Source organism: Equus przewalskii, chromosome 17 (genome assembly GCF_037783145.1).
Source record: "Equus przewalskii isolate Varuska chromosome 17, EquPr2, whole genome shotgun sequence".
NCBI classification, from domain to species: domain Eukaryota; kingdom Metazoa; phylum Chordata; class Mammalia; order Perissodactyla; family Equidae; genus Equus; species Equus przewalskii.
Window position 1 is genome coordinate 37,923,705 of NC_091847.1, and position 115,307 is coordinate 38,039,011.

Genomic DNA, 115,307 nt, shown 5'->3' on the forward strand with positions numbered 1-115,307 from the left:
AATAGGATCTAATTTACATTTCTAAGAGCTTCCTCTGGTTATTTGGTGGATAGGAATGGAAGGAGGGAAATCACTTAGACTTTGAAACATTCAGTGATACAGACATAAAAGGCTGATGGCTTGGACTCTTGCTGTAGGTAGGTGGGGAGAAGACACGGTGACTCTGAGAGGTGGTCAAATTCCAGATATATTTTGGAGGTAAAGCCAATGGGTTTTTTTGATTAGTGTGACGTGAAATAAAAAAGAGAAATCAAGGTAATAATTATGTATTTTATTCCTCAGTCCATTTTATACTGGTTTCTGCATTGCATGGTAGGAGTTCAAAGTTGGTATTAAACATAAAATGTATCCACATAACAGAAAGTTGGAGAATAAGGAAGGGTCTACCAGCTGCTGGAGAATTACAGAGCAGCGCACTGAGACCCCCGGAGAAACAAACGTAAATGCTGTCTCTAGTTCTGTGATCACTGTGGGAAGACCAGAGATTCTGCATTTGTGGAAGTTTCCATCTCCTTACTCTATGATAACAGGTTATTCTACTTCTATTTTTACATTTTATGGAAGAATATAAATTTTGCACAATGTTTCACTAAGCACCGCAATCCCATTACCTAATTTCGATAAAATTTGTCCAGCATAGATGTGGACAATGCAAAGAGAAAGCAAAATAAAAGTGAAAAAAAAAATGGAAAGGCCAACAGGATGGAAGAAATACAAGGGAAAAGCCTGAAACATGACTGAAAAATACAAAGAAAGTTCATTTCTAATCATCAGCTCCTGTGAACTTTTGAACTGAGGAAGTTTTGAACTGGGTGAGTTCAAAAGGTGGTTGAGACTGATAAAGCATCTTTGTTCACAGAAAAATTTAAACTGAGTCTACTCGACAGAGGCATATTTAGAAGTCCTCTAATGAGCTTCTCAGTGGAAAAAAATCTGAACGCAATCTTTTGGTTCAATAAGTTAGTTCTCTTAGTGAATGAGGAGTCTGGTGAACCAACTTTTATGAAACATTGAAAGAAAAACTCTGCAGAGAATTGGAGCTCCAAACCATTGAATACCAGGCCTTTTCCCTCTATTTTTTTCATCCTCTTTGTTGGCTTATCTAGGAACCATTCGTCAGGCTGCCAGGCAATGCAAAGGTCTGAATTCTTTGTGATGGGAATTTGAAATAATCACATTACATCTGTCAAAGCTTTGTATTTGTGGATGTGAACAGTACAATCAAGAGAAAATGTCTACAATCTGTATTTGTGTCCCAGAGATAATGCCCAAGACCCTTTGTACTTAGTGGAAGAATAGCATGGGATCTCAGGCTAAGTCCTTGAAGTACAAATATGACTGTACAAGGCTTCCCATGGAGATCTGCCTTGAACTTCATGGCCCTTGGTATTTGGTAAACCTCGTTTCATAACCTTGTAAATGATACAAGGGAATTTCAATAAGCACATCATAAAAGTAGACTTAGGTTGTAGAAAATTTTATAAAGCTTTACTTCTGTAAGTCTCAAGGTAATTGTAAGCATCCAATTTTACCAGCTCATTCCATCTGAGAAATAGTCAGTTCCTTTTAGCCGTGGAATAAAGAGCAGAAGAAATTTAAAGGTTCTAAACTCTTCTAACTTGATTTTTTAACAGTTACAGAAGATATTTTGTCAACATGAATAAATAAAACAAAGTGGTACTTAAGTTAAAATTGGAAGTATTGCTTTACTAAATAAGTGTTTGTATAAAACTTTCCATGGTAAAATGGCCAAGGCAAATTAGATAATGGGACAGGGGGTAAGGAAACCTTATTTTCTGTGATATAAAAGTAGAGAATAATTCTTTTCTTATTGGGAATCAGCAAGTACCAGTGTGCCACTCTGGAAACAACATTTTCCATCAGTGGAGGAAAAAGGACTGATACAAATGGGTGGTTAAGGGAAATCTGGAAAAAAAATAACATCAAAAGCAAGATCATGCATTGTAGCTTAACTCATGTATTTAGGCTACTTTATTGGAAAGCCATATGCTATTGCAAAAAAAGCAGAGTATCTTAGTAAAAAAGACATATTTGCATCCATACTCCATTACTTACTGATTCTCAATGTTCTTAACTGTAAAATTTAGATTCAAAATTTAATCTCATGGAGCTGTTGGAAGACATAAATGAGACATCATCTCAGAAGCATATGATCCATGGTAGATATCTAGAACACCTGCATACCTTATTCACAATGTCTTCATTAGTATAGGTAGCAAAACTTTATTGATTTGTATTTAAAGGAAATCAGCATCTATTCAAGAAGTAAGAAAACTGAAATAATTCTATGTTTTTATTTTCTTTAAAATATTGCATTCTTCTCTGTAATTATACTGAAGCATTTTATTAGTGGCAATGAGTTAATCATCTCTTTACACAAGTACACTTCTTCTTGTTACCTTAGAAGCTCAGGACAAAGGATAATGGCAAACTTGTCTTTTTCACAGGCTTAGAGACAAAGGGAATAAGTTAAGGTAAGAGGCTAACAAGACAGGCAATTTCTTCTCTCTCAAAGGCATTTTTAGAGAAGAGATCAGAGTTTCTAGAGAAGCCACCAAATGTGGATTTATTTAAAGAGAATTTTGTTAGTTGGAAAGTAATGATCTGAGTTATAGAAACTCAAGTAGGATTAGCTATTAATAAAGAAAAATTCTAGAACCAATGAAAGAATTTCTCAACTTTCACCCTCTTAAAAGAGTTATGGAGATAGATGTCAAAGTGTGGCAATTTTTAAACATAATTAGCATTTACTGAATCTTTGTTATGGACAGGCACTGTACTGAGAGCTTACATGAACGATCTCATTTAATCACCCAACAACTTTGTGAGGTACATAACATTTTGATCTCCATTTTATGTATAAGAAGATAAGCCAGGATCCTACGATTATTAGACAAAGGACACCGGCATCTGATTACAAAGTCCAAGCTCTCAAATACTTCGCTTCACTCTTTGACAACACCAGTAAATCTCATAAGCTTGTGCTCAAACATTCCACTAACCAATCACAGCCTCCGACTGTTTAGTCATACGTTATGGGATTGAATTCTTCAAAAGGACCAGTATAATACGAGATGCAGTCTGACAATTTGTTATTGTCATTTTCTTAAGGAGACTGTGAAAGTCACCATATTGGGCTTCCTATTTTTTTTTTCAAGAAAATTTATAAACAAAACTATTCCAGTTTCTTTTCCTCTAGTAAGTATCACTAGGTCCCGACTTTGGTAAACCAATTGTCAGACTGCTTTGCAGGAATTCCCTCCTCTGATATAACTCCTGCTTTCAACAGAGATATGAATTATTTATTGTTTTTATAGCTAGCATTTATTGAATGCTTCCTATGTGCCAGGCATTGTGCTAAGCTCTATACATACCTTATCTCACTTAATCCTCACTTATTTAATCTTTCCTCATTTACTCTCTAGAGATAGATGCTACTAGTATCTCCATGTTATGGTTGAGGAAACTGAGGCTCAGAGAAGCTAAGTGTCTTGCCCAACATCACAAAACCAGCAAAGGGTAGGGACGGGATTTGATTCCAGAGCTTTGTGACTACAGACCCAAACTCTTAATCATTGTAAAATCAGATTGATGTCACATTTTACCAGCTATATGTACGTTGGGCAAGACATACAACTTCAATGAGCCACAATCTCCTCATATGAAAAATGGGAATAATAATATAACTAACTCTCAAAGTAAGATGAGCAGATATTAGATAACATATGTGTAAGAGTTTAAGTGCTAGAGCATCCAGAGTAATCATTAGGTAACTGCTAACCAGAATTTTAGTTCTACTTAACAATGGTCTTTGAATAGAAATGATAAACTCTATACAAATAGTTTAGGTGTATCTTGGGTCCCCTGAGGCATCAAGTTGCAATAACGACAGGGCAGACAAGCTTCCTGAAACAACCTGAACATGATCACATACTGTTAGAATGCTACAGCTGGTGGTGGTTAGTCTTACTTGGACTTGTCCTTTGGCTCAGACCCCACTCCATGTGAGCTAGTGGCCAAGTTCTATGGAGATGAGGCTAAGCGAAAGCTTATGTAATGCTTTGTGACCCAAAATATAAGACCCTGGTGGATAGAATTGGGAATGCAAGGTGCCACTTTTTTATGATCAAAGTACCATGAGGGAAAGGCATTCTCCTCAAAATGTTTTTCTGGGAAGAAGTTAATACTGTATGCACTCTTTATCCTGCCTTGCTGCTCCCATTGGCCACCTTGCAGCAGGCATCTCATATGGCATGACATCAAGGACTATCCCGCAGGCTTACACTGAAAAAGGGACAGGCCTTGCATTAAGCTCTATCCTTCTAAATTGCTTGGTTTGGAATTTCAGGAAAATATGCTAGAGTAAAGCCATGTTTATTCTATACTTTTCCTTGGAATCTACCAAAAGTACAAAAAATTTTAAAATGGGGAGGAACATTGCATGTACAAGTTCAGAAAAGAGCGACAAAACAAATAAACAAACATACAAACAAAAATCATGAGACACACTCACGTAAAATCTACCGATTTCAGGAAAATGAGAGCCAAAATGAGGGAGAAAGCTATAAACTTACGCATCTTAAAGTAAGTCAGAGGATGGCTAAAGATTCTTCCAATGACATTTTATATAAAATAAGGAGGAATAAGGGCATGATAGTCCACAAGAGACTTGGGGTAAAGCCCTAAGAAAGTTGAAGTCAACATTATGAGAATAGCATCGGAGATGCTTCCACTAGGCTGGGATATTTGACCTCAAAAAACCACCTGGAGGTAACATGAGGAGGAGGAGATGAAAAGGAGAACAAAGACCAGATTTGCTGTTAAAGACAAATGCAACTGAGCAGAAATAAGTCCAGAATGATCACTTTTAAAATCACAGTAAGCCAAGAAGCTCTATTGAAACCCAAGATGACCTCTGACTAGTTCACCTGCTCACCTTGTAAGAAAACATGCTGTGAGGTCAGAAAACAATGTTGAGTTGATGACTTGTGAGGCAACATTCCTGATCTGAAGCTGTCCGTGGCCCCGACTCAGGCCAGTGGTGCTTGTCCCCACTGCTCTCAATTGAAGTGCAGGTGCACGTGAATTTCCTCATTCAAGAAAAATTAATAAACATAAAAACTCCAACATGACACCCTCAACTAGAAGCTACAAAATTTTAAAAAATGTATAAGAGGACAAGAACAAGCAAAAAATCAAATAAAATAGTACACTAAAAAAATAGAAGATAATTAAGCTATACTATTCTATGCTCTTAGGAAATTAAAGGGATTATGAACTCTGAAAAGGGATTCAATGAAGAGCTACAAGAGACCAAGAAGACACCACGGAAACAAGCCACCCTGGGTAAGAGTCACCAGAAACTACAGATTGTATCACTGAGGTCTTCAAATATTGGAACTATCAGATACAGAATAGAAAATTGCTATGTACAAGGTATTTTTAACAAGATGAATTTTTTAAATGAGCAAGGAGCAAAAGAGTACTAAATAATGATAAAAATTTGAAAAAAGAGCCAAGTAGAGCATTTAGAGAATATAAGCATTGAAATTAAACATTCAGTGGCTAGATTAAATGGGAGATTAGATACAGCTGAAAGAACAATCTGAAGAAATTATCAAGAATATTTAAACGTGAAGAAATCAAGATGGAAACACAGTGAAACTAGGAGATAGAAAATGCAAAAGAGAGGTTAAAACACAAAAGCAAAGAATGAGATTATCTAACATACCTGTAATTAAATATTCAGAAGCAGAAAATAGAGAGAATAAAGGAGAGGTGATATTCAAGAGATATCACTGAAAAATTCCCAGAACTGATAAAAGATAAGAAGCTTTAGATAAAGAAAGCAAAATATATGCCAATCAGGATAAGCAGAAGAGATCAACACCTAGACATACTACAATGAAAAGGTAGATTATCAAAGATAAGAAGAAGATATTAAGGGGCTGGCCCCGTGGCCGAGTGGTTAAGTCCGTGCGCTCCGCTGCAGGCGGCCCAGTGTTTCGTTGGTTCGAATCCTGGGCGCGGACATGACACTGCTCATCAGACCACGCTGAGGCAGCATCCCACATGCCACAACTAGAAGAACCCACAACGAAGAATACACAACTATGTACCGGGGGGATTTGGGGAGAAAAAGGAAAAAATAAAATCTTTAAAAAAAAAAAAAAAAGAAGAAGATATTAAAATTATTCACCTAGAAAAAAAAAGTACCTGAAAAGGATAACAAACCAGTAGCAGACTTCTCAAGAGCAAAAGTTGGATAAAGAAATTTGTGAAATAAAATCTTTAATGTGTTGAGAGAAAATGCTGTATGCCTATAATTATGAACCCAGAAAAATCTTTATTTAAAAAAATGTGAAATAAAGAGTTCTTTGTGTTAAAAAAAAAAAGAGAGAGAGAGGGTTCACCACTAGACTTTCACCAAAGGGTCTCCCAAAGGATGATATTAGGAAGAAAGTGACCTCAGATAGACGGTCTGAGATGCAAGAAGAAATAACAAGAAATTAATAAGGGTGAGGGCAATAAATATTATCTTTACAAAATAGTAATTGTTATTATATTTAAATTATCTAGTTAGACGACAGAACTGAAACATTGGAAACCAACAGCATACAAGTTATAAAAAGGGTGACCAGCATTAATGGATGATACTCTTGCTTCCTTCAAAAAGGGAAGTTAACTGCTTTTATTAAGTTCAGATCTTGCTAGTTTATTAAGCGCACAGGGAACAAGTTCAAGGGTGTCCATTAAAAGAAAAGAAATAGAGTGTATACCCGCAAACCCAACCCAATAGAGTGAAAAACAAAACCAAAAATCTGTTAATATAAAAAGGAGGATTTTAGAAAGCATAGACAAAGTAAATCAATAGCACAATATAAGATAGTAAGACACATGGTAACAAATGAATAATCAAAGTAAATAAAACTATAACATTCCAAATACAAAATAGACTTTTTAAGGATGGACTTTTTAAAATCCAGCAATATTCTATTTACAAGAGATATATCTAAAAAATAAAGATCCAAAAACGTTGAATGCATAGAAAATGATATGCTAAGCAAATAACTACAACACAAAAACCCTGTAATACCTGTATTAATAATATAAATATAGATTTTAATCCAAAAAGTATTCTAGAGACAAAGATGTGAAGTTTCCAGTCATCAGAAAGACATAATAATTCTAAACATTTTTACATCTAATAAAATAACTCCAGAATATATAAAGCAACATTTTATTTAAACATGAGAAATCGACAAATCTAACCCAAAGTAAAAGACTCCTAAACACGTGTCTCAATTTAATGGCAGAGCATAAAAAATTGAATTATATATAATTATGAATCTGGAAATTACAGAATACACATCTGCTCAAATGCGCGTGGAGCAAAAACAAAAAGTTGACCATGTAACAAGCTAAAAGCAAATCTCAGCTAATTACGAACAATAAGTAACATGCAAACCACATTATATGCAATGTAGTTAATTAAGGGATTAAATAACAAAAATGTTGAAGTATCCCATACATTTAGAAATATAAAACACGATTCTATATAGCTCATTTGTAAAATAAGTAATCATAATGAAAATGTACAATATTTAGAACCAAACAATAATAAAAATAATACATATCAAATATTTGCCAAAACCCACAGGAAACTCCAAACTAGTAAGTAGAAAGAAATCTATGGCCTTAAATGATTACTTTAGAAAATATGAATTCATCATAAGAAATTAGAAATATAAAAGTAGACTAAATATGAAGAAAGTAGTAGGATGGAGAAAATTTTAAAAGAGCAGAAATTAGTAAAATAAAAGACAAAATTCAATAAGTTCAACAAAGATAAAATTTATTCTTTAAAGATTACTAAAATAGACAAGCCTCTTCCAGGACTGAAGGGGGAAAGTGAGAAGAGACAAATAAACAGATATTAGGATTTTTAAAGGTAACATAACTAAATATTTAGCAGAGATTAAAAAGAAAATAAAATGATACTATGAAGAATGTATCACTTTTTTTGCTAAAGAATTTTTATGCTAAAAGCTTTGAAAACTTACAAAAGGGGAACAGAGTTTAGAAATATATAAATTATTAAAAATGTCTTAAAGAGAAACCGAATTCTTGAATAATTCTACAATTAGCAGAGAAAATCAAACCAACATTTAAGTCTTTCTGAAGAGTAAAGACTCCAGATGACTTTACACGTGAGTTCCACCAAGCCTTCCAGGAAGAGATCATGCCAACCTTTCAAACACTCTCTGGGAGAACAGAAGAAGAGTGAACACACCTTAGTTCAATCCGTAAGCCTAGTATTACCTCGACAGTCCGCAAGGCTACAAGGAGGAAAATGAGGATGATTCAGACAAGAGTAAGGACCATGACCAGTACTGGAAAGCTTGGGATAATCTTAAACTCAAACGGAATAGAGAGGATGGGGGGTGGGGAGAGCGATTAGATATCTACAACTAACAGAGGCAAGGAATAAGAAAATCGAAATCATTGGCACAAGCGAAGGTGAGCACACTGAACAGGGGCCTCATTAAGGTAGTGAGTACACCAATTAGAAGAGAATTTTTTAAAATATAATAAATAATTTCAAGGTGATAGGATTCAATTTTAAAAGGTTTTAGACATTAAGAACTTGATTCTGTTTTACAAAACTAAGCGGATGTCCTGAAAAGAACACCCTCATAAATAAAGCAAATATGAAGAAAAAAGAAAAAAATCAGGAGAAAAAAGACTTGGAGAACAGAACACTCAGATTTTTAAACTATAAAAAGTGAGAATTCAAAAGAAAGAGAAAAAAGAGATGGAACAGAAGAATAATTGCAGGAAAAAAATAGAAGTAAACCACCATTGAGATGAAAAAGAAGATGAATTTTTCAGATCAAAAGATCAATCTAAACAAGTTTAATAAAAACACCACTCACACTCCTTAGGCTGACTTATAGGCAAAATTTATTAAATGTTTGGGTTTTTTAGATATTAAAAGTATTATAAACATTTTTAAAGTACATTTTAATATATAAATGCCCAAAGGCCTGTAAGAAAACACACTAAAGTATTAACAACAGTACCTCTGAGGAAGTGAGTAGGAGTTAACTGGGAACATTTTTAATTTTATTTAATAAAAACATAAAAATTGTTTTGTCACTGCTAGGCAACTATGCTCATGAACATTCTGATTTGAGGAACTCGGTAATCCACGTTTGACTCCTTTTAAACGTGTCCCGTGTTCTGGCGCTGTACAAGGGGATTTTGCTATTATAAACTTGACATTTTCAAATTCTTTTTTGTTTCTAAAATAAGCCCAAAGGGCACACAAATTTCTATTGCTTTCAAAAATGACTGTCATATTTTTGTCCAGTCCATGCTTAGGGATACATATACATTTTTAATTTTTTTTGTTTTTAAGGCAAAAATGTCAATAAATATCTTTTGGTCCATTTTGACTCTGAAATTCTTCCCCCAAAAATAACAACAATTAAAATCTCCAGTTACACAGAGGTAAAGCACATGGATGTTTTTTATAATCCCTTGATTGTAAAATCAATTTAGATACTACAAACGTGATAACACATTAAAATATAAAGATTTTGCTAAAAGCAATGAACACTGACCAAGCATCGGCCTGGCAATATACCATTTCTAATCTCAGTGTATCTTTTTACCAAGGGCTGGTTGATGGGCCGTCTCCAATGACAGAGAGGAGAAACTCATTTATCATAACTGGTCTGCAAATTCTGAGGCAGATTCTAAATCTCTTGAGTAGTTAAATACAATCCTTCAAAATCCTTTTCTTGCCAACAGGTTTGAGCCCCCACTGGAGGCCCAGATGAGCCAGCCAGTCAACATTATTTGATCCCAAGTGAAATGAGAGAGAAGAGTTTGGGGGCAAAAGAAATCAAGCATATAGAGAAGCCTAAAGACCAAGGATGGGTAAACGATTCAGAGCTCACATCAAGCTGGGGAAATCAAGGGGAAAATTGTGGGTGTGAGTATGGGTGTGTATGCACGTGTATGTTTGCACACGTGTGGGGTGATAGGGAAGGTGACATTTGAGCCAATTTATAAATAATGGATTGAGTTCCAGAAAATTTAAAATGAAAAGAAGGGGACCTACAGACTGAGGGAACAACATAAACAAAACTGTGATGTCAAGAACTCTTGGGAGTGGAATGAGGGTGCACAATACCAAATGCAAGCTAAGATCGTTTTGACACATAGTTGGTCAGTCTACAAAGTCTGTTGAAGCGGGTAATCCAAAACGGTATATACATGAAGACATTTTAACCTGAAATATACAGATGTAGATTCGTTCACCAACATTTTGACCTAAGGCCAAGTACTCTTCTTTGAGTTCACAACTGGAACTGCAGCGTCATGATTTTGTACAAAGCGTTATCCAGAATATCTAGTCCCAGTTTCTTTAAAGAGAAAGGAGAATGAAAAGACCCTGTACGACAACCCACGCTGAATTTTGGATTTTTACTATTTTCTTCCAGTCTTTCATATTGTCCTGCCCAATTTCAGCAACAACTTTTTGAATAGCAGATACAATTGGGAACAAAACCAACCAAACCTTGAATAGCATACACCTCAACTACAGGGAGCTGAAGTGCATGAGCACACCAGATGTGAATGACTCTGGGAATGGAGAGCTCCAGTGGGCCTGGTGAGGCAGTTAAGCAGAGGTCTGTCAAGAAAGCTTCTACCGTGGGGCTGGCCCAGTGGTGTAGTGGTTAAGTTCTCACACTCCACTTTGGCGGCTGGTGGTTCACAGGATCAGATCCCAGGCTCGGACCTATTATCATTCATCAAGCCATGCTGTGGCAGCATCCCACACAAAATAGAGGAAGATTGGCACAGATGTTAGCTCAGGGCTAGTCTTCCTCACACACAAAAAAGAAAAGAAAACTAAAGAAAACTTCTACTGCAGTCCAGAGGCAAGAGACACATGTAGGGAAGCAGAGAAAAGTAATACTGGAGAGGAAAATTAGGACTACGTTGAGGAGAGCATTTAGAGCTCTGCTAAGGTTTTGTGCTTAATTTGTTCAACAATGGAGTATTTCACTTGGGAAATGACACAATCTGCAGTTTACTTCAGCCTTAGAAAGATTAATCTAGCAATTGCATAGGACAAGTGGGAGTAGGCAGTTCTCTGGGAGTAAGCAGTACTCACAGCCTCTAACGCTGGAGTAAGTATAGATTGCACAGGGAGTTTCTTCCTCATAATCTAGGTTTAGATCAAAAGTTGCAAACTGGTTGTCATTAGGCTATATGACTGGCAGGGATATTTTCTTCAGCTTGCACTGTGTTTTCTAAAATTTAAAATTCAGTTACCAATGTTTAGAAACAAGGAGGCCATGTAAAACTGAATCTAAAAGAAAAAAATAGAAAACCTGGACGAGAGTTCACTGGAACTGTGTAGCCGCTGGCCTTCTGGCCATAAGCTCTGCAGTTTATCACAGTCCCCACTTCTCCCTGTGGTCCTGACACTGAGGCTGAGTGTCTATTACAAAATGGTTTGTCTTTACCTGGCCACTCCACTCATTGGTGTGTTCTCCCCAATCTTTGTAATCATAGAGACAGAAAAGTTTGTTCGATGCAATTAAAATACAGAATATGTAGGAGAGACGGGGAGCAACTGGGTCAGAGAGTAAGATTAGGAGCAAGGAATTCTAGGCTGGGAAAATGGCTGAGGTATACAAAGTGGTATTTTAAGTTGTGATAGAAGATGAGAACCCCCCCCCCCCCAAAAAAAGGAGAGGGAAAAGTGGAGAGCAAAGAATAGAACTTAAGGAATGACTCCCTTTAGGTGGCTGAAACAGGAATTTGAAAAGGAGTAATCAAGAAGGCAAGGAGCATGGGCCAGCCCTGGTGGCCTAGTGGTTAAGTTTGGTGTGCTCTTCTTTGGTGGCCCAGGTTTGGCTCCGGGGCATGGACCTACACCACTTGTCAGTGGCTATGCTGTGGCAGTGGCCCATATATAAAATAGAGGAAGACTGGCAACAGATGTTAGCTCAGGACAAATATTCCTCAAGCAAAAAGAGGAAGATTGGGGACCAGCCCGATGGCATGGTGGTTAAGTTCACATGCTCCACTTTGGCGCCCCGGGGTTTGCAGGTTTGGATCCCGGGCATGGACCTACACACTGCTTATCAAACCATGCTGAGACAGCGTCCCACATACAAAACAGGAAGACTGGCACAGATGTGAGCTCAGGGACTGTCTTCCACAAGCAAAAAGAGGAGGATTGGCAATGGATGTTAGCTTAGGGCCAATCTTCCTCACCAAAAAAAAAAAAAAAAAGAAAAGAAAAGAAAAGAAAGGCAGCAGCAGAGTATTTCATAAAGGAAAGAGTCTGATCACAGTTCTTCAGAAGGTTGATAACAATAAGAATGTTTTATGTTTGAGCAATGGGGCAGAATGAACCATTGAGTAATTGGGTTAGAAGAAAGTGGAGATGATAAATGGGTAGAGCACTTTTTTGAGAAGATTCGTTGTTAAGAGAAGGAAAAGATACAGTAACTGATTCAAGTGGAAATTGGTCAAGAGAAGATTCATATACACAGATGAATACATATACATAGATTTATGTGTGTATATATCTACATATCTTTAGATATACACACACATGTTTAAGGCATATAAAATTATGACAAATTTCTCTAAGTCTAGAAGTGAAGACAGCAAGTTATCCAGGAGTATAATTTTGTTATTAAGGGAAGAATCACTAGAGTGGCTCTTCAATTAGCTAAATGTGACGCAAGTGGTGACTGACTGTTGTAGGTATAAAGACAGAATGAGATCTTTCATCAGCTGACATAGGCTACCCCTGGTATGCAAATTTGGACACCCTTGGAGGAGAGTCAAGAGACTAGGAAAGAAACACTAATCCCTCTGTTTAAACTCTAAAATTAACTATTTAAAACCTCTGATGAATTGAGATTGTCCTGAATGTGGTTCACTAACTGGAAAAGTTCATAAAGGAGATTTCAACATGAGGGAAAGAGTCGTCTCAACTGGTTGTCTTTGCTCAATACCAAAACCTTGCTAGCCGTGCAAAGCCGGGTTGCCCCAGTGTGAAAATTAGACCACACCTCCTTTCAATTCAGGCATCCCGTCACAAAAGGGGTCTTGAAGACAAAGGACTGACCATGTGAATGAAAAGTGAAAGAACTGCCGTCTTGGAAGTTCACGTTCTCTTGGCTGAACCAAATACCACATGACCTAGCCTGGCTGCTTTCCAAGAAATACCGGGATTTTGAAGGCTCTGGACCAGGAACAGGGTCAGTGCCTTGAACTCTGCAGGGTAGGATTTCAGTAACGATGTTTGTGACAGCAACAGAAGTAAGAGCAACTAGGCCCACTAGCAGCTTTTCAAATTCTCCATTTCTCTTTTCAGGAAGTTTGGAAGCACAGCCAAGTAAGGGCCCAAGGTGCTCAGGGAATTTAGGAAAGAAGATGGAACAGGATCCATGAATGATAGTCTCCTCGTAAGCTGAGCAAATCAGGGTTCACAAAATTTAATATTGAAGAGAGATGATCTTTTTACTCTACGTTGATAAAGCAAGTCTAACTGGTTAAATTTTAGAATAAGGAAAAATGGAAAACATTTATAGGCCTGATGGAAGAAATCTGTGGGTAAGTAAACAAGACGTGCAAGGCAGGAAAAATGTGGATTTATTTCAGAGAGTACTGTTTCTCAAAAACAGGGACAAACGGAAAGAAAGAGAGAAATCACTAGAGGTAAGAGAACCGAGGAAACTCTTTTCAGATGGCATCCACCGCAATGGAGTCGGAGTGGGGTCCCTTGCTGAAAATAAAGGAGTAATTGAGATTGGGAAGAGTAAAGAATTCACAGCCATGATGGGAAAGCTAACAGGAAATTTCTAGGAGGTAGCTTTCTTCTAAAGACACTTTTAATATTTTTGACATTGTTCATCATTTTTCTTACACGTCTTTCTTTATCACTCAGAGTCCAACCTGTTACCAGTACCAGTCCTGGCAGAGAAACAGTAAGCTTCTAGAGCAGTGTTTTTCAAAGCATGGTTCCCTGGCTATCCCGTGGTATCCCTGGTGAGAATCTCTTAGGGAGCTTGTTTAAAATGCAGATTCCTGGACCCTGCCCAGACCTATTCGACAGACTCTCTGGCATCCGGTGACTGGGAATCTGCATTTTAATAAGTTCACCAGGTGCTTCTTATGAAGCAAGCCAGCGCTTGTCTGAAGACTGTTGTTTTAGAACCGCTATCTTAGCTCATGTCTAGTCCAGCCAATTTATGCATGACTATTCACCACATCCTGTTTTTAATCCTTGGCTCTGCGCATAGTTTTAAAACTAAAATAGAAGTGTAACACACTGTGGTGAGGAAATGACAAATTGTTCTTCCCAAACTGCTAGTTAGGATCAAACCCATACCCATTTTGATCTTCCATGTTTTACTGACTCTTTAAAATTCGCTTATACATCATTTATTGATGATCAAGAATGATAGAGTTGCTATAAGTAAGCAATTTTATAATAATAAACTGCATTGTCTAACCAATTAGCTTCTTTCTCATTTTCTCCACTATCTAGCTGACGTAGTGCTGAGATTTGAAGATATACTGACCTATTAAGTTAATTCTATGGATTTGAAGATAAGGAGATTACAGAATTTCACCCTCCAAACAGTGCAAATACTGTTCCTCTTCTCATTTCCTCTCTGGCATCACTGGTTCATTAGTGTTTGGAGATTTGGGTAGAAAACAAATGAGGCAAGAATGAAGACACTCTCTTCAAACATCCATTGGGAAGGAAAAAGGGGACCATCTGATCTTCTCTGTACATCTTTCTGAGCACAGACATTTCATCAGTAATGAATTTGTAATCTGAGCAGAATGCTCTCAGGTTATAATCACCAAATTGACACTGTTGTAAAGAAAAGGAAAGCTTATTTCAAACCCAAGTAATTTACTTAGATTAATAATTTTGTAATTTCCCTCACCATATGTCTGATTTAATGTCATAAGTTGAGTTCTTTGACTCCTCCCCTGAAAGGTTTATGTACAACAATGATCAGATTTCTAACTCCAGTCTGAGCTGGGTGGCCCTTGTATAGGCTATTAAAATATATTGCATATCTCCACCTTATAGCATATTGTAATATAAATATCTTTCTTCTAACACAACTCTCAGTATTGAGATGAGGAAGTTGTATTTGTTTTGAGTTTCTAACACAGTTCCCACTAGTTAGAATTGGCTCAAAAATTGTTCATTGACTTGTTGGACGATTGAAGAAACAAATGAAAATTGAACAGATATACTCCTTTACTGGTCAAAAGTTTTGTCCCTTTAGTAAATATTTTCTTTGTCTAGTAACTGCAGAAATACAGGGAAGAAGGAAAATTTTACATGCCACCAATGGTGAGTACAGTTATGTACCCACAAAAGGCTAGTAGATGATCTCACAAAAGATATTATAAAAAGATATATATAAAACGGCATTCTTTTGTTATTGTTGTGAGTGGTGTCAAGTCGATTCAGACTCCTAGAGCCTCTGTGTACAGCAGGGTCATTTTCCACCACTGTATCAAGTGCTTGCTGCTATTCATGGCCAATATTTTCAGAAGCGAGTGAACAGGTCTTTCTTCCTAGTCCGTAAGCTCCACTGAAACCTGTCCACTATGGCTGACCCTGCAGGTATTTGAAATACCAGGTGGTATAGCTTTCAATATCGCAGCAACAGGAAGCCAGCCAACAGATGGGTGGTGTGGTTCCCTGACTCGGAAACGAACCCAGGCTGCAGCAAGCGAAAGCACCAAATCTTAACCACTCGGCCACCAGGGCTGGCAGCATTCTTTCCAAGAGGAATTTAGTAGCAGTTGGTCTCCTCTTCACTGCTGCAATGCGTAGAAACTTGACTGTCAACATCATTATTGTTACTTGCAATCTGTCTTTTCTCTTTGGTTACTTTTAAGATTTTCTCACTGACTTAAGTGTTCCATGGTTCCACTATAATGTGTGAAGGTGGGTTTTATTTGCCCTGCTCAAGATGTAGCCTTTCTGACTCTAATAATTCACGAGCTTTTATCAATTCTGCTAAATTCTAAACCATCAGCTCTCCAAATATTATCCTCCTCTCATTTTCTCTATTTCATCCTTCCAGAATGTCCATTAGATGTATACTGGACATTTTCATTCTCCCCTTCCTGTCTTTAACGAGTTCTTAATACTTTTACTCTCTCTCTCTCTACATAAGGTAATTTCCTCCATCTTTCAGTTCATAAATTCTCTGTGTATCTATGTCTGCTATGCTGTTCCACACAACATGAGGATTTAATTTCAATGACAATGTTTTTAGAATACAAATGTGTTTACATTTATTTAAATCTTCCCAATTAATGTTACTATTTTTATTCCACTGTGGTTTTATTCCTTCTTCTTATTCTCTTTAATAAACTTCGATGTGCTTATTTTTGATAAATTTTATTTTTTAAAATAGTTTAAGATTTACAGAAAAATTGTGAAGATTATACAGAGAGTTCCAATATACCCTGCACCCAGGGTCCCCTATTTTTGATGTCTTACTTTATCATAGTACATTTGTTACAATTAAAATGAATGTTGATACATTATTATTAACTGAAGCCCATACTTTATTCAGAATTTCTTTTTACTTAATGTCTTTTTCTGTTCCAGGATGATATCCAGGATACCACATTACATTTAGTCCTCCTGTCTACCTTGGCTTCTCCTGACTCTGACAATTTCTCAGTCTTTACTTGTTTTTGATGACCTTGAAATTTTGAGAAGAATTGGTTGGTATTTTGTAGAATGTCTCCTAACTGGGATTTGTCCGATGTTTTTCTCATTAGTACACTCAGGTTATGGGTTTTGGGAGAAAGACCACAGAGATAAAGTGCCGTTCTCACTATGTCATATCAAGCATATGTGTTATCAACATGACCTGTCACTGTTGATGTTAATCTTGATCACCTAACGGAAGTAGTGTTTGTCGGGTATCTCTACTATAGAGTTACTTTTTTTTCTCCCCTTTCTATACTGTACACCTTGGAGGAAAGTGATCATGCTTAAGGAATGGGATGTTACGCTCCACATTCTTGAAGGTAGAGTGTCCACATAAATTACTTGGAATTCTTCTCCACAGATGTGTCTCTTCACCCCATTTGTTATTTATTCAGTCCTCTATTTATATCAGTATGGACCCATCCATGAATATTTATTTTACCTTTTGAATTACAATCTAATACTCTTTTACTTATTTTCTTGCTCAAACTGTTCCAAATTTGGCCATTGGGAGTTCATTTACTTGGCTTGTCTCTCTTTGATATAACCCCAGCATTGTGAGGTTTTGTGATGTATTTTAAATACTTTCTTGCATTCTGGCACCACAAAATACTCTAGGCTCTTCTTGTACATTTCCTACACCAGTCCTAGAATCAGTCATTTCTCCAAGGAACCCTGGTTTCTTTTATTGGAGAATGATATTAAAAACAAATACCTTGGTGCTAGGAGTTTTCATTGCTACTAGGGTATCATTGCTTCTGGGCCTTCTTAGCTGATGGAAAAAGTTGATCTATGAGTGTATATTAACCTGTGTATATAAGATATCTATAAATATTTATCTGTGTAATCAACTATAACTAACTTAAGCTAGTTTTGAATGTATACTGATGTCTCCAACTCTAATCCATTTCTATATGGATCATTCTAGCTTCTTCCCTTATTCATCTGTAAATTCCCATTTCAACAGTGAAAAACCTGGCTCCCATATCAGCCATTCATCTATGAATAGTTCACTTCCAATATACGTGTACAGCAGTAACAGAATGGTTAACCATTACCTCCATGGAAAACAACTTTTTCCACTAGAGTACAATGTTTATGTATAGTTTCTTTTGCCTTGAAGTTTACAGACTTCAATCATTTCCAGAGTTACTTAGGTCAGCTCCTTTCCTTTCTACTTTCTTGAGTAGGTTGTTTCACACATTAATTATACAGTTAGATTGTCTTGTCACATTCTGCATTCGATCCTGGGATCCCCCAACCTCCTAAGTGGGTTTTTGTTAATTTGCATACATTGAGTCATTCTTCGTGCTATAAAATTCTATGGGTTTTAACAATGCATAATGTCATATATCCACAAATACAATATCATACAGAATAGTTTTACCATTCTTGTCTTAATCTGCTAGACTGCCGTAACAAAATCCCACAGGCTGGATGGCTTAAACGTCAGAAATTTATTTTCTTACAGTTCTGGATACTAGTTCCAGTTCTAGTCCAGGATCAAGTTTTCGGCAGGGTCCAGTTTTTTATTAAGAGCTCTCTTCCAGGCTTGCAGGTGGCTGCTTTGCCCTCATATAGCACCCCCAAGGCTCTGCTCAGCAGTCAGCCTCCAGAACTGTGAGAAAGTAAACTTTTGATGTATAAGCCACGGAGTCTGCGGTATTTTTTTTTTCAGTAGCTCAAGTAGACTAAGAAAACTCTGTAAAACTCACCAGTGCTACATCTATTCAACATTCGCCACACACACATACCACCTACCCCACCCTGAAACCCTAGGAAACCACTGATTCTCTTTACTATTGCTATGGTATTGTCTCTTCCAGAATGTCATATAAATGGAACCATACAGTATGTAGCCCTTTCAGACCAGATTCTTTCACTTAGCAACATGCATTTAAGATTCATCATGCCTTTTACTGGCTTGACACTTCATTTTTTCTATAGCTGAATAATATTCCATTGTATGGATACACCATAGTTTGTTTATCCATTAATCTATTAAGGGTCATTTTAGTTGCTTCCAGTTTTTGGTGTTTATGAGTAAAGTTGCTACAAATATTTGTCTGTGGGTTTTTGTGCGGACATAAATTTTCCCATCAGCTGGGTAAATACCTAAGGTGTGGTTGCTGGATTTTATGATAAGACTATGTTTAGCTTTGTAAAATAACTGCTAAACTGTCTCCCAAAGTGGCTGTACCATTTTGCATTCCCATCAGCATTGAAAGATCATTCCTGTCACTCCACATCCTTGCCAACAATTGGTATTGTCAGTTTTTTGGATCTTAATGACCCTAATAGCCATGTAATAGTATCCCATTATTTTAATTTGCAAATCCCAAATGGTAAAAGATATTGAGCCATTTTAATGTACTTATTTGCCATCTATATATCATCCTTAGAGACATGTTTGTTCTTATCTTTTGAACACGTTTTAATTGGGTTGGTTATTATTTTGAGTTTTAAATGTTCTTTTTATATTTTAAATACAAGTCCTTTTTCAAATATGTGTTTTACAAATATTTTCTCCCAATCTATGACTTCTCTTTTGATTCCCTTAACAATATCCTTCCTGAAGCAGTTTTCAATTTTAATAAAGTCCAATGTATCAACTTCTTCTTTCGTGAATCATCCTTTTGATGTATCTAAAAACTTATCATCAAACTCAAGGACATCTAGACTTCTCCTGTGTTATCCTATAGAAGTTTTATGTTTTACATTTAGGTCTATGATCCATTTTGAGTTAATTTTGTGAAATGTGTAAAGTCTTTCACAGGACTGTGCAGTTGTTCCAGAACTTTCACAAAGGAGCAAAGGCAGTTAAATGGAGTCACAGGACTGTGCAATTGTTCCAGAACCATTTGTTGAAAACACTGTTCTTTCTCCATTTAACTGCCTTTGCTCCTTTGTGAAAGATAAGCGGCTCTATCTGTCTGGGTCTATTTCTGGACACTCTGTTCTGTTTCATTGACCTATATATCTATTCTTTTGCTAATGCTGTGCTGTCTTCATTACTGTAGATTTATAAAAAGTCTAGAATAGAGTATTACTCCAGCTTTCTTTGCCTCCTCCACCCCTTCCTCCTCCTCTTTCTTCTTCTTCTTCAGTAGTACATTGACTGTTTGAGGGCTTTTGCTTTTCCATAAAAGCTTTAGAATCAGTTTGCCAATGTCTACAAAATACCTTGCTAAAATTTTGATTTGGGGATTTCACTAAATTTGTAGATTAAATGAGGAAGAACTGACATCTCAACACTATTGAATCTTCCAATCCGTGAACACACAATCTCTCTCTATTTATTTAGATTCTCTTGGATTTCTTTCATCAGAGTTTTCCACATATAGATCTTGTTCATAATTTATCAAGTTTGCACCTAAGTATTTCTTTTTTTGGTACTATTGTAAATGGCATTGTTTGTCTAATTTCAAATCCCAGTTGTTTATTGCTGATATATAGGAAATAAATTGACTTTGTATAGTAATTTGTATCCTGTGATCTTGCTGTACTCAGTTATTAGTTTCAGGATTTTTGTTATTGCTGTTGATTCTTTGGGATTTTCCACACAGAAAGTCACGCCATCTGCAAACAAAAGCAGTTTCATTTCTTCCTTCCCTATTTGTGTACATTTATTTTCTTTTCTTGTCTTAGTGCACTAGCTAGGACTTTCAGTATAATGGTGAATAGAAGTCATGACAGGACATTCTTGGTTTGTACCTGGTCTTAGGGGCAAAGCATCCAGTTTTTCACCATAATGACATTAGCTATAGGTTTTTGTAGATGTTCTTTAATCAGGTTGAGGGACTTATCCTCTATTCCTAAGATTCACATGTTTTAAATTCTTTCAAACTGATTTATTTTCTCAAGTTCTGATAATTCTGCTGTTTGTGCTATCTCCTGACTTTTCCTCCTGGTTGATCTCTTCCTTTTGTGCTTTGTAGTTTTGATTATGAGAGTTTTGTATTGTTTCTCTGTGGAATTCCTGCCTTTTGCTCATAAAGATGTACTCACATGGAAGTGATAAAGTCCAGCACGCCAATCACTGAATTAACTTTAATACACTACGATTCCCTGAGCAAAATTTGAAAGCAAGTAACTAGTTCACTCCTTAATATTCTTTTAAAATCGCCCATCATCGCATGCGCCTCATGGACAAAATTGGGAGGTGAATCATAGAACTGGATTCGGCTTCCTACTCAGCTTTTTGGCTAGTCATACGTTATTGACCAGGTTCTTTAATTTCAAAGATCTTTAATCTTACTATTTCTCTATATAAAAATTAAAAATGATAACACTTGCCATTTATTTTTACTCAAAGGAGTTTAGAGCCGACTCAATATCTTTCTATTATCAAATTTGTGAACTCCTTGAATAGGGTTGTAAACAGACTCTGAGGCAGCCCACTGATCCCACCTCCTGATGTTCATGCCTTTGTGTAATCCCCACTTCTTGAGTATGGGTGGGTCCTGTGACTTCCACCTAACAGAACAGGGCACGGTTGATGGGATGTCACTCCCGTGATTATGTTCTGCTATATGGCAAAGGTGATGGGACGCCACTCCTGTGGTTACATTGCAGTACTTACTACTCTGTCTTGTTTGCAGTGCCTTCTCTTTCTTTCCATTGCTGGCTTTTAATAAGCAAGCTGCCATGAATCCTATGGTGACAAGGAAATGATTCTGACAACAACCTGAGAGAGCTTAGTCGTAAATCCTTCCCCAGTCAAGCCTCCAGTTTAAAACTCAATCCTGGGTGACATCTTGAGTGCAGCCTTGTGAGACCCTTAGCAGACCCAGCTGAGCTTTGCCCATACTCCTGACCCATGAAAACTTTGAGATAATAAATATGTTTTAAGCCTCCAAGTTTTCAGTAATTTTGTAAGCAACAACAGAAAGCTAATACAAGTGCAAAGCCTCAATTAAGTAGGTAATGCCTTTTAAGAACCTCAAAGAGTTAGGTGTCAAGCAGTCACCCCAGATTTTAACAAATCTTCTTTTAAAATAACTGTTGCATTTAAGGTAGGTAGGTAAAGAGAGATAAAGAGAAAGAGAGAAGGGAGAAAGTTCTGACACTGAAGAATAGCATTCATTATTTCATAAAAGTATCAAATTTGTGTTTTATTGTCCATAGTTCTGCAAGGAAATGGATATAGAGTACCAATAATTTTGTGATCTGAAGGGCTCAATATACTTGTTATGTATTATTTACTGTGCTTAGATTGTATATATCCATAAATAGTTATACTTTATGATCAGGACACACAAACTGTGTCCAAGTTTTATTTCTTCAGTTCAAACTAAGATTTTAAATACTCTCGTGTCATGCAACTAAGATATGTAAGTATTGCAAAGTACAAAGTGACGAATAAAAGTTTATTTCAAATTTGGTTTATCAAAGCCACACTAGATTCAAGTTTGGCTTTCAATGCCATAGTAGAAAAATGAACTTTAAAAACAAATTGTCAATTAATGTAATTCACCAATATCACATATTTGACAACGTTAGGGAAAAAAAGAAACCTCATTTTTCTTTTCTCAGTAAATTACATCAAAGTGAGTCATTATGCATGAGAAGTTTAGAGAAATAAAATCTTCTAAAGCCCCACTGAGGTCAAGTTTGAAAAGCTATGCTGTGAGAAATTTACCCACATTTCCACAAACAGCAGCTGGTTTTCTTACAACTTGTGAACACACAAAACATGACATACCCTTGCTTCCTGTACTTTGGTTAAAAAGTGCTTTTCTTTTTTTCCAGAACATATCTAACCCTTGACTCTAATTCTTATCACAGTCTACAGTGAAACTTGCTCTGTCCCTTCCCTGTGCCTTTTTGGGTTTGACGTTTATTCTAAGAAAGAGTATTACATCATATTTAACACATAAAGCCACCGGAAAAGCAAATGACCAGTGATGGAGATGACGTGTGGTAATAATCCAAACCTTGTTCACATTGTAGAATAGTTTAAAGTCATCTTTCCTCAAACAAATGTGGTATTTATTTCCCCTGGACTTGGCAAAATAGGATTAACAGGAAATGCTGCATTCAAGTAAGCAGATCTTTAACATCATGATTCTAGTCTGTGATGAGAAATAAGCAATATCAGTTGAATCACAACTGGTTTGCAAGCTCTTGTTGGAAATCAATGTATTGCTAACCATGCAGTTATCAATATGCCTATATCTGAAAACTTGCTTGTGGAGACCAGGAGAAAAATTCACCCTAAATGTGTTTGTTTTCCTATTTACCAAAGACAATATCCTTATCCATGCAATATCTACAACCGGCTTCCAATTTCAGCCCTGCCACTGACCATGGGAGTTTCTCCAAATTCTTGCTTCCTTGTCTGTATGCCTAACACCTGTCTACAGGGTTATTTCAGAGATCACATGAAAAGCATCTTTAACCTACTAGGCGTCTAGTAAATGGTACACAGGATTGTTATTGTTCATGTGAAGCACACCGTACATTGCTTTTCATAGGGATGATGCTCAAGCAGAGCCCACAGGATGCTTCTGAGTTCAAAGAATTAATAGAAAGTAGGTGCCATTAGAAATCTTTTATATTTTATTTTATTTATTTCTTACCCCACAAGCTTTCCTACCTTCCCCTCTTTTGTTACTCAAAATAACTGGTTCTTTACTCAGTTTATGTAAGTGTAGCAGTTCCATTCACAGGCAACTATCAAATGTCTCTATTTCTCTCAAACATACACACATACACAACTTAAAATCAGTAAGGACTATTTATTACATTGTCTGGATCATCTGCTCTAGAATATAGGCAAAGAGCAGCCGTATCACCAGAACAGAGAAATCATGAACTTTAATGGGTATCGAATAAAAATGTGATTGAAAGGTTAGAAGTAATGTGATATTGACAAAACTAATAGGCAAAAGAGTGCTGAGGCAGTAATTATTTGGAACATACAATATAAAGTGAGGATTAATGTGAGAAAAACTACAGGAGGAAAATCTTTTTCCTGAATCTAATTTTTCAACTTTCAGACATTTGTTCAAAAAATATCACAAAGCTGTAGGATCTTGAGAGTTCTAGACTTGTCATCATGGTTCAGCAGAACAAAAGTTGAATCAGGTGAGAATGACATTCCAAACCTTTTTGATTAGGCTGCCTATAAAAAAGACCTTATTATAATCTTCCTCAGCACCCATCTCAGACAACGTTTTTCCATGGATCTTGTGAAGCTTAAATCCTCATATTAACTCTTATACTTCCTGCTTTATCGTCACTGTGGATGCAAAAAATGGCTGGCGATCATCTTTGTTTATAATCCTTCATAGATTTGAACAGAAACATTCAAAATTGCCTACTCTTAAGCCTTCTCAGAGGCTACTGAGCTTAAGCAAACATAGAGTTTTGTAACCTACCTATTAACTTACAAAAGGTATTCCAAAGTGATTAGATTCTGTTATTCTCTTATTCACATGACTCCAAAAGTTCTGGTTTTTCACGTGGATAATCTAGAAAATAAATATTACTCTTGCATTCACTGGAAGCATTAGAATGAGCAGGCACTTGCGTTAATTTGTAATATCTAACTTATTACTTACTTTCCCTTTCTACTATCTATTTCTAATTTGAGCTGTTCTGTTTGAAAAATGATTTAAGAAGCAAAAATAATGATACGAAAATTTAAATAAAGGTCACTACTGCCAAGAAATGGCACGTCAGTTCTGCAATCCATCTGCACTTTCCCACCAAGCTGGGTGGAGTTGATCTAATCAAGTCTAGAGATATTTACAAAATAAGCTAATACGTAAGGGTGCCACAACCCATCAAAAGCGACTCTCTTCCTCTTCCACAGCACGGTGAAGGCCAGGGATGAATTTCAAGAGTTGTTTCCGGACACTTCCCCTTCTGCTTTTCCTGGGCAGGGTCCCAAACATGCTTGAGAAATTGCCCTCCCACAACGGAGACATGGATCCACTGCTGGCAGTACTAATGCTGCGGTTCCTCCTCGAAGAAGACCTCTTCAGAAAATCATCCCCATCCTTGGGGACAAAGCACTCATCATCTGTGCTTGTCTGCCGGCTGAAGGCTTCCCTGCTCGAGTCCTCAGAGATACATGTCTGGTACCCATCCTCGCTGTCCAAGGTCATGGAGCTCAGCCAGCTCTTACAGCTGCTCTCACTGGATAATCGATTCCGGTCCAGGAGGGCTGGGCCCAGCCCTGGCAGGCTTCCAAACAAAGTTGATTCATCTATGTCCATGTTTTCCAAACTTGGGCAGTTAGTGGCATCACCTAGAATGCAGAAAACAAAGTCTACTGTGGAAAAGATCTGAACGTCACCCTCTGCAAGTAAATACACCAAAATTTCTTTTCAAAAGGCACAAGAAAGAGTAATGGTGGATAATATTTTTCACTAAGCTTTGATTTGCGTGAACTAGTGACTGTTGTATGAGGCTATTTGAGAAATCTTACAGTAGTGTTTCCCAAACTATTGTTTGTGGACTAGCTTCCATGTAAAAGGATTCCACGGTCAGGAAATGGTAATCCTGGATTAAATAAATCTAAACAAGATCTTTCATATGAGAATAGTTCAACTCATCTAACAGTACACCAGTGTGACTTGTGAATCTCCAAAAGGATCACTTCTTAAACTGAAGTGACCCTGCAAACTTTTATTAAAATTCTCACAGAAATGGGGTTCTAAAGAATATACTTGGGGAAATGTTGTGTTATGAATTTTCTCCATTTAGTTCTTCTCATTTTTAGTTAATGTCTTTTTTTAATAATTGTAAAATTATTATAACTTCATTTGAAGTGTATGGGAAATACAGTTTTAAAACCTGCACCTGCAGGCTGATTATAGAGAATTCGAAGGTGTTTAAAACAGAAAGGGTATCTTCCAGCCTCGAGACTCCAAGTTTCTTCTTAGAATACTTTCATACTTAAAAGCTCTAGAATGGTACTATATCCAGAAAACATCCCTGTCCTCAAATAAGTAATAATTCATTTGAAGAAGCTGAACTTTATCTGCTTAGCTGAATTTTTTCATCAACCTTTTATAACCTACATCTGGGCTCTCCAAACTCAAATTTTAATCACACATCAACATCCTGTCCGTACCCCACTTGCTTCTGCACTATCTGAGTTGGTTGTTAGGCTGCTGAAAGAAAGGAGATTATTTGTAATACCAGACTGAGAACGATATAATTAGAAGGTGACTCTGCTTCAGGAAAAGTACTAGAACATTGCACACTCAGAAGTGGTTTTATTTTGTGCTGATTATCTCTACTGCTGCTCTTTTTCGTCCTTGGTGGGCAATACAAGAAGAGACTGTTTATTTTTCCACTTGATGTGCAAGGTTGAATATGGCCAGCCCTGCAGTGACAAGTCATAATGCTTTCCTTTTTGCTAATGCAGCCTCCTATTTCATCTTGCAATGAGTTGATGAATTTCTTTTGATTGGAGAGAAATTGCTTTGTCGAGTCTCATGCCCTAGATATTTATTCTAGGTCTAGAGAAAGTAAACTAAAGAAGAATTCCTTCAATCTCTCAAAGAATGTGTACAACAATGACCTTATGAGGCGTCAATCTTCTCGATCCTGAACTAAGCAAGGCCATTGCCATCGAACACCAGGACTGCCTACACTTCGCAAGTCAAACCCCATTTCCAGTCCAGGATGCTCCAGAAGTGGAGGCAAAGGTTTCCCAAACATCCTCAAGTCTATGGAAATCCAGGCAGTGGTTGGATTTTGTACCTCTGTCTTGCTAGCAAACTTCAGACCCCCAAAAAATCTATTATGAATTTTGTTAAAATGTTAACATAAAAAAGAGAAGTAATTCATATGTTTCATTTTTTAAAGACACATACCTTCAACACAAATCTCTAAGCCATAAATTAGTGCCTAATTAAGAATTAAACGTACCTTTTTTTTTTAAACAGATTATCACTTTTAACAGATGTTCTAGTTATAAATAGAGACTTTAGCTCAGTATTATCTGAAGGAGATATAACTTATATTTCAAACCCACATGGCCAGTGGTTTCAGTGAACTATTTGTACATACCAGTTCATTCTGCAGATTATACCAGTCACATAGCACATATCAAATCAACAAATTTTAAACCCAAACCTCCCCTTCAGAAAGCACACAGTGGCAAGAGCCATGCATTTACCATTAACGATGATCGTTCACATTTCTGCCTTGGGTTTAGAGGCCTTGAAGAAGGATTTCTCTGCATCAATGCAAGTTACACAATTTGAACAAATGACAGGAGCTCTACCCAAGAAGCGTGCTACCCTTCCAGTCTCAATAGTTTCTGACAACTATGAAGCCTCTAAGCCATGAACATTCTCAGGAATTTAATTCATCTGCTGCAGTGGTAGGAAAATTAGGCAATCATTCCTCCTGTTCTTTTAAAATCACCAGGTGCCTCTTGCAAGTGTGTGCATGCATGTGCATGTTTGCATGTGCATACGTGTTACGTGTATGGAGGAGGGGGAGTGACTTAACTTACCCCTCCTCCAAATACACAGGTCACTCCAAAGCTCACGCCAAAGAAACACATACTAGTATTCTTGATCCATGCTAAACAATTTTTTCTTGTAATGATAATAATCTTAAAACAACTTAGAGGCAGAAATACTGTAAGGATGAAATGTTAGGTGGTTTCTCAACAGGAAATCGCATTTACCATGAAGCAGGCGGTGTTCCTGTAACTGCAGAGATCTGAACTCCACCCATTTCTTCTTCAAAGTTTGCTGTGAGAAAGAAGGAAAAAAAATACTCATTATAGGAAACCCCAGTGAAGACAGCAATTGACTTCTAGGTGTTGAGAGTTGTCATTAAAATTTTTTCTTTTCTTTCTAGCACTAGCAACCCTTCTGTTCATTTGAAAGATCATTTTCTTCATTAAAGAGGGATATTGGGAATACTACTTTCTCAAGAAAAAAATCTAGTAGCACCAACAAGTTGAAACCATGACATTGTTTCAACAGAAACAATAGACAATAGAAACAATGACGTTTATATATCTTCATTTTTAAAAATATTATAGAACCAGATTGCTTAGGTTTGCGTCATTTACTATTGTTTAGGCAAAGATTTACACTCTAGGTTTCACCCATCTGCAAGAGGACAACCATAAGAGAACCTAAACCCTGGGACTGACATGAAGATTAAATGAGTTAGTAGAAGTAAAATGTTTAGAAGAGTGACCAGAATTTAAGAAATATTCAATAAATACCATCATCAGCCTATAAGGCTGAGGCGCTAAAACAGTCTGTTTTGCTGGACATTGATTTATCTTCCACACCAAAAAAGGGAAGCTGACCTGTTCTGAAAGACTTCCCTGAAGGACTAAACTTAGAACACTGCTAAGCACCCTAACTTCTTTTGTTTGAGGAAGATTAGCCCTGAGCTAACTACTGCCAATCCTCCTCTTTTTGCTGAGGAAGCCTGGCCCTGAGCTAACATCCATGCCCATCTTCCTCTACTTTATATGTGGGATGCCTACCACAGCATGGTGTTCCAAGCGGTGCCATGTCCGCACCCAGGATCCGAACCGGGGAACCCCGGGCCGCTGACAAGTGGAATGTGAGAACTTAACCGCTGCGCCACTGGGCCAGCGCCACACCGTAGCTTCTTAACTGCTTCCTTCCTTGGCTGCCTGGCACACAAGAGCGGAGGCCCGGGGTGGGAACGAAGTGGCTGCTTTAAAGGTCAAGACTACACGTGAGGCCTGGCCTAGCCCACAGACGAGGCTGAGGATGGGAATCGAAAACAAACCAGGTAGAAGGCACCTGACGAGGCACAGTCAAAGGTTCCTTCCCCCTCCCGCTCAGTCCTCTGCTCCACCCCTTCCTTTGCCATTTCAGTCCCCACAGCAAGCCCAGCAGGCAGGCACAGCTCAGATTAGCCTGTGGACGCTTATCCCAAAGGAAAGGCAGCCTCGTTGGAAACAAGTGGTCCTTTGTACAAAGTAATCTGGAAGGGGCAGATGAAGACTAAAAAGGAAAAGAAAAAAAACGTGTATTTGGGAGGGGAAGCCCAAAGAAAAGAAAATGATAACATTACACATACGTTATTAAATGTGTAAGGGAAAATTGCTGGTTCCTCAGTTCAGGGACTGAGCAATCTCTGGGCAGAATTTCCAAGTCTAAACAATAGTAACATTTAGCAGCAATCCTTGTGGTTGTTAAAATAATATGCAAGGAATAAATCAAAGCTATAAAATGCCTGGCTCAGTTAAGTTCTCGTTTTTTCTGTGCTATAATATAGTCTATCTGGCTATGAGACTGCTGGGCTGCCTGGATCGCAGCTCTTGTTATCTGTGTAAACCAGTGGTCACGTGAAGGTTAGAATCAGGGACCCAGGGAGTGGAAAACTAGCAAGGATCTGGCATATATACCAAGCCCATTCTTCTTTCTCAAAGAAATTTATCTCCTGCAAGAGAACAGAGTCCAGGAAGGGAGCATAAGGACAGGTTTACCGTCAAAACTAAATAGAGAGAGAAGAGGTAGTTGTATTTCTGTACTTACTATCCAGAAATACAAAGTCAGGGCTTACCAAATAGGTGATTTTTCTGAAAATAAGGGTTTTAAAATATCTAATCTGTTGATTTCGCCCAGTCATCTAAGTATGTCATCACTTAAACCAAGAAAATACCAATGTAAAGATCAGATGTGTCAAAGTGACTCAGAGTTTTGAGTCTATATCTAAGCTTCCCTATTTTCCTCAGAGTCTGTTGCTGCCTGTTATTAACATCACAGTTGCATATTTGCACAATTCTAACCTCTCACCATTAAAAGAAAACTAAAGCACTTGGGAGATCTAAGCAACCTGAGCCACAGCACCTCATGGAGCCTTGCTCAGTGCCTGGTACACAGCAGCTGCTCAGTAAGCATTGGTTGAATGAATATATAAAAGAACGACTTCCTGAAACAACACTCAATTATCACACATTAGATATTTTGGATTGGATATATTTCCAATGTTTCAACCTACGTTAGACATATAGCTAAACATTTCCATGGTGGTTTACTATTTTCCTAGTGCTTTCACGAATAATATACTGTTTAATCTTCCTGACTGTCCTAAAAAGTTCGAGATTAGAAAATAAAAATTCAATGTAGCAAAATATTTCCCAAGGGCTATAAACTCATTAAATAGCAGAACTAGATTAAAAAATAGCTCCCCCAACACATTGGATGTGCTGTTTTCATGTTGAACATTTGAATCATAGGTCATGAGAAAGGGAATCCCTGAAAACATGGCTCAGAAGGGACTATCACTTCTAAAGAAGAGCTCCTGGCCTCACAAAGAGTCTTGGAAGGGCAGAATACACATTTACGTAGAACGCACAAACTAAATGTCATTGTGTGAAGGGGAAGCCAGCCTCACCTTGGTTATAGGTCAGACCCAGGCATTTCTGGCTCCAGGGATGAACTGGAAATCTTGTAATTTCAAGATTAGAAAAGAAACAGAAATGCAAGAAGGTAAGCAGGAATGAACCCAAAGGTCTGCTGGACCTGGAAAAGCAGAAAGAGGCATCTAGCGATTTGAATCCTACAGTGATATATAGTTTAAATGCACTTATCTGAGGCGGAGAACAGAGATAAGTTTCCTGCTAGAGAAAAGAACCTTGGCTAAAGCTCCATCATCGTGAAAAGGAGGCTGAGAAAAACTGCTGATGGTTCATGTAGAGCTTGTACCTAGAGAGGCAGGAGTACATAAATGCACCCTCATGACCTGGGCCAGGCAGCACAGTGACCCTCCAGAGGAGACATCCATGCCACCAGACCTGGCTCTGGGTTGGAAGTCTTGAAGCGCAGAACAGAGGCAACTGCCTAACTATCACACTGAGCAGAAGGAAGAGGCCACCGTGCAAGGGAAGTGGGCAAGCTAAACTCTAAAACACCCTCAGAAATCTAGTGACAAGAGAGACAACTAAACTGATCGTCAGTACATGGATTCTCTCCAAATACAATGAAAATAGAAAAGTGTTCAATGAAGACTTTAAAACAAGAATATTTATAATCCTCTGAGAGAGAAATGAGATCAATGTTCATAAGAACAAGAAACTTGAAACAAATAAATAAAACATGGACAGATAGACATGAAAAATAACTATTTGAAAATTTAAAAAAATCAATTTTTAAAACTCAATAGAAAGGGGCCGTTCCCATGGCCAAGTGGTTAAGTTCACGCGCTCCACTTTGGCGGCCCAGGGTTTCACCGGTTCAGATCCTGGGTGCGGACATGGCACCACTCATCAGGCCATGCTGAGGTGGCATCCCACATAGCACAACCAGAGGCACTCACAACTAGAATATACAACTATGTACTGGGGGGCTTTGGGGAGAAGAAGAAAGGAGAAAAAAAAAAGAAGATTGGCAACAGTTGTTAGTTCAGGTGCCAATCTTTAAAAAAAACTCAATAGAAAGAACACATTCTATACAGAACACAACATTATTGAAGATAATACTAACGAATTTTTTAAAAAATCACAAAAAAGATAAAGTGATATAAAATATGAAAGAGTGGTTTGGAAGCATGGAAGATAAATCAAGAAACTAAAATATGTTTAACAGAAATACCAGAAGATAATTCAAGGAATGGTGAAGAAGGTATATTTAAAGAGATGGAGCTGATAGCTTTCCAAAAATGAAGAAAGTCACAAGTCTTTAGATTGAAAGGGCACTGCAAATTCTAAGCAGTATAAATGGAGAAATGAGTCCAGACCTTATCAAACTGTGGTGAAACTGTAGATCAATAAAGACAAAAGAACATCTTAAAAGCAACCAGAAAAAGATGAACCAGTGCCACAAATTGAAATACCAGTTTTTGAAAAGACTCAAAAATAGAAAATACTCTAGAGAGAATTACAAAGAATAAAAAGAAGAGAAGGCATAAAAAGTAGTACAAATAAAAATGGAACATAATCACAGTTGTGATAGAAAAGAGAAAGATGAGAAGAGAATGTTTATTATCAACTTCATGCCAGAAATTCGAAAATTTAAAAACTTTATTAACAAAAACATAATTCAATAAATAGGCCCAAAAACCAAAACCAGAAAGCCTAGGCAGTCTTATAACTAATAATGAAACTGAAACAGAGTTTAGAAGTCTTTCCACCAAAAATGAGGCTCAAGCACAGCTAATTCAGATAGCGTTACAAGAACTCTACCAAAGGGGAAAAAAGGGGAAGATAGTCCCCAGATCATGCTAAAAGTCCAGTAAACTGGAGACTAAAACTAAAGGAAGATAGACTGAGAAAAGAAAATTACAGGCCATTCTACCTGTAAAATGAAGCTGCCCTCAACAGTTCTAAAGAAAATGTCAGCAAATCAAATCTGCAAGTATATAAAAGATGATTATAAGTTACAGGTTGAGTTTATTCTAGAAATGCAAGAGTGGCTTTATATTAGAAAATCTTTACATGTCACTCATTGTATTGATAGATTTTTAAAAATAAACGAGAGGGTCATCTTAACACATGCAGAGAAAAGTTTTTGATAAAATTTAATACACAAGCTCTATAAAAACTATCAGCAAACTTGGTATAGAAGGGAGCCTCCTTAACCCGAAAAGTATATTCATAAAAAGAACTCATTCCTAATAGAAAAGAGTCAAAAGAATTCCCCTTAAAGTCAAGAACAAAACAGGAATGCCTACTATCATAGTTCCTATTTATAATTGTATTGTAGGCCTCAGCCAGTGTAGTAAAGTAAGAAAAAGAACCCAATGTCATTCTTACTATATAGTTATTATGTTCATAGGAAACCCAAAATAATCTATAGATAATTTACTAGAAATTATATAGTTTAGCAAGGTGTTTGATTATAATTACAGCATAGAAAAATTTATTTTACATATCCATTACATTAATCTCAATTAAAAGATCAAATTTTTATAAAGAAACTATAATACGAACAAAAAATCATAAGTTACAAAGGAATAAACTTAACAAAAGATATATAGGATCTATTTGCATAAAATTATAAGACTTTATTGAAAAACATAAAGAAAACAAAAATGGTGAGATCATCCATCAGTGAGAAAATGCACACCATAAGGATATCATCTCCTAAAATTTATCTATCTATATAAAATGTGATACCAACCAAGATTCTAACGCTTATTTATGGGAACTTGACAATCTGATTCTAAAATTTATATAGAAGATCAAAAAACCAAGAATAACCTGGAAAGCTTGCCCAGTGAAATATCAAGATTTATTACCAGGTATACTAACTGAGTTTTATATAAACAAATCAACCAGTGGATCAGAATTGGGAGCCTGTAAGAAAATCCGTGCATATATGCAACTGGCTTAAAAATAGAGGTTTCGCTGCCGGTCAGTTGAGGGAAATGGAGTTCCATAAAATAATGGTGTGGGAGAACTGAGTGTTCATGTGGAAAAAAATAAAATTGGAATCCTATCTCCAGCTCTATACAATAATTAATTCTGGGTGAATTAAGGACTTAAACGTAAAAAGGAAAAACTTTAAAACTTGTAGAAGAAAATATAGATAATGCAGATTAATTATGAATGATAAACAATTAGGAGCTCGCTCATGAACAAAAATATCAAAGAAGGAATACATCCAAAGTGCTAAGGGAACGAAATATCAATTTAGAATAATACAGTTACCCAGTAAAACTCTCCTTCGACAGTAGTGGTGAAATAAAGATATCTTTTTGACAAAGAAAGACCTGCTTGCCCTCCCCAGAGGAAGTACGACAGCAAGAAGGAGAGCAAGCCCAGAGGTAGGGAACAGAACATAAAAAAACGACAGCAAGCACATCAATTCAACAGGTTAGTATATTTGTATACCAGTTATTTAGAACAAAAACCTATATTTTTTCATTTCAAAAATTGACAAAATTTTCCATAAAGTAAGCAATAATAAAGAAGATGAGGTCTGACATGGACATTTAAAGCATGTTAAGGTCCTCGTGATGTTCTGGGAGAGGATGGAGATACTGAAAAATTCATACATTGTTAGAAAAAATAATAGTTACGTATATATATTAAAACTTCAAGAGAAAACGTTCAAAGAGCAGAAATTGCATAGAAGCATGAAATATGTGTTGTGCAAGACACTATTTTATTCCATGAAATATAAAACTATTTTTTACTTATGTTTTAGATAACATCACCAGTTTATTTTGTACATTTCTTTCCTTTTTCTACAAAAGGTTGAAAGAAACCTGTTTTACTTTTTTTTAAAAAAAGATGTTCACTATCTCCATTTTGAAAAAAACAAATTAACTTTTGACAGTTTTAAAAACCTACATACAATGAAGCACTGTTTCCTCCTTACAAAAATGTATAATAAAATGTTAGAGGCATTCCCTTTAAAGTCAAGAATAAGACTATCACTATTTAAAAAATACTGAAGGTCCTAACCAATGTTATAAGAGAAGAAAATAAACTAGTTGAATGATTGGGGGTAAAGGGGCAAAACTTTCATTATCCACAGATGATATGATATCTATATAGAAAATCTAAGGGAATCTACAAACATATTAGAATAAAGGCAGCTCACCAAGACTACTGGATTTAAAAATTTACACAAAAATCAACAGCAATAAGCAGCTGAAAAATTAAAAGATCATATTTACTATAGCAATAAAAATTAGAAGTACATAAGAATAAATATAATAAAAGATGTAAAAATGTGTGAAGGAATTACAAAATGTCTTTGAAGTACATAAAAGACTTGAATGAAAAGATTGAGATCCTGTGTTTGAAGTGAAAACAGTAAAGGTATCAATTGATCTCACTTATTCTATGAATGCAATGCAATTGCTGCCAAAATCTGAACTGAGGATTTTTTTCAAGGAAATTTACAAATTGAGTCAAAAAAATCACAGCGATAAGTAAAATAAGAGGAACATAAAACCAATGTTGACAAAGAAGAAAACAGGGCTGGTTGATGAATTAGACGTGAAGGAAGAGAGGAATACAAAAGACAAAATAGAAATAGAAATATAGGAACTCTACCTCCAGTAACTAAGGGCTCAATAATTGTGAAGGGGATACTTCATGAAGAAAACTAGTAAATGGCAGCTATTGCTAAACAAAGTCCACATGAGCACCCTGCCTGTGCAGTCTGCGCAGACAGACGCCTCCCTGCCATGCAGCGGGGAGCACTGGATAAAGAGGTCAGTTGGGGTTGGGGCAGGGGTCTGAAGGCTACAACTCAGATGCTCATGAGTGAGGGTCTGGACTTCAAGGCCTGGCAGAACCACATCAGTATAGCAAACTAAGATTTTTAAGACCCGCAAAGAGCCATTCTGGGAATTTCCACTGAAAACCCTGCATTGTCCACTAACTCCTGGAAACTTTAATTTTTCCTCTTCGAAGTTGACAGTGTGTTTGCCAATAAAAATAAATTCAAGGACAGTCACAGAAGTAGAAGGAGGTGATTTTTGTAGTAAGAATGAGGCAGAACGGAAGGACACAGAGGAGGACGGGGGAAAAGCAAAAATTCCAGCCTTCCTGCACACACATGCAGCACTTGGGAAAATGAGAAGACCAGCTCCTCCTTCTTTGTTTTTTCCAAACAAAATGTAAATCAAGAGAGATCACAGGTGCATTAATGAAAAGTTCTTCAAGTCACGTGCCTTCCTGTTGCCTTTCTGAGCCTCACAGACACACAGAGGAAGGAAGGAAGCGATTTGCACTGGTTTGTGGAATTTAATATTCCTGCGAAGGTAATTGTGTGGCTCTTGATAATTCAGCTTAGACTCATCACGACATTTCATCTTCAAGGGCTATCTCAACTCCTCAAATAGATCTTTATTCTACCGATCACACAGTCAAAGATGAAAAATGTGCCTCACTGTATTAAATTAAATTACCTTTAAAACTTGCAGCTTTGCTTCAAGCTCTGTTCTTTTGAGAATCATTGTTCCATTAAGAGTCTCTATCCTGTTTTAAGAAAAAAGAGGTGGGGGGGGGGAGTAGCATGAATGATTCTTTTGAACAAGTACCATCCTTATGGAGTACTACACTTTGAGCACTAGCTATTTTTAAAAAGCAACATAAATGTTACGATTCTTGCAGCACTTAAAGTATCTGGACGTAGGCCAAATCTTCTGACAACATTCAGAGAAAGAAAACGGAAAAAAACAAAAAACACCTCCCCTTGAGAATGTGGCTGAAAGTAAAGAGTCTGGTTAAGGTGTAAACTGCAGCCCATTTTAGTGAAGCCACTGTATGACAATGATGGTGTTCTCCGCTAGAATCTATTCTTGTGGGGTTTGGTTGAATCACCTCTTTCATTTAGTGAATGTTTATTGATCATCTACTGTGTTCCAGACTCTAGACCCCGTGCTGAGCATGACGGTACAGCAATGCAAACAACAGGCACTAGGGACTTTCAAATAGTGAAATCAACATGCTGTTTCTTGACACAGGAAAAATTCCTTTCCTCTCTCTGATTCCAGAAGCCTTTACCTCTGTAAATTGTCTTAATTTGGAACTAGGACAAATTGAACCAGAACTACTATAAGATAATAACCTTCATATGACTCTTTCATCTCTAAATCTTTTAAGTTTATGAACTTTAATCCTAGAATTATCAATTCAGTGATGTTCTTTTCTCCCTATCTATACCAAATGTCTTTCTAAAAATAGATAGACTTGTTCTATCCTGAGTGATTTGATTTGTTTTGTGAGCTCAAGTTAGAGGCCTTTATTTTGACTACCAAGCCATCAATCTGAATAAGATAATAAATTTTATGTTTGAGTCACACACCTAAGCATTTTTAAAGTGTTGGTTCAAATTCCTTCCAATACATAAGCTGTAACTCTATTTATAAAGATGCAAGAAATTTTTCAAGGCATGGTAAAATAATAGCATTAAATGTGGAGACCAATTTTCCCTTATTTCTAATAGCATCACACCCAAAAGAATGAGACGATAGCAAGCCAAGTTGCTGTCTGCTTTTTCATGAGGGCGGTCTTGATTCTGGGAAATAGTGAGGATCCCTATAAATCTGTTTCACTGGGACTCAGCGTCAGTCTGACCCACCCAAGCAATAGATGTCTATGGGCAAAATCATAGGCAAAGACTAGTTGCTCTCTTCAGCAGTATTTGTACAGACTATCTCTCATTTTCCTGATCTCTGGATTTCTAATTGTCTTTTCCCATCACTCCTTAATTATCCACCTTAAGTCTGCCTACTGCACCCATTGGAATATAGGTTTCTGATTCTAACCACCAGCATGTTTTCTTGGACTCTAAGTGGTTCTTATGTTCTAGATTCAGGGTTCTCTGAAGCAAGAGTGCCCTCATCCTTAACCCTGAACTCACAGGATCCATAGAACTGGACTCAGTCCTCTACCACCACCAGTCATCTTTCAAAACTACTTCTACATATGCTCAAAATATCCTTTGAAGTTTTAGACTAGAATCACTGAAGAGCATCTAGTGGATTTTCTACTGGCAGCTTGCAATGAGCAGCTGTGGTGTAACCGAAGAGAATAGATCCTGGCATCCAGAGCAGGTGGTCAAATCCCAGCCCTGTCACTTACTAGATGGTTGACCTTAACACAGCCTTCATTTAAGGTCAGTCACTTCATCTGTAAATAGGAATACAACTAACCTCATAAGGTGGCTGTGAAGAATGAATGAGATTATATAGGACCCATCTTAATCAGAATAAAACCTAAACAACTTAGCCTGACTGATGAGACCCATGCTCTGCCCCACGACCAAGTCATTTCTTACTATTCTCTCCCTAATCCACCATCCACCAATCACATTGGCTTTCTCTCTGTACCTTGAAGGTGCCAAGCCCCTTTTGAGAATTCAGAGATCTCTCCCTTTACCTGAAATACTCTCACCAGGAGTTCCTATAACTTTCCCTTCTCTTCATTTAGGTCTCAGCTCAAATTTCCCCTCCTCAGAGAGGGCCACATTAAACATCTAAGCTGAAATAGCAGCCCTCTTACTTAATATCCTATCCCATTCCTTATTTTACTTTCTTCAGACTAGTCATCAATAATTGAAATAACAGAATTGCTCATTTTTGTAGGCTTTTCTTACCCATCTCCTTCCACAACTAATAAAGCACTAGAAGAGTCTTTGTCTTTGTCTTCCCCGAGCCTATCACAGAGCTGGAAACATAGTATTTGCCCAATAAATGTCATTTTAACAAATGAGTGAATTTCATCTTTTAACAAATTGCTAGGATCTTATTAGGGTCTAAGGATTGGATGGTGGAAAAGTCAGTCAAATTTCTCACTGGGGAGACCAGTGCTCCATTAATAAGTTTGGAATATTAGCAGGTGTGACTGTCTGTGTTACAGGGAAGGGAGGGTTGAGTAAACTTAGTTCTTCCTTCCAAATGGAACACTAGAGGAGAAATAACAATTGGCCTGAGGTATAAGAGGGAAAAACTCAGCCCTGCTGACCGTTTATTTGTTCTAAGTACAAGATTATATCAACCATGGAAATTGGACCAGTTCCTCTCCATTCAAAGAGAATGTGTGCCAGTCTAATTGAAATTTGACATAAAAAATAAAAATTTTAAATGCTATCCCTCCCACACAGACGTTTAGACTATTGATGTCCTCTGACTTCAGATGTTGACAGTATGTTCAAGTTGGAGGAAACCTTGAGAAACAAAAGGAACTGATAAAAACGTCTGTACCCAATCCCAAAGCTATGGTGCACTGCCTCCCTTCTTGTGATACTGAACAAAAAGCCTATTCATTCACTCAACAGGCATTATGAGAGACCTTAACATTTTTGAAGCCCTACAGGAAGCAGACAGATAGTTACGTTAGCAGGTTTCCTGACGATCTGATCAGGTCAACAACTTGTTTGTGGGTAAAGCCTTCTGTGCTCACACCATTGATATTTGCAAGGACATCACCTGGGAGATACCAAGAAAAATGAGCGTTAAAGCAGTTGGTTAAATAGTATCTCCTGACATGCAAATGAAACAAAACAAGCCAGCCCCAAACCTCAGCAACACAAAGGAGCTAAGAAAATCCGAAGCAACAATCACATCCTGACCTTCACTAACAAAAAGATTTCTTGGCATTTAAATAATTCCTAACATGAGCAAAAAGTCATAAATTACCAGCTTGCAGGCCAGCGCAGTGTGCTGGGCTGTCCTCCTGGATTTTGCAGATTAGTGTGCACATCTCTGAGGGGTAGGTGTTGTGGTTCTGGAGCCTGTAAGTCTGTAAAAATTAAAGTGATACATAATTACTATTCAAAAAACTCAGAATCTATTTATCCAAAAATAGAATGGTGTCAATTACCTTAAGTGGTATAATAGGTAAGTGCAAAGAACAATTTGGAAAGGCTTTCCTGAATATCAACTGAATCAAAGGCTCCGATCTTGCAATTCGACCACACAATCTGTAGCCAACCCCATTCATAAAAAACCATCTCGTTCAAGAAAGAAAGTGAGATACGACTGGCTCAAGATTTTATATCTTCAAGCCCAAGAGACCCCTGTTGCTATCATAATTGCATATTTATTAAGAAAAACTAAGTTTCTCATTTCCCGACGAGATGAAACAATAGTGGACAAGAGCAAAGAAAAATCTCTATGTGGTTCTCCCAAGTTAAAGCACTCATTACAGGAGCGTATGAAACAGTACACATCCAGCAAGGGAGAAATGCCAACAATAATTATTTCAAATCAGAGTTCTGCAAATAATGACAATCTGCCCTGCATTAATTCAAAAGTACTATAATTGACTCAATTACCTTCATTTCTGAGCGCTGTCTGGTACGCCTGCCCTGAATACTCACCGGTTCATTAGTCACCCAAGTAAATTAGAAAAAATCACGCGTTGTCTCTTGCCTTGGTTTAGCAAAAGCAGCTTGGTTTTTGGTTTTTGTTTTTTGAGTTTTTTTCAAATTGTACCAAGAACGCTGCATAAATATTTTGTTAGATACAGTGGCCCAATGAGCTATAACAAACCTATTTTTCTTTTCACACATTTAAGTTATGAGGTCTAGTTCCATTTAGAATCAAAATCAGCATTTTGAGTTGAGCAAGTCTTTCAAACATCTGATTCCTAAAATTAAACCACATTATAGCACTGCTGTCTTATGGAGAAATTGTCTGATGTTCAATCCTTCTTGCTTTACAGACATACAGGCTCCAGAACTAAAAGTCAATGTAGAAGTGCAAGCAACTTCTAGAAACTTGCTTTTATTAACCTGTGAGGGATTTCTATCCACTCTATAAGGCATTTAGAATCCCCGTTTCTTAAAGACAGAAGAGACATTTAAAGATCATGTAATATATTTCCCATCTATGTCAGAGACCCCTTTAACATTTCCACCAGGAAGTCTTCTTGGCATGGCCCGGATCCTTCCAGAGATGCAAAGGTAGTCTTGTTCATGTGGCACAGCTATAACATGCACTCCTTTGGGAAACCGCAGTTATAACGATTCTCATTAGCAGTGAGTATCTGCCGTCCATGTCCTGTGATCAGAGCGAGTACAGTAAAGGGGAAAACATGTTGACTGACACAGCTGGCGCCTATATATATGTTTGCAAGAAGTGTAAAATTTGTGGGTTAGAGGTAGAGACGAGAAGGCAGAGTCCCCAAAGTTTTGGAAAGAAATAATTATTTGGATATTGCTCTCTCTCTCTCTCTCTTACCCAGTCTTCCAGCTGCCATTTTTAGGGGCCAATGACAGAATGATCACCCGCACTTCTTAGAGACATAAAAGTCACATCACCCCTTCTCATGCCCAGTGATCTTCATTCTAATGCCTGTCGTGTGCTGATCTTTCACTGGGGTACCAGGCACATTATTAAGTATTTTATATGTGTTATTTCATTTGAAACTCCTAAGAATCTCATAAGGTAGCATTGAGAGAATGTCAGCTGAGGTGTGCATGAATCTAAAGCCTGTGTTCCTGTCATGCTGCATAACTCTCATTAGCAGCATAAACATAGCACCCACAGGAAACCAGAGAGGAGGTGAACTTGTTTTCTTCCAACATGGCCTTCACCTGATGGACCAAGACTCAACTATGTATTAACAATGGGTGCACAATATGGGTACATTAGACTCTCTCTGGTCTTCACAAAGTTGCCAGAACATCTCTTCTATTTGATGACTTCTCCAAATCTTATGACTGGAGCTTGTCATGGAAAGCATACACCAAACAGAATTTGCAGAGGAGTGGATTCCTGCATAGTGAGGTAACACCCACGCTCCAGCGCAGAGGTGAAGCCATCAGCTCATGTTGATCTACAAACGTTCACAGTGCTGCAGCCTGTTGCTTACTAATGATAGTTTTGATTCTTGCTCCATGTAGAGTAAGTGTTTATGGCGTGGGGGAGAAACATGGGGAAGCAGTGATATATACCACAGAAGAGTAAGAAAAAAAAATCTTCATTTGTCACGTTCAGCAGGGTGAGTAGTCATTGATCCTGTTTTCAGAAGCAATTGCTGTACATCCTTGAGGATAATTCTCACTTAAAAAGAAGCAGTCACAAAAAGCACAGTGTCTCTAAGACAGAAAAGAGCATGTTTCATGTGAATGGGAAAAAAGAGACAGTACTATGGAAGAATTACAGAATTCACCAAATTTAAAAGTAGAAGAGTTCAGAAAGTAGATGGCATCTTCTTTTCTCCTATAGCCTTCTCCCTGTTCATTTCAGCAGATTCCATTTGGCTTCTTTATTCATAAGCATGTTTTACGTAGCAGCTTCCTGTTCCTAATCTTAAAGTATACACTGACTTTCCAATTGTGGGGCTGATATTCAGTCACCAAAGTTTTCTGAAAGCAGCACCAAAGCTAAGATCTAAAAAGCTGGTCTAAAAGCTGAGGTACAGTATAAAAATATGATTGTGCAAAACACATCTAAAAGAAATGCAAAAGTGTTATGGAAAAAAAACAGTAATACTTAAGCTACTACTGTCACACTTAATTGGTCTAGCCTTTATTTGACCTAACTCACCATCTTTACAAATATGGCCACGAGAAAGCAGACAGCAAATAAGAAATAAAATTCTTAGGCAATTACAGAGAAACCTAAGAAGAGTGTTAAAAATTTCCTAGAGCATGAGTAGAGCCAAATGTTCCTAAGTGCTTCAAATAATAATTATAAAGTGTGGTCATTAAGAAGAATAAAGCACAAATTTCTCATTATATACAATATGAAACCTTTAGTCTTTTTGAAATGCAACAGGAGCTGTACATGAATACATGGTCTATATACACAAATACATATGCTTTCAAGTATTTCTTGAATTCCAAAGTATAAATTTAAAATCTGATATACACCATAAAAAACGATAATGCAAAACATAAAGAAATGCAGATATATATATAATGCACATCTATAAAGAGTACAAGCATTTCTGGTCAGTCTCAGACATAAGGGAATACTGCCGCAACTAAGAACAAGGAGGTGAGCATGTCTCAGGGGTTTTTTTTATTTGCGTCAATGCTTTCTTTCATTGATAGTACCCAACACACTGAAAAACTACCAAAAACAGCCAAATCATTCTCTAATCTTGACTTCATTCTTTCTTTGTAAATATCATGACACTACCAATGCCACTTTCTTCATTAAAAGTCTGGAAAACTTGAAAGCTGCCCACCTGAATTTCAAATCCAAATGTTCCATTATCCTGCTTTTCCACAGTCACAAGCTTTCTGTAATAAAAAATTAAAAACATAACTATGCATGAAGATCAAAGTATCACATTTGGCACATACTTATTAAAAATAACTGTCAATTAAAAATAGCTGACATTTATGTAAATTGTAGTATGTATGACTCTGTGTGTGTGTATGTGTGTGTGTGTGTGTGTGTGTGTGTGTGTGTATGCCTTATCAACAGCCTGGAGAGCTGTGTTCCTAAATATCTTGGTGAGAGACCAAAAAATAAAAGAATCTCTTTACCTTTGAGACCAGGAAAATTCACCTAAAGAACTTGATCTCGTCAAAGCAAGCTGAAAAATACAAGCGCACAGTTATTGAAAGGTCCTTAAGACACATCTGTAACATGTTCTAAATCACAAAGGACTTTGTTCTTTATCACCTTCTTTGGCCCAGCTCCTGGGAAATTGTTACGTAAAAGCAGTAATTTCCATTCTCTGGTGATAGCAAAGGATTGCTGGGAAAGGGAACATTCAGGCATTCTGTTTAAAAGATTAAAAGAGGCTCTGATAATAATACACTGTGGCAAGGGAGTTAATGTGGCAAAACTCCAAAGCTTCCAGAAAGAACTTCATATCTAATCTGTATTTAAAATAGCCTCTGAAAGATTAACCACAGTAATTTATAATCACACTGAAATCCGAAGAAAAATAACACCCATAGACTGGCATATAAAACCCAAATACTTGATAGTTTTTGGAGATGCTGATGAAATGACTGTGTTTACTGTAATAGTTCAATATGTTACTGTTTTTAGTGGGATAAAATAATCTCTAAACAACCAACTCATATACAGAAACACAAATCAAGTGAAACCTGGGACACAAAACTTCAATTCTGTTTGTAACTTATTTTTGAATTGTTTTGGAAGAGGGCGGTGAGATTTCCAGCCAAGACAGGAAAGGAATGTCAGAATGGGATAAATAATAACACCTTCATTCCTCTGCATCTTTTGGAAAAAGATTATATAAACATAAGCTTCCAGGATCCATTCTATCATTGTAAACAGAGGAAAAGTTAACAAAAGGTGGCATCTTGTTTTTTAGGTGACTGCAGAGAGTTTTTGTGTGTTTTTTGTTTCGTCTGTTTGTTTAGGAATCAACAAACGTTAATTAGCCCTTTCTCAAGTGTTAGTCCAAGGGCCCAAAACAAGCTCATGCTACTACTAGCTCACACATGGTGTTTATCTGTTAACCTGATATAGTTGTCATACATCAATGAATACATAAGATGTCAGGAGATCAATGCATAGTCCAAACAAATAAAAATAAAATGAGCAGAGGGTGAAAATCAAAAGGTAAAAGTACATAGAAGAAATTAATGCACAAATGAAATGCTCATCAGGACATTTGTTAGGAGAGAAGCCTACATCACTGTAAGGAATTCAAATTATCAGGTACCAAATGTCAACATTCTCACAAATTTTCTGGAATGGCTCAGTGTTCAGAATTAAGCCATTGGTCAGTAAAGTTAACGTAATGGAGGGCTGATCTCTTCCCACCAATTTGAGTGGTCCAGAATTCCAATTCTGGACCACAAATCACTTAAATCAACCTGAAGACTGCAATAGGAAGGCTCAGACCCCAAAAGATTCTCTAGATTTGCTAAAAAGTATCTGTTTTCAACTTATAAGGACTAACTGTGGAATGCCTACAACAATTTGTATGGTTTGTTTCAGTCTGAATTTGTTCTGATGTGTACCATTAACAACTGTGTAGTAGGCTGCCTTCTTGTGGAAGAGAGCAATAAAGTTGACATTCCCAAACCTTCTCAATCTCTCCCTTATATTGTACTCACATTTTCTTAATCTTATTTTCATTCTTTGCATCTGCTTGGCTTTTATCCTTATTTCAGATTGTAAGGCACTTAGGTAGGTCATATCTAATTATGTTATCTGTATCTTGGGTTTATATTTTAAAATATTACTCTCGTATCAATATTCATCAGATTATTCACATACGGAGGTATATATGTATATTTATATGAAGGGCATACTGAATCAAATACCTCTCTTCTATACATAATTATCCGTATGCTTTGGGCCTCTTGAGGAATGTATTTGTTTTACTTTCTACCTCAATGCCTAGCACAGGGCCTGGAATAGAGTGAAAACTTAAAATCAGCTAAATAGACAAACAGAAGTAAACTACCAGACACCAATACAAGCGAGTAAGTGCTGGTGGGAATCCCAAGTAAAATACTCATGTTCAGGAGGAATGTGTTACGATCTTCAGCTTTGCCCTTCATTATATTAAATATTCATAGGAAAAACTCAAGGGTAATCATCAAAAAATATAAAATAAAATTTAAAACTCCAAAATATGTAGCAAAATTAAAAATGAAAGGAAAGAAACAAGATTAAAAAAAACACCTCAATCCAAAAACAGCAAGAACGATAGAAAAAGGACTAGTAGAAAAGAAAGTAAATTAGTGTGTTGCTAAATGAATGAATGTTGGCAAGAATTAATGAATTATTAAAATTTTGAGCCTTTCCTCGGCAATTTTAAATGTCCTTTTGTTAGGCAAATAATCATAGCATTAATGGGAACCTCAAGATTTCATCTGGTCAACCCTCTACCTGCCTTCTGAATCAAAAATCATTCTAGATAGATTCAAATCTAAAATCTTTTATGGCTACGAAACAAATCCATGACCTCTACAGAGGAAGACACTTCCCCACCCCACCTCATGCTAACCTTTCTATCTAGCTAATATTTGTCTTATACAGTGTGAGATGCAGAGCAGATACTCAGTTCCTGCGGACTGACTGATTTGGGTTATCAGTGACACACACAAAAAATCACACTAAGTCAAATTATAAATTAGTTTCCACTCTGGATCAGCAATGAGCCTGTCTCAGGCACCTAACATTTAAATAAAAAACCATTTAAATAAATTAGGCACCATCAAATTCTCTGACACGTGCCACATCTTGACACAAAGGCTCCTTGTTTTTGATCCGGGCTGTCAGACTCAGGCATGTGGAAAGGAATGTTCTCAGGGTTCAACCTCGCTTGCACACTAAACTATCTGCCGGTGTGAAATGAAATATGTCTAATGTCTTATCAAGGTCTTCCACTTTGAAAGACGTTTTCCCTGCAGCCCTTTCCCTCGAGTGAGCAGCCCTATTCTAGGATCTAACCAGGGAAGTCCCTGCTCCCCAGACTTCTGTCCCAGCCAGAGCCTTTCCTCAGGGTTGTAGCTATGATACCAAAACTCATGAATGAGGAACTGATGTGGAGTGAACAGCATATGCTGGCAACAGCTGTCTTTTATTACACATTATCTAATATGAGAAATCTAGGTTTAGCGATTTGGCACGCCTGCAAACTACACATTTAATTAAGACTGCAGAGTAGACAAAGCTCCTTAACCCCTTGCTGGCCACTAATATAAAGCTACCTGGGGTTTGGCTTAGGATCCCTCTTCTTTTGTTGTTAGTCAGATGACACAAAAGATCAGGCATTAATATTCAAAACGTAATATTTGCTGCTATGCAATGATTCACAACGTCCCTCTTTAGTGGAAAACCAAGACCAAATACTTCAGCTGTCAGTCTGCTAAAGATAGGATAATCTGCAGCTCAGCCAGATAGCCAGCCCGCCTCAGAGGAGGTCAAAGTTCAATCCTGTAGCCACTTCTGTGGCTAAGTAACAGACAGTTACTTCCTGGTCCCCAGGCTGTGCTCTCATTTCCTGAAAGTGTTGAGGGGTGGGGAGGGAAGGGTGCTTATGCACAGAGGAGGTGTTTTGTTTTTGTTGTTTGCTTCAAAAGTCCCCAAATTTTGTGCTCTCCTCCTCTTCCAGTCCCCTACTTCACTCTCTGCGGTTCCTCCCTGAACACCACTGTTTTCTTTTCTCTTTTAAGTCAGGAACCTTAGGACACAGGGCTCCACAGACTATTCTAAGATCCAGCAAAATAATGGATCTGAACTCAATTTCCTAACTTGTAAGTACCCTGAAGGAACCCAAAGAGAATGTTGCAGCTCCCCAGGAAAGGCTCACTGTGAGCTCAACCTCTTTTTCAAGAAAAAATGTTGAATATTGACTCTAAGCATGCAGCAATAGGATTAGAGAATACTTTTCAAATTCTTTTCTAGTGAAATTAACACAGTTTTCTACCAAAAACTATTCATTAAATGATCAGAATACCTTGTTGCGGTTAGGAACACCTGGGAGTTTCGGTAAGAGATACTGTGCAGCCAGAAATAATGGAAAGGTTCATGAAGGGCAGAATCCATCTGAGAAGTGCATGCATCACAGAGTTTAGCACAATGTTCCATACCTGAACTTTGATGTGAGATCACCCTTCCAGAACTTGCCTATTTAGTAATAATTTGATAACCAAAAGAAAATCAGGCAAAGAAAGTCAGTTTGTGGTACCACTAATGCACATTTAATCTTCTTGTCTGTCAGGTGCCTGGTTCTCCCTACAGCATTTAGTGAAAATTATTTCCCAAAAGCCACCTACTACCCTTGGTAGAGTGGACAGTAAGGTACAATCACCACTCCTTTGACATTACAACATTTATAAAGACTATCCTTATTTCCTGCTGTCTCCTTCCTACAGTGTTTTCCCTTCTAGGGAGTTTTTCTCTAGAACTATGTTCAGAAGTAGGAGCCGTACTGGGGTGTCTGTCACCTCGTACAAATATAGGTATTAAGATAACATGCACACACAGAAATCTATTTTTAAACAATTCTGAGTGTAAACACTCAAATGATTCTGAAGATTAATCTGAAACTACAGGCTACCCAGATACAGCTTTGCAGAAACCAAAGCCAACAATAACAAGAAGTTTCAACTGTTGACGTCAGCCCCGAAAGGTTGAAAATAACAGTGGGCAGAGAAACACCTGCTCGCATGACTGCCTCACAGGGATCTCGTTGCCTGCAATTCAGTCAGTGCCAAATGAGTGATTATTCTCTAAAAACCGGTTAAAGGAAATGAACACTCATTTGGAAAATTCTGAAATGTTTGGATAAACTTGCATCAGGTCTCATTGATGATAACCGTACAGAATCAAATGTCTCGTGTACAAGAGGCTTTGTTTTGCTGGGGGTTTTTCCTTAAAGTAATTCTCACAACAGTAAGAAACAGTTTGAAAAGGAGTCTACCATGGGAAAGAATATTAAAAAAGGGAGAAGTTAAGACCTAGAAAAGATGAGAACATGCAAATAAATTAATTGGTGTGGGACTGTGTATGTGTATATGTGTATGTATATATATTATCTGCATACACATACATACTCGTGCATTTCATACGCCAATATCCCTCTCATTATCTTCCTCCAGTAACCTTCTACTGATTGCATTTTTCAGTTCACGCTGTCTTCACTCAGGCTTAAAACCTGACGTGGACTCCTCCATCTTTCTTGCCTTTCAGATTCAAGTCTTTGGGTCTCCTCTCCATTCTCTTCTTTCCTCTTTCTCCAACTACTGCAAAAGTTGCTCCCCCATCACTAGTCTCTGCTGACTTACCGACAGCATGTTTCTAGAGTGAGGTTCCTGAAACCCACTACTGCTCAAACACGCTCAGTGGTTCCCTGTGTTGGTCAGATTACAGCTCTCTCAGGGGAAGTGTCCAAGTGTTTTGTAAAGCAGCCCAGCCCTGAGGTCTCCCCTCACCCCCCACACAGACACTTACAAGTCCTCCTGACATGATAATGTGCTGTTACCTAAACATGTCCTAAAGGCCCCAAGATCTGTGCCGCAGCATTAATTATTCCCCTATCTGGGAATACCCTTCAATATCTGCAATATCTATCTGCCAAGGTTGTATTCAAAGGCATGTACTTGAATTAGAGTATTTATGTTGTTTTACATTGTATAACACCTATTCGTTCTGCCTCCTTAATTGTAAACCCTATAAGGGCAAGAAACAGGTTCATCTGATCTTCTCCTCCTACACTGCTCTATGTCTGAAAACTGAATAAAGACTTTGGTACTTCTCAGAGTTGCTTTATTTTCAGATAGGGAGTAACTTGACAGAAATGTTCATCATTATATTATACTTAATGTCACAATAGCACTTTTGGATCGAAAAAGAACAATAATCCAAACCATGGCAAATTATGCCCTTATCTTCATTGTGAAAAATACCAAGGAATCGGCTATGTACATCACAGAAAAAAGATCATGACTCTCCCGCTATGCTATCGCTCTCTAATCCTGAAATTATTAGGCTTAAGAGGAGCATGTGATGTACACGCAAGGTTTAAAGGCAAAAATTCATGCTTTAAAACAATTCCAAGTATTTTCTGTAAAGTATTATATCTAAATTCAGATATGTACTTGGGGCATTATAGCGAGTTATAACCAAAATCTGAAGAAGTGTAATGATTTAATTTTTTTAAAAAAATTAAAGAATGAAAAAATTCACAATAAATTCAGTTGTATATGGATTTTTCCAAATGGGTTTTCCTCTCTAGGGAAATACTTTACAGTAAAAATAAAAAAGTAATAGCATAAGTGTTGAGCACATACTACACGTCAATGTCTGCAGGAAGCATTGCACATTTCCTCACTTAAGCAACAAAAGAGCCCCACAGAGTGGTTCTATTATTATCTTCATTTTAGAACACTGAAAACTGAATCTCAGAGAGGCAAGTGACTTGCTCAAGATCTCACAGCTATTAAGTGGCCAAGCAGCTGTTCAATCTGGCACTCACTCATCTAACAAAAGTCTTGATTCCAATAGCATAAGGTGTGTGCCCATGCCCCAAAGCTGAAGAAATGACTATCAAGGACAGGGAGTGAGGCTGGGAGGGAAAGAATCAATGCGAGACATACAGGGAAAAAGATCAACAATTCTCAAACTAGTCATGTCTATATACACTATCTTCAAGTATGATGCGTTTGATGGTTGTCATTTTACCTGAACACCTCTTTAAATGAGAAAAACAATCTTTTAAATTTTGTCTTAAAAAAAGAAAGTTTTATTTGGGTCTTCAATCTTTGGACTGGTCCAACAGCTTCTCTGGGCTCCTTGCCTCCTTCCTCACCAATACACTTAGTCACTAATTCCAAAGCCTCTCAAATAACACTATTAGTATGAAGTCACACAAACGTATCACTCTGCTGCAAGAGAACATGAATACTCTAAAAGGTACAAAATAGTAATCATACCTGCTTTCTTCCCCGGGGCAAAGTAGCCACAGTGTCTGCCAGCATTTGAATTCTTCTATTATCATCCATCTGGAGGCGGCCTGTGAGTGTGGGGTAAGAGCTATACGCTGGACCAGCACAGTAGTCCACCAAGTTGCCATTGCTGCTGTGTTGTATGAGTCTTTGTAAAGACATTGTGAATAAAGATTACTGCAGCTGGCACATGGTTGAGTGGCTTTGCAGGATGGGGGAAACTAAAAGTATAACCATCTGACAAGTAATCAAAAGTAGCAAAGCAGAAAGAGCCCATGTGACTTCTGTGGTTTGAAGTCCTTGTTACACAAACGCTATCTTGCAGTTCACTCCCATTTCCCAATGCTTTTTTCTTTAAACCCCTTGGGAGAACCTAAAGCTAGTTTTTACCATTAAAAGTAATCAACTTTTTTTTTTTCTCTCTCCTTCAAACAGCCAGAACTCGTATGCTTTCATGTTCTGTGGCAAATTGTGTTCAAAACACCATCTGCCTTTTTTTTTTTAAGGGAGGAAAAAAGCTTCCCCAACTTCTGCCATTTGTTTCCCATCCACTCCCCTACTTAATGTGGGCAGTGCTATGTAAAAGTCAAGATGTGCGAACACTCAGTTCTTGTGAATATAAGCAAGAATTACAGGGTCCAGTCATAACATTCTCTCACGAAGTCCTTGTAATGTACTTTCCCCCAAGTACACCCTAGCTCATTAATGTTCATCAAAAAGACATTATACCTGCTACTTGGGCTGTAACCATTCAGCATTTTCTGGTTGCCCTTCTACTACTTTGTCTTGACTGAAATTATCCATCATCTTTAAAGAAACAAGGGGAGGGGCAGACCAGCACAATTCGAGCACAAAGTTGGCCATATCTTAGACTGGACTTTGCTGCAGCATCAGCAAGTGGTCCTGGGGGAGGATTAGAGAGGGCAGGAAGGTAAAAGCAAAGCAAGGTGTCACGAGAATGTTACCAATTGGTCCCAGCATGCACATATGGGCAAAGGGAGACAGCATGAGTACCCAAGATGACAGATGCTTTTTTGACGGGGGTTGGGGACATGTAGAGTTGAGAGAATGGGTTTCAGAGGAGGAGCAGGGGACACAAGTAGAAGAAACAATCAAAACAAAAATCAAAACGAGAAGTTTTACATATGATAAAAAGGCAACTGTGATTTTCAAAATCAGTTTGGTCAATAGTAGAATTTAAAAGAGTTAGAAAGACTTTGAACTAAGATGGAAGTCAAGGTGAATTCAGCTCAAGCAGAGCCTACCAAATTTAAATCGCAAAATCTTCTGAGTTAACAGTGCTTCAAGAGATAAAGCCAACTCAGAAATTTTTAAAACCCTAGCACAGCATGACTCATTATTAATGGAATTGGATTATGACACGAACAAAACCATGTCTCCAAAAACATATAAAGATCTCAACTGGGATTACAAATACATATGCCTTCAGGGGCCAGATGGGTAAAATAATATAATATAAATGGGTAAATCAAAAGAAATCGATAGAGACTTTGTCAACTAAAGAATATGTCAATTATAAAGACATTTATGTAATACGTGTGTGTGTGTGTGTGTGTACAGAGAGAGAGTGTGATTTTAAAAACAGCTGCAGGCTATGAGGTGCATGACTTAGACCAACACAATTAACTGAGAACAGCAGTCCACCTGTCCTCCAGGAATTTTATAAAGTTAGATAAATATTTTAGTATTTCAAAAAACCTAATGGAAATTATATATTTGCTTGATATAAGGCCACACAGGCCAACTAACAAGCAAGTTTTGTAGATGGATGCTAAAATTGTATCAATTTAGTGTGTTATACTGATCTTAAGCTGACATAAATTATAGGTCTATTATTAAATTGGAAAATAAATTATTTTCTACTTAACTTATGAAATGTGTTTAACAAGTAGAATCTTGCAAATCATGAGATCCAAGTCTGTAAAATCAGAATCAAAGGGAGATCTGACATTCAGCCAGTACATACCAGTAGGGTCACACTTGTTAATTACATATTTATGACTTGGTCTATTTTGATTGGTCAGTTCCCTGGTCTGATTGTCAGGACCTGTGTCATATCACTTATTAAATATTTTGAATAGCATCCGTGATCAACAGTATGCTTTGTGATAAAATGTTGGGAAACACTAACGTTTTCATATAAATGTGACCTCAAGCCCCAAACCCTTGACTCACAAAGGTGTTCTCCTGTTTACAACTTTTCTTTTCTATAGAATTTTCCTTAAGACAATAATAGTAGCCTGAACTCTCTTTCCCTTTATCCTCCCCTTTATTTTAAAAAGGTGATTCTGAAAATGAATCAAATCAAGCTATCTACCTGCTCACAAGATTTCAGGAGTGCCTCATCATCAATAAAATAAAATTAAAGTACAACAAAATAAAAAGAATTCTATCTCCTTTAATAAAAAGAGTTCATATATAACTTGATTTTCTGAAATTTCATTAAAAATTTCATTTCTTCTGATCTTTCTTTTGCGACTTGACACAGTATACTTAGACTACAGCTAATTGTACACAAGTCTGTTTTCACACTGTCTAATTTCCTCTAATTACCTTGAGTGCAAGAGTGATCTCTTATTTTTAAATTTCCTCTCATATCCCATGTATAGAAAGTGTTCAGTAAATGTTTGTTTGTAAAAAGAAAATGATAGAGCAGTAGATATTGAAGAAAAAGAATTAATATTGTTGTAAAGCATCAAAGAACAAAACCTAAACTGGCAGAAAATTTTTGTAGTACTAAAATCTTCTGTAAGGAGTGATCTGATGGACATGGACAGAATCTCTTTAAAAATATGCCTGCCATGTATTTCAAAAGCTAATATGCAGTTATTGGGGGTGGTGGACATTCTTCTTATTTGGGGAATTTTGTTTATAAATATGCAAATCTCTTGGAATGCATTAATCTTTAATATAAATTAGATGAACCCTAGACGAGTTGGAACATGGGGAAGATTTGATGGAAGCAGGTGAGAGGGGTATGCCTAGCATATGGAACATAGAAAGAAAGGTGGGAGGACCTAGAAGACAAACTTGGCCAACTTTATAATCATCCATGAGACTCTCAGACACCTGTGAGACAGTTGACAATGGGGGTTTGAACTTGGATTCAAATCCTGGCTCTGCTGCTTCAACAGCCTTGTGACCTTGTGAAAGTCATTTAACTTCTCTGCTATGAACTGAATTGTGTCCCTCAAAACTCCTAGGTTGAAGCCTTAAACCCCCCAATGCGACTATATTGGAGATAGGGCCTATAAGAAGGTAAGTAAGGTTAAATAAAGCTGTAAGGATGGGGTCATGATCCAATAGGATTAATGTCCATGTAAGATGAGACCCCAGAGAGCTAGTGCGCTCTCTCTCTCTCTCCCTCTCTTTCTCTGCCATGTGAGGACACAGCAAGAAAGGTGGCAGTCTGCAAGCCAGGAAGAGAGTTCTCATCAGGAACCAAATTGGCTAGCAGCACCTTGATCTTGGGCTTCCCAACCTTCGCAACTACAAGAAAATAAATTTCTACTGTTTAAGCCACTCATTCTGTGTTATTTGTTATTATAGTTTATGGTACTAGTCCAAGATGACTGGTACACTCTCTAAACCTCAGGTTTCGCAGATATAAAATAATAATTTGTAGGGAGGAATAGATAAAATAGTCCGTGCATAGCACTTGGTACAAAGTAAACTATTACTATTGAGTTTTATTTTAAGTAATAAAAATTCAAAAGGATAAATTTCAAAGGAAATGACCTTAATTCCGTATGAACTGCCCTATCCATTACCAAACGCTCACACATGCAGAAAGGATGCCCTTATACACCCTTGAGTAGACTAAAGGCTGGGATAGATGTGAAAATCCCTCCTGCTGTGCCCCAAGGTATGCTTGCAGAGTCTTCTTGGAGCCAATGCCTGAAATTTCTGGATTACCATTAGCCCAACTCATCTGTTCGTTGGGGTAGACGTGGGAGGAGGGTAGGTGGTTGCTCAAAAAATAAGAATTCCTCTGTGTTCTTCTGATTTTAAGATAGTTGGTAAGTTTTTTTGTTTGTTTTATTCTGGCTGTTTGCCTTTATTTGTACAAGAAACCTTTCTTTGGCTTCCTGGAATATCATAGGGTTTTGTTTTTTTTGGTTTGCTTATTTGTTTTATTTTGGCTTTTTGCCTTTATTTACACAGGAAGACTTTATTTGGCAACTGGACTAGCGGAGGAAATGGATTAAAGTCACATAGACAATATTGGAATATTTTGAATTTATATGAGATAAATTTAATTTTACTTTCATATACGAGAGCCTACTAAATGTGACAACTGTTTTGTCTTATTTCTTACCTTCTTTGAGTGATTGGGTTGGCTAGATGGGTGTCTCCATTTTTCCCAAACACTCTGTGGGGCAGTGGGTTTCTAAGAGCGTTCCCCACAGAAGAGTAGCCTGCTTCAGAAAAGCATAAACTAAAACTCTACAATCAGGACTGGCTCTTAAAAATCCCCAGCTCAGGAAAGGGAAATAACAGAAACAGAGGTCATGAAGCCCATATAATAGAAATCCTATTGTGGAAACAAACTAAATATTAGCTTAGAGTTGTGACATACGTATTTAAAGCAGCACACACACACACACAAAACTTTAAACCTAATATGAATAATAGTTAACAATAGATCATATCCATTGTGTTCTTCTTCTTCTTGTTTTTTTCATGAGGAAGATTTGCCCTGAGCTAAGATCTGTGCCAATTTTCTTCTACTCTGTATATGGGATGCCTCCACAGCATGGCTGATGAGTAGAGTAGGTCCACACTGGGGATGCAAACCCGTGAACCCTGGGCCACACAGGCAGAGCACTCAGAACTTTAACCACTCAATCACTGGGCAGCCCCCACATGTGTTTTTAATACAAGTACAAGAAAACAATTTTCTGATCTATTAAAGTTTAATCCAATCAAATCATGAAGCTATGGGTAGAATATAGTGTTATCCAAGAGATTAAGCCACTAAGATTACCTGGGGTCTTAAATAGATTATCTAGATCAGTTTTTCATGAATCCACCCAGTAAGATCATTTCAAGCTACCTTTTTTGTTTTCTTGATTAGCACCTGAGCTAACAACTGTTGCCAATCTTTTTCTTTCTTTCTTTCTTTCTGTTTTTTCTCTCCAAAGACCCCCGGTACATAGCTGTATATTTTTAGTTGTGGGTCCTTCTAGTTGTGGCATGTGGGGCACCGCCTCAGCATGGTTTGATGAGTGGTGCCATGTCCGTACCCAGGATCCGAACCAGTGAAACCCTGGGCCGCCGCAGCTGAGCACGGAAACTTAACTACTTCGCCACGGGGCGGCCCCCTCAAGCCTTCTTTTAAATGTGAAATGTACGTGGGCCACTTGGAGATGATCAGTAGGTGTACAGGTTTTTAAAAGGACCTTTGTCAGTGTATCTATTCAAAATAGTCTGTAAGTGCGGAGGAGTTGATTGAGTCTTTAGGAGATAGTCTCTACAATAATTTTAAAACTGTCCTCCTCAGAATGTAAGGAGATCCTTTGAGTTATCTGGGGAAGAAGGGAAGAGGAGGAGAAAGAAGAAGGCATGAGAGGTTCTGAGATTTCCAGCCCCGACTTCAATCACAGTAGTTCTGCTTTTTGATTGATTTATACTGTGTTCCTCCTCATACCACGTGGTTTCCCTGGTTTAAAAAACAAAAGCTGAATGAAAATAACAGGCTTATAGAAGAGAGAAAAGAATCAACACATGCTATGCAAAGACAATAGCCTGTTAAGTCCCTCTATAAGAAAATGTCGGCCTGCTAATAAGTTCCCCAATCTCCATGGACATGGTTCCCTTTGAGGAGATAAAACCCTAATAGTATGAACTCTCTTCAATCACAAACACAAAGTAGCCAGTGTAATCAGTAGTCAAAGGATCCCTAACTCTGGATTTGTTGAAAACTCTTCTAAAACAATTTTTCTTCATTAATCTATTAAGACAAAGGTGAAGAGGGTTGAACTGAACTGAAGTCGATTTACATCCTAAGACAAGTAGCCTACTATATGGAGATAACTTTCTGAGAAAGATTAAGTCTCTAAGAGAAATATGATTGGTCCTTTATTACCAGAGTATTTTCTCTATTTGAACACTATTACCTTATCAAAAAAAGTAGCTATTTTTCTTTTAAATTCACTTAATTAATAAAGTATTTTGGAATATGTCCAACCAAGTATAAACATACGGATCTATCTATATATATATAATCTTATATATTTTATATATATATGTAGTATTTTACTGCCTTAACAACCATGAAATAAATGAATAATATCAGCCACACCTAATAAAAATAACTTCAGTAAAGTGGGCTGCTTTCATTCGAATATAAGGGTAACTTAATGGAATGGGTTCATTCAAATCCATTTGAGTCAAGAGCACGTCCTTAAACATTTGGGGGGAAAATAAACCATTTATAAATAGGTAATATATGTGTATGTATGTGTTTGTGTGTGAGAGAGATGAAATTGAAATCATGAACAGGCCAAAAATTATAGAAGAAATTGAGAAAGTAGTCAAAGGCCTATCTTTTAAAACATCATGATATTCAAGTGATTTTACCAGTGCTATATCAAATTTTCAATAGAGATAAGCCATATTAATTGTCCCAGAGCATAAAAGATGATGTATTCTATAAAACTAATCTGATCCTAACTAGATGTAGAGGTGAAAAGAAAGGAAGGAAGGAAGGGAGGGAGGGAGAAAAGGGGAGGGAAAGGGGGAGGGAGGAAATTAAGCCAATCTCAATTATTAATTCTGACACAAATGTCCTAATTAAAATATCAAATTGAGTCCACTAGTGTATTAAAAATAATGCCTCTCAGCCAAGTTAGATGTATTCCAGTAATACAAGGATAGTTCAACATTAGGATATAAAATATTAACAGAAATTACTAAATTTCTGGATTAAAGAAGAAATTCAATGCTATTATAGATGCCGTAGCTATCCAAATTCATCTTTGCTTTGAAGAGTCCCAAATAGGCTGGGGATAGAAGGAAAACTTTCTTAATGGGGTAAAGGGTATCTGCCAGAAACACCCACCAAATATCATCCTTAATGTTGAAATGTGTTTCCATTACAGAGAGAAGGAAGGCAGTGATGACAATACCCTCCCCACTCTTTACTGTTGTATTCTGTGTCACAGATAGGAGGTATAGAATTTGTAAAGAAAGAGACAAAACTGCAAGGTTTGTTGGTGATGTGGTTGTATAACTAGAATATCCAAGACAATTCACTAAGAATAGACTTAGTAAAACAGTTTTCCTAAGTGTAGAATTCAAAGGACAAGATAGAAATAATGGCTCATATAGCCACAATGAATGATAAGGACTTGTAATAATGGGGGAAAGAAACACTATCAAAACAGCCGAAAAGTCATAAAACAGGAATGAACCTAGCAAGCATTTTTAAGATTTATGAAGAACATTATAAAGTCCAGACTAAGGCAAAGAAATACCATGTTCCCATATAAGAAGAGTCCTTCTTGTAAAAATGTCTATTATCCCCAAATTTTCTAAAATATTCACTGTACTGCAAATCAAAATTCTCACAGGTTTTGTCTGTTTGCTTGCTTGTTTATAAAATTTACCTACATTCTTACACTCTCATCTGAAAGAGAAAAATGCCCAAGATTAACCAAGAAGAATTTGAAAATAATAGTAGTTGTGGATGGAGGTGAGGAGGGGCATTGAGAAAATTACCCCACTTAGGTATCAAAAATCTTATGAGTTAGAACTACATTGTCGAATAGCATAGGTCAATAAAAAGAATATTGACAAACAGAATATTGTCAAATGAATAGAGTCCCAAAACATACCCATACATATTTAGAAATTTATTATATCAAGCCATTGTAATTCATCTGGAAAAGAATAAATCCTTCAAGAAATGGGGTTGGCGTCCATTAAGAAAAAATTAAGTCATAGTCTTTTATTACAATATAATAATAAATTCCAGATGGCCTAAGGAATTAAATGCAAAAATAATTTTAAATATATAAAACGACAGCAAAAAATATAGAATATTTTAGTAAGACTAGGTTGGGAATGGTTTTCCTAATGATATATAAAAGTCCAGAGAGCATTAGCAACATGAAGATTAAAAATGTCTGTTCAATGAAAGCTATAATGTACATAGCTAAATGACAGATAGCAAAAAATTATTTCTGAGACAAAAATTGATTAAAGGCCATAATAAACAAACACCGCTTAAAATTACACTTTGCAGAAAAGTATTTTTAAAGCAGCAAAGGCTGTGAACAGATAATTTACAGAAGAAACGCAGCTCATCAATGCACTTATTACAGGCTGCTCGAACTTCTCAGGAATCAGGAAAGCAAAAGGTAGAAACTATTTTTTGCCCACAAGATGAACAAAAAATAAAAATTGGTGATATCTAGTATTAGTGAAGTTAACAAGTAAATGGGCCCTTAGCAATTTTGTGGGAATATAAACCAATAAATCTTTATTAGTAGGGTAATTTGACAGTACTAAAATTTAAAACATGCATATCAGGAATTCTACTTTTAAGAATTTACCCTATAGAAGTATTCTTTCGTGTTCAGAAAACAGTACAAGAATGTTTCTCGGTGGTGGTGTTTATAATTGTGAAAAATTGGACTTTTAAATGTGCATCAACTGAGAAGTGGCTAAATTTGTTATGATAATTTAATTCAATGGAATACTCTGCATCCATTAGAAAGTATAAAATAAACATTTATATGCATAAAGATCTTTAAAGGAAATAAAGTAGGAGAAAAGACAGAAGAACAATGTGCATAATATGATTCCACTTACACTTTTTTCTTAAAGAAAGGTCACATAAATATGTACACTGAAGTACATAGATAAAAAAGACTACACAGATATATACCACTCTATCAACAGTGGTTACCTCTGGAGAAGGAGCTATGGGAGAAAGTGGGGAGGGGTGTGAAGGAAGACTTTCAAAATTTATTGTGTATATGGTTTTATATCAACATGCATTCATGTAGTAGTTGGTCAAGTTTAAAAATAGCAATAATTCACAGAAAATTTTAAAAAGCCAATCACACTTACTTGATAATAATATCTTACGATTTTCTAAGTTGTCGTACTTCTGTTTATGCTTACTGATGAGAATTACTGGTCTTTCCACTGGATGTTTGGTGTTTGCTTATAGGCTAAGATCTTATTTTGCTTAATGGGATTTTTTTCCCATCATTTTAGGTAATTCTTTAATATTTCTTTACCATTTTCTTCTAACCAAGTAAAACTCGTCCTCAAAAAGGACTGCTGAAGTCTCCACAAAATAATACAGTAAAGGAGAGTAACTCAATCACAGGCCACTAATTTTCATGGAGGTGAAGGGCATTGGTTTGTCCCATTGAAATCCGCTGTTTCTCAGGTGGCAGTGCTCAACTGCCCGATCCAGTTCTCATTAGTCATTTATTATCCCGCCCCTCCCCCACCACTCACAGAGTCCCATTTCAAAATCCAAATCTTTTATCAAAACTAAGGGTAAACAAGTGACAATGTTCCTTCCTCTTCCCTTAGCTAACACCCTGCGTCACCCTCAGTGCTCAGCTTTTACTTAACTTGCCCAAGGGGCGTGGGCAGTGCCACCGCAGAGAATGCGGAAGGGCTTCAGGGCTTTAGAAAGTAACTTCTTAGAAGGTAAGAAACCTGTTTGGGACTGGAATTTTGTGTAACGCTTGGTACAACAAAACACCAACATAAGATCTAGATAATTTCCCCCTGGCCTTTGAATAAAATCCAAACTCCTTAGCCTGTCTCTCGAGGTCGTGTATGTTCTAGTAGACTCTGTGACCTCATATCATAACACATCCTGGTCACACTGGCCTTCCTTCTCACCCTTTAGCAGAAAGGAGTTCCTCCTCAGGGCTTTCGCAGTCCTCTGCCTGAAACATTGCTCCCCGCCCCCTGCCAATCTTCACTGGTCTTGTTCTCTCTCTCTCCAAACGTCAGCTCTAATATTACCTACTAGAGAGGCCCCCAACTATTCCCAAGTGAATGGACATAGGTGTTAAACAAGCCACATCCAAATGCAACAGCTCTGGGGAGAGCTTTCACCTTAGAGTTCCCTAAGTAGACATCCTTTCAATCTGTTCACCACCCAGAGCTCCCTGGATTGGCCCTGCCACCTGTGGGGGACTTGCCTTGGACAACAGTAAGAGAATCAGCAGAGCAGGGCCAGCAGGAAGCAACTTAATGGAATGTTCCTTGCTTTCTCCATCTTTCTTTTCAGAATCTAGAAAGGTAGGGGTCTATGTGTGTATGTGTGTGTGTGTGCATGTGCACACGTGTGTGCGTGCGTGCACGCAACAGAAGGAACTACAGAAGAATAAGGCAACGTCTTCGAATATCAGAATTTTCTAATTTACTTCTGTCCCTATCTACTTAGAATTTTTGAAAAAGACATGAGATCTCAATTCTACAAGCATTTACTGAATATATATATTCATAGTAACAGCTAAATAATGTGCTAAAGTGTTTAATCTCATCGAACCATGAGAATAGTATTATATTTATTATTCTTTCCCAGATGAGGATACTGAGGCTAACATACTTGCCTAACATTACCCAGCTAATATCTAGGACATCCAGGATCAGAATCCACATCATTCATTTCCAAGGAGGACAAGGTTAACCACCATGCAGTACTGCCTCCCCCAGATCGTGCTATCACTCTGGGGTTATAAAGATGAGCCAGATATGACCCCTGTCCTCATGGAGATAAGAGTCCAGTAGGAAAGATAGAGAGAGAAAAAAATGTCTCATATGATAGCAATCAAAAAAATGACTCTAACAAATACTACGGATTTACCAAAGGGGGGCAAAGCATTTCCTGAAACTATGTCAATGCCATGTTGACGACAGACACACAAGAAGAATACAATGTGACGACAGAGGCAGATTGGGGATTGTAAGCTTTGCAGATGCAAGCCAAGGAACACCAAGAATCAATGGTCACCGCCAGAAGCTAGGAAGATGCAAGGAAGGATTCCACCCAGAGTCTCAGAGGGAGCATGGCCCTGATGACACCTTGGTTCATACTTCTAGCCTCTAGAACTGTAAGAGAAAAATACTCTGGTTTTGGGGCCAACCCCAGGCCCCAGTGGAAAATTCTGTGCGTTCTGCTTCAGCAGCCGGGGTTCATGGGTTTGGATCTTGGGGGCAGACCTACTCCACTCATCAGCCATGCTGTGGAGGCATCCGACATACAAAGTGGAGGAAGATTGGCAGGGGTGTCAGCTCAGGGCAAATCTTCCTCACACACACACAAAAAAATTCTCCTGTTTTAAGCCGCTAAGTTTGTGGTAATTTTTCACAGCAGCCCTAGGAAACTCATACACTATCCATTCCTCATTACACTTAGAGATATTATGACAATATTAAAAGTGGAATGTGCTATCAATCTCAAGAACAGGTGATTATTCAACACCTCCTTGGTCTGGATATTGATTCAGAACACAGTGTCTTTGAGATAACAAGTATTGAAATTTTATATACAAATACATGGCAAAGAATGGTGCTGAATTCAAAAACAGTGACACTTTCTCTTGAGCCAAGCCCTGAGAAGATTCTATCTTACTAATGAGCTGAGGGGTTGGGGGGGAAGGTTGTGAAATGAATGATTTAACCTAAGATAGTTGGACAGCTGGCCCAGTTCCCAAAACAGAAGCCTGGGGAAATTGCCTTGAAGTCCAGACAGTTTCCAGAGGCAGCCAGCTAAGACTGCTCTCTCGTCAGCAATGGAAAAGTACAGAAGCTACCGCCTCCCTGGGCAAGCACCTGACCACGTGGTTCTGTCAGTGTCAGCTGGGAAGTGAGCCATTTCTCTTGTCTGTCAAGGATACTATCTTCTTTTCAGGAGTAGTGATTTCCAGTGTTGAGCAAACCCATCAATTACTATATGTAGGCCCATTTACACCTCTGATTATAAAGAGGGGATTTTTGAGATAAAACCAGTGAAAGGAAGAGAGGACTGAGTAAAAGACAGTAGCAATGATCTAGGGTCCAGTAGATCTTGTTTCTCTCCCTAGCTCTACCACCTACCAACCCTTAGGGCTCTGGAAAACTCAGTGCCAGTTTGGGATACGTTTCTCCATATACTCAACGCAGGGAGAAATGCCACATCATTAAAAGGATCAAAATAAATGACATAGGAAATGGAAAAGGCCTTTGAGAATGTAAAGTCTTATAAAAATTTAAGGGTTTTAAAAGTTCCCTGATGGATGACAGAATTTGACACAGAACCTACATTCCTCTAGTACCATATTTCTAAAGACCATTATGGTCCAATTCCATTATACACACCATAACAGTGGTGACATAGTGATCCAAATTCAGAGAACACCATCACATCAGCTCCTTCACATAGTCTGTAGCACCTTCCTGACCTGTGTGCAGCATCCTTTCACAGCTGTATATCCCTGTGTGTGCACCCTTACGTCAATACTGCTTATGAAAGGAGTAAGACCAACTGGGTCTGCTTGAGCTCTTGGGCCCCTGGGTGAGTTAGTTAACTAATCTGTGCTTCATTGTCCTCAGCTACAAAATGGGACTAATTATACTACATATCACCAAGTAAAACATAACAGTACCCAGCACATAGTAATTGCTCAATAAATGTTTCCTGCACTCCTTATTGTTATTACTCACAGTTTGCTCTCCAGCTACCTTAGACTGCTGTGTTCCCTGAATACACATGGTTCTTTCCAACTGCTCACCTTTGTTCACAACACATTGTTCCCCTGGATTTACCTACTCCACCTCTACCTCTAGAAATCCTACCCATTTTCCCAGGCCCAACTTAAATGCCACATCCTTCAGGAAGCCTTGCCTGTTATCCCCAAGCAGATACGAGCATCTCCTTCTCAGAGCATCCAAAGCATGGCTCGGGGAGGGTCTCTTATGAATCACATTTTGCCTGGTTAAAATGACTTGTACTTGTTTTTTCGTCCTTAAAAAGTTGTGAGTTCACCTCCCCCATCCCCCAACCCCACCCCGAGACAGAGTTCTTTTCTCATTCATCTTTGTGTCCCTCTAGCACTTAAAAGAGTGGTTTTCTCAAAAGACTGCTCAGTAAGCATTTGATGAATACATTCATAATCTACCCATTGCTCTGCCAGTTGATTTATTCTCCCAGGGATTCTTTACTTTGGCCAACGTAGGTATTTGATGAATAATATTTACTGTGTTTTTAATATTTAAATGTAGCTTATGTTTACCGGATTGCTTGGCTTAACTATAATGAGTATGAAACAATTGAATAGTTTGAAAGGAAAACCCGATAGAGTAACTATACACATTTTATGCTTTATTTCTATGATGATAAGGTGCCATCAGTTGCAATATTCAGCCCTGATTTACTAACTACTTTTCAAGGAAAACTTGCATGTTAAATCTACCCATAGATGGCAAGAAGAATCCTAATTTCAGAAGTGTGAAGTGTGAAGAAGATGTGCATCAGAATTGAAGAAGTGCTGTTGGGATTCTTTTCTCCCAACCTAGCCCGCTCTGTGCCCCAACATGTACACGCACTAAACTGGACTTACCCAACCAGTCCCATAGGCAGAACGCAGCCTCCCATCTCATTTATCTCAGGCTTCTCTTTTTCATTTGACTGGACCTCACGTTTTGTCATTTCTGTCCCTAGAATGTCTGACATCTGTCTTCTCCTTTCCCTGACCACCTGCATCCTCCAAACTCAGCCCTCAGTTTCAATCCTCAACACAACACAATAGCGGGCAACTGGTCTCCCTGTATACAGCTCCCCAACCTAACCATTCCAATTCTGTTCGACCCATGCCGACTGAATTAAGTTTACACTTCTTAGCCTTGTGTTAAAAATCACCCACAATCTAATTCTTACCTAATTTTCCAGTCTTAAGTTTTAATCTAAATAAATTGATTTAGAGGCTCCAAGTTGTAACAGCCTTCCTCCTGAGAACATACCTAGCACTATCATACCCCTGCCTCTTTGTTTAAACTGTTCTCTCCTCCTAAAACCCCCTCCCCATTTCGATTCATTGAAATTCCCTCCACTTTCAAGAGCTGAGCTCAAATGTCACCTCTTCCGTGAAGCATTCCCTGATGACAGCAGCCAGAATGTCTTATTACCAATATGGAGCTCCTCTGAAATTTACTATCTGCCCCACTCACAGCCCTTGACATGGAATCCTGTTTTGTATATATTTGTGACCCAAGTAGACTTAAACAAGATCTTGGTTTAGTAAAAAGTGGATGAATATATGTCGAATGAATAAATAAGATTGCTGAAAAAGATAATCTGGTTGATTAGATGTCACATGGAGGTTTATGAGGTGACATGGAGGGAGTCAGAGCAGATTAAAAAGACTGAAATTAAGAATTTTATTTTAAGCTATTTCACATGCTCATTTGGTGGGACACAGAAGCGTCATAGAGGAACATGGGCATGTTTAGGGATGCACTAGAAGGTGGAATAGCCATTGTTCCTGACCAATTTGTATTGTTTAGAGCAAGCAGAACAAGTGAAAAGTGGAAATGATAAGATGTTAAATAATCTTGGGGTTGGGGAGGGGGACACTAGAGTGTATGTAATCACCAAAAGACCTGCGTTTAGGTTACACTGTCAGAAAAAGATGCCACCATCATTTTACAGGAAAGAAGGAAGGAAGGAAAAATACGCCATTTTACAGAAAGAGAAAAGGAAGCATTTTCTGTCTTTCCTGCTGGTGATATAACTTCAGCCGACAAGCTCTGCAACATGGAGAATTTCAGCACCACCCTTCTTCATAACACGGGAGAAGAATAAAAATGAAGTCTGTATAAGAGATGCATCTGGAGAAAGGCAGTAATTATGGCCAGGACTGATTAAAATTCTCACTAGGACCTCAAAGAAGCACACTGATCATGGCTAAGCAGTGAAAGGAAAGCATAACAACTGCTTCCCAGAGCATGTGTGGAGGGAGGAACAAATACAGGAAAATACATCACCGGCTTCCAGCCACAAGCTAAGAAACTGAATGAAGGAAAAGCCAGATTGTATCGATCACTTGCTTCTATTTATCATATGATGTTCAACTCCATAATCAGAGTGTAGGATGACACTTTACTCCTGGTAAGCAGATTGTTCATATTCCCCAGTCCTTCTCATGCTGCTGTATCTCATCTCCCTAAATAATAGCCATTATAAGGGCAAAGTGTGTTTGTATCACGTATTTTGTCTCACTCACACACCTGGCAAAAATTTCTGTACGTATTACACACCAATACGCAACCAGATAGGCAATGCTTCCTTCTCTCTTCACTCCAGAAAAACAGATCCAAGCTTTTATTCCAAGAACCAGGGGTTGCAAGGTGCTTTTTACCAGACTAGACTCCCACCTCTGGCTTTGAGAGTCAATTTACTAGCTGGCTTTTAGAGTAGATTATTAAAAACAGACGCTTCTGAAATTTTCTTTCTAAAATGCAGGGATAACATGAGCAATGGTGTTCACTACAATTAACTTTGATCTGTTTGTCAATTCCAGCTAACTGATGTCTTTATCACACCCATGCCTCTGAATTTTTCAAAGGGTAAAAATTCCCTTAATTAGTAAATCGTTCACAAGTGCATACCATTATAGATTTGTCACTCTGCACTGGATTGTTTGCTTGCTGTTTGCCATCCTTTGCTTAATGGTTTAGCTTTTGGAACATGGTTCACTTTCCCAAGGAAATGGAAAACCAAAACCACCTAAATGAGTGAACTCCCCAGGAAAGACAATGTACTCGTACAGAATGCTAGGAGTGTTGCGAGATACACTAGGTGGTAAAAATAGCTTTGTCATTTTCAAGTGAACTCGAACAGTGTAAACTTCTCTTTTCCCCTACTTTTGTGTGTGTGTGTGTGTGTGTGTGTGTGTGTGTGTATGTGTGTGTGTGAGAGGAAGATTGGCCCTGAGGTAACATCTGTTGCTAATCGTCCTCTTTTTGCTTGAGGAAGATTGTCCCTGAGTTAACATCCATGCCAATCTTCCTCTATTTTGTATATGGGATGCTGCCACAGCATGATTTGATGAGCCGTGAGTAGGCCCGCACCTGGGATCCAAACCCGCGAACCCCAGGCACTGAAGCCGAGTGCATGAACTTAACCACTATGCCACTGGCCTGGCCCCTCTTTTTTCTCCACTTTTAAAATGTGACTTTGCTGATTTTCCCAAGGGCAAGAATGGTGTATGGAACCTTTGGACCACATGGAGATCACTGAAGATCGTCCAGTCCTCTCTCAACAAACCCTGAGGCCCTCTTGGTCATCCTCCAAGCAAGCAGTAGCAAATTATTTATTTGATTCCATGGGTTCCTGAAGGATTTAGGTGCAGAGAGGAATGCAATTTCATTTTGCATTGCTTTTAAGTACTGGTAGTCTGTTAGTTTTATTCAGTTCTGTAATTGTCTTTCTTTTCTTTTCCCTTTTTTCCACTTTTTTGCCAAAACTCTAAAGAAATTTGCAAAGAAACACACAAAATTGGCATGCAAACCAGGTTTTGAAGAAAAGTAGGGCAGGCTCAGAGGAAACCAGTAGACTCCCCAGAAGAAATTGTACTTGGCATTAATTTTTCTATTTACATTCTTTTTTTTCTTTTTTCCAGCTGGTATTTGAACACTGCTAAGAATAAGCAAGACACAATGGGCTTTACAAAGGGAAGGAAAAGAAGATAAGCATTGAACCCAAATGCCAACATCATAAATTGAAGAAAATTTCCCCAAATTCTATGAATGCTTCATCCCTAGCTTTAAAAATGCTGTATTTTTCTTCTTACCAAGGCCAACTCTGTACCCTCTGCACATTTCTTCTCCTTCTATATCCCTGGTAGATGAGAAGCCATTATGAAGTTTGAACTGAGATGACCTTAAAAATCATTTTACTGATATGGACAATTTGACACAAAGAGGTGAAGCGACTTGCCTAGAGCCTCGTGGATCATTGGGAGTAGCTGTAGAGTAGGTCCAGGCCTTCTACTTCCCAGACCAATATTCTTCCCGCCAAATCACACTACCTTTTACTGGAAGCTCATCATTAGAACCCACTTTGCCTTTTTTTAATCCTTCCTCATAAACACAGCCTTCTAAATTATCAATCATTTTTATGGTCTTTCAACTAATCTCTAAGATTTTGACATGGCATAAGATATCAGGTAACTTTTCAACAGAATATAAGATCATCAGTTCATTTTTTCATCATGGTATCAAAAGTTCCGGCTTCCTAACCTTACTAATTTTCTATTCTTCCTAGTAAAAATAATCCTTTGCTGCTATTTTCTGACTTAAGACCAAATTCTCATACATATTTCTGTTTTTGCTCTTTTCCTACTCCTTTGCATGTGCTACAGATCAGATTGCTAAGATTTCTGGAGCTTGACATAAGAATCGTTCAGTACTCAATCCTGCTGCCTACTGCCTGTCATCCATCCATCAATTCAAAAATGAATATGTAGGAATGTATTTCACAGTCTTGGCAGGACAAATTTTTTAAAGACTCTGACTGATTTACAACACTTTACTAAATTGCTAGAAATATACTCTGACAAAAAATAACCCTCTATATTAAAACATAATTACAGGAAAGCAAAAAAAAAAAAAAAAGATTTCATTCTTTAGGCACCTGGAAAAAGTCCCAGATAAAACAACACTAAATGAAACACTGATTTTCTTTTTGCCTGTTCTTGTGAAATGAATAAATCTAAGACACTTTTTAGTGCTTGATTATTTGAGGTAGGGTAGGAAAGGAATAAAATACAGACTCAGTCAAGGTAACTGGAATTTCATTGAAAAATAAAGTAATACGTTAAAGTAATAAAAATTCATTGCACTAAATGTGCACACTGAATTAGCATGCCCTTTTTTCTTGAGAAGGACAAATGATGTGGATACAGAAGGGATCTCACATCAATATTCTCATTCCTGAGCTGCTGCTGTCTCAGGTGGAAAACTAGGGAAATGCAAAGTTAATTTAATATACAAACAGTAAAGTTTAAAAAACACACATAGACATCGCCACAGTCTTTTTGTTCAATATCAGTCTACATAGGAATGGGAATTTGGGGTAGTCATTACAGAAATGTTCTAAGTGTGCTGCCTAGGAAAATTATGCCTTCTTTTCTCTGGAAGAATAAAATGGAAAGAAAGAAGAAGAAAGAGCAGCATAAGGGGAAAGAGGTGAAAAATAAAGGAAAAAAGGAGAAGAAGAAGGAAAAGCAGCCGGAAGAGAAGAAGGTTGAAGACTCTTCCTAAGTTACATGAAGACTTTCTAAGAGGGAGAAAGATGATCCAATTTGACTACCAAATTCTTTGTGTGTGTGTGTGAAGAGGATTGGCCCTGAGCTAACATCTGTTGCCAATCTTCCTCTTTTTGCTTGAGGAAGATTGTCCCTGAGTTAACATTTGTGCCAATCTTCCTTTTATTTCATATGTATGATGCCACCACAGCATGGCTTGATGAGCAATGTGTAGGTCTGCACCTGGGATCCAAACCCGTGAATCCCAGGCTGCCAAAGTGGAGTGGATGAACTTAACCACTACACCAGGAGGCCAGCCCCCTAGATTCTTTTGAACTTTATAATTTATGTCTTTCTGTCCAACTGTCCCTTCAAATCACCTTTCTATTCACACTGAAGTTCATCTAGAATCACAAAATCAAAAAATATTAGAATAAAAAACATCCTTGGGACAAATCGCTTCCTTTGCTTCATTTTACAGACAAGAAACTTAGGTAGAAACAGGCTAGCTGATTTGCCCAAGAATAAATAGAAAATTATTCTAAATAAATTAAAAGAAATGAAATGATTCCAAAACAAAATTACTCTAGGAATGGTGTGTGTGTGTGTGGGGTGGGGGGGGGGGGGGAGGTCCTTTATATCAGTTTACCAGTAATTTATAACTGAACATTTAGAAAAGATATATTGTCTGTCCTTGAGTATTCAATCCCATGGGTATGAAAACACTCAAGTTGAAGGACTAAGAATGTCCTTTTATTAAAAGTTGTCACAGGAGTATCTCTTCCTGGTCCTTGAGTTTCTTAATAGAAGAGCTGGAGCTGAACTGGTGGGTGAAAAGCAAACTTCCCCACACTGAGTTTATTTCATGTAGAAGAAACTTAAATACAGAAAATAACTTTAAAGTAAAGAAAGCCCAAATTTTAGCCTTTCCTAGGTTGTGGATATCGGAAGAAGATTCAGAGAGAAATCAGGAAGAAGTGAAGACTTGAATGACAGGTTTGGAAGAAAGCACGAAAACTGCCCTGATACTCATCTTTTGGTTATCTAAAAGAGGACATGACTGACGTCCTCAGACATCCAGAAAAGAACAAGATGGTTATCACTCTTCAAGTGAGTACTGAGGTGACACTTTCCAAAGGGAAGACCTCTCAACGTTAGCATACATTCTCAAGGGAATTTGTGAAGTGTCTTTTTCTGAAGGTTTACAAAGCTGGGTGAGACATCTGGGGAAGGGGGATGGATGAAATCCAGTGACTACAGATAAGAACTGAGCATATAAGAAGTGAGTTTCTCCAGGCACTCATCTGGCCCTAACAAGTCAAGCAAAGGATCGAGAATGTAGAAAAAAAATACATATCCTATTATCTTAAAAAAAAGGACATCGCCTTAGTCTTCTCCTAGCTTTTGCAAAAGAGAACACACTGTTTGCATCTACAAGGACTGGAAGATACTATCGAGAATTATCGGTTTGTAGGGTCATAGTTCCTGCCAGAGTAACCTAATTGTCTTTGACTCACTTTTAATCTGGGTGGATGTGGTGAGAATGGCTGATGTTGCTTAACAGCATTTAGGGTTCATGTTAAATATAGAAAATTCACAAAAAGATTCTTATCTACAGAGGAGTGGAAAAGATTGTTACACATGATGAAAGAGTGAGAGAGAGAGAGGAAGGTGGGAAACGTCCCTCTTCCTGCCACTTATTTCATCTGTGAACAAAGCTCCCACTGGCCTCAAAGAAAGGTCTGCGCCCAAGAGAAAGAGTTGAATGTGTGGTGAGGACTGAAAATCAGGGCCATTATGAATAACATTACCAAAAAAGTATATATTACCTGAAGGTAGCGATGGAAAAATGACGCACTATTCAAAACTGAAAACAGGATAACTAAATAGTGTTACAAGGTGCAGAGAGAATTAATTCTGAACACTATAATCTTTCATACAAGAGAAGAAAGATTTGGAAAAACAAATCACAAGAAAGAGTTTTCTTTAACAATAGCAGTCTTATGACTTTAATACACAATTCTCTGCGACCTTAATTCTCAGACTAGCTTACACATCAGTTGGATCTTGTTAGGATAGCTGAAGATGGAAAGACACATTGGTGGTCTCACTTCTCATAAACATACCACACGACGGAGCTCACCTCTAAAAAGGGATGAGGAAAATATATATACAAAAATATTTAAAGACTTCTCATGTCAGCATATTTAGTAAACGACCATTGGCGTTACTCTATATTTGGAGTTTGTGTCTACAAGAGCTGTTAGTTAGAACTGACAAGCTCTAACGCATAAGAGCAATCGTACACTCAATTTGTGATAAAACAGTGCCATTGTCCTTTGACAATTATATCTCTTAAACATCCTTTATTAAATCACATTTAAAATTTTTGACTTAGAAAATTTAATGAGAGTAATTAGACACCAAACCAAATATACATTTTCAACACACTTGCTTTGCAACTTTATATACAGAAAACTTGAGTTGATGGTCTAGATTAAATTTAACTTTCTCCCAGAGAAAATCTGTGAAAATTCAATTCAAAACAACAATTTTTAGCAAAGGCCTACTATATATCCAGCTCTAAACTAACGGAAAGCAATGCTGAAGTTATTAAAACCTCATCTCTGCCCTGCATGAGCCTACAGTTTAGTAAGAGATCAAGATGTCCACTTCCATAGAGGACAAGACAGAAAATGGTACAAAGCGCTTCAAGACAGAACCAAGAGATTAACTTCTTCTTGGAATGGGGGCAGGAGTTGCCTTTGAAAGAGAAAACAAGTTTAAAGGATGAGTATAATTTCAACAGTTAGATATGGTGGTCAAGGAAGAATTAACATTTCACACGAGAATAAGAGTATAAGGAAGGTCATAAAGAGGAGAAAACACAGAGGGAAAATCGATCAGAGATTGGGTATGAGGCCAGTGTTTCAGGAGTGTGGGCTGCTTAGCAAGAGACAACTACCAAGGACCCTATTGGGGCTGGATGGGTGAGGGCCCTTTTCTACCATGCTAAATAATTTGGACTTGACTCAACAATCAAACAGAAACACTAATTTTTGAGCAGAGGCACAGGGTAACTAAATGGGAATTTTAAGAAAATTGACTTGGCAGTGGATTATAAGATAATTGGAGGGGAGAGAGCTAAAGACCAGTTCGACTAATGCCATCATCTTAGAAATAGGCAATAAAGGTTTAAATTATAGCATTGTCAGTGGAGGAAAGGGGAAAGAAGCCAGAAGCACTGGTGAGGGATAAGCGATAGGACTTTGTGATTCTTAGGTGTAAGGAGCAATTGGAGAGGGAGTTGATGACTCTGAACTCTCCTGGGGAACAGGAAGGATGATGCAATCATGACCAGGAATGGCAAGGAGCCTAATGATTTTGCTCCATTGTCTGACCCTACTTTCATTGTCCTTACTGCAGTTAAGCTCCAGCAAACAGTGCTCAACCTCTGAGGTCCAAAAATTAAATCACATTGGGAAAGCTAATTCTCTCTTTATCCCACACTACAGGAGCCATTTGCAATGGCAGGTCAACAAGTCTCAAGATTCTGTAGCTTTCCAAAAATGATAATTCTGAGAGCCACACTAAACATGCACTTTGAACTCTACTAGATAATTGACTGTCTGGCTATCTCTTCAGATCAATGTCCAATCAGAGAATCTGATCTGGGCATCAAAAGGCTGCCCTGAAATTCATGTTTCAGTTGCTTCCTCTCCCTATATCAAGCAACCTCAATAGTTATCATGAAGTCATACTCCACTAGTGAATCTTATCAGTAGAGGAACAATATGAACGGTGATGGACAGGCAGCTGGAGGTTGGCCTTTAATGACCTATTCAAAAGTAATGGTTAAAGCAGTTTAAATGTTAAAAATAATGATAAAACATGAGCCACCACCTCCCCACCCTTGTCAACATTAAATTAAAGGGAAAATGGAGTCAAGCAATACTATGGATACCCACTTGGGTGGAGAAGTCAGTGTAGGCAACATGACAGAAAGTTTGTACAGATATCCAGAAATATTTAGCCAAAGATGTTGACCTTGTCTCTCTGATAGAAGTTTGCTAAATAGACTTAAATATGAGCACAACAAGCTCTTTTTAAATTGTCTCTCTCATTCTAAGCCCTCCTAAACACATCATCACTGGACTTTAATAATTGTTTGCTCTATTGAGGCCACACTGAGAAGAACAGCAGAGCCCTTGGCACTGGAATGCCCTAGTTAAGACCCCTAGGAGGGAAGACCACAAATATGTGCACTGCAGATGTACATGTGAATGTGGTGGTGGTAGTTGTACGTGTGTGGAGGTTTATTCCCAGGGGTCAAGTTGGTCTGATTTAGGGTTATCAGTTCAAACGATGTGATGCCAAGAGAGAACAAACATGTCAATGTCCAGTGAGGAGAGGAGATCAAGAGCTGACTGAAGAAACCAAGTGTGAGAACATGAAGGACAGTGTAGAGGAGAAGATAGAGATACAAAAAAGATATAACAAGAATGGGTTCTGAAACAAATTCTGTGATTAGGACCTACCATCCTATCTCCACATGTCTATTACGCATAACTTACTTTGCTTGGCTTGATCAGGAGAAGTGTTCTTCAGTACCAAACCTCAGCTGGTGTTACAGACCTAGCCTCGATACCAGAGGGCCAACGTAGATACTCTCAGTTGTTCAGGCTCTGATAGGCACCTATAACATTTATTCTCGTAAGACCCAAGAGCAAACAAGACACAGCCTTCATACTCGGCCCTCATCTTTGGTACCCAGAGTTTCACTTCATACTAATTTAACCACTGCCAAACATGCAAGGCTTTTGAGCAATTCAGGTGAGCTTCACTAGAAAGGGGAGGGCTTTACACACTGACTGTGATTCCTAGAGGATGCACAGTTTCATTGCACCTGCTCACATGAAACTCAGCATAGCACTAGCTCATTTCCTTTTCGCAATCAAAATGGCACTTCTCAGAAACCTCCTGGACAAAGAAGACAGCTCAAAGGCATCTGCTAGTTACCCCAAGGGAGTCATTTTATAAGTACCTTTTCTAGCAACTCCTAGCAATTGTCCCTGGTGAGATTTTATACCCTGGGTCCCACTTTTGAGATAATGGGTAGCATCTTCACAAGCATGGGCTACCAGCTCCCCTCTCTTGTTAGCCCAGCTCAGCACCAACAGCTGCCTCCTCCCAACTCTGATTCAACAATTCAATTTCCTGGACACTAGTTGAGTATCTACTGTATACAAAGCTAAGTGATAAAGGTCTGGACAGTAGAAGGATAAGCCTAAGATGAAAACGTACTTGTGGCAAAATGTATTTTCCAAAGATGGCCTCATTGATATAGCGCATACCACACACTCTCCTTACAATATGATTTTTGAGAGGCAAGATGTACATTCTCTCCCCTTGAGTCTGAGTAAGCCTGTGGCTACTACAGAAATAATTCTATGTAACATGAAAGGGTAAGTTATAAAAGCAAGTACAGCTTCTTCCCAGTTCTCTTGGGATGCTTGGAATCCATCCACCATGCTCTGAAGAAGCCAAGCAACTACATGGAAGGACCATGTGTAGGTGTTCCAGCCACCATCTCGCCCAAGGTCCCAGCTGAGAGCCAGCATCAAACACCACACATGAGAATGATTGAGGCTTTAGATGATTCCAGACCCCAGCCTCTGAATCCAGCTGATGCGGAGTGGAACAAAAATGAATGTTCCTGTTGGGCCCTATCCAAATTGCAGATCTGTGAGCAAAATAAATGTTGTCATTAGTTTCAGCCACTGAGTCTTGGATCATTTGTTACTTAACAATAGATAACCAGAACAGCATACATAGCATGACCTCAGAGAGCTTACAATCAATTTAGAAAATTAAGCATGCTCACAAGTGACTGTGATATGTCGAGGTATAACACAAGCACCTTAAGAGACCCACAAACTAAAACGAGTATGTACGCGTGTGAGTGTCTAACCTGGTGTACGCATAGACAATTTCTAAATACATTAAAAAATTAATAATAGTTACCTCTGTGGAGTAGTCCTTGGACTACTTTTTGGACTTTTGTTTGCTATCTCTTTGTGTTTTAATCCTTACCTTAAACATGTACTTACTTCTGTAACTTCAAAAGCAGTTTAAATTTCTAAAATAATGAGAAAACAAATTGAGAGAAAGAGCTAAACAAGGGCAGGAGGTACCCCATGAGGACAGTCTGCAACCAAGCTACTGGGAATAGCTGCATTTTCTCTCTGTGCCTCAGTTTTCACATCTATATAAAAATAGTACTTGGGGTTGGCCCGGTGGCTGGGTGGTTAAGTTCGCACGCTCCGCTTCAGTGGCCCCCGTTTCGCCAGTTTGGATCCTGGGCGTGAACATGGGACCACTCATCAGGCCATGCTGAGGCGGCGTCCCACATAGCACAACCAGAGGCATTCACAACTAGAATCTACAACTATGTGCTGGGGAGCTTTGGGGAGAATAATAATAATAATAATAAAAGATTGGCAGCAGTTGTTAGCTCAGGTGCCAATCTTTAAAAAAATAAAAAAAATAGTACCAACCTCGTAGGGTTTTTGCGAAGATTAAAGTGCTGTAGAAGTACCTGACACAATGCTAAGTGCTCAATAAATATTAATAAAAATACGTAAGAAATCCTGAGCTATTGATCACTGGCATGACGTGGACACAGGGTCCCAAGTGGCAGAATCAGACTGCTGCTTTAGGAAGAAAGACATTCTCTCTCCTCCTTAAGGAATAAAAAGGAACTAGAATTCTTTGGTGCAATCACAAGTGAGGGTATATGACTACTTGAATAACAGTGTGAGAACTTCTGTAAATGCCACGTTGACTTACATTTTCCAAACTGTTAAAAGACCACTAAATTAAAATCTTCCATCCCACTTCCCCATTCTGCTTCCCCTTCATGGCAGTTTTCATTGGGTGTGACAAGTTGTCTGCGTCTTGCAGATGACTGCCATCCATAGCAGGACAAGGAGATTAGTGATGACAATACTTTCACATCTAACGTGTAGCTTCTTCCTGTATTTTGAGAAAGTGGGCATTGTCTCAGTTATGTCAAAGTAACATCGATCTATCCAAGTGTTCTCATAGTTTCCCATTCAAGTAATACAGGATGGGATAAGCCATCCAAAAGATGGAGTGGGGCAAGTTATCTTCCTCCCCAAAGTGTCCTATGTTCTAAAAAGTTTGTGAAAACAAAATCTAGTTCTAGAGGTATGGAAGGTTGGAATGGTCTAAAGGAAATGGAGAAGGTGAAGTTGCCCAGGAGATTACATGATGCGAAAGTATAACCATAGTATTTTCATAATTGACAAGTTATCTTAAGTTTTGTAGATTTCAGAGTAACGGCATCATCATTCTGCTTGCAAAGTCAAATGAGTAACGAGCAGTTCCTCTCTGACTCAGGAACTTCTGTTGTTTCCTGTTTTGTTTAACTTACCCAAGTATCTTAGAAACAGATGAAATATTATTTCAGCTCCTTAAAGGTGATTGGACTTGATGTTTTTCGTATGAACAGGTTTTTCACCTTATCCAAATTTCTGGCATTTGAGGAAAAATTTCATATCTCTGTTTTACTTTCTTTAATTTAGAGATGAGGACCAGCCTTTTAGCTGCAAGAGAACTCTAGATACCCTCAATGAATTAAACAAGAAAAACGTAAAAACTTTCCAAAGAAAAGAGAAATCATGCTAAATATGATCAAAAGCCAACTTTTTGAATTTTACTAAAATTTAGCCACTTTAAATCCCTTTTGGTCTGAACAGGGATGAGATCAAATAAACTAAGAGATTGACTGAATAAAACAAAATCTCACTGATTTCATCACTGTCTAGCGAATATGAACAAATGCATATGTGAATTGCAATGAATATGGAGACTGGAATGTACAAATTGCGTACTTGAAATCCCCACTGATACACTGGGTAGAAGTGTATAGGATCATGAGGCATCCCTAATTAGCTCTATAGGAAGTTCTTGAAGGGGAAAAAGTTACCTACGAAGATTTTGTGACAATACTCAGCTGGGACTTCTGAAAACAGGTTCAAGCCACCAGCAAAAAACATTGTACACAGGACTTGTGGGAGGGCCGCCATAAGCCCAGCCCTGTTCCTGATCCCTTCCCCTCCTTTTCATCATCTCTGCCTATGGCAACATTCTGGAAAAGGACATGGAAGGCCATGTTAGACAACAATGAGCCGGTGATTCTCTTTGATATCTTCTAAGAACCCTTTTATCACAAGCCTTTAGCACAAAGGCTGCGTCAATAAAAAGGCTACTCAGTATTAGATGAATAAGGTCTGAGGATCAAATGAATAACATGTGACTATAGTTGATAGCACTGTATTGTATAATTGAAATCTGCCAGGAGAGTAGAATTTAAACATTCTCTCTCTCTCTCACACACACACACACACACACACAAAAGGTAACTATGTAGGGTGACAGATGTGTTAACTAACTCAATGGAGGGAATCTTTTCACAATGTATACAGAAATCATCAGGTTGTACACTTTAAATATCTTACAATTTTGTTTGTCAATTATACCTCAATAAAGTTGGAGGGGAAAAAAAGAAGACTACTGAGGTTGACAGTACTTCAAAATAAGAAATAGAGCCCCGCTAAGCCACGGCCTGTAGCTAAACACAACTTCTAATCTTAGCCTCCCAGGCCGTACTTCCTTCTCTACCACTGAGAGTGCCTCTTCAATGATCTAATCAGAACCAATTTGACACCTCCTCTAAGTTCATCCCCTCTAGGCAAGGAATTTCTACACTTTTATCCATCTACCAAAGTGCATACACATACAGAGCCCCTTACCCAGCTAGCGTAAAGAGTAAACTTAAATTTGTTTCTAATCTGTTTTATTTTATGTATTCTTTTAATAAGTAAAAATTTTTTTCATAAAAAAGATTGTTTTATAATAAAATTTTTAGAGCATGCCAGAGCATCACCATATTTGCAGAGTTACATGGGAATTGCTGATGTTAATAACATTGATGTGGTAATCCAAGCACCTTTCTTCCTGTCCCCAAGAGGGGTAATTTCAACTACAGTGCTTCAGGTCACTTTTTGGCCAAAAATTAACAGCGCTAAGCCCATAACTACCAAACCTCAGCAGGTGATACAACAAAAACTAAACAAAATAAAACAGAAAACTAATGCCTAGTGACACTCTGCCTCAGAATGAAGTATTCAGGCCTCCTCACTGATCGCTGACTCTCGAGTCTGACAGACTGTGTTTCTCCTCCAATGGAGCCTGCTTGCCCTCAAGAAGACCCTTTGCTTGCCTTGTGTTAGGGACTGCATGTTTTTGTCCCCCCAGAATTCATATATTGAAACCCTAATACCCAATGTGATGGTATTTGGAGATGAGTAAACTAATTAGGTCATAAGGATGGAGCCCTAATGATGGGATTAGTCCCCTTATAAGCAAAGACAAGACTGAGGGGTGGCCCCATGGCCGAGTGGTTAAGTTCGTGCGCTCTGCTTCGGCAGCCCAGGGTTTCACTGGTTCGGATCCTGGGCGCGGACATGGCACCGTTCATCAGGCCATGCTGAGGCAGTGCCCCACATAGCACAACCAGAGGCACTCACAACTAGAATATACAACTGTGGACTAAGGGGCTTTGGGGAGAAGAAGAAGGAAAAAAAAAAAAAAAGATTGTCAGCTCAGGTGCCAATCTTTTAAAAAAAAAGAAAAGACAAGAGGCTGCCTGTCTCTCTCCTCTCTCCACCATGTGAGGGCACAGCAAGTAGGAAGCAGAACCTGACCATGCTTGCACCATGATCTTGGACTTCCCAGTCTCTAGAACTGTGAGAATTAAATGTTTGTTGTTTGAGCCACCCAGTTTATGGTGTTTTTTATGGCAGCCTGACACTAATACACCTTCAAACTTGCAATAAATTTCAAAACCACCAGGCTGTTCCAGTCACATTGCTGCCAGTGTGTCCCACACCAGGAAGCATGGCGGGGACACACGGCCTTCTCAATCAAGAGACCTGCAAACAGAGCTCAACAGTAATTTGATGTTAAATATTGTATATTAATGTTTTAATGTGTTTCATAGCTGAAAATAATATTCAATGAACCAAAGTTTCACAAACTCTCTGAGCCTCAGTAACCTCACCTGAAAAATGAAGATAATATATTTGTTTTTGCGGGGTTGTTCTGAAGATATGAAAAAATGCCTACGACAGGACCTAGAATACAGTCACACACACACAAAGAAAGCCTTAGCAGTAATGGTAAGAGGACGAAGAGGAAGAGTAGAAGTGGTGGTAGTAGAAGTAGGGGGAGGAGGAGCTGTAATAATCACAGAAGTAGTAGTAGTAGAACAAATAGTAGTAGTAGAAGAAGCAGTGGTAGTCATAAGGGAAGTAGTAGGAGAAGTCGTAAAAATCATAGAAGTAATAATAGAAGAAGTAGTAGTCATAGTAGTAGAAGAAGCAGTAATAGAAATAGTGATAGTAGTAGTCATAGTAGAAGTAGTAGTAGTAATAGAAGCAGTGGTAATAGTAGCAGGAGGAGTAGAAGAAGGAGGGGGAGGAGTAGAGGTAATACCATTAATGAAGATATTTGGAATGCTATTAGAAGAACGACAAGAAGGGAGAAGTAAAAGTTGGGACCCAGGACATTACAGGCTGCCGTGTTAAAGAACTGTCGTGGCGAGCATTAGGATACTAAGGGTTAAGAAATTTGAGTTAGTGAAGTCTGCTTCTGAGCAGAACAAAGAAGAATCGACAGTCGGCATCCTGGAGAAATGGCAGCATCACTTCAGCCTCGTCCACGCAGATGATGTCTAATGAGGCCATTCACAAGGGGGGTCCATTCTAAGAGGTCACTCTGTAGGCCTCCGATCAACCTCCAGGAGAGTCAGACTGCAGTCAGACACCAGAAGAACGTCTGGATCCAGCAAAGCACATTCAGGATTTTTGTTCACGAAAAGAAATCATTGTTTATATATTTTTCTTTTTCACACGTATTAAGTAATACTGAAAAAGCGCCCCAAAATTTTAACAAACCAAACCAAACAGAGAGTAATGATTTTCATTTCCCCATTGCTTGCCAGAGCCTGGTCAAACTTGGTTTGGATGATTTACCGCTCTGTCATCCTGGTGCTTCTAGAATCCCAGAGTGTGCTCGTGTTGCATTCGTCACGCAGTCCCTCCCACGGAGGTGGGACACATCAGACCCACACAGCTTTAAGCCTCTCTCTTTCAGGTTCTAGATTGCTCCTCCAGAAAACTGTCCCTGATCGCCCTTTCCAAAGGCCAGTCTGAGTGTCGCTTTTGTGTACTATGTTCTACCCCAGCGTGGGGGATTTTTCTTACCACACCATATTGGAATTGGTTCTCTCTTTTCCGTATTTTCTAAGAGACTGTAAACTCCCTCTGGGCAGGGTCTCTTTCCTCTTTTTCTCTTGTAAACCTAGCACCTAGCAGAGTGCCTGGCAATGGTTAGTGCTCTCTCTCTATTTGCTAAATGAGTGATTGAAGGCGAGAGGTAGAAGCAATGGTGACAGGGTTTACATCAGAGGCTAATAGCAACAAGGATTCCAAGAGGCAACAGAGTGGCTTATGTGACATAGAATAAAATCCCAGGCTGTTAGAGCTCCACGCTTCTCAAGAGATTTAGTGCCTCCACAGGCATTTGAGCCTACCGATAGACATTTCAATTTTAAATTAGCATTTTACAATTCTGGTTGTGACTTTTTTATTTACAAAATAGCAGACAAAATCATAGCTGTACTACCAGTAGGTATGTACCCACTGAAGGATGAACTGGCCAAGTGATGAGATGTTCCTGTAAATAGGCACAACACCATTTGCATTTGAAAATGTAGCACTTGGGGTGCAGTATATGTGGCAGCCAAAACCGCCTTCCGAGAGAAAAATGGAGATGGGAGCTGAAAGATGGTGAGAGTGGAGGAGTGTGAATTCATATGCATCATCTCCTTGGCTCAGCAGAGCAAAGCAGCAGAACAATACGTATGCCACAATGATTAATGCCCTGGGACTCGGTGACATCACACTTTGGAGATCCAGTGACCGCAGTCTCATATCCTGGGCTGATGGAGAACCCCCACGGAATTTCACCGAGACTGAGGGGAAGGAAAATGCTCCTCTCTATATCAAACCATTCAATGACGACTCGATGGAAAATACAGCTTTAACTACACTTCATTTCTGTTCAAGTTTATTAGACAAAAGTAATTATCTTCATGTTTTAACCCAAAATACAGCGATACCTCCTAAAAATGAATGAAAGAAAACAAGATTCTTTTCTCCCGTGCTTACCTAAGTGGTGGCTCACTGTTGGAATATGGGACTATGTGGCGGTAGGCAGGCTACTGCATGGGAGGACAGGAAGAGGTCCCAGAGGAATCTGAGGACCAGAAACTGAAAGTATAAACTTGAGTGTGTGGACCAGGGATCAGTTGGCTGAGAACGATAATTTAAGAGCCCAACTCTGGAAAAGTTTGGTTAAAACCAAGAGATCCAAGTGAGAACTGGAAATAAATTCTCCTGACCATGGAGCAGAGCCTAAAGGCAAGAGATAAATAAATCCAAGTCCCCACAGGAGAAAAGTGTTTGAAGAAAATAATTAGACCTTCAAACTCCTCTGAGACATTTGCAAAAATCCAACTGAAATGAGGGTAGCAAAGGTTGGAAACCTCTGTATATTTAGGTTATAGAAAAATAAAAGCAACAAATAAGAGAGAAATTTTATCTACGTTTGTTGCTGTTTCTCCCATTCCACAAAATTTATAATATAGCATGAATTGGAAAGTTCGTGAACTTAAAAAGAAAATGCTAGAGACTAAATTCTAAGACACATTCTTTGAAAACATCTTAACCAGACATTTTAGAGGTAACATTGAAAATCTCCATGACATCTGTAAAAATGTGAGTTTGGGCAGAGAACTAGTTTGTTTTACAAAAACACTGGCTTTTATCAATGTATCCCAAGGGATGGGTTGGTTGCTCTTCCCAATGGTAGAGAGTGAAGCACAGGGCTGTTTCTGCAATTGTTCTGTTGATTCCAATGCTTTGACGAAGCTAGACAAGAGTATTAATTGTTTCAATATTCTAAGCTTCATCCCAGCTCTGCCATCATCTCAGATTTGAAACCACATCCACATGCCTGTCACCGTTTTCCATGATCTGTCCTTTTTTCTGTCTCTTTATTGCTGCCTGTATTTCTTTCTTTTTTCTTATTTAAAATGGTTTTCTCCATGATCATCTCCGTTTATTTAGGCAGTTTCTAAAATATAGAAATCCCCTCCACCACCAATAACTATCATGAACATTGGTCATGACCCTCTTAGTACTTTTTTATTATTAATTTTAGCTAGATGAGACAATTAAGGATAAATAACAATGTATCCTCTCTTGTCACACTTAAAGCACTACCTAATAACCATGTTCTTTCCCCGCTAAGAACTACTCACAGCATATAGCTGTACCATATTTGCTAGTTATTACCAACTAATCCAATTTTATTAAATATTAAGTTGCTCATAATATTTCACTATTAGAAATAATGATGTGATGGAAATTTGAACATAAATCTTTGTCTTATTAGGATAAGTCTTATATGATAAAATATGGGTTTGAAAACTATGGCTGTTTTTAAGGTTCTTGATGGATACTGCTAAACTACTAGAAGAAATGTTGCCCATGAAATCCTCCATCCACCCTGCAGAACTTTTGACGACCTTGATTATCACCAGTTTAAAATATTTGCTAGGATGTGCTCTGTGAAAACTGCTACCTAATTTTGATTTTAACTTGAATTTTTGAAAATTTGCCTTTCTTGCATTACAAGAAAGAGAGTATTTTTCATATTTTGTTAACCATTTCTGTTTCCTCTTTTGTGATTTTCTTACAGGTATGTATGATAAAAATCCCAGTTTCTTAAACGAGTTGGTTGTTGTTTATCTTTTCATTTTGTTTATGCACACAGAAAATTTTTATTTTATCCATCGGTCTTTTCCTCTGTAATTTCCTTAACTGCTTTTAAGACCAGGAAATCCTTTCCACTCAGAGATCAGATAAATATTCATCTATATTTCTTCCAAGTTATTTTGGTTTAACTGTTTATATTTAATCTATTTGGAATAAAGTGGGTAGTTATTTTTATGGGGAGGGTGGTGCTAAACTGAATTTTAAAAAATCTAAATAAACAATTTTCCCAAATAGCAATATAAAATTACCCATCCCTTGTCTTACTGATTTATGGTGCTTCATTTATCCTATTAAGCTTTTCCTTATTCCATTTCCATCTTATTTATTTTTATTACATTAATAGCTCTGATCTTTAGCTAGTGCTATGTTGCTCTTACTACTGTGCTTTTTGTAGCCCAGTAAAGTCATCAAGAATCCTACTCTTGGGGTTGGCCCCGTGGCCGAGTGGTTAAGTTCGTGCGCTCCACTTCAGCGGCCCAGGGTTTTGCTGGTTTGGATCCTGAGTGCAGACATGGCGCCGCTCATCAGGCCATGCTGAGGCAGAGTCCCACAAAGCACAACCAGAAGGACTTACAACTAGAATATACAACTATATACTGGGGGTCTCTGGGGAGAAGAAGAAGAAGAAGAAAAAGAAGAAGATTGGCAACAGATGTTCTCAGATTTCAACTCTACCCTTTACTAGTTATCTAATGATGGACTACCTGTGACTTCTCTGTGACTTAGTTTCCTTATCCATAAAACGGGCATACCAATATTACTTCTCTCATGAGGTTGTTATGAAGATTAAATTAGTCTGTAAAATAAAGAGCTTAGAACAGTGCTTGGCATATAAAGAGTGCCACAGAACTGTTGGCTCTTACTGTTGTCATTATTCTATGTTTGTAGGACAAGTTCTTCTTGTAACCCTATCTTTCAACATTTTCAGGGCTACTTTTATCTGTTTTTCTTTCAGGTAAACTCAAATTTTCAAATAAAAAAAGATTATTTTTATGATAAAAAAGTGCATGTCCATTATAAGAAAATAAGTCAGAAAATATATAAATATAATTTAAAATCACTTATAACCTCACCACCTGGAAATACATGCTCTTAACACCTAGCCAGGAAATTTCCAAATATTAACTCTTCATTCCTTGTGCAAAACCTCTTATTTTGATAGAAGGTAGTCTGAGAGACCAAGGCACAGAATGGGTGTCTTCAGCTAAATGTGAAAGAATTAACATAATAGGCAAATGTCAGTTTTGCCCATATGGCTAAATTTCTCAGAGCTATACCATATCTAATTTGCCATCTTCAATTTTGTCTCTCTCTGCTTCTTATACCTGGTTTAAAGACCAGCTAAAGTTGTAACACAGAAAAGCATGTTCTAAGAAAACAGAATCCCAGCTTTTGGGGACTGCCGTTTTTCTGGGTAATAATGAGTCACTGTAGAGTTACATCATGCAGTAACTGGAGCGGGGTTCTCTGTAGCCTTGAGGTAGCTGGACTATCAAGGAGAAGGCTTCCAGGAAGAGGTGTCTGCACTCACCCACCTGGGCTGCTGCCTAGTCATCTCAGGATCAGTGTCGACGAGCATACAATACAGAGAGGAGGGAGAAGACTGAACCGTGTCTATCATCTGCCAGACATTCTCCATCCAAGAGATGGAGTCTTATAAGAAAATACTACTTGATCTCGTACAAAAGTGAAGAAGAAATCGGTTGTCCATTTAGAAAACAGACTTCTCACTTTGGCTACCTATGACTCTTTATAATAATATATTTAATATAAATTAATTTTTAAGTGACTTTACTTTTTAGAGCAGTTTTAGGTTCACAGCAAAATGGAACAGAAAGTACACTTCTCACATACCCCATGTTCCACACATGCACAGCCTCCCCCACCATCAACATCCCACACCAGGGAATTTGGTACATTTGATGAAGCTACAATGACACATCATTATCACTCAAAGTTCATAGTTTACATTAGGGTTCATTCCTGGTATTGTCCATTCCATGGGTTTGGACAAATGTATAATGACGTGTATCCACCATTGTAATATCATACAGGTTGGTTTCACTGCCCTAAAAGTCCTCTGTGCTCTGTCTATTCATTCATTGCTCCCCCTCACCCCTGGTAACCCCTGATCTTTTTACCGTCCTCATAGTTTTACTTTTTCCAGAATGTCATACAGTTGGAATCATACAATATGTAGCTTTTCCAGATTGGCTTCTTTCACTTAGTAATAAGCATTTAAGCTTCTTCCATGTCTTTTAATGGCTTGACAGCTCATTTATTTATAGTACTGAATAATATTCCCTCGTCTGAACATATCACAGTTTATTCACCTGATGAAGGACTTCTTGGTTGCATCCAAGCCTTGGCAATTATGAACAAAGTTGCTATAAACATTCATGTGCAGATTTTTATATGGACATAAGTTTTTTACTCATTTGCGTAAATATCAAGGAGTGCTATGGTTATATTGTATGGGAAAAGTATTTTTAGTTTTGTAAGAAACCGCCAAACTGTCTTCTAGGATGCCTTCACTATTTTGCATTCCCACCAGCAATGAATGAGAGTGCCTGTTGCTCCACATCCCGGCTAGCATTTGGTGTTGTCAGTGTTTTGGATTTTCACCATTCTAATAGGTGTGTAGTGGTATCTCACTGTTGTTTTAATTTGTAATTCCCTAATATCATATAATACTGGGCATCATACAAATGCTTATTTGCCATCTGTATATCTTCTTTGATGAGGTGTCTGTTCAGATCGTTTGCACATTTATTAATTAGGTTGTTTGCTTTCTTTTTGTTGAGTTTTAAGTGTTCTATATATAGTTTGGATAACAATCTTTTATCAGATGTGTCTTTTCCAAGTATTTTCTCTCAGTCTGTGGCTTGCCTTTACATTCTCTTGACAGTGTCTTTCACAGGTAAGAAATTTTTAATTTTATATCAATTAATTTTTGCCACCAAAAATGCACAAATGTAACAGGCTATTAAGTGCAATTTTCCTGCTACCCCAGAATTGGCCATTAGGGCCCCAATATAGGCTAAAGAAGCTGGAGCCACCATCTCCTTCAGGGCTTACTAAGGGAAAGGAAAAAGACTTTGCTGCTCTCAACTGTCACCCCAAACTGTGCCCTCTCCCTCTCTAGTTGAGTCTAACAGGAAGATTGGAGTGGGAGAAGAGAAGCGGAAAACCATCTAAGCTGTGAGGCGGCTAAGGTAAGGGTGGAGGGAAGTGATGTTACAAGTTTTTCCTCTGTTCCCCAAGGGCATGCCTCTCACCACGGAGCCAAGTCCAGGGCCTGCCAAGAGAGCCATTCTTAAAGCCGGGAGAGGCACCTGTAGACAGGGAAAGCCGGCATTTCATTTCTAGCTTTGACCCCTGCATATGCAGCGGCCTCGCCAGCTCACTCTCTGTCCCTATTTGAACTGAGGGAAAAAAGAGACATGGAGAAGAGAGAAGGCACAGCCCAGGTGTAGCTCACAAGCTTGTGTCTGTGGGCCCAGTGAACTTGGGGGAAGTAGCCAGGTTTGTGTTAACTTGTTATATTCCACGCAGGAGGGCTGGCTGCTGAACGAGCAGACCCCAGCAGCAGGAGGCTGGGGGGTTACATCCATAAGATCTTACTGGAGCTATAGATCTCCCTGTCCATGACCATGCAGTGAGTCGGCCACCCAAGGACCCTCTGAAAACTCTCATGTGGATGTCTACCACACAGAGGGCCTCAGACTGTCAGCCCACATTACCCGAGAAAGAGTCCAAATCCTACACGGAGGAAACACTGAAACTGCACCATTAAATGGGAGAAACGTGTCCTTTTCTTCTCGTTCTTCCCTGTCCCACATCTCCCAAAACTGGAGTAGCATAGAAGAGAAACAGGGAGATGGCATCCCAGAGATATACTACGCCCCATCCCTCTAACCTATGATGTCAAAGGGGATAGTTTGAAATTTGATTGAGAGTTTTTATAACACAGAATTAGTTGTGTTTTGCTTTGTTTTATATAGAAAAAAACTGATCAAAAGATGATGGTATCTTTCCAAGGAAAAGGAAAATTTGACAAAGCTTAAATATTAGGGGAAGAAAAAATTGCTACTTTGATGTATATGCCCAGGCAAGTTTAGACTAGTCAGTAATCTCGTTACTCAAAGTAAACATAATAACATGATATTGCCGTTAGGAAACAGTGCTCCACTCAAGAGGTCACAAGTGAAAAGTGAGATGGGAGGACACTGAATACACACTTTGCATTGTATTTTGAAGAATAATTAAGAGACCCTGAATCAAAGAGCAAATTATGCAGGCTTACTATGAATGGCATTCGGTATAGCAGATTTATGGTACATTAAAGGAGTAGAAACATGGGTTTTAGAATTAGAAAAACCTGGATTCAAATCCTGACTCTGCTATTGGCTACCTCAGTGACCTCTCAGAATCCTTGTGGAAAATGGCCACAATAATGCCTTCTAATAGGGTTAATGGAAGGATTAAAGATGAAATGTGACAAGTGTAATACCTAGCAGATGATAGGTGCTCAAAAAAATGGTGGCTTCTGTTAGAATGTTTTTCTTTATCATTTATTTATCATTATCATCTTATTATCATGAGTGTTTACTGAGAAGACATCAGCAACTTCCAGAGAAGTAACAGCACTGGTAAAAATATATTTAAGTTGAAATTTTGGTTTATGGGAAAAATACACTGAAAAATTCATAGTTTGAGATAAACAGAATTTCTCAAAATAGCTAGCATTTGGCAATAATTTAGGTACCCTAGTTTAGGGACTGCTTTCCAGGTGAGAAAAATACAAAAGTATCAGGATTTGGCCCACCGTCTATGCCATATCACAGTGTATCAGGTCTAGAAGGGCACTTAGAGAGGAAAGTAAGCTACGAGATTTGCCTGGGGACAGTCTGGTCACACCTCAACCCCACGTGTCCTTCATGTCACCTATCTATTAACTTGTTGCCTATTGCAGTCACAGCAGTCATTTAAGTGCCGCTAAATTTTCTCTTTGTCTTTTAAGAAAGGCATCTAAGTAACGTATCGGTTCCTTTTCCTCTACTCTTTGTGCTTCATCTTGGGAGATTACCAGGCAACAGCCACATGTGAGCCAGCCAGCTGGTTCAGTACGACCTGACATCGCACTGACTTAACAGAAAAGGATTTCATTTAATCATAGTGTTTTTGATATGTGGTCCCTGTTCCCTTCCTCCCTTTGACCATTTTTCTCTTCATTCATTACTCCTTCCATGTGGGGTGGGTGTCAGATATGAACAAATCCCTGAATTTGATGCATTTCATTTTGTTCCACTTTAGAAGTTCGCATAATGGTTTTCCTGAGGAAAATCAATTAAATCGTTAACTTGAACACTATTTGGGGATCAATTATAGTTCTAATTAACTGTGCCATCTGGGTTGCTCACTACCACTCTTGGGAAACATTTGTAATGGTGAGAAAATGTACCTCCCATCCTTGGGTTTATTCATCTTCTGGTCTAGGATCTATCCTCAGACACTGCCCCTGGACCTCCAAGATCCAAGAACTAGCCTCTTGGTTGGTCATGCCTTGGTTCTGTCTGTCACATGTCATTTTCCTCGCCACAGAGGGCTTATCACTGACACTTCCCTTATCTCCCCACCGCAAGAGGCAACATTTACTAATTGCTTTTCTATATGCCGGTCATTCTGCTAAGTGCTTGAGAGCATTATTTCTTTAAATCCCATGAGGTAGAAAATACAGTTCTCTTCTTGTAAAAAAGAGGAACCTGAATCTCAGAGACAAAAAGCACTTTGCGCAAAGCCACAGGGGATTCAAACCCAGGGCACTGCCTCTCCATCTAAGCTGCCTGCCCAAGTCTCTCTCAGAGCCAGGCTCCTGCTGGGTTCTGCACCAAAAGGCCTCTGATGAGATAAACAAGCTAGAGAAAGCCCACACATTTTTCTCTAAAGTGAGGTCCTCCAACACCTGCACCTTTTACAAAACAAAGATTCCCAGGATGTCCCGCCTCCCAGCTTCCTGAATCAGAATCACTAGAGGTGAGACCCAGGAACCAGGATGTGAACACCTTCCATACTTAAAAGTTTGAGATGCACTACCCTGTGTCTTTGACACTGAAAGCGTCCTTTTATAAAGCTTTTCTGGAGACAACGCCCTGACCCCTGGTGGTCTAACCCAAAAGTGTGCCTGCCGTGATGGAATAATTTGTGATATGCTCACAGCTCACCTTTTGGCTGCAACTTATTTGGTCATGTTTCAGCTGCCTTTGTCTAAGCTTGATTACTTTATTCAAGCCTATCTCACTGAAAGCACATAAAAGCAACAACTGGTTTACTGACCTTTTTTTGTAGCAGCTACAAAAATAAATACTACCTTTTTTGATCAATAAGTGTTTATCAACTGTCTATTTGCAGATGATACAGAGCTAAGGACAGGGTTCCTGTCCTTAGAAGGGTTGATGTGGATATAGATAAGAAAATAATCAGTTCTCTCTCTCTTTTACACACACACACAGTAAATTTCCATGAGCTGCCTTACCCTGTCTTCATCATTAGAACATCATGTTTGAGCTCTACTGCCTAGCTATTTAAATTTGGCTTCTTACCAGCTCCCTCTTTTCTTTTCTCTTAATAAGAACCTTCAACATTCTAGACCAGTCTCTTCTCTCTCCTTTCTCCTTGCAATGTCACTCCTGTACTTATTGGACATTTCTGGCTAGTACCGAAAATCATCTGGACGTCACAAACTCAACATTTGCCTTGATATAAGACATCCCCCCATCAAATTCACTGACCATATGATGTAAGAAAAAGTAGAAGAGACCTAGCAACAAGAGTAGCAACAACAAAAAAAGAGAGACTTAATAACAAATAGAAGTCCAAAATATTTAGGGAAGAAATCCAAAAGAACCAACCAACTTACTCATTAAACACTGGAATAAAGAATTCCCAGCAATAATTCCCTCAATGTTTTGTTTTTCTTAATACGTAACACTTCACTAAAACTTGTTCACTTCTTCCCTTCCCCGCATCAAAGAAAATAACACGTAGTGAGAATCAACTGTACATTTCAAACTCAGACTCACCATAGAACTTGAGTTGGCAAATCTCAATCAGTGACCCCTCCTGTTCTCCACGCCAGAGCACATGAGGCTTCGTCTAGTCAGCTCTAAATGAATTTACAGCCCCTGCAATGCAACAGGACACTAACATTCTGAAAAGGAAACTGGATCTCACCGGAATTCATGCCTCCCTCCTTGTCATTCCTGAAGGGGGCTCCCATCTATTTATTTTAGGACGTGGACAAACTGTCTAGTATCAAATCCCTCACAAATAGAGAAAAATCACAAAAATTCAGTAAGACCTATGTGATTCTCAAGCCCTGTACAAATAGAAAATCAGAGCTCTTCACTCTATAATGAATCAAGGGGAGAATGAAACCATTTCTTATCTGGAGCCCCTCCCAAATAAATGTTTCACATGTAGCTTGTAGAGGGATGCTAAGCTGTCAGTTTCAAATGCTACTTACTATAATCTAACTACAAGTTTTACTCCCTTGGCCTTTGACTTCAGATTAATGATGAGAGCAATTTAATTGGAAGGAAATTTCCTTCCACAATTTTTTAAATAAAACACAAGACTTGATTAACTTCGTGCTGTTCACTAAAGCCAGTCTTACCTGAGTTTTTCCTTTGCAGCAAAACAGACATTATGTGGTCTATCATTTTAACAGAAAACCATGTTAGTTTTTGTCTATGTAGCATTCATTTCCAGTCCCTGGAAACAATTTACAGAGAGAACAAATTTGCCACATGTACAGCCACTTGTGTTATGGAAAATTTTCCACACGCAGAGAAAACATCATGATTTGGTTTAGAAAACAAGTCACTTCAGAGTTGTGGAAAATAGGACCTGTCCCTGCCTTTAAGGCGAGATCTGCCACTGATAGTCATTCTGGTTATTCTGCACATGTAACCGGCTCTCCCTGAGTTACTTTGAGATATTTATCATGTGTGATCAGTTGAAAGTTAATATATTATAAACTCAAAAGGAAAAAAACTCTTTTGCTTGGATTTGTTCATAAAGGACAGCCATTATTAATAGAAAACAGCTTCTGTTCCCCAAATCACATTTGAACTATTTAATTACTAAGTTCCTAAAAGTTAAGGCAATTTTTATAGTAACAAATACATTGGAAAACATTGCAGCTTATGAATATGATTATCTATTGTGAGATAAAAACTCTTTGTCATCATCAAATATAAAAAAATTATGGGGAAAGTAATCATAATAGTTGAAATTTTTACCCCTATAAAAGAAATCTGGTTTGTGTTATGAGTTCCTTCTGACAAAACTATAGCATTTTCTGCCAGTTACTAGTTAAGGGTTTGTATTATGTGTACAAAACCATACATACTTTAGAAACCAGCTGCTTTGGCACTTAGGTGCCGTAAAATCGTCTCCATGACACCCTCTATCCTTCCTTCAGAGTCTAGTTTGATGTGTCCTCACCGATCAGCCTGTCTGGCCTATAGCTTCTCCCCTGGCTGGCCAAAACCCTACATCCCTCTAGACACCAATCACCCAAAGAGTTATTGGGATCCACCCAATTCCATTTCCCCAGTGCCTCTTGAGAGGCCATAAAGAAACCGTTCCGGCATTTGCTCTGTCCCTACCTCTCCGGTCAGGCTGGAGGTGGCTGGAGGAAGACAGAGAGAGCAGTGCAGCTGCCCTGTGGGAGATCCTGGCCCAGCACGGAGCTGGGGGAGGGCACAACACGGGCAGCTGGAGGAAGAGAAGGAGGAGTAATCGTGTGCCACTGCAAACATGATACGGTGCCAACAAAAACACCATTCTTTTTCCCAAGAAGTTCAAAGCCATTTGCAAATACTAACTCATGAGCCCAAGTAGTCATGGAGAGATTATTACTTTATTATGCCTTTAAGATAACCACTGCAAGTAAGTCAAGAGGGAAGGGAGTCCATTCATTGTTTCCTCAGACATCCACTGAGCACCTACTATGTGCTGGCAATGGAGGGAGAGGAGCAAGCAAGACAGACAAGGTCCGTGCTCCTCCAGGCTCCCACGCTAGTCCCTGCCCTCCTGGTTTCCCCGTCGGGGCACTAAGCACCTGGTTACACTATTTATTATGCTTATTTACACTTTACTTTTGTCCAGATTGCTTAATGGAATGCACTCCATTCTTCAGAGTGTCATAATGTACTAAGTGCTGAGCAAACACACAAAAGAAAAAATTTTTGTTACCTGTAAATCTCATTTACAATGACAGAAATTAGAGGATATCAATGCAAAGCGCTTTCTTTTAAGATGCCATAAACAAAGCTTATCGTGAGCAATCTTGTCTCTCTCAATGTTTGTGCAACTACTATAGGCGGACAAGGAGAGTTAAGACTGGTAACATCATGCCAAGCAGTTTATATAAATAATCTGAATTTTTAAAAAGGATTAATCAGATGAGCAAGCAAGTTTGGTGAAGCAGAGAGCTTCTATCGATGGATCTTTTTCTGATCTCCTTTTTATTTCATGGCAGGTTGGCTAGAGAAAGTGACTTATGCCATTTCTAAATCCTTCTGCTTAGACAATGGACTCTAGATATTTTAGAGAATGTGTTTCTCTAAGAGTAACTGGACAAAAGAGGCTGGTGGCTGCTTTTAAAAAATGCATGACTTTTCGATGAATCAAAAGGGATTTAAGCTGTTGTGTTGAAAGATGCAAGGTAAGGATTCTCATCTCTTCTGGGAGTCACTTACCTGACCCAGTTGGGACAGAACAGAGAGGCTGCTGCAGCCCTCAGTCAGCAACTTACACATTTTAAAAGTGGTAGGGAACTATAACACCCCTTAAACACAACTTCCCTCTCTAATAAACACTTCCCTGACGAAACAAAAGCTAACAGAGGTATACTATTGATCCGCCACTCGAGACTATTGGTTAGCACATATACCCAATGAAATTCAAGCTCCACATCTTAGCAGTTAAATAGTGCCTTCATTTGGCCCCAAACTACCTTGCCAACCTCAGCCTCAGTCTCCCTATTACTGTACCCATGGCACAGATTTTCACAATACTGTATCAGACTTCCCTGGTACCCTTTGCCCTGAAAGTTGCTCTCCCACCACTCCAACACACATGCAAACAAACACATGGACACAGACAGTTTGCCCACTTGGAAAATTGTTCATTTTTCAGGATCAAATGACTTCTTCTGGTTATTTCTTCCTCAATTCACACATCACTAGCTTATCACATATTTAGTTATGTAGGTATCTAACTAAAATCTGAATATCTCATGTATAGAGACCATAACTTATTCCTTTGTATCTTCAGCAACTAGTATTAAATCTTTGTTGAACTTGAATTTTCTACAAAACATCAATATGACACTTATTGAGGCTGGCAAGGTGATCAATTACAGTTGGATTTACTCTTCAGCTGAAAGCACAAATTGGATGCTTAAAACCCTTTATTAAACAGAGCTGGTAATGAAGAGAATAAAATCAATTAAATGAATTATTAAGTTAAAAACATCTATTATTTTTTATGAAAGAGCTACTGCATTAATATCAACACCATTGTCATTCAGCTTTTCACCCTTTAGGTGGCTAGTGACTTAAGAACTGGGACCATATTCTGCTCCAATTATAATGATAGAACTGAAGAGAAAAGGGTGGACTTACAGAATTGCTGTAGGGGACAAGAAACAGCTAACCATTGACAGCAATGACAATGCTAGCTGAAACTACTTATTTCTAGCTTCAAATCAAACAGGAGGAGAACAGAAGAGAAGGATAGGGAAGGACCCAGAACAAAAGAGAAATGGAGGAAAGGGCGGGATTGGATTGCTGCAAAAGATTATCTTTAGAATCCGTTTTTGCCATTTTTCTCTTTAGAAAAGTGAGAAATATAGATGTTCTTATAGATTGTACAGAACATAATGATAGGCAGTCGAAGATAAGTACTACTGTAATTAGTAAAAAAGTTGTTCTGCCTCCAGAGCCTCTTACAAAAATTATTTTAGGGGCATCCTTCCTGCTTCTTTCAATATGTTTAGGAAGGTTCCCTTCATTATCTAGATTTGAAATACTGATATCTATGTTTTAGTTTTACCAACATAAATTTCAGGAAGTCAATAATTGAACAATGTTTCTCTGTACTTTAGTGTGAACCTCTTGTGTGTACGTGTATGTGTGTGTGAACTGTGCATAGCAAACATGTTTAAAACCTCATGCTTTTAGTGGACACAGTGAAGCACCCTCACATACATTATTAGCTCATTCGATCCTCACAGCAACTTTCTAAAGTGGCCATGGCACCTTACAGATGAAGACATTGAGTGTCAGAGAGATTCACTATCTTGCAGAATTAATAGATAAACCCAAGCAGTCTGATGGTATTCCTGAGGTTCTTTCTATCACGTAATACTATGTGAATGCTTTAAAAATTATTAGAGATGTAGCTTTGATTCTTTACATTTCTTTAAAGATGCCAGCACTGTATATTTTGCACCCTTGTTTATTGAGCAAGAAGTATACATATGACACATAACAATTTTTATTTCCCTGAATACATGGAAATCCCCTAAGAATCCAGATGTCGTTTAAGGGATTCATTCCCTGATCAATACGCAAGCAAATATTTGTTTTCAGATAAAACCAAAAGCTTTCAACCTTAATTAATTCCACAGCAGACAATGCAAATTCATTCTTCCTGCCAAAGCCAGCAGAGGGCAGGATGCTCCCACCAACAGCCAGCTCGCTGGAGCCGCCAGCCAGACCAGTGCAACTGCTTAGCGAAGGGCGTTGAAGCGTTAGAGCAACCATCATTTTCTCACCTGGATCTGAAAAAAGAGTGTAGGCTTGAGCTGAGAATAGGGGCTGTGGGATGTGGCCTGGGAAATGTCAGGAAAAGTTTTGCTTTGCAGGCTGCCCACATTTTCTTTGGGATTTGATGCTTAAGATGCCTGGAAATGAGCCAGTTCCAATTATCTTCCTGGACCATTTTGCTGGGGAGGCTACACTGGGGAATTAATTTAAGATACAGCATGATAACTTCTGTTTCTGGTTTTAGGCTGACTCAGGTCACAGCTGGGCTATTACGTTCACATGCTCTGTCTTGGGCCCCCCACCTCTGCCCATCCTGAACCTGCTATCTCTTTCTCTCCTTCAGAACTCCTAATGGCTCCCCACTTCACGGCCTCCTCAGACTGTCATCACTGCACAGCCCCACTGATAAGGGATAACCAACTCCTGCCCACTAATTCAAATCCTCTCTCTCTCCCCAGGCCCGACTCAGGGGGCGCCTTCCCCAGGAAGTTTCTGGAGATCCTGGCCCCAGTGAGCATCATCAAGAAACTTTGAACAAGTGAACCACTAGGTGGAGGTTTTGTAGCAGGTCTTGGGTCTAAAAAGATATGGCCCATTCCCTGTAGCCCAGGTAGTAGCATGGTAAAGGCAAAATGGGAGGGAGACAGGATGAATGCCACACTTCCCTGGAGAGACTGACCATTGCTGAAGAAGGTGGCAGAAAAATCTTCTAGAGTTTTCAAACTAAGGACTAGAAGTTTGCCATCAGTACCTCAGAGGCTTCTAGGTTGGGTGCTGGCTGAGGGTGGGATGGTTATTGGTCAGGCTCCGCATCCCTGCCCAAGACACTCCCCTCCTCTCACTTCCCCCAGCCAGATGAGAGCAACTCCATTTTTACCTGTATTATTTATGTACACCTCTGGGTACTATACACAGATTTCCTTTAAAGAAAAAGATCCTGCAAAAATAAGCAAACAAGCAATCTACTCATCAAGGATCACAACAACAAAAACAATTTTAAAAACAGTTTGAAAATCATTGCTCAAAACTCTAAATTTTCTTTACTGTTGAAATAACCAAGCCTGGAAGCCCAGAGAGGAGGAAAGACCTGCGGTAAGTTGCAGGATGAAGGGCAAAAATCCTTATATCCGGTATCTAAAGCCCAAGATGCTTTCTGCTAAAAGACGGGGCTTGCATTGAGCCTGAAAGAGGAGGAAGCGTTAAATGAAGGGATGGAGGCCTCAGTCTCCTGTGGACAGAGCATCCCAAACAGTGGAACTCTCTGGAGCAAAGATGAGAGACAAAATATGCTTGCATGGGCTTGACCAGCAAAATAAATTTAATATTACGTTTTTTAGCACATTTATTGAATGCTATGTGTAAGGCAATGTGTTGAGCACTGGGACAGAGCGGTGAGTGAGATAGATGTGGCCCCTATCTGTGTTCTTGGAGCTTACATTCTAGTAGGGGACACAGGCATATGACTGTAATTTGATAAATGCTACACTGGAGAAGTATAAGGAGTACAAGAGCATTCTTTTGTTTGTTTGTTTGTTTTTTTTTGAGGAAGATTAGCCCTGAGCTAACTACTGCCAATCCTCCTCTTTTTGCTGAAGAAGACTGGCCCTGAGCTAACATCCATGCCCATCTTTCTCTACTTTATACATGGGACACCTACCACAGCATGGCTTTTTGGCCAAGCGGTGCCATGTCCGCACCTGCAATCTGAACCGGCGAACCCCGGGCCACGGAGAAGTGGAACGCACGAACTTAACTGCTGTGACACCGGGCCAGCCCCTGGAGAAGTATAGAAGTAAGAGCTCTCTTAAACTCGATGACTTACACCACCTCCTGGATTATTTGGCCCCACCTCTTTAATTACTCAAGCCATCACCTATTCTAATGGCATAAAGTCCTGCCTGGCTCTCCAAAGAGCTTCCACCAACCCCCAAAAAGGACCTAATCCAGGATCCCACATTGCATTGAGTCCTCCTGTCTCCTCAGTCTCCTCCAATCTTGAGCTGTTCCTCAGTCTGACTTTTTCTTTGTCTTTCGTGACCTCGACACTTGTGAAGAGCACCAGTCAGTTGTCTTGTAGAATGTTCTTCAGTTTGGGTTTGTCTGATGTTTCCTCATGACTAAATGCAAGTTAGGTATTTTTGATAAGAATACCACAGAAATGATGTCATGCCCTTCTCAGTGCATCCTATCAGGAAGTCCATGACATCAATGTGTCGCATTATTGGTGATGTTAACTTTGATCACGTGGTCAACTTACTGTCTGCCGAGTTTCTCCACTGTAAAGATAACTACTTTCTCTTTGTAATTAGTATCTTGTGGTGAAATATTATGAGATTATGCAAATATCTTGTTTCTAATTATATTTTTGCCCACTAATCTTAGCATCTATCGAGTCTTCTCTAAAACAATCATTCCTATGTCATCTGCCAAATGGTGATTTTATATTCCCAACATTCCTTCTACATTTACTCATTGGAATTCTGCTGTAAGGAAGAGCAGTCCTTTCTCCTGGATTTGTTTATTTATTCAATTATCTGTTTTTATCAGTACAGACTCACAGATAGTTATTTTATTCTATGGGCTATCATCCAATATTATCATTATTTATTTTGTTGCCCAAATAGTCCTAGTTTTGGCGATTGGGACCTACTTCAGGTTGGTGTCTAATCTTTTCAATATGCTCCCATCATTTATTGAACACTTACTTTGTGGCACCACAAGATGATCCAGGCTTATCTTATACTTTCTGCACCCAGCCCTGGATTCAGCCATTTTGTTCATAAATGGTACTTAGAAACCAAGTCCTGTCCTGGGTATTAGGTATACTCATTGCTGCTGGGGTGTCATTGCTTCTAGGTTTTCTACTAAACAGATCAAGAAATGTATACATGTATACTACCCAAATACATATACATCTGTATCTATTTCTAAATCTACCTCTCTCTATACATACACACACACACACATACACACACATATATATGTATAACCAGTAGTTGAAATCAATACCTATGATTCTAATCCATAGGGTTCATTCTAGCCTTCCTTCTTTCTTCATTTGTAATTCCTTTCTCTGATAGTGATAAATTGGCTCGCATTATCCACGACATATTTACTTATTTACTCAGTTTTAGAATACACATAAAGTAGTTTCAGAATTACTAATGCATACCTCTATGAAAAACAAATTTACTAAAAAGGGTGCAATATTTGTGGGCATCCCTTTGGTCTTTCGCCTTGGAGGATATATTCAAAGTACTGTGTTCCAATATTACTTGGGCTTATTATCTTCTTTTTTATCCCATTTGTTACGGTTGTAGTATTCATTTCTAGCACAGTCAGATTCATTGGCTACCATTTGTATTCCATTTGGGTTCTCCACGCATCCTGGTTAATATTACTATCTATTTTCTTTAAAATGTGAAACACTACTTGATTCTAAAAGTCAGACTATACAAGAAGGTGTGCTTAGAGAAGTGTCCCCACTCATCCCTTCTAGCCATTCCCACTCCTTCATTCTTTCCACTCCATTCTCACCCACCTCTGTGGATAACCAATCACATTAGTTTCTAATTTATTCTTGCCATATTCCTCTTTGCACAAATGAGCAAGTATATGTATATTTTCTTATCTCTTCTTTATTTTACTTGAAGGGTACCATACTATAGATATATTTCAGCATTTTATTTTTTTTCACATAAAAGTATATTCTAGAAACATTATGTGTTGATTTGGAAAGGTCTTCTTCATTCTTTTTTACAGTTTCATAATACTTTCTACTATGTGGAGGTACCATAGTTCATTCAACCACTCTCCTATGTATGGGCATTTAGATGGTTTTCTATATTTTGCATTTACTAACAGCACTCCAATAAATAACATTGTGTATATGTTACTTGTATTTCTGAAAGTGTGTCTTCAGAATAACTTCCTAGAAACAGAGTTACTGGTTAAAAAGGTAATATATATATAGCTTTGTTAGATATTGATAAATTTTCCTGGGGATCTTTTAATACCTATAAATGTCCAAGCCATACCCTCAGAGGTTCTGATATGATTGGCTGAAGAGTAGGGCCAAGCATTGGTATCATTTTTTATGCTTTCTATCATTTTACTGAGGTATAATTTACACCATAAACTCTAAGTGTACAATTCAATAATTCTTGTTTGGTTGGTTTTCTTTTCTTTTCTTTTTTTGGTGAGGAAGATTGGCCCTAAGCTAACATCTGTGCTAATCTTCCTCTATTTTATATGTGGGATACCACCACAGCGTGGCTCGAGGAGCGGTGTGTGGGTCTACACCTGGGATTGGAACCCAGGAACCCTGGGCTGCCAAAGCGGAGCGTGCAAACTTCACCACTATGCCATTGGGTGGTCCCACAATTCAATAATTTTTAAAGTAAGTTTACAGAGTTGTGCAAACATCACCAGTATCGGTATCTTTTCTAAGCTTCTTAAGTGATTCTAATGACAATCAAGAGTTTAAAACCACTAAACTGATCAACTATTCATGCTTTTTGCTACCACATGGTGTCACTATTAAAGTCCTATCTGCTACTTGGAGACACTGGCCTTTTCCCACTTCTCAGCACCCATGCTGGTTTAGATTCAGTAGAACCTGTTTCCATTGAACAAAAGCAGGCAACTCAAAATCAGTCCTCATTCTTCAAAGTGGAATCAGAATCACTGGGGTATAAAGGTTGCACCAAAGGGAGCTTCCAGCGAAAGTTACATACTTGTCCAAACCAGTTCTTCTCCACTAGACTCTTGTGCTGAAACCATGTCATTAAAACAGACCTCATTTTTTACTTCTTTAAGGGTATTCTCTTACTCATGTCAATTGGCCCCTTCTATCCTAGCAACCAGCTGAGCATAACCCTAGACAAAGGAGGAGGCAACACAAATCTTAAATATCTCCCATATGAGATAGTCCTTTGAATGTCTCCCTTAAGAAGCACTTGTAATGTTCCATAATAAAGGGTCTAGCTAGCATAGGCTCAGTTTGGGAAATGTTGGGAATGGTTTGCTTCAGCAGGTGGTATTTGAACTGAGCTTTGACTGATGACCACCATTGACCTGATGAGACACAGGGAGGTAAAGGAGGGCACGTTCCAGGCAAAGCAGGCAACATATGCAAAGACCCTGAAGGAGGATAGAATAGGAAGGCTAGTGCGACTGGTGCACAGAGAGATGACAGGGGAATATATTGCTAGATAAGTTTAGACAAGCACACCTGAGGCCATATCATCCAGGTCCCTTTAGACCTGAAGAATTTTGTTCCTAATCTTGAAAGCAGTGGAGACTCACTGAAAGGTTCTATCTAAGTGATAGATTCGAGGAGGATAAGGCGGTTGAATGGTATGATTATATTTATTGAGAAAAATTCACTGCAGCAAAGAAAACAGACTGGTAAAGTAGATACTGGAAGGCCAATTAATACTTTGAATATGAATACTTTGAAACATGGGGAAATGATTTTTAAAAATCCAGTTGGTGGGGGGCAGCCCAGTGGTGTAGTGTTTAAGTTCACACACTCTGCTTTGGCGGCCCAGAGTTCGCAGGTTAGGATCCTGGGTGCGGGCCTACACACCACTCATCAAGCCTTGCTGTAGCAGCATCCTACATACAAAATAGAAGATGATTGGCAACAAATTTTAGCTCAGGGTAATCTTCCTCACCAAAGGAAAAAAAAATCCAGTTGGTGACTGGATTCTTATTAATATCGAGAAAAGAAATAGAATGACAGGTCTTAGTGATTGGTTGACTCTAGGGGCTGAGAAAGGTATCTAGAATGACTCAAGTTAACAGACTATACTACCCACTTCCCCTCTTTATTACATTCATCTATGGCCCACCCTTCATTATTCCTTATCATTCTTTTGAAACTTTTAGCTCCTAACTCTCTGCCCTTCTCTGCATCCTGCATTAATTCTTTGTGATTTCAATACACACGCAGATAATCCTTCCATAACCCTGGTTGCTTGGTTTCTTAATTGCCTCTCCTTCAATCATTTTGTATTCTATGCCACCTTAGCCACTCATTCCCATGGACATATACTTGACCTTTCACTACTGTTAACTCAAATCCCTCCATAGTCTCATTTGCAAAAACCCCTTCTAGTACTCAAATTCCAATAAGCCTTGACCCTAACAAGCCCTATATTCCATTGATTCTACCATGATGGCACTGCCCATCATCCCAGCCTATGTTTATTTTCATTACTAAACATCTTAAATTCTAGAATCAATCAGTGCAATCACTCTCTATCATACACCTTCAACTCACTTAGACCCCTCTCAATTTGTTGAACCTCTTGGCCAAGCCACCATTATGACAATTAAATGATGCCTTTGAAGTTGTGTAAGAATAAGGTGTATAGCAAATATCTTCTGTTTTCCCCTTAAGATCTAATCTCCTTCCTTCTCTTCCCCACTGTATGCCCCGGCAATTTGACCTATAAGGACTGCATCTATAGAGGCCCGTGCCTTCTTGCTTTCAAATGGTTCCACAAATGGAGAGCCCAAGCAGGAAATAGAAGGGATAGAGGACAATGGAGTTGCACTTATTTATTTCACTGGTTCCATTCCTGCAAGTTCACCAAAGGCTGCCTGTGTCCCTAACTGAAGTCAGTTCACTGGCCCGCTGTAGGGGACTCACTCTCCTTCTAAATATTGGAAATCTTTTGCTCCCACCTGGGTCCTTCCTGTCTAGAGATATTAGCAGCTCCACTGCTAGCAGATCTGGGTTCCAGCATATCGCTGTAGGTCAACTGAACCCCACCCACAACTTATGCTTTACATTTATTATTAAGGTACAATAAACACAGTGAAATGTAAAGAACCCAATCAACTTTGACAAGCGTACACATCTGGAAATCCCACATTCCAGTCAAGATATAGAACATTTCCATCACATTAGAAAGTTTTCTCATGAATTCTTCAAGTCAGTAAACTCTCTTGCCAAGGCAAGCACTCTTCTGATTTCTATCAACATAGATTACTTTTGTCTATTTTGAACTTCTATAGATTGAATCATTTAATTTTTATTCTTTCATGTCTTGCTTTTTGCTCTCAACATCATGTCTATGAGATTCGTCATAGAGTTATATCTATAGCATGTCTTCTTTTACCAAGAGTGTGATTCTGTTGTGTGAATATACTACAATTGGTCTCTTCTATTCATGGGCATTTGGGTGGTTTCTAATTATTGGCTTTTATACATAAAGATGTTATGAGTATTCTTGTACAATCTTTTTATGGGTATATGTTTTCATTTTCTTAGATAATTAAAGAGGAGTGGAATTGATGAGTCATATGGAAAATCTATGTTTATCTTTGTGAGAAATTGTCAGTTTTTCAAAGTGATTGAATGATTATATATTCCATAAGTAATGCATGATAGCTCCAATTGCTGCATATTTCTGCAACATTCAGGATTGTTATATTTTCTTTACATTTTTAGGCATTTTACTGAGTGTGCAGTAGTATCTCATTGTGGTTTTAGCCTGCATTTCTAAGAGTGAGTACCTTTTCATGTGCTTATTGACCATTTGCCAATCTTCTTTTGTGAGGCCTCCCAGTCTTTGGCCCAGTGGGAAGGGGAGTATTTATCTTCTTATAATTCAATTATAAAAGTTCTTTTTATAATCTCAATGCACGGTCTTTGCAGATATATATTTTGCCAATACTTTCTTCCATTTAGTGCCTTGCCTTTTCATTTTCTGTGGAAGAGGATAGGGTTGAATCAAGGTTAATTTCCTATTTTGATCATTGTAATGTGGTTATCTAAGAGAAGGTCCGTGAGTTTAGAGATACATACTGAAGGAGGTAAAGGTAAAGAAGCATCATGTCTGCCATATTTATGTGAAACAGAGAGAGCGGCAATGATATAGCAAAATGTGGTAAAACGTTAACATGGGGAATCTGAGTTAAGGGTAATCGGGAATTCTTTATACTAGCAACTTTTCTGTAAGTCTGAAGTTATCTCAACATAAAGTTTTAAAAAAAGAATTTATGATATCAAAGAAATCATAGGAAGAATGCCTTTCAATAAGAAGGAAGGTGTATGGACCAAATGTTTGTGTCTTGCCAAAATTCGTATGTTGAAGCCCTAACACCCAATGTGATGATTAGGAGGCCTTTGGGAGGTAACTGGATTGAGATGAGGTCATGAAAGTGAGGCCTCCATGATCGGATTATTGCTCTTTTAAGAAGAGGAAAGGAAACCAGAGCTTCCTCTCTCTGCCATGTGAGGATACAGCAAGAAGGCAGCCAGCTGCAACCAGAAAGAGGGCCCTCACCTGACATGAATCCGCCAGCACCTAATTCTCAGACTTCCCAGCATCCACAATTGTGAAAATAAAGCCTTGTTTTTTAAGCCTCTCAGTCTACGATATTTTGTTATAGCAGTCCAAACGATGACAGAATCATCAGACTTAAGAGCTAATGAGAAGTCAAGTAAGATAAGGACTGAAGTATGGTTTTTTTTTAAAGATTGGCACCTGAGCTAACACTTGTTGCCAATCTTTTTTTTTCCTTCTTTTTCTCCCCAAAGCCCCCCAGTACATAGTTGTATATTCTAGTTGTAGGTCCTTCTAGTTGTGATATGTGAGACGCTGCCTCAGCATGGCTTGACAAGCAGTGCCATGTCCACGCCCTGGGCCGCTGAAGTGGAGCGTGTGAAGTTAGCCACTCGGCCACAGGGTCGGTCCCTGAAGTATATTGAAAATGTATGTAGAAGCTAAATTGTAGAAGCTTTAAATGTCAGACTAAAGATAATTGATAGTTTTCCTGAGAGGAATAAGGATACATTAACAGTTATCGAGCATTGAGATGTGTGATAGACTATTTCAGGAAGATGAATCTGGCAAAGGCATTCTGGGCGAAACAAGAGACTCCCAGTCAGAGACACCAATTAATAAATTATTGCAACAACCCAGCAAATGAAGATTTGGACTTAGGTGGTGATAATGAGAATATAAAGGAAGGGACAGATATGAAAAGCATTGTGATGCAGTGACTCTGGATGGCCTTTAGAAATGTATAATTTCCAAAAGCTTCCCAGAAAATTCTGATACACAGCCAGACATAGGAACTCTGAGACTAGGGGAGGTACTGGCACCATGTGGTGACATTAATGGAAACATGAGCCCTGGACATAGGAATTAGTGGTCAAAAGGAACCAGATTGAGGCTAAAGAAAATGGAAGGCTACTATGATAAAATCTTAGGTTTAATTGTTATAGGACAGGGCACTTAAACAAAATAAACTTCGAAGAAACAAATCTAAAGGGAATGTAATGAAATGGACACTCTACATTGACTAGAAATGGAGCCAAAGATTTGGATAGGGGCTGTTCAATATTGTTTAGTATAAAATATTTTTATATCTTTATTAAATTATAATGCATTTTAAGTTTTATTTTATGTATTTTGAGGACAGTATGAATGGATAAAAATATGTGTGATACAATACAAGCTGTATCTGCTCCTATTCCTTTCTTCACCTCCCTCGTTACTCTGAGCTGTAAAAATCTCTCTTGGATGTTTCCTGAAGAGTGAATCAAATGCCTGTTCAAAAGACCTTCCAGTTATATACTTTATTCTCTGTAATTTCTACCTCGTGAGCCTCCACAGTGCAGCATAAAAATAATGCTTTATGCTTCAGTGTCAAACAAAATGGAGTGAAGTCACCCTGCCATGGTCAAAGGAACAATATAATTACCCTTTTCTCTCTCTCTCTCCTTCTCTCTCTCACTTCTCTGATATGATTCAAATAATCACTAATAGTGAACATATTTTTAAGAAAATAAAGTTGACTAATCCAGAAAGTAAATACATAAGCAGATGACGAGAGCTACAGCAAGCACCTACTATGTCATGGTGGTCAATAAATGATAGCCTCCTCTCCCACCCAACTCCATCCACTATGTGAAGATGGTGAGAGGTAGAAAAACAACGGTCACAGTTTTAAAATAAAGTTCATCTATGTTTTGCTGCCAACCTCAATTCTCTCCCCAGGCAACAAGTTCATTTCTATTGGGCTCTGTTGGGATAGAAAGTGTCTTCCAAAAGGGGTGCAGAGAGGTTACAAGGCAGCTTGAGGAATATTTTTTGCTTATTGTGGGAGGAAGGAGAGAGTAGGCAAAGAACTCTGGAAACAAAATTCTCTCTCCCACTAGTCCTATCAATTAGAGATTCATAGTAGTTAATGAGCTGCTCTTTTAAAGTGCAAAGGTCTTATAGGGCTAAGCCTCATTTGCACCTGAATGTCATTAAACAAATAATCAATTTTAGCTAAAACTCAAGGCAGAAAAGTTTGTAATAGGGGAAGGTGATGTGAAGAGCCTTTTTAAGGAGTAAGGAAAGTGGCATACTGCATCTGATAGCTAGAGGTCCTGAGGCCAGTGAGTTTCTGAAACTATGGGAAGAGACAGAAGGTGGCAGCTGGATTTCCAAACAGAAAGGGCCAATGGCCAAGTTCAGCGATGACATCTTGATCAGAGGTCAGAGAGCAATGGATGTGTGCCACTCCTATTTGAGCAGGACTTTCAGATGACTACATTAAAATATTCAGACTAATAATAACAGTTTCCCTTATTCCCATACAAAAATCATAATCCTTGCAACAATTTTACAAGACAGATATTATATCATCATTTCCCAATTGAGGAAACTTGCACACAGAGAAATTCCATAGCTTACTCAAGGTCATGCCAAAGCTCATAAATATAAGGGTAGAATCTGACCATACATTTTTTTGACTGCAGAATCTACCTTGTTTTCCAGGAAGGCCTCTACATTTGGCAGGCTACAAATCTTATCTTCCTTCTCCTGGGCTCTATCTTCTCAGGCTAGAGCTTGACGGACTTTCTAGTTCAACGCAATGTCTTTCTAGTCAACCTATGCCCTCTTATAGGAGTGGGTCTAAGAGTGGAAAGAACTCAAATTGTAGATTCCAACACCCGGGGATCCACAGCTCAGCTCTTCCACTTACATGCTATGTAGCTATCAGCATTCTTCCTCTGCTGTAAATTAGATGATCATACCTAGTTCACAGTATTCTTGGTGGTGGTTTGAGTTATCTATTGCTGCATAACAAACTATTACCTAATTTAGTGGCTTAGAAATTTGATATTTATTTTGCTCATGATTCTGTAATCTTATCAAAGTCTGGTAGGGATAGCTTATCTCTGTTCCACTCAGTGTCAGTTGGGGTAGCTTGAAGGCTGTGGGTGGAATCATGCAAAGGCTTGCTTACTCACAAGTCTGGCAATTGATTCTGGGTGTTGACTGATATTTTAGCTGGTGGTGTCAGCCAAAACATCTATATGTGGCATCTCCCTGTAACTTGGGCTTCCTTACAACATGGGGTTCCAAAGATAAGCATTCCAAGAGAAAGATAAGCATCCTGTTAGATGGAAGCTCTACTTCTTTTTATACTCTAGCCTCAGAAGCTACACAGCATCATTTTTGCAGCATTCTATTGTTTGAAGTAGTCACTAAGGTCTATGGGATGGGACATATATTCCATTAATGGGGGAGTGGCAACATTTTGGAAGAGCATTTGGGACCACAGCATTATGGAGGCTGTTCTTGGAAACTAAAATCTGTCACAATCGACTTTCAGGCCACACAAATTCACATCTCTTCCACATGCAAAATACACTGACTTTCTTCCCCATGACCCTTCTCCAAGCTCATCAGGCTTAGGCTTGAGACCCAGGATATTTTTTTTTTAATTGTTTTTTAAATTTATTATTATTTTTTTTATTGCAGTAACAGTGTTTATAACATTATATAAATTTCAGGTGTACATCATTATATATTTCAATTACTGTGTAAATCACAACATGTTTACCATCCAAAGACTAATTACAATCCATCACCACACACATGTGCCTAATCACCCCTTTCAAGGTCCAGGATCTTGTCATCTAATCAGATGAAGCTCTTTAGGTGTGGTCCCTTGGTTTTATAACTTTGAGTGTCATTCCTCTCTATCTGCAGATCTGTGAACTAAAGAGATAATTCATGTATTTTACACACACCTGACATACAATGACATGAAAAATAGAGGCAAACCATTAAATGTACTAACATTCAAAAAGGAGAAAAGAGATGAAACACAGCAGTCACTGGTTCACAACAGTTGTGAAATACAGCCAAAAACATCTTACCAGTTCCTTGATTAGAGCTCACTCCAACTACCTGGGAAATTTCGTTGGCTCTTTGCTCTGCATTATGACCTCTTTCAATCCACTAACTTATCTTTTCTATTCCATAAAATGTAGGTCATCTTTTCAGTTGAGTGGTTTCCTTAGTCTGCTTCCTGCCCATAGATTTTTGGGAGTACAAAGGCCTCTTTTAATTTGTCTCTATCCTTTTCAGTACAAAGTGATAAAATTCCTTTAAACATTTTGTGGGTTTCTTATGAATCAATTTATAATCCACTCAGTCAGACAAAAACAATGTGTCTAAATCTCATTGAGGTAAGTCTTTTTTCTAACTTGGGCTCTCTTTAATGACACCCACCTTAAGATTCTTAGTAATGCTATTGTTTTTATGAAAGGAATCTGTGAGGCACCCCTTAAGATCCTTAGAGGGACTTTTGTCTGTTTGAAATAGTCTATAAGGCACTATCTTAAAACTTTATGAGGTCTTAACAAAGGTTTTATATTTAGACCATGTTTTCCTGACAGCACCCTGGATTTGATCTCTGCTCAGAAGCCACATCTTAATTTTAGTGTCATTTGCCATCTGGAGAGGCTGGGAATGAGAAACAGTTTTCTTTTCCAACCCAGCAAGTCCTGGAGTCTTTATATATAACAGTTCTTTCTTTAGCTCATCTCTGTTTCTTACATTTTACTACAGGCAGCTATAAACAGACAAAAGGCAAAGCACTTTCAACCTTCTTTCTGAAAATCTCCTTAGCTGAAAACAGGTATATTTCTTATTTTCTACCTTACTGCAGGAAACACTGTTGCTAAACTCTCTGTCACTACATAACAAGAGTCCCCTTTGCTCCAGCTTCCAATACCATTTTCCTGTCTTTCCTTTAAGTGCTCATTGACAGTCTTTTCAAGGTCCATGAGGCTTCCTCTAAGTCTCCTTGACTCCTTTAGGATTTCACTAACACTCTCCTAGAGATGCTTCCCATTTCCGCCTGCATCCTGGTCCTAAAGCTGCTACTATAGATTAGATTTAGTTTTGGCTGCACTTTACTTCCTGAAATCAAACTGTGTTCCAGCTATCTACTGCTGCCTGTAAAACTACCCTAAAACTTAATGGCCTAAAGAAATTTATTTTCCTTGGAAATCTGCAATTTTAAGAACTCTCCAGGGTTGCTCATGTCTCTTCAACTCAGTCTCAGCAGGGGCAGCCCAAAGCTAAGGATTAAATTCATATTTTGTCTCTGTTCCAAAACTCTGATGTGTTTTGGATCTCAGTTGGTAGACTTAAAGCCTATGGATAACTCTCAGGCTGAAGCCTGGAATCATCTGAGGGCTTGTTAACTCACATGTCTGATGGTTAATACTGGCTGTTGGCTGAGATCTTTCGTGGTGCTGTTGACTGGAACACCTGCATGTCATCTTTCCATGAGTCCTGATCTTCCATCATGTAGCTGACTTCCAAGCGTAAACATTTTGAGAGAAATAGTGAGCCAGGAAGAAGATGTAATCTCTTTCATGACATAGTCTCAGAAGTCATGTATGTCGCTTCTGCTGCATTCTTTTCATTGAGACAGCCATATAGGCCCCATGAGTTCAAGTGGAGGATAACTAGATTCCACAGATGAGACAGCGGCAAGTTTCTAGAATAAAAAACTATATATTATTGCCACCATTTTTGAAAAATACAGTCTGCCTCTAAATAGTTAAATGAAATAATTTACATTAAAAAAATAGATGTTCAACACAGGTCAGTTTCCTGTCTCCAGCAAAACATACATTTCTTTTCTATCTTCATCCAAAATACTGCCGTAACATGGGGTCTATTCATGGTCTTTAAAGATATCTTGGATTGAATGTAAAATCTTACAGGTGTATATGTGCATATAATTATTTCTAATGTGGAGAAAAGCCATCAGATTCTTAAAATATTAGTGACCAGGAAAAATACAATTAAGAAGTATTGCTATGGTCTGTATGATAGGGCACAATATTTTTTAAATATATTTTTGGAAACAGGGCCTATTTCCTGTAACCTTGAAGGTCAATTTTGCAGATATTTCCTTCAGAGAAACTAGCAGGAGGAAAAAGGAGTACAGATACAAGAAAAGTTAAATGTTATGTCTTTTTTATAATCCAATTGATGTGCACTGTATATTCTTAAGCAAACACATATTATCTCTTTGCTCCATCCTGCTTTTAAATAAGCTCTCTCAACTGAAGCCAAAATCAATATGCAGTAATTCAGCATTCCTATTTCATTAGAGTGGGCATGAAAGAAGGCACATTATGATAGTACTGAAAGCCACTGGGGACTGTGTCAACCTGCCCCTGGAGTTATTCTTTCTTAAATTTCAATAAACAAGCTCTGATTTCATGAATCTAGCCTCAAAATACTTTAAGCTAGATTTGTGTGAGTCATGATTCAGAGGTGACCAAGCCATGTGAAAAAGGAATTTTTTTCTCCTTCTAAACCAATCTTCATCACTGTAATTCCCAATATCTACTGCTTCTTGAGTAACAAAGAGTGAGAAATGGAAGAATATACACAATTAGAAAGGAAAAGAAGAAAAACTGGTAGTAAGAAAGGGGAGCATAAGTGCCACAATAGGATGCATGTCAGGTACCTGCCACTCCAACCCCCACCATTCCAGAGGAGAAAAAATCGTATCTATCGGAAATAAGATAGAAGTGTAGAAAGTATATATAATCACCTACATTAATTTAGAATAATAATTAATGGTTTTGTTCTAGAGTTTTGTAAAAATTGCAAATTTCATAGAGAAGTAACACTAAAGATCCAAGTAATATAGGTACCATACCAAATATTTCTGTCAAGCTATGCCTACAATGAAACCAAACATTAGAGGGACAATTTTGGAGATGTCTGCACCTCTCACAAGTAGTCTGTCCCTCAAAAGTTATCATTCACCAACTCCTACCATCTGTCTATATCAACCCCTCAACATGAACAAATGATTATGAAGCTCCTGTGATCTTTCTTTTCTTCCCTGTCCCCAGTCACTCCTTATATTATAAACACAATTTACTGAATTTTGAACATGTCCAAAATCTTATTTTAGGTACTTATTCCATTGCAGTGGACTTGATTCAGTCTCAAAAGACCTAGTTCATAGAATAGACAAGGCTTTTGGTAAATAATTGGAAAAACAAATATAATACATTAAAAAATTTTAAAATAAAAGAAACTTCTGCTTCCATCCATCACAGACTATCTGGTACTATAATTACCCTCCTACCATAAACAGCTAATAATCTGAAATGAATAAATGTATATACAATGTTAAGTGTAAAATAGATATGTGAAATATACATGAAATATTATATATTTATATTATATAATCATATATGTTATATTACATATATATATTTTTTAAGATATTCAACAATAGAAAGCATAGAATTATAATCCCTGAAACAAGAGAACCATGAAACAAGCATCCTCATTATTGCCCAGAATCTTTTCCTGGAGGCACTTCCTGGAGGATTGTGAGGAGAAAGGAGGAACCAGGAGGCAAGTGAAGTAAGGAGTTGAGGAGATGGAGATCAGAGTTTGAGAAGGTTAAGATAACTCGTATTTGCAGAACAGGATGAGAGTTTCACAGAGAAATAGCTTCAAAAGTCTGTATTGAGGTATCCTTGAGTCTTTCACTAATGTTAAGTAGTGCTACATAGGTGAATCTTCTTGAGACAAGGCAAAGAACAGTTAGTGAGAAGCTGTAAACTGAACAATTCCCACAGCTCACTCAGGGCTGGGAGATATTTGAGTACTGACCAGACAGAGTGGAGAGAGCTTATTGAAACCTAGGGCGTTCAGTTGAAATCTCAAGAGGGTCACATCTTTGTAATATGGTTAAACTAGCCCTAGAGTTGGGCTATTCTAGACCTACCCTAACAAAGGTTAAAAAACAAGGCTTGAAAGGACAAAACTATTCTTCAAGCCTCTTGAATGTCTTCTAAATCAAATTTCAATTCTCCAGAAAGGATGACAATAAAATCCAGACACTCGATAATGTAAGCTTTACAATGTCCAGCATCTAAAAAAAAATTGCTAGACATGCAAATGAGAAGAAAAATATGATCCATAAACAAGAGAAAAATCAAGTAAAAGAAACAGACCCGGAGGAAAACAAGACTTTAAAAATTATTATAAATATGCTTGAGAATTAAAAGTACACATGAAAATAATGAGAAAAGAAATGGTATAAAAATGATCCAAATGATACTTCTAGAGCTGAAATATACAATATCTGAAATGAAAATCTCACTAAAAGGGCATATCAGGAGATTGGAAAATGCAAAAGAAAGAAGTAAGGAACTTGAAATCACAATCAATTGAAATGAATCAAATTGAAGCACAGAGAGAAAAGCAGCAGCAGAAAAAATGAATAGAACCTCAGTTACCAATGGAACAATATCAAGTTGTGTAATATACATGTATTTGAAGCTTCTTATAAAATGGAAGATAGTGCATGAGGTAGAAGAAAATCTGAAGAAATTGTGAGGGCCAGAAATTTTCCAGATTTCGTGAAAGCTATACATACACAGATCCTAGAAGTTCAATGAAACAAAAGCAGGATAAAAGCAAAGAAAGCTCATACCCAGGCCCATCATAATCATAATCATAATCATAATCAGATTGCTGAAAACCTGTGAAAAAAGAAAATTTTACGACAGCAAAAAAAGGGCACAGCACAAACAGAGGAAGATAAGAATCACCACTGACTTCATCAGAAACCATGCAAACTAGAAGCTTATGAAACACTTTAAAGTACCGACCAAAAAAACCCAAAAACAACCAAAAAACAAAAAAACCTGTTAATTTAGAACAGTATGTCAGTGAAAATATTCTTCAAAAATGAAAGTGTTTTCAGACTAACAAAAGCTGAGAGAATTCAGTGCTGTAAAAGGAATGTTAAAGAAAAATCTTCTGAATAAAGAGAATAATAGATTAAAACTCAAATCTACACAAAGAAATGAAGAGCAGCAGATATAGTAAATATTAGGAAAAAATAGCGCTCATTTAAAAATTTTTAATTTAATTATTTAAAATATAACTGACAGTTTAAAGCAAAAATCAAATCAATATACTGTGAAATTATAATATATATAAAAGTAAATTGTATGACAACAAAAGCACAAAGGACAAGAGGGAGAAAACAAAAATATATTTTGTGAAATTATTACATTATATGTAAACTGATATGACAATATTTGAAGGTAGATTATGATGCATATTGCAAACTCTAGAACAATCCCTTAAAAAAGAGATATCACTAATAAACTATAGAGGAAATAAATTAGAATACTAAAAACACAGAACTAATCCAAAGTAAGATAAGAAGAAAAAAAGAGAAAAAAAAACAGATGAGACAAATAGAAAAACAATAGAGCAAAGTAATAAAATAAATTAAAAACAAACATATTGACAATTACATTAAATATACGTGGTCTACACACTCCAATTTTTATGTCAGAGGTTGTCAGACTAGATAAAAATGTAAGACCTAACTATAAGAAATCCACTTTAAACAGAAAGACACATATATGTTAAAGTAAAAGGGTGGAAAAATATATTACATGCCAACACTATTCATAAGAAAGGTGCAGTGGCTATATTAATATCATGCAAAGTGGACTTCAGAATAAGACTATTATGAGACATAAGAAGAGATATATCATGATAATAAAAGGATCCATTATCAAGAAGACATAAAATCTAAATGTGAATGCACCTAAAAACAGAGCTTCAAAATACATAAACAAAAACTGACTGAATGAAAGGAAAAACCAGCAAATCCATAATTATAGTTGGAGTCTTCCACACCTTTCTGTCAGTGATTGATTAGAGAAATCAGATGGGACAAAAAGACTTGAGAACTCTATCAAGTAACGTGACTTTATTTACATATTTAGAACTCTAGACGCACAAACAACAGAATACGTATTCTTTTCAGGTGCACACAGAATATTCACCAAGATAAACCATATTCTGGCTATAAAACAAATCTCAAAAAATTGAAGAGGATAGAAACCATTTGGAGTACAGACAATTCAGGACAATACTAGCAATAAGTAAACCTAGATTTGGGCTCAGAAGACTGATTCCGGTAGCCAGGACAGTTCACAGGGGAATACTGTGAACTTCTGGGAAGATGTGTTTTTTTCCCCAGGGATCTATGGGTCAAAGCATACAGAACTTGCACATCCCTATTTGATAAGTAAAAAGGAGAATGGGATTTTGCCCCCACTCCTATCCTATTTTTTATGATTTAGAACAATCATACTTACGATTTAGAATAATTGCTAATGTTATCTGAGGAAACATATAGGAGGGGAAATTAGCTAAAACAGTAGTGGCATAAAGATGGAGAGAAGGGATAGACATACCAAGGAAGCAGAAACAATAGGACTTGGTTGTTGGGTGGAACAAGAAGGATCATAGGCAACAGCACAGGTTTGTCATGAAGAAAATGAGTCCATTGTGACAAAATGTTTGTATCTAGACTATGTAAGGAACACTCAACTCAATAATAAGAAAACAAACAACCAATTAAAAACAACGGGCAAAATATTTTGACGTACCTCACAGTTTATGAGTCAATCATCACAGGAAAAGAAGCTAAATATGCATTAGCTATCATGACAGCGCAATTTAAAATAATAATGAGATACTACTGCACTTCCACTAGAAAAGCTAAAATGAGGTCTGGAGCAACTATTACTCTCAGACATTGATAGTGAGAGTGTAAATGGTATGAATACTCTGGACAACAGTGTCCACTCACCATTTGACCACTCACAATTTCACCAATTGTACTCCTAGGTATTTACCCAAAAGAAATGAAAATTATATCCACAAAAATACTTACACATGAATGTTCATGGCAGATTTATTCATAATAGCTCCAAATTTGAAAAATCCAAATGTCCAACAGGTAAATGGATAAACAAGTTGTGATATGGTAATACAATAGAATTGTACCCAGCAATACAAAAGAACAAGCTGTGGATACATCTAACAACATGAATGAATCTCAAAAACATTATGCTAGGTAAAAGAAGTCAGACACAAAAAAGTACATTTCGACATTTGAGTCCAAAGTAACTGTGACATGTCCACATGAACACATCAAGAAGCACCTGGAAATTAGGACTGGATCTTGTAAAAGAAGTCTGGAACAAAAGGGTAGATGAGATCACCGAGAAGGAATGCTTAGGATGAAGGGAGCCAGAACCAGAATCCTGGGTAAATATTAGCATTTTAGGGACACACAAAGAAAGGAAAATACGTGAAGAACACTGAGAAAGAGAAGAAGAGGTGGGAGGAGGAGAACCAGGAGAAAGGGATATTTCAGAAAATAAGAAAAATAATTCCAAGAGAGGACATTCTGTGTCAAAGATCCTAGAGGGACCAAGAAAGAAAAGGGTAAAATGTTCTTTGCACAAGGCTGTGTAAGGTCACTGACGAGCAGAGAGGAGGCAGTTTTAGAGGAGCAATGAGAACAAAAGGTCTATGGCGGTGGATGAAGGAGTGAACAGGCAGAGCTGAGATGCGGACAGAAAACGTACCCTACTTTTACAAAAGTTTGTTTCAGAAAGGAAAGAAGAAATAAAGAGCCACATCTGTGTATTTCTGACTGCCTTCTTCCTACCCGACTGTAAATTTTGGTTATTCAATAAGTACTTCGCAGCAAATGGATTCTCAGTGAGAGGTTCACGACGTCACCCGTACATTTCTGGTAAAAGGAAAGCTGACTTAGAGGGAAAGGTGCATTTCATGAACTAGTTCATGTATTATATAAAAGCATAGATCCAGATTGTGGTATAGAATTGAAATGTGTTTTGCAAAGTCTTGCTTTTGCTCTGTGCAGAAAACTAGGCTGTATTTCCTCGTTCTGGTTCACTTACATCTCATGCGATAGTGTCACCTTGTGTTTCTCCGTTTAAAAATAAAAAGCCAACTCAGCAGTTCCCTTTTCTTAAACAGCTTCAATAACCAGCGGTTGCCTACATTAAAAGCATTAGCTGGAAGATTATAAAAATAGTCTAATGCTTTCTAGCAGGTAAATGCTTTTGAACCAATTCTCCTGTCAGGGATGTAGTGAGGTCAAATCAAAAGGCCAAGGAAGGCCAGGCTATGAGAGAGAAGAGAGAGACGGTTGACATTCAGAGGACAAAAGTGCATTGTGTTTGGAATGTTTTGAGTAAACGTTAAACGGCGCCCACATTTAACCACCTGCTTCTTGTTAAGAAGAGTTCAAATGAAGAACTTCAAGCACAGTGGAGTAACACTCAAAAGAAAATCAAGTGGAATTTCCTAAGTTGCTGAAGCAAGGGTTCTTCTATGAAATTACCGTTAGTATCTCTAAACCCAATTTGATTATATTTGAAATTTATTGTGCATGGTTCAGTGGCACCTGGAAATTTCCTGATGTGCAGATAGAATTATGAGGCAGACCTTTTTATTTTTTTTATTTTTTTATTTTTTATATTATTTTTTATTATATTTTGTATAATTTTTATATTATATTTATTTTTTATATTTTTTATTTTTTAAAGATTTTATTTTTTTCCTTTTTCTCCCCAAAGCCCCCCAGTACATAGTTGTATATTCTTCGTTGTGGGTCCTTCTAGTTGTGGCATGTGGGACGCTGCCTCAGCATGGTTTGATGAGCAGTGCCATGTCCACGCCCAGGATACGAACCAACGAAACACTGGGCCGCCTGTAGCGGAGGGCGCGAACTTAACCACTCAGCCACGGGGCCAGTCCCTGAGGTAGACCTTTTTAAATGATTGTGGCTGTGTGTGTGTATGTTGAAATTCCCTGAGTCATATTTGCGATACAACTAAGTTATTAAAGATGCAATCTTTAATATTTAATTTGTTTTCTCTTCCTTATGAATACATTTTACTTTACTTTTCAGACACATTAAAAACTAGAAGAAAAGCACCATATAAAGATACCTACATTGCACCAACTGTACAGCTCATCTTGAAATTCTTCACCTGTCTCCTATCTTTAAATATTCACCAATTAGGGAAGAGAGGTAATAGTGGAATCTTCAGGTTTCTTTGATAAATCTCCTAAGAAGGTAACTCTACTGCCTTTATTAAATACCAACTTCACATTATCTTTGCCGCTTTAAACCCTTCAATGTCCCTCAAAGGCAGGATCAAATTTAAATGCTGCAACCTGAACCTTATACAAACCCCCCATTCTAGTTCTGTAGGTTACTCACTGTCGTGAGCGTTCCTACCTTTGTTTCAGACATTTTTCCTAACCAGGGGCTTCTCTGTCTATTCCACGTCTACAAATCTTTCCCATTCTACAGCATCGACTCATTGATTTTCTTGAATCCTCCAACTTAACTTATATCTCATCTCCATGTCTTTGTTATCATTTAAC

At 38.1% G+C, this 115,307-nt stretch overlaps 1 protein-coding gene across 3 annotated transcripts; it reads right to left on the minus strand.

Moving 5' to 3' along the window:
• Nucleotides 1-23,542: 23,542 nt before the first annotated feature.
• Nucleotides 23,543-107,520, minus strand: CYTIP (cytohesin 1 interacting protein). 3 transcript variants are annotated; one of them, XM_070579822.1, is made up of 11 exons: nt 107,227-107,520; nt 90,541-90,649; nt 89,544-89,641; nt 88,951-89,052; nt 42,697-42,746; nt 42,393-42,447; nt 38,891-38,993; nt 38,587-38,680; nt 35,657-35,726; nt 27,480-27,546; nt 23,543-25,079 (listed from the first exon to the last, which is right to left on the minus strand). In XM_070579822.1, the coding sequence occupies exons 4-11, from the start codon at nt 88,951-88,953 to the stop codon at nt 24,613-24,615; spliced, it is 909 nt and encodes a 302-aa protein (XP_070435923.1). In that variant the 5' UTR covers nt 88,954-89,052; nt 89,544-89,641; nt 90,541-90,649; nt 107,227-107,520; the 3' UTR covers nt 23,543-24,612. The 3 variants fall into 3 exon arrangements, with proteins under 3 accessions (XP_070435923.1, XP_070435922.1, XP_008523667.2); XM_070579821.1 differs by lacking the exons at nt 89,544-89,641; nt 107,227-107,520 and having other exon boundaries at nt 90,541-90,969; XM_008525445.2 differs by lacking the exons at nt 88,951-89,052; nt 89,544-89,641; nt 90,541-90,649; nt 107,227-107,520 and adding an exon at nt 49,582-49,993.
• Between the last annotated feature and the right edge of the window lie 7,787 nt (nt 107,521-115,307).

Coding starts and splice junctions, on each gene's coding strand:
- CYTIP (XM_008525445.2), bottom strand. CDS start 49,755: ATGTCTTTACAAAGACTCATACAACACAGCAGCAATGGCAACTTGGTG. Junction 42,747..49,581: donor TGCCCCGGGGAAGAAAGCAG/GTATGATTACTA, acceptor TGTATTTTTCAG/CTTGCTTTGACGAGATCAAG. Junction 38,994..42,392: donor CATTTGGATTTGAAATTCAG/GTGGGCAGCTTT, acceptor TAATTTTTACAG/ACTTACAGGCTCCAGAACCA.